The sequence below is a fragment of the Thalassophryne amazonica genome, chromosome 16 (genome assembly GCF_902500255.1).
Source record: "Thalassophryne amazonica chromosome 16, fThaAma1.1, whole genome shotgun sequence".
Taxonomy (NCBI): Eukaryota; Metazoa; Chordata; class Actinopteri; order Batrachoidiformes; family Batrachoididae; genus Thalassophryne; species Thalassophryne amazonica.
The window spans coordinates 71,442,800-71,586,978 of record NC_047118.1 but is presented as its reverse complement, the minus strand read 5'-3'; the positions used below and the strand labels follow the sequence as shown (position 1 = coordinate 71,586,978).

The window sequence follows — 144,179 nt, the reverse complement described above, 5'->3', positions numbered from 1 at the left end:
TGTGCAATAATTATTTAAACAAAATTGGACAGGTACATAAATTTGGGCACCCTTGTCATTTTATTGATTTGAATACATTTAGTACTAATTATTGGAACACAAAATTGGTTTGGTAAGCTCATTAACACTTGACCTCCTTACACAGGTGAATCCAGTCATGAGAAAGGGTATTTAAGGTAGCCATTTGCAAATGTTTCCTCTCTTTGCGTCTCATGGGAGCCTCTAAACACCTCTCAAATGACCTGAAAACAAAGATTGTTCAACATCATGGTTTAGGGGAAGGATGCAAAAAGCTATCTTAGAGACTTCAGCTGTCAGTTTCCATTGTGAGGAACATATTGAGGAAATGGAAGACCGCAGGCACAGTACTAGTTAAGGCCCGAAGTGGCAGGCCAAGAAAAATCTGAAAAGCGAAGGATGGTGAGAACAGTCATAGTCAACTCACAGACCTGCTCCAAAGACCTACAACATGATCTTGCTGCAGATAGTGTGTCTGTGCATCGTTCAACTTTACAGCGCACTTTGCACAAGGAAATGCTGGATGAGAGAGTAATTTAGGGGAAGCCTTTTCTGTGTACACGCCGCAAACAGAGTCACTTGAGGTATGCTAAAGCACATTTGGACAAGCCAGCTTCATTTTGGAATAAGGTGCTGTGGACTGATGAAACTAAAATTGAGTTATTTGGACATAACAGAATAACCAAAAAAGAATGCAGCATTCCAAGAAAAACACTTGCTACCTACAGTAAAATTTGGAGGTGGTTCCATCATGCGGTGGGGCTGTGTGGCCAGTGCAGGTACTGAGAATCTTGTTAAAGTTGAGGGTCACATGGATTCCAGTCAATGTCAGCAGATTATTCAGAACAATGTTCATGAATCAGTGAGAAAGCGGAGCTGGATCTTTAAACAAGACAACAACCCTAAACTCAAAATCTACTAAGGCATTGATGCAGAGGAACAAGTACAACCCCTGGCAAAAATTATGGAATCACCGGCCCTGGAGGATGTTCATTCAGTTGTTTAATTTTGTAGAAAAAAAAGCAGATCACAGACATGACACAAAACTAAAGTCATTTCAAATGGCAACTTTCTGGCTTTAAGAAACACTATAAGAAATCAGGAAAACAAATTGTGGCAGTCAGTAATGGTTACTTTTTTAGACCAAGCAGAGGGGAAAAATATGGAATCACTCAATTCTGAGGAAAAAATTATGGAATCATGAAAAACAAAAGAACGCTCCAACACATCACTAGTATTTTGTTGCACCACCTCTGGCTTTTATAACAGCTTGCAGTCTCTGAGGCATGGACTTAATGAGTGACAAACAGTACTCTTCATCAATCTGGCTCCAACCTTCTCTGATTGCTGTTGCCAGATCAGCTTTGCAGGTTGGAGCCTTGTCATGGACCATTTTCTTCAACTTCCAAAGATTTTCAATTGGATTAAGATCCGGACTATTTGCAGACCATGGCATTGACCCTATGTGTCTTTTTGCAAGGAATGTTTTCACAGTTTTTGCTCTATGGCAAGATGCATTATCATCTTGAAAAATGATTTGTGGGCAGGCTTTGAGTGAGCACTGGTCCACCCCCCTCTGTGGATTTTTATTGTTTCGGAATGGCGGAGCGACTGCCGCTTTGTTCCATGAAAATTCTTTCAGAAACTCTGCCAGACAGCCAGCTGTAAACCATTTGGAAGATTCAGGTGGCTTTCGGTGAATATTGTATCGGTATCACACGGATTAAGGACCATTAAAACTGGATTAAAAACAGGCCACAGCGCCGGAGGGCGCACCGTGCCCCAAGCGGCCATCGACAGGCTGAAACGAGCAGATCACTAATAAATTTAAGGCTCTGTTGATGCAGGACATCGCGTGACTAGCAGAGACGTTTCATAAGAGGTCGGGATCAGCACTTTATCGGCACATTCCACTGTTAAAGGAGATTTTGTAATGAAAGACGTGCGGACGGATTCGCACGTCGGGATGCAGCCGCTCATGGCGCTGGACAAACAACACCTCCGTGTTGGAAGTCTCATAGGACAAGTTGGAACATGCCCAGCTGTTAAACAATTTCTCGGATACTCACTCGACTGAAAAACCATCGAAAGCTGTCTGAATCTTACAAATGGTTTCCAACACGGAGGTGTTGTTTGTCCCTCCGCGCCATGAGCGGCTGCGTCCCGATGCGCAAATCCGTCCGCACGTCTTTCATTACAAAATCTCCTTTAACAGTGGAATGTGCTGATAAAGTGCTGATCCCGACCTCTTATGAAACATCTCTGCTAGTCACACGACGTCCTACATCAACAGAGCCTTAAATTTGTTAGTGATCTGCTCGTTTCAGCCTGTCAATGGCCGCTCGGGGTGCGGTGCGCCCTCCGGCGCTGTGGGCCGTTTTTAATCCAGTTTTAATGGTCCTTAATCTGTGTGATACCGATACAATCTTCACCGAAAGCCACCTGAATCTTCCAAATGGTTTACAGCTGGCTGTCTGGCATAGTTTCTGAAAAAAATTTCATGGAACAAAGTGGCAGTCGCTCAGCTGTTTGCTGAGAATGAAAATCCGCCAAGGGGGCTGGACCACTCCTCCCACAAAGCCTGCCCACAGGAGAATGACGCAACTGACAGGCGTGAAAAAACTCACACATGCGCACGAAGGTTCAAGCTTGTCTGATGCAAGCGCACGCGATTCAAATCCATATAGTTTTTGAAAAAAATGAAAAGGTCGGATAGTTTTCTCACAGACCTCGTACAGCTTCATGATGAATAAAGGTGTGATTCCGTTGTACACAGGTGCGACTTGTGTTTTTTCCACTTTATGCTTCTGTGAGACACCAAAACTGCGGGCACTGCAGTGCATTCTGGGAACCACAGAAGGGCACCAGGGGGATTATGAGAAATGTTAAAGTAGGGAATGCTATAATCTTTGTAAGCTTGCAGTTGTGATAGGAAGATAACTGATTACTTCCACATTGACAACACACTGACTGCATCAACATCATGATTTTTGCATCTCTCTTACAATACATTATGAAATTTCGGTGGAACTCCGGGGTTTGGGTTGGGGAATTGATTTGTGGGCTGTCTGGCTTCCAGTGACGTCCGTCATAAATTTTGATGACTAGATGTTTTATTTGGTGTGTCAATTCCTGATTAATGGCAGCGAAACAAGAAGTGATGATTTAATAAATAGGAAGCACAGGCATAAAGAGGAATGGGAGAGTACACTGAAATTTAATGTGTGCACCCTCAGCATTTAAGTAAAGGTTAAGAATCTGATTCAGATCTGGTTTGGGTGAAGGTTGTTCACTTGGGGCTCTGGCAGGTGTTCAGTATTATACAAATAATAAATGTTTGAGTTCAATGGTACGAATATTTCACAAGGTGAAAGCTGGAACATACCATTCGTTGTTTTATATAACGGCTAAAATAGATCCTTGTCATTTGATATTTTATTAATTTGTGAACAACAGAAAAGGGACTTTAATTTTGGTGTTCCACTGCTGCTAAAGTCACAGTTGTAGTCTGGTGATGCAGTGCACTGGCTTCGGACTTCGATTAAAAAAAAAAAAAGACTTTGTCGTTCCTTAATCCAGCCAAAAATCACGTCAGCTGTCCAGCTTATCACCTGAACAGTTCTTCATGCATCCAGATGGCTTACAGCAGAGTGGATTTTGTGTGTGTGTGTTACACGAATTAGTACCGTCAGTTAGCTCAATCAAATTATTTCGCTTGTGTCCTTGTCCTGCGCATGTGCACGCATTCACACAGTCACGTCAGTGCTTGTGCGCGCGTGTACTACAAAAAAGACTGTACATCCTCTGTGCAGCGAAAAAAATCTCATCAGAAATTAATTCAGCGTTTCATTCTAACTTCCTGCTAACAGCCTCCAGACAGCACAGTGGATTTGTGTTGTGTGTGTGTATTACAAGAATTAGCAGCGTCAGTTAGCTCAATCAAATCGTCTCTGAGTCGTCCCACGTGTGTGTGCACGCTCACACAACCGGGTCAGTGCTTGTGCGCACGTGTACTACAAAAAAAAAAAGACTGTACTTCCTCAGTGCAGCGAAAAAAAAACCCATCAGAAATTAGCTTTTCATTCTACCTTCCTGCTAACAGCCTCCACACAGTGCAGTGGATTTGTTTTGTGCGTGCGTGCAGAGTGCAATGGTGCCACAAACGTATGGGACCAAATTTGCACTCTAAATGGAACCAGATTGCACTCTAAATGCATTGCAACACAAATGGGATGAATAATCCATGTCATGTGAGATACAAAGCACCAATCAAATGATAAGCATTTGAACACCCTGCGATTTTGCAAGTTCTCCCACTTAGAAATCATGGAGGGGTCTGAAATTTTCATCTTAGGTGAATGTCCACTGTGAGAGACATAATCTTAAAAAAAAAAAAAAAAAAAAAAAAATCCAGAAATCACAATATATGATTTTTTTAATAATTTATTTGTATGTTACTGCTGCAAATAAGTATTTGAACATCTGTGAAAATCAATGTTAATATTTGGTACAGTAGCCTTTGCTTGTAATTACAGAGGTCAAATGTTTCCTGTGGCTTCCTGGCTGTGTTTGGGGTCATTGTCATGCTGGAAGACACAGCCATGACCCATCTTCAATACTCTTACTGAGGGAAGGAGGTTGTTTGTCAAAATCTTGCAATACATGACCCCATCCATCCTCCCTTCAATACGCTGCAGTCGTCCTGTCCCCTTTGCAGAAGAGCACCCCCCAGAGTATGGTGTTTCCACCCCTATGCTTCACGTTTGGGATGGATTTCTTGGGGTTGTTCTCATCCTCTAAACATGGTAAGTGGAGTTGATTCCAAAAAGCTCTATTCTGGTCTCATCTGACCACATGACCTTCTCCCATGCCTCCTCTGGATCATCCAGATGGTCACTGGTGAACTTCAAATGGGCCTGGACATATGCTGGCTTGAGCAGGGGGACCTTGCTGCCCTGCAGGATTTTAAACCATGACAGCATCATGTGTTACTAATCTAATCTTTGTGACTGTGGTCTTAGCTCTCTTCAGGTCTTTGACCAGGTCCTCCTGTGTGGTTCTGAGCTTTCTCAGAATAATCCTTACCCCACAAAGTGAGATCTTGCATGGAATCCCAGACCGAGGAAGATTGTTACTTCCATCCTTCCATCCATCCATCCATTTTCTTCCGTTTTATCCGGAGTCGGGCCGCGGCGGCAGCAGCTCAAGCAAAGCCGTCCAGACCTCCCGATCCACACACACCTCCCCCAGCTCCTCCAGGAGAACCCCGAGGCGTTCCCAAGCCAGCCGAGAGATGTAGTCCCTCCAGCATGTCCTGGGTCTTCCCTGGGGCCTCCTCCCAATGGGACGTGCCCGGAACACCTCTCCAGCGAGACGTCCGGGGGCATCCGGAAAAGATGCCCGAGCCACCTCAACTGACTCTTTTCGACGTGGAGGAGCAGCGGCTCGACTCCGAGCTCCTCCCGAGTGACAGAGCTCCTCACCCTATCTCTAAGGGAGCGCCCAGCCACCCTGCGGAGGTAACTCATCTCAGCCGCTTGTACTCGCAATCTCGTTCTTTCGGTCATGAGCCAAATCTCATGACCATAGGTGAGGATCGGAACATAGATCGATCGGTAAATCGAGAGCTTTGCCCCTCTACTCAGCTCTCTCTTCACCACAACAGTCCAATACAGCGACCGCATCACTGCAGATGCTACACCGATCCGTCTGTCGATCTCACGCTCCATCCGTCCCTCACTCATGAACAAGGCCCCGAGATACTTAAACTCCTCCACTTGAGGCAAGGACACTCCACCGACCTGAAGAGGGCGAAGCACCTTTTTCCGGTCGAGGACCATGGCCTCGGATTTGGAGGTGCTGATTTTCATCCCGGACGCTTCACACTTGGCTGCAAACCGCCCCAGTGCACGCTGAAGGTCCTGATTTGACGAAGCCAACAGAACCACATAGTCCGCAAACAGCAGAGACGAGATTCTGTGGTTCCCAAACCAGACCCCCTCTACACCCTGGCTGCGCCTAGAAATTCTGTCCATAAAAATAATCAACAGAACCGGTGACAAAGGGCAGCCCTGGCGGAGGCCAACGTGCACTGGAAACAGGCTTCTTACTACCGGCAATGCGAACCAAGCTCCTGCTGCGGTCGTACAGGGACCGGATAGCCCTTAGCAAAGGACCCCGGACCCCGTACTCCCGGAGCACCCGCCACAGGGTGCCCCGAGGGACACGGTCGAACGCCTTCTCCAGTTGTCAGTTGTTAACAGTTGTCTTCTACCAAGCTGCTTGCCTGTTGTCCTGTAGTCCATCCCAGCCTTGTGCAGGTCTACAGTTTTGTCCCCGCTGTCCTCAGACAGCTCTTTAGTCTTGGCTATGGTGGACAGGTTGGAGTGTGATTGATTGAGTGTGTGAACAGGTGTCTTTTATACAGGTATCAAGTTCAAACAGGTGCAAGTAATACAGGTAAAGAGTGCAGAATAAGAGGGCTTCTTAAAGAAAAATTAACAGGTTTGTGTGAGCCAGAATTCTTGCTGGTTGGTAGGTGTTCAAATACTTATTTGCAGCAGTAACGTACAAATAAATTATTAAAAAATCATACATTGTGATTTCCGGATATTTTTTTTTTTTTTTTTTTTTTTTTTTTTTTTTTTTTTTTTTAAGATTGTCTCTCACAGTGGACATGCACCTAAGATGAAAATTTCAGACCCCTCCATGATTTCTAAGTGGGAGAACTTGCAAAGTTGCAGCGTGTTCAAATACTTATTTTCCTCACTGTATACAAATTACATTTCCGAAAAACAATATTACAACAACAGTGAATAAAATATCACACATACGACAACATTAAATAAAATAGCTAACTTAAACAACAACAATTTCTTACAGACTAATGTTTTATTAAAACTCTAAGTGTTGTGTGTTGGGGGGTTTGGCTGGACATTTTGGTGTTTTCTTTTCTTTGCTCTCCAGGTGGTATGCAAACTGGGTTTTTTCTGTGGAGAAGGTGCTGGCAATAGAGTCCTTCACCCTCATCAGCATTATTGGCTGTTCTTGTGGAGGATGTTCACGTGCAGGCCTAATGACTTGCAGCACCTGTGGATGATGCTCACATGCAAACTTAGACATTCAGCTGAAGCAGATAATGAGATGGCGTTCTGCATTTAAGCCATGAGTGATTCGAGCAGAATTGCCAGGAACTCGACCTTGTGACGTTCATTTGTGAGACGCCGAGGACCGCGCCTGGGTTTGACACATCGTGCCTGTGAAGGAGGACGGGTGAGGGACACATGCTGTCAGCACACATCAGAGGTGATGATTGTCTGAATAAGTGTTAACAGTAATTTGGTATTTTGTTACGCAGTATGTTTGAACATTGATGAGAATTGTGCAGCTCGCTTCTCACTGCCGTGGCGTATGGAATGATGATCCTCCACCTGTTGTGAGAAGCTGCTCATTTACATAAAGCTTAAATTCAGACCTGAATGTGTTGCTGATAGTGTGTGCCTTTGAAGGATATTTGTTGTAGCTGTTGACTTACCTCACCTTTTCCATCCTTCACAGAGTCAGTTTGTCGTATCCACCTGGGGGGTGTTCGGCGGTGAGTCTGGGTCCAGAAGCGTCGGGCTTCGATCCATTTGGGCGCTGGAGAGCGCGCCGTCCTTCACCTCACCAGACAACCGCACATTTATGTTGTACACAAATTATTGCACAGAAGGGAAATAAAGTTGTTTTGTTTTTGGAACCGCTTTCTGGTTATTTAGCGCTGGGTTCAGTCAGACGCTGGTCCGCTCCTCAACCCGCGTCTGCACATAACAGTAGTTCCCGGCCATTCCAAAATGGACCCAGCGGCAGAAGCGGTTCCTTTTGCTGAAAGAGTTCAAGAATACTTGGAGAAGATATGGGAGCAATTACGGCCTCTCGCAAATCAAATTAAACAAACAGATGCTCGCATTACGGAGCTTGCAGCGCAAGCCGTTCTGCTTCTTGCTGCTCCAGCTGCGGCACTATCGATACCGGTGCAGATAACTTCCTCACCCAAGGGGAGGCGGAGTGCGGCGGATTATTCCGTGGATTTCCGAATTTTTTCTGCTCAGTCCGGTTGGAATGCCGCAGCTTTGAGAGGAGTGTTTGTGGATGGTTTGAACGATTCATTAAAAGACAAGCTAGCAGTCCGTGACGAACCAAAAGATTTAGATGAGCTAATATCTTTGGCTATTCGTCTAGATGATCGGATAAAGGAGTGTGGACGCGAGAGGGCGGACATCAGAGCGGGTCTTTTCGTCTCGGGGCTTTCCCCGACACAGATCAGGGCTGCCTCTTCTTCGCCCCACTGAGACTCCTCCGACGGGACCTCTGGCTCCTCTTGCGGATGAGCCCATGCAGCTCGGACGAGCTGAAGCCGCCATATTGCCCCGGTCATATAAGCGTCAAGAAAGATAACAATGACGTATCTCCAGGTGTTCTTAGACAGGCATAATAATGGACACAAAAAAAAAAAAAAAAAAGGGGGCAGATCTTTGGTTGTTTAGTTATTTGGGCTGTTTTTGTTTTCATGTAAGGGGTTATAAATTGTTTGGGGATTTAGAGGCGGTTCTGGTGGAGTGAACGACTGGCAGTTCGGAGCTCGGCTGGACTCAGGTAATCATTATTTGAATTGAGGTAATTTTTGTTTGAGGATTGGCTCGTTTTGTTTTGTTGCTTTTATTTCCGTGTTTCCCTAACCCCAACCTCACATACTCTGACCATTTGTCTTTTGGGTTGTGGGGTGGTGCAGGTTGGTTACGCTGAGCGTTTCTCAGAAAACCTCTGCACCTAGGGGGGGGTTGTCGGGCGTTATTTTGGGTTTGGTTGATGCCCGGTTCCACTCCAGCCCCGGTGGGCCTTTGACCGTTCGTCATTGGTGTTACCGGGGTGTGGTGCAGCGGGAACGTACTTCAGTCGGAGTGGTGGGCCGATCTGTGCCGTTCGCCATTTCGGTAGTTCCACCCCTCCCGATGGGCTGGTGGTATGGTCGGTTTTGGGCACCGGACGTATTTCCGGTTTTCCGCTGCGCTTAGGGGATGGGACTGGGTTAGTTTTTCCTGTTTCCTTCCCCAGCTTGGTAGTTTTGTGCCGTTCGCCAAAATTGAGCTGATGATAAGCTCTGGGAGTGATCTGGGGTCTTTCGGGGTGCTGGGGGGGGGTGTAACAGGGTTTGCCGGTTGTTTTATTTGCCCCCGGGGTGGTTTAATGAAGTCCGCCGGGGGTTGGATTTTTGTGTTTCTTATGTTTCCTTCCAGGTTCCACCTCCAGGGTTGATGGGACGGTCCTCTGGGGGGGGAAGTGGCTTGTGGGGCCGACTAGCCAAGTGTGGCCGGGTCTGGGGTTCCTGGGTTGTGGGGAGGGTGCCTCCTGGGGTTGATGGTACGGTCCTCTGGGGGGCGCTGTTGCTCCATGTGTACCTGGGGACCTCTGTGGGATTCCGGCTTTGGCTGTTTCTCCTGGAACTGGCAGTAAAGGTCTTCTGGGGGGGGTGTTGGGCTCTGCAAGTCATTCTGGGGGGGTTGTTTGTTATTTTTCTTTGTGAATTTATGTTTGTATTGTGTTGTTGGGGCTGTGTTGGGTTGTTGGATTTGGGTGTTTTTCTTCCCGGGGTTGGATGGGTCGGTCCCCTGGGGAGGGTTTGGGTGGGTTTTGTGTTTTTTCTTATGTTGGGTTGTATATAGGACTCTTTGGGGTTTTTTGTCGATGCCAGCCGGCCTTCCAGCCGCGGTGCCCTGTCCTGCTGTCTGCGGTGGACCTTGGGAGCGTTACGCCGTCTGCTTCCTGACGTGGACCCCGGAGGGAGGTGCTGTTCTCGGGCCTGGTGTGTTCGGTCGCCGGGAGGCTTCCCGTTGATGGGGGGGTACTGTTGTGTGTTGGGGGGTTTGGCTGGACATTTTGGTGTTGTTTTCTTTTCTTTGCTGTCCAGGTGGTATGCAAACTGGGTTTTTTCTGTGGAGAAGGTGCTGGCAGAAGAGTCCTTCACCCTCATCAGCATTATTGGCTGCACTTGTGGAGGATGTTCACGTGCAGGCCTAATGACTTGCGTCTGCACATAACACTAAGTTCTCCCAAAGTGACCAGACTGGACAGCTTCAGGTCCTGTTGAAGTGTATTCCAGGTGGAAGGGCCTGAGAAGGAAAAAGCCTTTTTCCCCATCTCTGTGCGCACTGCAGGGACATAAAAAAAAAAAAACAAAGTCCTGGGAACGAAGGCTGCGAAAGTTTGTTCTGCGTACAAAATAACTTGACAAGTACAATGGCACCAAATGGAGTATGGATTTATAAAGGAGTAAATACCAGTGTATAAGCCTGCGCATGTGCAATTTACCACTTTACCAGTGAATACCGAGTGCAGTGGTGAGTAGAGAATTTGCTGTCTGTCATAAATGTGAGAGTTCCATGATACACAGCGTCTAACATGCACAGAGAGCTGTCAGAGGCATTCATGTAGACAATGTTGCCATAGTCCAAAACACTTATAAAGGTATGATGTAGTCATCATCTACATTTGATGATGACTGTTTAATAACTTCTTGTTGTTTGTTTGGGTTTTTTTTTTGGGGGGGGGGGGGGGGGGGGTCATATTGTTCATTTAAATCCTATGTCATCTTTCTATGTCTGTCATCCTTCTTTCTCCAGGAATTCAGGATTTTTGTTCAAGCCACATGTCAGAGGAGCAGATCCCTACCTGAGGCCGGTCTGACGGGTGTCACACTGGATCAAGACTCTGAACTATGTCACATGATCGGGGGGGTAATCGAGAGGCAAACATAGATCAGGACTCATTAAAGTTCAGTCTCTCACTAGTGTTAAAGTCAGTAAAAGAAATCTAAATTCAAATCAACAATGTTTTAGTGGGTTTCTTTCTTTAACAGCCAAATATTTCCACAGGGTTTTTCTTTTCTAAAAAGGTGGTTCATAACTTTTGGAGTAGTTTTAATTACAAATGTACTGCGACCTGTCCAGCATGTAGTCTGCTTCTCATGCAGTGCATGCTGGGATACTTTTCCTGGAATGCTCAACTGCCTTAAATTTAAATTTTGTTTTCACTTGATTATTGGTCTTTACAGAGTTTATCATTTGTAACACTGAATGATTTTGCTTCTGTTCTGAGCATTAAAACATGTAATAAAACACAAATTCCAGCGCTAACAACAGCTGACAACAAAACACCAACGGCACCCAGCGGAGTCCATTCATAATAGTTTTGAGTTTGTAGCGTCAACAGCAGATGCTACTATTATTGTGAACACCCCCTTTTCTACTTTTTTTTTTTACTAATAGCCAATTTCATTGCCTTAAGAGTGTGCATATCATGAATGCTTGGTCTTGTTGGATTTGTGAGAATCTACTGAATCTGCTGGTACCTTGTTTCACATGTAACAATAAGAAATATACTCAAAACCTGGATTAATCTTTTTAGTCACATAGCACTACTATTATTGGGAACACTACTGTATATTTGTAGAGTATATTTGGAAGGGGGATTTAAAGATACTTCAGAATAGTAAATATTACTATTGTGGATAGCTATAGATACATACAGAAAGAATACCAATATCATTCACCATCTATCAAACTGCTTCATCTGGGACCATAAAACATACATTAAATATAGAGTTTAAAGGTTGCTTTATCCTGATTGGGCCTTATCAAGGTTTGGGTTAATCAGTGCTGCCCTGTAGGAATGTTGCCTGTCAGGGGTGAGGGGGATGATATCCTAGGATATCTTTCCCCAATTTTTCGTATATCATTAAGATATTTTTACTGAAGATTCATATCCTGATAGGCAAGAACTGATTCAATTTTCAAGGTCAAAGATCAAAGTCAGGAAAATGAGTCACTCATGTTTGAAAGTGAGGTGCAAAACTGGCACTCACTATCGCCTGACAAACTTTGATCCAGATCTGATCGGGATTGTGAATTTTGTGGACATCGGAATTTAATCTTGAAAAGCCCATTTGGTGTACATTTTGCGTTATATCTCAGTCACTCTCATTTTTCTGTTATGGATTTACCTACACCAAAATTGGATGGAGTTTTCAATTTTATGCCTGTTTCTGTCTTCCAGTTCCCATTCAGAAACCAAGTGCCAAAAAGCAATGACAAATTGTGCATAGCAGAGATAATCAATGTTCTGTGAAAATTATTTGAAAAAAGATTCAGAAACTGAAAAAAGAAAAAAAACAACCCAACAACAACAAAAAACTTCAAGTGCATGAACTAAATACATACTCCTGATCACATCTAATTTAGCTTATGAAAAACCACTTGTAACAGCACTTTGACCGTTTTTTTTTTCCAAGGTGAAATTTTGTGGAATTGGCAACTGTAGTGTTGGCAGAGTTGGTGGTGCTCTAGTACTCTTTCTGTAAACAGGAGGAAAATACACAATGAGGAAAACAGGTTTTTCTGTAAATAACTACATGATTGCCCATGATGTAGGTCATTTCATACTCTGTCTGTCAGAAAGAGTTGGTGTGTTTGAAGTGAATGTTTTCGAAACTCTTGTTGTGGCAGCATGGAGCATGTTGCCTGTTACCGCTGTGCACTTAAACACAGGGAGAGTGGCGCACACTGTTGATGATCTGTGTGAATGAAATAAGTTGTTAATTAGAGCATAAAAATAGGCACCATGGCTCTTTAGTGAAACAGGACCATGGCACTGAATAGTCCACTTGTATTGTGTTTATAAAGCAAATGACTATTTTGCCTTGGGCTTTAATTGAGTCGGTAACCTACGGGGCCCTAGGCACTCGAGTTGTGTGTTTTTTGTTTGTTTTTTTTTTTTTTTTGTTTGTTTGTTTTTGGCTTGTGTGACTTGTCTACTCGTCTTGTTTGAATGGATCTGGATTGGGTGATTGACATGGATGTAGTGGGTACAGGAATATCCCCTTATACAACCCCTGGCAAAAATTATTGAATCACCGGCCTCGGAGGATGTTCATTCAGTTGTTTAATTTAGTAGAAAAAAAGCAGATCACAGACATGACACAAAACTAAAGTCATTTCAAATGGCAACTTTCTGGCTTTAAGAAACACTATAAGAAATCAGGAAAAAAAAAATTGTGGCAGTCAGTAACGGTTACGTTTTTAGACCAAGCAGAGGGAAAAAAATATGGAATCACTCAATTCTAAGGAAGAAATTATGGAATCATGAAAACAAAAGAACGCTCCAACACATCACTAGTATTTTGTTGCACCACCTCTGGCTTTTATAACAGCTTGCAGTCTCTGAGGCATGGACTTAATGAGTGACAAACAGTACTCTTCATCAGTCTGGTTCCAACTTTCTCTGATTGCTGTTGCCAGATCAGCTTTGCAGGTTGGAGCCTTGTCATGGACCATTTTCTTCAACTTCCACCAAAGATTTTCAATTGGATTAAGATCCGGACTATTTGCAGGCCATGACATTGACCCTATGTGTCTTTTTGCAAGGAATGTTTTCACAGTTTTTGCTCTATGGTAAGATGCATTATCATCTTGAAAAATGATTTCATCATCCCCAAACATCCTTTCAATTGTCCAAAATATCAACATAAACTTGTGCATTTATTGATGATGTAATGACAGCCATCTCCCCAGTGCCTTTACCTGACATGCAGCCCCATATTATCAATGACTGTGGAAATTTACATGTTCTCTTCAGGCAGTCATCTTTATAAATCTCATTGGAACGGCACCAAACAAAGGTTCCAGCATCATCATCTTGCCCAATGCAGATTCGAGATTCATCACTGAATATGACTTTCATCCAGTCATCCACAGTCCACGATTGCTTTTCCTTAGCCCATTGTAACCTTGTTTTTTTCTGTTTAGGTGTTAATGATGGCTTTCGTTTAGCTTTTCTGTATGTAAATCCCATTTCCTTTAGGAGGTTTCTTACAGTTTGGTCACAGACGTTGACTCCAGTTTCCTCCCATTCATTCCTCATTTGTTTTCTTGTGCATTTAAGAGTTTGATAATCCTCTCCTTTGTTTCAATTGACATCTCTCATGTTGGAGCCATGAGTCATGTCAGTCCACTTGGTGCAACAGCTCTCCAAGGTGTGATCACTCCTTTTTAGATGCAGACTAACGAGCAGATCTGATTTGATGCAGGTGTTAGTTTTGGGGATGAAAATTTACAGGGTGATTCCATAATTTATTCCTCAGAATTGAGTGAGTCCATATTTTTTTCCCCCTCTGCTTGGTCTAAAAAAGTAACCGTTACTGACTGCCACAATTTTTTTTCTTGACTTCTTATAGTGTTTCTTAAAACCAGAAAGTTGCCATTTGAAATGACTTTAGTTTTGTGTCACGTCTGTGATCTGCTTTTTTTCTACAAAATTAAACAACTGAATGAACATCCTCCGAGGCCGGTGATTCCATAATTATTGCCAGGGGTTGTAGATGTCTTGACCTGTAGATCTCATTTTATTGGAACTAATGGCTTTGCTCATGGAAACCAGCAGAGGTTTTTGATAAGCGTTGTGTTTCATTCATTCTATGCTTGTTTTTCCGGGAGGTGTCACTGCAGGATGTCAGAAAAGAGATCAGGTTCTGTCAGAAGTAGTTTGATTAAAAAGTTGATTGGACAGGGGAAAACTTATACGCAGGTGCAAAAAATTATAGGCTGTTCATCTACAATGATCTCCAATGCTTCAAAATGGACAAAAAAACCAGAGACGCGTGGAATAAAACAGAACGCAACCATCAAAATGGATAGAAGAATAACCAGAATAGCAAAGGCTCACCCATTGATCAGCTCCAGGATGATCAAAGAGTCTGGAGTTACCTGTAAGTGCTGTGACAGTTAGAGGACGCCTGTGTGAAGCTAATTTATTTGCAAGAATCGCCCGCAAAGTCCCTCTGTTAAATAAAAGACGTGCAGAAGAGGTTACAATTTGCCAAAGAACACATCAACTGGCCTAAAGAGAAATGGAGAAATATTTTGTGGACTGATGATTGTAAAATTGTTCTTTTTGGGTCCAAGGGCCGTAGACAGTTTGTGAGACAACCTCCAAACTCTGAATTCAAGCCACAGTTCACAGTGAAGACAGTGAAGCATGGTGGTGCAAGCATCATGATATGGGCATGTTTCTCCTACTATGGTGTTGGGCCTATATATCGCATACCAGGTATCATGGATCAGTTTGGATATGTCAAAATACTTGAAGAGGTCATGTTGCCTTATGCTGAAGAGGACATGTCCTTGAAATGGGTGTTTCAACAAGACAATGACCCCAAGCACACTAGTAAATGAGCAAAATCTTGGTTCCAAACCAACAAAATTAATGTTATATATTTACAAGCCGAAGCAAAAAACAAAAACACCCTAACCCTCATTACCCTTCCTCCTCCCTATACCTAGAAAAAAACATATTTTTGTACCGCTGTTTGAACTGGTTCATGCTTGGACATTGCTTGAGCCCCACTCCCAATCTGTTCCACATCCTCACCCCACAGACAGAAATACAGAAACCTTTTAATGTTGTTCGTGCCCACTGATGCTTTAAATTAAATTTCCCCCTCAGACTGCAATCCCCTGATCTGTTAAAAAAACATATTTTTAATATTTGCTGGAAGTAAATTTATTGCTTTATACACGATTTGTACTGTTTGAAAATGAACCAAGTCTGTGAATTTTAAGAATTTGGATTGTAAAAATAGTGTATTTGTATGATCTCTATAGCCAGTATTATGAATAATTCTTATACCTCTTTTCTGCATTACTGATAGTGATTGTTTTTACCTTTATAAGTATTACCCCATACCTCTGCACAGTACTGTAAATATGGTAAAACCAGTGAGCAGTAAAGAAGGCGGAGTGAGTTGTGGTGCAGAATATGTTTCGCTTTGTTTAGAACTGAAATGCTTCTTGACAGTTTACTTTGTATATGTTTTATATGAGTCTTCCAGTTTATCTTATCATCTATTATCACCCCCAGAAACTTATTTTCATGTACCCTTTCAATATCTACCCCCTCGACTTGTAACTGAACCTGTATGTCTGTATTACAATAGCCAAATAACATGTATTTTGTTTTACTTAAGTTTAATGATAATTTGTTTCTGTCAAACCATATTTTCAATTTTCCCATTTCTATACTGATCCTCCTCAGTAACTCCTGCAAATCCCCCCCTGAACAAAAAATGCTTGTCATCTGCAAATAATACTAATTTTAATATTTTGGAAACATTGACAATATCATTTATATAAATTAGAAAGAGTTTTGGACCCAATACTGACCCCTGTGGGACGCCACAAGCATTGTCCAAGCATGATGATGTATATTCCCCCAACTTCACAAACTGTTTTCTGTTACTTAAGTAGCTTCTCACCCAGTGCAACACCAGCCCCCTAATCCCATACTGTTCAAGTTTATTGATTAATATGTCATGATTGATTGTATCAAAAGCCTTTTTAAGGTCTATAAATATTCCAACTGAATGTAATTTGTGGTCTATGGCGTTTGTAATCTCCTCAACTGATTCTATTAATGCAAGTGATGTTGAACTATGTGCTCTGAATCCATATTGACTATCAGTAAGTAATTTATGTTTATTTATGAATTTGTCTAATCTATTATTGAATAACTTTTCTAATAATTTGGAAAATTGTGGAAGCAAAGAAACAGGTCTATAATTTGTGAAGTGGTGTCTATCCCCAGTCTTATACAGCGGCACAACCTTAGCTATTTTCATTTGATTGGGAAATTTACCGGTTTGAAATGACAAGTTACAGATGTATGTTAATGGTTCTACAATCCATTCAATGACCTGTTTTACCACCACCATATCAATTTCATTTAAATCGGTAGATGTTTTATATTTACAATTATTCACAATGTCTATAATTTCTTTTCCATCCACTGCTGTGAGGAACATTGAACAGGGATTTCTTTCTATGAGATTATTATCCCAATCCTCAGGTTGGGAATCTGGAATTTTTTCTGCCAAGCTTGGTCCAATATTTACAAAAAAATTATTAAAACCGTTGCCTACCTCATCCTTATTTTCCTTCTTGACATTATTATCAATGAAATACTGAGGGTAACTGTTTTTTATTACCATTTTTGATAATGCTATTTAATATATCCCATATTCCTTTAATATTGTTTTTGTTATTATATAATATGTTACTATAATATTCCTTCCTACATACCCGTATAATATTAATCTATTTTTGTATTTCTTATATCTATTTTCTGCCTCTTTAGTCTTTAGTTTTATGAATTCTCTATACAGTGTATTTTTCTTATTACATGCATTTCGTAACCCTTTCGTCATCCATGGTCGAGCTTGGATTTTTTGTTTTCTGTAGTCTTGTTTAATTGGACAATTTTTATCATATAATGATGTAAATATTTGTAAAAAAGTTTCATATGCACTATCAACATCACTTTCACTGTATACCTTTTCCCAGTTTTGCTCCTGTAAATCCTTCTTTAGTGTGTTCATGTTTTCCTCTGTCCGCACTCGCCTGTATTTTATTTTCTCCTCTGGCTGATTCCGCCGATGGTTTCTATTATAAACAATGAAAACTGGTAGATGATCACTAATGTCATTGATTAATAATCCACTCACAGTATTATTCTCAATATCATTGCTGAATATATTATCAATTAAGGTAGCACTATGGGATGTAATTCTGCTTGGCCTGGTGATTTTTGGATATAAACTCATACTGTACATTATATTGATAAATTCATCTGTTATTTTATGCTTATTTGGATTGAGCAGATCAATATTTAAGTCACCACAAATGAACACAGTTTTTTGATTAGTTTTTGAGAACGTTTTTTTCCATACAGTCAGTGAATGTTTCAATACTAGATCCTGGTGCTCTATATATACAGCTGAGTAATACATTTTTGCTTTTTTCTTCACATATTTCAATAGTTATACATTCTAATAAGTTATCGATCACAGTTGTCATATTGTCTACTATTTTATAATCCATGTTCTTATCCACATACACAGCCACTCCTCCGCCACTCTTATTCTTTCTGTTTACACAATTAAATTCATATCCATCCAGTTCAAAATCCATTCCTTTATCTTCATTGATCCATGTTTCTGATAGAGCAATTATGTTAAATATTTTTTTAAATTGACTTAAATATTCTTTAATGTTGTTAAAGTTTGCATACAGACTTCTGCTGTTGAAATGGATTATTGATAATTTGTTATCCGTTTTAATGATCCGATTAAACTGTTCATCTGTATAATAGCAACAACTGTCATTGATATTTGAGAAGAAATTATTGTCCGGGTCTATATCGTGCTCCAAGTCCAGTACATTGTGGTCTGTGTATTTAAATGTTCTCAGTTCTACTTTTCCATGATCAGCAATCCTTTGAGTTATATCCTTCTTGTCTCCAGATGTCGATGATGTAGTAGATGAATAGGTTCCTCTGGTCTGTGTCATGGTGTTGTGATGTGTTTGTGTCCTCATACCTTATTGGTCGTATTTGTCCAGTTCCTCGATGTTCCTGATTACCATAACCTTCACTTGTTCTGCCTCACAGATGTGAAGAAATCATGAAAAACTGTGGTTCTACAACTAAATACTAGTTTAGTGATTCACAGGATTGCTAAAAAAGCAGTTTGAACATAATAGTTTTGAGTTTGTAGCGTTAACAGCAGATGCTACTATTATTGTGAACACCCTCTTTTCTACTTTTTTTTTTACTAATAGCCCAATTTCATAGCCTTAAGAGTGTGCATATCATGAATGTTTGGTCTTGTTGGATTTGTGAGAATCTACTGGTACCTTGTTTCCCATGTAACAATAAGAAATATACTCAAAACCTGGATTAATCTTTTTAGTCACATAGCACTACTATTATTGGGAACACTACTGTAATTTTTCATTTTATGTGTGATTTGTCCCCCTGCCCTTCTGTTTATTTTCTGTTGATAGTCTGTTTGGTTGTACTTCCTTCAGCATAAATTAGAGATGTGAAACTTCTTGTTGTGTGGGCTGCCAGAAGAGGAGGTACTACTGGCCCACCATCAGAGGGCGCCCTGCCTGAAGTGCGGGCTTCAGGCACAAGAGGGCGCTGCCGCCACGGACACAGCCGGGGGTGACAGCTGTCACTCATTATCTCATGACAGCTGTCACCCATTTACGCTTCATCATACTACTCCATAAAACCTGGACGTCATCTCCACCTCATTGCCGAGATATCATCTACCTGTGAAGGTAATTCTCTGCTAAACTGAAAACACTGACTAATAGTCTGAACTTCTTTGCAGCTGTTTTCCTGTAAGTGTTTCCTTATCTGTGGGATTGGCATTTGGTGTGATCAGCGACGGCTTCGCTTCACACTCCAACCAGATAAGTGGTTAACAGGAGCTGCACGAGTGTGTGATTAGAGGTGGAGGTGACTTTCCACCTTCTGACTATTTTTGTTACTGGGTGTGCACACACCCACATCTCACTGTTTGTGCTCCTCACCAGCAGTACCAGATCCGACAGTCGGGGACGGTGATCACCTGGGAATTCGGGACTTGGCAGCTCCAGTATTCACCAGGTTCGGTGGCGGCGGAAATCGTGTGGTTCCGGCTCTTCTCAGGACAGACGTCTTCTATTCTCGAGCCTGCCCACACGTCACCTTTATGTATTGACTGCTATCATATTCTGAGATTGTCTGTATAGTCGTTGTGCACATTCACAACATTAAATTGTTACCTTTTGGCTCGTCTATTGACCGTTCATTTGCGCCCCCTGTTGTGGGTCCGTGTCACTACACTTTCCCCAACAGGATATCTCGGCCATTGTCATGGATCCCGAGGGGCGTCAACCATCTGTTGGACAGCCAATGGAAGAGCAGGGTGCACAGGCGTCGGCTGGAGGCGTGATTGGTGAGTTGCAGCATATCCTCACCGCCTTTACCGCTCGGATGGACCAGATGACCGAGCAAAACGTCATCCTTAATCGCAGGATGGAGGCTCTCACCGCGCAGGTGGAAGCGCGCGCTCAGGGCGCTGCTGCAGCTCCTCCTGCCGATCCGGTGCCGAATACAGACATTCCACTGGTCATTCAACGACCCCCCCCCACCATCCCCTGAAGCATACATAAGCCCCCCAGAGCCGTACGGAGGTTGTGTGGAGACGTGCGCGGACTTTCTTATGCAGTGTTCGCTCGTCTTTGCACAACGTCCCGTGATGTACGCGTCTGACTCCATTACGTGATTAATTTGCTTCGGGGTGAGGCACGCGCTTGGGCTACAGCGCTTTGGAGCAAGGTTCACAGCTCCTTACCACTTATACTGGACCGTTTTTGATCACCCTAACAGAGGCGAAACAGCATCTACCGTGCTGCTGTCAATGAGACAGGGGCGTCGGAGCGCAGCCGAATATGCAGTCGACTTCCGCATCACGGCTGTGAGGTCCAGCTGGAATATGACTGCGCTCCGCGCCGCCTTCATAAACGGACTGTCGTCAGTCCTGAAGGAGCACCTGGTGGCTAAGGAGGAACCGCGGGATTTGGCTGAGCTTATCGATTTGGTTATACGGTTGGACAACCAGTTAGAAGAACGCCGATGGGAGCGAGGCGAAGGGCGTGGTCAGGCACAAGCCGTCCCTCTTCCTCCCGGGTCCGAAAGGGAGCCGTCTTCCCCACGCTCCACAGCCACAGCGCTCCGTGTGGCTACAGCTCCCCCTGCTGATGGTGCAAGGGACACGAGCAGGGCCGCATTCAGACAGAGGAGGCTGGTCCGTGGGGAGTGCTTTGTCTGCGGCTCGAGTGAGCATCAGCAGAGAGACTGCCCCAAACGGTCAAAACACAAACGCCCGCCCTTAGAGACTGGGCTGAGGGGGGGTCAAAACATTCACGTGGGTCATACACATCTGTCTACACGACTCCCAGTTAAGGGAGGGAGGGCAAGGGAGGTAGGGCTCCCTCTGGTGGCGCTTTTTTCGCCAGTGAAGTTGCGAGCACTAGATGGCACTCTTCTCCCTTTTATCACACACAAGACACTACCTGTAACCCTGGTAGTGTCTGGGAATCACCGGGAGGCGATTGAGTTTTTTGTAACTCCTTCTACCTCCCGCGTGATTTTGGGCTTCCCATGGATGATTAAACACAATCCCCGGATTGATTGGCCGTCTGGGGTTGTGACTCAGTGGAGCGAAACCTGCCACCGGAATTGTTTAGGATCCTCGGTTCCTCCCGGTGTAAATGCTAATGATGAGGTTAAAGTCCCTCCCAATCTGACGGCGGTGCCGGTTGAGTACCACGACCTTGCTGACGTCTTCAGCAAGGATCTGGCGCTCACCCTTCCCCCGCACCATCCGTACGATGGAACCATTGATTTGGTCCCGGGTGCTGAGTACCCGTCCAGCAGGCTGTACAACCTCTCACGTCCTGAGCGCGAATCAATGGAGACCTACATCCGGGACTCATTAGCTGCCAGGCTGATCCGGAATTCCACCTCCCCGATGGGTGCAGGTTTCTTTTTTGTGGGCAAGAAAGACGGCGGAGTCCATCCATGCATTGATTACAGGGGGCTGAACGACATAACGGTTCGCAATCGATACCCTTTACCCCTGTTGGATTCAGTGTTCACGCCCCTGCATGGAGCCCAAATTTTCACCAAACTGGACCTTAGGAATGCGTATCACCTGGTTCGGATCCGGAAGGGAGACGAATGGAAGACGGCATTTAACACCCCATTAGGTCATTTTTAGTACCTGGTCATGCTGTTCGGCCTCACCAACGCCCCCGCGACGTTCCAAGCTTTGGTAAATGACGTCTTGCGGGACTTCCTGCACAGATTCGTCTTCGTATATCTGGATGACATACTCATCTTTTCCCCGGATCCTGAGACTCATGTCCAGCATGTACGTCAGGTCCTGCAGCGGTTGTTGGAGAACCGGCTGTTTGTGAAGGGCGAGAAGTGTGAGTTTCACCGCACCTCTTTGTCCTTCCTGGGGTTCATCATCTCCTCCAACTCCGTCGCCCCTGATCCGGCCAAGGTTGCGGCGGTGAGAGATTGGCCCCAACCAACAAGCCGTAGGAAGCTGCAACAGTTCCTCGGCTTTGCAAATTTCTACAGGAGGTTCATTAAGGGTTACAGTCAGGTAGTTAGCCCCCTGACAGCCCTGACCACTCCAAAAGTCCCCTTCACCTGGTCGGATCGGTGCGAAGCCGCGTTCAAGGAGTTGAAACACCGGTTCTCGTCTGCACCAGTTCTGGTGCAGCCCAACCCTAGCCGCCAGTTTGTGGTTGAAGTGGACGCCTCTGACTCAGGGATAGGAGCCGTGCTATCCCAGAGCGGGGAGACTGATAAGGTTCTTCACCCGTGTGCCTACTTTTCTCGCAGGTTGACCCCCGCTGAACAGAACTATGACGTCGGCAATCGAGAACTCCTTGCGGTGAAAGAGGCTCTTGAGGAGTGGAGACACCTGTTGGAGGGAGCGTCTGTGCCGTTCACGGTTTTCACTGACCATCGGAACCTGGAGTATATCAGGACCGCCAAGCGGCTGAACCCCAGGCAAGCCCGCTGGTCACTGTTCTTCGGACGTTTTGACTTCCGGATCACCTATCGCCCCGGGACCAAGAACCAGAGATCGGATGCCTTGTCCCGGGTACACGAAGATGAAGTCAAAACTGTGCTGTCTGATCCACCGGAGCCCATCATTCCGGAGTCCACTATCGTGGCCACCCTCACCTGGGACGTGGAGAAGACCGTCCGGGAGGCCCTGGCACGGAGCCTGGACCCCGGAACTGGTCCGAAGAATCGTATGTACGTCCCACCAGAAGCCAGAGCTGCAGTCTTGGATTTCTGTCACGGTTCCAAGCTCTCCTGTCATCCAGGGGTGCGAAGGACCGTGGCAGTTGTCAGGCAGCGCTTCTGGTGGGCGTCTATGGAGGCCGACGTCCGGGAGTATATCCAGGCCTGCAGCACCTGTGCCAGGGGCAAGGCAAACCACAAAAGGTCCCAAGGACTTCTCCAGCCGCTTCCTGTGCCTCATCGCCCCTGGATCGAGTATGCACATAACAGCCAGGTGTCTTCTGCCACCGGCCTCTCGCCATTTGAGGTGTGTCTGGGGTACCAGCCCCCACTGTTTCCCGTGGTGGAGGGAGAGGTCGGTGTGCCCTCGGTCCAGGCCCACCTGCGGAGGTGCCGTCGGGTGTGGCGCACCGCCTGTTCTGCCTTGTTAAAGGCCCGGACGAGGGCTAAGGCCCATGCAGACCGCCGGCGGTCCCCGGCCCCTGCATACCAGCCCGGGCAGGAGGTGTGGTTATCAACCAAGGACATTCCCCTGCAGGTGGACTCCCCCAAACTGATGGACAGGTTTATTGGACCATTCAAGATCGTCAAAATCCTCAGTCCTGTTGCAGTGAAGCTCCAGCTCCCGGCTTCACTGCGGATCCACCCTGTTTATCATGTCTCCCGGATTAAACCACACCTCACCTCACCCCTCTGTGCTCCCGGTCCGGCGCCGCCTCCTGCCCGGATCATTGACGGGGAGCCGGCATGGACAGTGCGCCGGCTCCTGGACGTCCGTCGAATGGGCCAGGGTTCCAGTATTTGGTGGACTGGGAGGGGTATGGACCCGAAGAACGCTCCTGGGTGAAGAGGAGCTTCATCCTGGACCCGGCCCTCCTGGCCGATTTCTACCGCCAACACCCGGATAAACCTGGTCGGGCGATATCATCTACCTGTGAAGGTAAATTCTCTGCTAAACTGAAAACACTGACTAATAGTCTGAACTTCTTTGCAGCTGTTTTCCTGTAAGCGTTTCCTTATCTGTGGGATTGGCGTTTGGTGTGATCAGCGACGGCTTCGCTTCACACTCCAACCAGATAAGTGGTTAACAGGAGCTGCACGAGTGTGTGATTAGAGGTGGAGGTGACTTTCCACCTTCTGTTTTTGTTACTGGGTGTGCACACCCCCACATCTCACTGTTTGTGCTCCTCACCAGCAGTACCAGATCCGACAGTCGGGGACGGTGATCACCTGGGAATTCGGGACTTGGCGGCTACAGTATTCACCAGGTTCAGTGGCGGCGGAAATCGTGTGGTTCCGGCTCTTCTCAGGACAGACGTCTTCTATCCTCGAGCCTGCCCACACGTCACCTTTGTGTATTGACTGCTGTCATATTCTGAGATTGTCTGTATAGTCGTTGTGCACATTCACAACATTAAATTGTTACCTTTTGGCTCATCTATTGACCGTTCATTTGCGCCCCCTGTTGTGGGTCCGTGTCACTACACTTTCCCCAACACTTCTTCCTGTTTAAAACAAAACATCACTCTGACCAATAACCGTTTATGTGTGTGCTGTGTAAATGTTCACAACAATTTCAAAATGCACAAAAACTTCTATTTTGTTCATTAAAATCCATTTAAATGTTATATACTCTAATTCCTTTAATATTTTTTAATAACTGAATTAATTCAATTAACCTCAAAGGTAAATCAGCTCAACATTTGTACACTTTTAACAGCAATTAAATAAATATTTGTGATCTTCCAGTGATGTTTATCGTAACCTACCATCCCTGGTTCTCAAGATCAGGTACCTAAGTGGCTCTACTCTACTCTTTTCTACTCTCCTATTTTACTCTTCCCTTTTAGATATTTAGATATACCTGGCATAGTTCCACCTTAGAATTGGAATATAATATATACCTTACTGAATTTTCATGCATGATGGAAATTAGGGGTAGGTGCAGGTTCGGTGGATTGGAAATTTTAGAATTGTCCTTAGGTGTGCGTGCGGGTGTCAATGTGTTTGTCAATATGTGGCCCTGCGACAGACTGGCATCCTGTCCAGGGTGTGCCCTGCCTCACACTTTGACTGCTGGGATAGGTTCCAGCCCGTGACACTTAATTGGAGTAAGTGGTTGAAGGTGAGTGAGTGTTGTTTAAGGTACATTAAGCTTGAAGTGAACTTGTTTTTTTGTTTTTTTTTTCCTTGATTTTCAAAGCCGAGCTGTGGTTTCCTTGTTTTGAAAGTTTTAAGCCAAGATGTATGTAAATGCAGCTAAAAATACACCAAAATGAAGTCAGAGGTGACAAATTTGTTAGCAACTATAAAATTCAAAATGTCTGATACTGTGATTAATGTGTTCCAGATCAAAACCCAGAATATTTGTCTGCTCTCAGGAGCCTTATGTTTTATAACTTATAGTAATTTTGTAAATATTATCAGTAAAATACAGAAAATTGCTCTTAATCATCATCATCTTTGTGGAATGCAATGATGATTCAGTGCAGCGAGTGTGCCAAAGCTAATGATGGTTAGGGTGTGGCAGCAAACGATGCATGGCTGGAATAAAAGAAAAAAAAAACATCGGAATCTGGTGGAGCATCATCTGGTGAAACCAGTTTGCCTGTACAGTAAATGACACAGATGACAGGTTTGTGCACCTGTGCTACATTTTCCCAGAAAGCCAACACATACTGTTGCATTTTCGGTTACAAGCCAGTAAATGTGAAGATGTTCTGTGGAAACTGAGGAGTGCTGAGTGTTTGAACAAATTTGTCCATCAGTATGTCGTTTTTACAGAAATCTTAATCAGACAGCAGCTGATTGATCGTGATGTAAAATGTCAAAGGCACTTTGTCGTGCCTGTATGTATGTGTAATTAAGTCCCTTTGGCTGCTCCCTTGTTTTCACTCGGTCGCCACAGTAGATCTGAAGTGGATCTGTGTGTTGAATTGGCAGACGTTTTATAACGACGCAACGCCACATTACATGGAGAAATGTGGCAGGGGTGGGATTTGAACCTGGAACCTAATCTAAGAACGTAAAAAAAGATGTTTAAAGAAAATTTGACTTAATTTTTGTCTGACTTACTCATGAACATTACATAACCTATTCCAAAACACTGCATGTCGCTGCATGTTGATGCATGTCATTGCACGCAGGGCAGCTGAATCTGAAATCAGATTTTGCCGAGATGTTACAGCTGTAATAAACATAACTTTGCAGATACATTATGTAACTCATAAGAAGGAAAGAAAATACAACTGTTTCACTGCAAAAACTGATATCTAAGAAAGTTAAAGATTTGTTTAAAGAAATTTTGACTTCATTTTTGCCTGAATAGAAAAATAACCTTGTCAAGCGTTTTTTTACATCAGAAAAAAAGTCATATTTTGGGAAAATGTATCTCACTTTTTCTTAAGTTTGTCCAGCTAATATGGAGCTGTATTTAACCAATAACAAGGAAAGTCAATGGATTTCAAAACGTACAAGCAAAGGAACAAGATAGTTTTCCTTATTTTAAGACAGAGGTTAATCTTAAAATAAGAATTCTGTCTAGTTTTAATGCACAATTTGATTATTCAGTACCAAGACATTTTTCTAGTTTTGAAAATTCTGACCAAGTAAATTTTTCTTACCCCATTGTCAGATTTTATTTCACTTAATACAAGACAATTTGGCTAGATTTCGGATTATTTAGTTTATTTTGAGTGACTGTTTTTGTAATACACTAGCCACTTGGCCACCACCCCTTTTTTATTTCATATATGTCAGTCCCAAATCAACTTCATAAATGAAAACTGCATGTATCATCTGTAATACACACTTTACCCCAGGAAAACTAGAGTTGTTTTCACTCTTGACCACTGGGATCTTAGATTTGAAATCAAGTAATTAGTATGAGTGCCTACTGCAGAGTTAATGTTCGACACATCAAGATGGCAGAATGTGAATTAGTTACACCACTTATTTTATTTTATTTATTTTTTTTTTTGTGGTAAATGTGTAATAAACATGAACGTGGCATTAAAAGTTTGGCCTGAGGCAAGAAGCTCCTCATTCATTCAATGTTGACACTCAGCAGACAATAGCGTCTCTGTGATGGAAGAAGGGCAATCAGCCTGTTATTGGGATGACTGAGGTCCCCGGTGATCCTCCTGGCTCTTAATCTGCAGCGTTTGATGTCAATGTCCTGTGTAGTGGAGAAGGTGGTCTTGGTGGTTCTCTCGGCTGAGCTGACCACACTCTGAAGAGCCAAGTAGTCGTCCAGCTTGGTGCTGTTCCCAATCCAGGTGGTGAGACTCTCAGAATGCTCGAGAGAGAGCAGTTATAGAAAGTTCTAAGCACCCTGAGTGAGAGTCGAAAGTCTCTCAGTCATATGAGATGATAGAGGCGCTGATGGGCATTCTTCAGCAGGATGTTACTGTAGCAGGACCATATTCAGAAGACAAAACCCAGCAGTCACAGTTCAACAGTTAATGGAAGCACTGCCATTTTGCTGTTGTGCTTTGTACACCATCTGTAAACTTTGCTTAATTTTTTGTAAATGTTCTTTTGGGTGTTCCCATTAGGGATCGCCACAGCAGATCAATCGTTTGTCTCACCCTGTCCTCTGTAACTTCCTCTGTCACACCAACCACCTGCATGTCCTCCCTCAGCACATCCATAAACATCCTCTTTGGCCTCCCTCTTCTCCTCCAGCCTGGTGGCTCCATCCTCAGCATCCTCTGCATTCTCCCTATACAGTGAGGCAAATAAGTATTTGATCTCCTGTCAGTTTTGCAAGTTTCCCCATGTACAAAGTGGAGAGGTCTGTAATTTGTATCGTAGGTACACTTCAACTGTGAATGACAATCTAAAAAAAAAAAATGGCGTTTATTAATTATCACACTCCAATCTATCCACAATGGCCAAGATGAAAGAGCTGTCTAAGGACACCAGTGACAAAACTGTAGACCTGCGCAAGGCTGGGATGGACGACAGGACAACAGGCAACAGCTTAGCGAGAAGACAACAGCTGTTGGCACAATTATTAGAAAATGGAAGAAACACAAGATGACTGTCAATCTTCCTCGGTCTGGGGCACCATGCAAGATTTCACCTCTTGGGGTAAGAATGATTCTGAGAAAGTCCAGAACTACACGGGAGGACCTAGTCAATGACCTGAAGAGAGCTGGGACCATCCTGCATCCTGCGACAATCCTGCAGGGCATGCAAGGTCCCCCAGCACATGTCCAGGCCCATTTGAAGTTCGCCAGTGACCATCTGGATGATCCAGAGGAGGCATGGTAGAAGGTCATGTGGTCAGATGAGACCAAAATAGAGCTTTTTGGTATCAACTCCACTCACCATGTTTGGAGGATTAAAACAACCCCAAGAACACTGTCCCAGCCGTGAATCATGGGAGAGGTAACATAATTTTTGGGGTGCTTTTCTGCAAAGAGGGACAGGACGACTGCACCGTATTGAAGGGAGGATGGATGGGGTCATGTTTCACGAGATTTTGGCTAACCTGCTTCCCTCAGTAAGAACATTGAAGATGGGTCATGGCTGGGTCTTCCAGCATGACAATAACCCAAAACACTCAACCTGGGCAACTAAGGAGAGGCGCCGTAAGAAGCATTTCAAGGTCCTGGAGTGGCCTGGCCAGTCTCCAGACCTGAACTCAATAGAAAATCTTTGGAGGGAGGTGAAACTGAAAACCTGAAAGATCTGGAGAAGATCTGTATGGAGGAGTACTGCAGTGTGTAAACTTGGTCAAGAACGACAGGAAACATCTGACCTCTGTAATTGCAAACAAATGTTTCTGTACCAAGTATTAAGGTCTGTTTTTCTATTGTATCAAATACTTATTTCATGCAATAAAATGCAAATTAATTGTTTAAAAATCATACAATGTGATTTTCTGAATATTTTTTTTTAAGATTCTGTCTCTCACAGTTGAGGTGTACCTATGATAAAAATACAGACCTCTCCATTCTTTGTAGGTGGGAAAACTTGCAAAATAGACAGTGGATCAAATATGTATTTGCCTCAATGTATACCCTGGGTCCCTCCTCTGCACATATCCAAACCATCTCTATCTTGCCTCTCTGACTTTGTCTGCAAACTGTCCCACCTGAGCTGTCCCTGTGATACGTTTATTCCTAATCTTGTCCATCCTCTTCACTCCCAAAGAGAATCGCAACATCATCACAGCTCTGCCTCCTGTCTTTTTGTTAGTGCCACTCTCTCTAAGCTGTACAACATAGCTGGTCTCACTACTGTCTTGTAAACTTCCCATTCACTCTTGCAGACATTATTCTATCACAAATCACTCCTGCCACATTTCTCCACTCACCCCACCCTGCCTGCACTGTCTTCTTCCCCTCTCTACCATACTTTGCATTACTTTGGACAGTTGACCACAAGTAAAACTCAGCTGCTTTCACCATTTCTATTCCTTGTAACTGAACTATTTCACTGGACTCCCTCTCATTCACACACGTCCTCAATCTTGCTCCAACTGACTTTCATTCCCCTTTTCTCCAGAGCTTATCTCCACCTGTCAACCTGTCCATCACCACTGCAAACAAGAAAGGACTCAGAGCTGATCCTTAGTGCAGTCCCACTTCCACCTTGAATGAGTCTGTCATTCCTACTCCACATCTCACTGCTGACACACTATCCTTGTACATGTCCTGCACTACCCTCACATACTTCTCTGCCACTCCAGACTTCCTCATGCAATACCACAACTCTTTTCTTGGTACCGTGTCATGAGCTTTCTCTAAATCCACAAACACGCATTGTAACTCCTTCTGACCTTTTATATACTTCTCCATCAGTATTCTCAGTGCAAACATTGCATCTGTAGTGCTCTTTCTCGGCATGAAATCATATTGCTGCTCACAGTTCTTCACCTATTTTCTAAGCCTAGCTTCTAGTACTTCCCATAACTTCATGCTGTGGCTGATCAACTTCATACCTCTGTAGTTACTACAGCGCTGCACATCACCCTGGTTCTTAAAAATAAGAACCAGCACACTTCGTCTCCACTCCTCAGGCATCCTCTCACTTTCCAAGATTTTATTAAATAATCTGGTTAGAAACTCCACTGCCATCTCTCAAAGACATTTCCATATCTCCACTGGAATGTCATCTGGACCAACTGCCTTTCCACTCATCCCTTTCATAGCTGCCCTCACTATATCCTTACTTATCCCCTGCACTTCCTGAATTACTCTCTCCACATCATCCAGCCTTTTCTGTCTCTCATTTTCTTCATTCATCAGCTCCTCAAAATATTCCCTCCACCTTCTCAACACACTCTCCCCACTTGTTAGCACATTACCATCTGCATATTTTACCACTCTAACCTGCTGCACATCCTTTCCAGCTCTGTCTCTTTATCTGGCCATTTGGTACAAGTCCTTTCCTCCTTCCTAACCATTCAATTTCTTGTACAGCTCGCTAAATGCCTTTTCCTTAGCTTTTGCCACTTCTCTTTTCACCTAACACCACATCTTGTACTCCTGTCTACTTTCTTCATCTCGCCAACTATCCCAGTTCCTTTTTGCCAACCTCTTTCTCCTTACGCATTCCTGGACATCATTGTTCCACCACCAAGTCTCTTTGTCTTCCTTCCAGTGTCCAGATGTTACACCCAGTACCTTCGTAGCTGTCTCCCTCACCACTGGGGCCTCATGTGCAAAGACATGCGTGGGTTTCCTCCTAAAACATGGCATACGGCAAAACCAAGAAACTGGTGTAAGCACAAAATTCAGATGTATCAAAGTGCGCGTACGCATGGATCCAAGCATGTTCCATTTGTACATTCCAGTCAACATGGAATCGAGCGCACATGCATATGTGCCAAGCTCCTCCCTTTCCATGTCCCTATTTAAATATGCAAATTCATGTAAATGGTCCCTGGGAGCTGGGAATCCCCACTCCATCAGATCAGTCAACACGAACACAGGAAAGAATTTATACTGTGTTCTGTGTGAGTTGCAGATGAGTGGACATGATGTGGAGACACGCAGGCATAGTTTATTTGGGAGTCTTTCAAATGGAATAAATATGAAACAGGAAAAATGGTAGTGGGAGCCGTGTGTGCATGCTGCTCTGCGCTCACAGTGGCCTCACATACACGGAAGTTAAAAGAAATTAGGTGCGCCGGCTGACAGTGTGACATTCACAACTTTACACATGGGTTTATTGACAAATACTGAACACGGGGAGACAATTGGGGACCTGATAAGAATATGTTGCATTCCTGTCACCATCAAGGAAAAGAAAACACATTAAGAATAATCACAAAAACAACATATTTGAGTGCACACATGCCCAAATGTGCTGTTTTTCAATTGGAACAATTACACAAATAAGCTATTTACCCATGCAGCCACACAGTGTGCACCGTGCCAGCCTGCCTGTTCCCACCCCAACACAATGCATTAGTGCATCACATATGATTTGAAGATTGATGGAATGAAATTGTTTCCTATTAATAAAAACTAATTCATCATGTGATGGCACCTTTATAGCAATATGGGTGCAGTCAATTGCTCCAATTACATTCGGGAAACTGACTGTCATTGCAAATTGTGCTTTAATGTTGGAATGTGATGTACCTGGATGACATTCAGATGATTGCGTTCCACACAGCTGCCATGGCTCGGCGCAAGGTTGACTGGCACGCTCGTGACCAGTCGGCCAGCTCACACTGGAATGCCCCAGCCAGGAATGCCAGAAAGCCCAACATGGTCAGCACCTGTGTGGGCACAGACAACTCCCTGGCTCCTGTCTGTATTGCCCTCTTGGCCAGCCGCAATTCCATGTACAACTCCAGCAACACTGGCCTTGGTAAGCAAAATTGACTTATGAGTCAATTATCATCATTTGCTAGTAAATCCTTGCGCTCCCCGAATACACGCTGACGTCAGATTGCACCTTTTTCAAGTTCCTTTAATGGAGTCAACACAGCCATTGTTAATTGTGTTAAATGTTCATCAGTGTGTCGCTGATGTGCACATCACTTTGATGACTTCATGTTTTTACAAATTTCCATGGTCATTTCACATTTGATACATCTGAATGTGAGTGTAGAGATGGACATACCTGTCTTTGGCTGCTTCAGAAGTCGAGCACTGGCATTCACTCACCCATCCAGACTGATACTGGTGACCTGGTTCAGGTTCATGAGGCACCCTGTCTTTGTGCGCACACATGCTTTGTACGTGAGGCCCCACATCTACAATACTCTTCCAGTTGTCCAAAATTGCTTCCCCTCCATCTAGTGCCTCTCTCACCTGCTCACTAAATTTCACATAAGTCTTCCTCCTTCAGCTTCCACCATCTGATCCTTTGTTGAGCTCTCACTCTCTTCTTCTTCACCTCAAAACCATTCTACAAACCGCCATCCTATGCTTCTTTTTTCTTTGAACTTGCATTTCTACACAGAATGTAGTCCACCTGTGTGCACCTTCCTCCACTCTTATATGTCACCCTGTGTTCCTCCCTTTTCTTAAACTACGTGTTCACCACAGCCATTACCACCCTTTTTGTAAAATCAACTACCATCTCCCCTTCCAAACGTCTGTCCTTGATACCATAGCTATCCATTACTCCCTCATCACCACTGTTCCCTTTGCCAACATGCCCATTGAAGTCCGCTCCTATCACCACTCTTTCATGATTGGGCACACTCTCCACCACCTCATCTAACTCACTCCAACCTACCTGTGGGGCATATGTACTGATGATATTTGTCATCACCCCTTCAATTTCCAACTTCACACACATTACCCTGTCAGACACTTGCTTAACCTCCAACACACTCTTGACATACTCTTCCTTTAAAATCACCCCAACACCACACCATTACACAACTGGAACCCACCACCTATGCTCCTGGTCTTAATTCCCTTCTACTCTGTCTCTTGCACACACAATATGTCTAATCTTTTTCCTCTCCATCAAATCAGCCAGCTCTCTTCCTTTACCAGTCATACTGCCAACATTCAAAGTCCCATCTCTCACTTCCACCCTTCTAGTCTTCCTCTTCTCCCACTGTCTTGGGATATGTTTTCCTTGTCTTCTTCTTCACCCAGCAGTAGCCCAATTTCCACCGGCACCCTGTTGGATAACAGCACTGATGGTGGTCGTTGTTAACCCGGGCTTCGACTCATCCAGTATGGAAATTCGATTTATCTGCATCTTTAATTTTGCTGCGTTTTACACTGGATGCCTTTCCTGACGCAACCCTCCTCACTTATCCGGGCTTAGGACCAGCACTCAGAATGTACTGGCTGCACACCCCATGTGGCAGAGTTAATTTTTTTCGCAAATCTGTAATGAAAACTCTAGTGCGGTGCTGTATTCATCTGTCCCGTCCCATCTGCTGATGTAAACGAGCACCACAGCACTGTATTGGAATCAACCTGTCTGTCCATCTATCCATGAGTCTTGTAAGTGCAATTTGTAAACAGTCTGTTGGATTTCAGTGACACTTCATAATATTGGTACCCCATGTGGCCATGTGCATGAATTAACACAATTCTTGACATTTTCTTTGCCCTTTGTTACTTTGTTTTTTAATCTTAATTTTTTAACATCGGGGACATAGGGGATTTATTTTTAGGGGAGGTGGTGGTCTAGTGGTTAAGCGTTGGGCTTCAGACCAGAGGATCCTCTGTTCAAACCTCAGCCAGTCTGAAAAATTGCTAAGGGTCCTTGGGAAAGGTCTTTAATCACCAAGTTGCTCCTGGGGTGTAGTGAGTGCCTTGCATGGCAGCACCCTGACACCCTGTGTGACTGTGTTTGTGTGAATGGTGAATGTGAGGTATAATTGTAAAGCGCTTTGAGCTTCTGATGCAGATGGAAAAGCGCTATATAAATGCAGTCCATTTACCATTTAACATATGTGTTAATTGAGCCCCTGCAATAGACTGGCAAGCTGTCCAAGATGAACCCCGCATGTCACCGAATGACCACTGGGATAGTCTTATCTCGGAGGCCTACTGTAGCCCCCATGACCCTTAACTGAAATAACCAGGTTTAAAAAAATGGATGGATGTTTGTTACATGTTAATAATATTTGTTACATGTACATGTTAATGACGTGTACAGAGGTTGACCAATTTGTTAATTAAGATATTTCATCACTCCTTAAAAAAATAAATAAATTTCTTTTGATGCTAAAGTGGCTCTTGTTAGAATGCAGAGTACGTCTGTAAATGTGCAACAGGCCATCGGGTTTTTGTCAATTACTTGCTTCATGAAAAATACAAATATTGATCCGCTCCTGGATGTAAATCAGCAGAAACATCTATTTTTCTTTGGTCTGTGTCCCGTGAAAATGTGTGTACATATTTTGACTAGTACTTCTAACTACACATACAAAGTAGATGTGTAAAAATCTGTTTGGTGGAAGCAAAAATTCATGATGTTAAAAAAAAAAAAAGTTTACAATTTTTTTTATTTGTTTTGTTTTTTTACTTTTTACATTTAATAATCTGTGTGCTTCTTCCCCTGTGTGTTGTTATGCAATGCTGCTGGAATCCCAAGGGATTAATAAAGTTCTGTCTAATCTAATGTGGTTGAAGGGCAGTGTCCACTCGACTGTGTACTACTCTAGTTTGTAGATTTTATATAAAAATAGTGAGTATATTTAATAGTATTTATTTCAAACTGTCAAAATGAGGTGGTTATCAGCTCTTGAATAAAAGCTGGAGTGTTTACTAAAAATTGAAGAACAATCATGTTGTGATATTGTCAGGTGTGCAGACAGTGAAACATTCACACGTAGAAAAAGTGAAACTGCTTCAGACAGAAGCCACACTGACACCTCTTCCTGTTAAGAACTCCTCCTCAGACTATCTCATCTCTTAGAATCAAAACTAAAATCAGTCCGATCCCAGCACCATGTTAAGGATGCACAGGTCATCGCCATGGACCAGTTTGAGGACATTCTGCGCGGCATACGGCTGGTTCTGCTGCTGAGCTCCAAACTCTGCTGCGCACATTAAGTCGGAGGCCTACAGCGGATAATCGAAACAACCTTTCAGAGAGAACTGCACTGGGAACTGAACCAGGTCACCAGTACCAGTCTGGATGGGTGAGTGAACGCCAGTGCTCGACCTCTGAACCAGCCAAGTGGTGCATTGGTGGAAGTGAAGCGGCAGATGAACAGGTGATGATGGCTGGAGAGTTTTGAGTGACTGACAGCAGAGACTGAATGTGAAATTTCCTGGTTCTGTGCTGGAGTGCAAGGTCAAAGGTCAATGCTGATGATGTCGCAGCGACCAGCGATGGACGAACGAGCTCTCCGTGAAAGTATCCCAACATGTGATCAACAGCACAGAGTGACGTCGGAAGAAACGGAGAATGAGGATGAGAGGAAGAGGTGGGTGGAGCAGGTGGAGGAGGCAGAGAGGAGAACAGCAGACCTGCTGTGGCAGCACTGGGACCGAGGACAGACGGTCTTCCAACCCTTGGTGTCGACGGCAAAGACCAGAAAACCCAGTGAGACAAAATGTGTTGTTACTGATGCACGAGCGCCGAGGGCATTAGAGAATAGTGTGAGTTCAGAGGTCACAAATGAAATGTTAACCCTGAATATGGACCCTGATCTTTTGAGCCCATGTGGATCTGGAGACGGGCAGGATGACTTCTGTCATATGGACATAAAGGATGATTGTGGTTTCTGGACAGTGGGTGGACAACACATCGCTGAACTTGGACTCTCCTGTTTAGAATCTCCTTCCACACATCAGTCTTCTGATCGTGTTGCACTGGACGGTTCATCAAAGACAGATAATGAACACTGTACATTAAGAGATGACGTAGAGGGCATGATCGTGACCTCCTGCAGCGCCGACGGTGTGTACGAGTCCTTTGGGACGAATCAGGAGGATGCATCCTGTAGTAAGTTGACAGTAGGGCTGTACAATATGGCCAAATTATCATATCTCAATATTGTCATATCAATATGATAGAAGATATGACTATGATTTCACACAAAGTGCAGAAACAGTGAAAATGAAACATTCTTAAACCAAACAGTAATAATATCACATTCATTTTGCCCTCATCATAAGGTTAGGATACAGTGCCCTCCAAAAGTATTGGAACACTTGGTATTTCACACATATGTTCGATGTCGCTGACATTAATGAACAAAGCTCTTCTCTGTGTATACAGTAGTGTTCAGAATAATAGTAGTGCTATGTGACTAAAAAGATTAATCCAGGTTTTGAGTATATTTCTTATTGTTACATGGGAAACAAGGTACCAGTAGATTCTCACAAATCCAACAAGACCAAGCATTCATGATATGCACACTATTAAGGCTATGAAATTGGGCTATTAGTAAAAAAAAAAAAAAAAAAAAAAAAAGTAGAAAAGGGGGTGTTCACAATAATAGCATCTGCTGTTGACGCTACAAAGTCAAAACTATTGTGTTCAAACTGCTTTTTTAGCAATCCTGTGAATCACTAAACTAGTATTTAGTTGTATAACCACAGTTTTTCAGGATTTCTTCACATCTGTGAGGCATTAATTTTGTTGGTTTGGAACCAAGATTTTGCTTGATTACTAGTGTGCTTGGGGTCATTGTCTTGTTGAAACACCCATTTCAAGGGCATGTCCTCTTCAGCATAAAGCAACATGACCTCTTCAAGTATTTTGACATATCCAAACTGATCCATGATACCTGGTATGCGATATATACATATATAACAACAATTTAAAACTGAATAATTGTTGCAGAACCTACCATTGGTTTGTGGCTTTTTATGACAATGTTGTCCGGTTTGTGGCTTCGTCTACCATCGATTTGTGACTTTTTACGGCTTTTTACAACAGTGTTGTCCGGTTTGAGTGAGCGTCTCACCGTGTCATCACTTTACAGAACAGAGAAAAGAAAAAAGAAAAAAGCAACTTTATTATAGAAAAAAAAACAAAAAACAATCATATTAAATCAAACCTTCACTGTGCCCTGTGATGGAATCACTACAATGACTGGTCCGAGATGGCGGCCACGTTTCTTGCGCATCAGCAACGAATGTGACATCTAGTCTTTATAATGTCTATATTCGTCTGCAATCAGTTTGTGCCTTTTTACGACAGTGTTGTCCAGTTTGTGACCTTTTCTCCACTGGGCAGATTTTTTGTGCCATTTCCGGATTGTTTTGTGCCATTTCCGGTTTGTGCCTTCGTCTACGAGCTTATATTATTTATATAACAACTGGTGGCATTTGAAAGTGCTGCATTCTGGTGATGGCATTTCACAACACTTTATTTACAATTCAGTTGGTCTGGCGGTGATATGTGGTATTGATTTGGTGATGGTCTTTTTAAATTTCATTTTAAGCTCCCAATTTTCTACGGGCACTGCACTAGTAATAATGATAAGAATGTTGATCGGAAAGCAAAATTTCAGCTTTGTTCGGATTTCCTGCAGTTCTACTTTTGTCCAGTCACATTTTGCATGACTTTGTGTAATCAAAACAGTGTACAGCAGTTGTTTCTGCAAGATATGGAGTTGGTGCCAAACATGTTTTTGCATGCCAGCTGGATGGAGGGTAAAAACATGTTTTGGGCTTCAACACAAAACCATACATAGACACAAAATTAGCACCGTTCTCACAGACACAGACCTCACCCTCTGAGAATTATATGGCTTGGTGCAGAAGCTGTGCCAGTTTTTTCTACCTTGGTTTCACTTTCATTTTGACTTTCTGCTGTCCAGATCATAATCACCAGCTGCACAAAAGGTTTATATGGGTGGGCCGCACAGTAAAGTTCTAAATAAAATTACACTACAATTAATAAAAATCACAAATTAAAGAGCTGATTTAAAAAAAAAAATCAAATGGACTCACATTTTTGTTGTAGTATTTCCAGTAGGGTGGGTCAGCAATATTCTCCATCTTTTTTTAGTCCTCATGGCACACACCACAAGCCAAGGGCTTCCTGCAAAACTCCAGTTTGCTTTTCTATCTGTGTCCATCTAACATTTTCTGTTGTTCAGAGTGCATCAGATAGCATCCAGTGCTGTCCATTGAGCATAATATCTATCCACCTTGCATATATATATTTAAATGTCCTTATGATGGGGCAGCACCGTAGCTTAGTGGTTAGCTCTGTTGCATCACAGCAATAAGGTCATGGGATCAATTCCCACCTGTAGCATTTCTGTGGAATTTGCATGTTCTCCCTGTGTTTGCGTGAGTTCTCTCCAGGTTCCTACCACAAACAAAGACATGCAGGTTAGGTAAACTGGAAACTTTCAATTGTCTGTAAGTGTGTGTGTTTGTGTGTGTGTGTGTGCGCGCGCAGGTGTGAATGTGTTTGTCTGTGTGTATGTGGCCCTGTAACAGACTGGCGTCCTGCTCAGGGTGTACCCCGCTTCACGTCCTGTGACTGCTGGGATCGGCTGCAACCCCCCGCCCCCCAACACTCAAATGGCATAAGTGGTTGGAGATGAGTGAGTGAATGTGAGTCCTTATGATGGACATCACAAGCTGAGGGCTTCCTGCAAAAATCCACTGTTTTCCATCTGACATTTTCTGTTGTCTAAACTGCATCAAATAATATCCAAAATATCCATCGCACTTTTATTTTTGTTCATTTTACTTGCTTCTGAAATTCAATTCTTTAAGTAACAACACATGCTGAGGTGTGCACATGTGCTCCATTGAGTCCCTGTCCATTCTTAAATTCACCCCCAGAGAAACACTGTTAAAAAGTGAGCACCATGTACAGAAACAAGGTGTGACAGACTGTACTCCAGCATGTCTTACATGTGCCCCCCCCCCAACTCCTTCAAGAGGCTTTTATTGAGGGGCGGGACTTATACTCCACAATGTATGTTATTCCCATTTTCTCTCTTTGTTGACCTTCTCCCCCTTTCCCATTTCCACCTGCTTTGAATTCCTGGGCAATAGATGGTCCCAAACCCCAAAACAGAAAAATGTGGAGAAATAGAAAATGCATATTAAAACACACACACACACAGAGTCATTTTCAGTCAACATTAAAAGACAGGTGATGGGTTTTATATTTAATTGTGTCACATTAGCATATTCTAAGCTACCTCACTCAGTGGAAAAATAGGAGAGCAGACACCACTGATACAACAAAATAAATCCATAATTTGTGTTTTGCAGTTGTTCTTTCAAAGATCTGCTAGCTGCTTGTGTAGTCGTGACTCCATGATCTCTAAAGCCTCTTTCACACTGGGCCTGCGTAGATTTGCATTGTGCTGCGTATCTAGTACGCAGGAATGGCTGCCCTCCTCTTCTTCTTCTGTGGTTTTGAAGCTTCAATGCTAGCATAGTTCAGCAGAGTCCAGCGGGATGAATAAAATGTAGCAATGCAGGTATGAACTGCTAAAAAAAAAAACCTAAAAGGATTTTTCAGCAGACTGGCGTAAGGCTGCGTACAACTGGGGAGGCTTGGTGTACAGTAGCGCAGTGTTGCGTAGACTTGCATAAAGCACTGGGTCTGGTGCTCTATGCTGAATGTTTGAAAAAAAAAAAAGAAAAAAAAAATTAAACGTTTAATTTTTTTGCATCTATTCCACTGACCCCTTTGTGTCCCTCAGCGGTTTGCCACATAGGGTGTAGTTGGTATGCCACATTATACAACTCTACGTTGGCCCGGTGTGAAAGGGGCTTTAATTAGCTAGCTGTTGATGTTTTGCAACGTTGTCTAGGCTCAACATAACCACGCGTCATGTTGAAGTTGTTTTTGCGAATGTCTGTTCAGGTATCAACATGCTGCAGATTGTCGAGTTAGAAAATAAATTCTACAGTTGTCATTTGGAAGCAGGAGTCCGTCCATTTTCTATACCTGCTATATATCTAATATATAGATATAGATACATGAAATTCAAAAGTTTGAGCCTGTTTTCCAGGCCAAATTTCATCTCTTTATGCCATTTGTAAATTTTAGGATTCCAGCTAATAAAACAGAACTGTTCGGAATGAAAAAATAACTAAATCTGGTCATGTTGTCTATTTTATCACAACCCCCCACCTTCCTTTTAGAAAGTTTTACATTTTGTGATTCTTTGGCTCAGCCATAAGAAAAGAGTGAGTTGCAGCAGGTGAATGTGTTCATCTCACACATTTGAACCACATTTAATAACCAGTCTAGTTTTCATTGATGAGCAGGAAAAGCCGGTACTTTCCACTTGTGTCAAAACTCCCTGTTTCCTCATCCACAACGATTCACTCAGATGAATCTGTGAATGTGTTCATGACATAGTTTGTGAGGACAGCAAGTTTATTTGTTGGGTAATTGGTCCATTTTTATGTTTATATATATATATATATATATATATATATATATATATATATATTAATTTTTAATTTGGGGTATAGATAGGATTAAATTTGGGGGTGAATCTGGGAAAAGTTCTCAGGACTTGTAAATCTGATGTACATAAAAAAAAAAACTTTTTGGACTTTGATAGAAACATGCACACACATAAATAAATAAATAAATATATTGCTGTGCAAATGTTTTAGTCACATTTAATACATCATAAAGGCACTAAAATTATGAAAATCTGATAAATATTCATAAATAATGATGAATTTCAACTTTAATGATAATATAATGATGATATGAATGAATGATATGAAAATTAAGTTATTTTTACGTGTTATTTTTACTGGCCAGTACAGTTACAAAAAAGTTATTATTATTATGTAATAACAAATATAGCTCACAAATTCACTTTTGTTCGAACTGGTTTTGTGTTGACATGGCAATAAAAAGGGGTGGGTGGAGGAGCATGAAACGTTACTTTTAGTATGACTCTGAAATGCCTAAAAATTACTGTCTATATAAGATAAGATAAGACTTTATTGATCTCACAGAGGAGAAAGTCACATGTTGTGTCAGCTCTTAAACTCATTAAACAGCGTGCGCAAGGATAAGCATACTTGTAACAATACCATAAAATAAGAAAATGTGTGTGTGTGTGTGTGTGTGTGTGTGTATATATATATATATATATATATATATATATATATATATATATGTACATAAGTACATATGCATATATAAACATGACTGGGATTGAAAAAAAGATAGGAGCATCCTATTTGCAATATGTGAAGTGGAATTTAGATGTGATAAGGTGACATTAGTCTACAATATATATATAAAATTTCCCCCAGTAATTGTACCTGGAGTGTAACTCATAAGACCTACTCGTGTATGATCACGAAAGACATTGTTAGCCACTGTGGCTAAAACAGACAAATTCTTTAAGCCACATGGCATTTAGCTAAGCTGCAGCGCAAACCCAGCTTTTATTTTGTTCTCGGCACTGATTACAATTTTGCATGAAGATGACCAGATTTTGACAGCTGAGAGCCATTTCAAAGAAAATGCTAACAGCAGGGGCTGACTTTAGCAAATATTGTTACACTACTGGTCTGCATGGTAGCGTAGTGGTTAGCACTGTTGCCTCTCAGCAAGAAGGTTGTGGGATTGCTTCCTGCCATACCTGTGTGAAGGTTGCGTGTTTTCTCAGTGTCTGTTTTGCCTGGGCACTCTGATTCCTCCCGCAATCAAAAAACCATGCTTATTTCGGGGATGCTTGTTTTTCTGCTCCTGACCAAGGTAGTATCTCTACATCTGGAACTGGTCCCCAGGTGCCGGACTTTGGCTGTCCATCGCTCCCAGCAGTGGCCACAGATAACCAAAAAGTTAGCTTTGATGACCATTAATCCGCTAACTGAAAAGTTAACTTTTAGAAAGATGAATCGCTAAAAAATTTAGTGGAAGTTACCGCTAGCTGCTAACTTTTAGTATTTGCCCTATTGATGTTTCAAATCCCGCAAAACTTTGAAGAGGTCGCCGCACTGCGAGATCTCAGTAACACTGAGAACTGCATTGAGATGCTCTGATCACGCTGCACTGTTACCGCTGCACACGGACAACACTATTAACATCGCAACATAAAACTATTTTTATATTGTGCCTAAAACTCTCATGAATATATTCTCTGGGTTTATAGACGTTGTTATTGTGTTTGTTTTATGTAAACATGCGAGAATCACAGTCTGTCTCTCCGTTATTTTCAATGGGAGCTGCTGTGAGCTTTGCTCACTTCCTGATCATGTCGTTCTGGGAGAAAATGAAGTTTGCTCTTTAACGTCTTGATTATTGTCCTTTACAACACTTTTTGTCCTTTTTGTTCCACACTAATATATATAAGACGTCTGAAATTCGGTTTGCGCTCATTAAATTCCACGCAGATTAAACATAGCAGACACGGATTATTTATTATAATTGTTTAGCAAGTTTTCAGGGTATCATGAGTCTCTTATTAACGTGACGAAAACCATAAAAAAATTACATTGTTGTAGTATAATATTCATTTACAATTGTCATCATGTGGATTCTCTATGTTGTTTTGACTGTAGTGACTCTCTGGCGCGCAAGGGATTATGGGATACATCAGTAGGGCGAATTGACTTGGTCACGGCCACATGTTGGCTACTGTTAAGTCAGTTTAGAGTTTAAGCACTCAGTATCACAAACATAAAACAAATGCACGAAAAATAAATAAATAAAAATAAAATCCCAAACACAGTCATCGTCTTTGTAAAAACCAATAATTTGCAATATTAATAGTCACAGTTTATCTCTGTATTATATTTATAAACACAGGAATGGCTCACCTGTGTTGAGTTCAATGTGACTGGTAAAATCTACACCTCTACACCTCATCTGTTACGTTGAGCTTCCCCATCAAAGAAAACCCACGTAATTTTTGTCTTTGCATAAAATACAGCAGTAAGTGTCTTTTCACTTTAAAAACAGTAAAGATTGCTGACTTGAAAAGAGACACACTAACTGTTGATTTACGCTACAGGAGATCATCTTGACAGCCTGATTGTTGCAGATGCACCATAGACAGGAACTAACGTGTATGATTTTAGGGTTTACAAACTTTTTTTTAACATTAAACTTTACTCACTTTACCATCAAAAAATGTTGGTAGACTGAAAGTTAATGGAACTAAATTTAGCAGAAGCTATTTGGTCCTCTGATGCTTTTCAAAGTTAGCTGAAAAGCTAATCCCTAACGGAAAAGTTAGCTTCACTAATTAGCGATTAGTAGATTAGTGGAACTGTGCCCACCACTAACTGCCCCTAGTGGTTGGATTGTGTCTAACTGTAATTACGATGGGTTAAAAGCAGAGAACAAATTTTTTATATGTCTGCGTATGCATGACATATCTCAGCCGAATCTCACAGGGTTTTTTCAGGATACCATCATGAAATGTATTACATTTTCATGACGCAGTTATCCTTTCCTCATTCATTTTAACCCTAAACTTCATCCTAAGACTAACCAGTGTCACATCGAGGTGGGCGATACCGGGAATTTTGGTATTGATCCGATACCAAGTAAATAAGGCCCAGTATCGCCGATATCGATATCAATATCAATACCGATACCAATACTTTTTCATATTTAAGCTTCATAGATGCAAAGGATCCAAAAGACCTAGGATAGAATTTCGCCAAACATTGTATGTGACAACAAAATACTTTATCACAACCAACATTTTTGTTTAAAAAAATATCACTCAACACAACTTAAAACAAAATCTCCTGAGGTAGAGGGCTGACAAACCACAATACAAGGGTGCGCTGCTCCATGTTGTGTGACGTAGCGCTGCTCTTACAGAGAGTAGACTTTGATGAATCTGCATGCGCAGCAGTCAGTGTGTGCGGGAGAGAAAAAAGCTTAAGTATGGATCTTTTTACACGAGGATTGTTCAATATCAATACCAACGTTGGTATTGATATTATCGATATTAGGATCGATCTGCCCACCTCTAGTATCACACATTTCGTGACGGTATCACAAACTGATAGATTAAGACACTTTTCGTGACACCATCACAAACTTGGAGTGTGTTCGGATTGTGTGTCTCTATGGCTTCCAGTGGGATTTGAACACCAGACTCCTCACTCTACTGGATTAGCAGGGAAATTTCCATGAGCCTATTAGGAACATATTTCACTCAGGACTTCACTTTGTTACGTCTTCCTGTTTTTTGACCTTGTTCTGGGGACACAGGTGCATTTAAGCATTTTGAACTTTCACCTGCATTTATTTCATCAACTGCCACACCGTCAACAGTATCTGTTTGTAACTGAATGACATATCTCTGTGGCTCCTGATTCAAACACCAGGGTGGATGTCGCCTTAACCAACCTTTAGCAATATCTTGGATCATCAGGAGTAAAACCCACTATGTTTCAGAAACAGTGTCCGTTTTAAATAAGCATCATGCTCCACCTCTACAAATCCAGTAACTGTCATAACTGTTGAGTTACTCTTGCAGATTTGCTTTCCACATCCTTGCCTTATGACGTCACAAGGATTTGATGGGATCAAAGTCAGAACTGTCCTGTTTGTTGGCGGAGCTGTGGGCTCCTCTGAGTGCACCTGTTAGTTTTAAAAACTCAGTTTATGCAGTTCATGTTCTACCGTTAATGTCAGTTACTTCTGACTCGGCATCTGCAGAACTGTTTTGAGTTGTCACAGGCTTTGATTCGTATCAGCGCGTCTCCTGAGTCATTAAGAAAACCGCCACGAATCAGCCCCAAAGTGAAACGGCGTCTGTTTGCTCCTCAAAGCGGAAACCCCCTAATAATATCACCACTGTATTCCCTCTGTTTGAAGTGAAAGTAAAAGCAAACGCCAGTGCGGCACTGGGTTGAGGCTCTGCGCCCTGCAGGTGCGCTTTTAGGAGAGTCGGCGCACAAGAACAGTGTGAGACGGATTGACGCGCAGCAGCTTAGACGAGAAGACTCGGAGCATCTTCATCCTCAGAACCCCCTCCTCAGGTAAACCACTCTCTGGGGGGTAAACCACTCTCCGGAGTGCGCAAATTAAAAGAGAACATCGCCAATGCCAATGTGGCATCCGAACAAAGGGTTTCCGCAAATGTTGCGCACTGTAATTATGGTGTGTTTGAGAACATTTTAACTGATATTGTTTGACAATGGGAAATTAGACCTCGTTTTTGGGCAATAGCTGAAAAAGTAGTGGATGTGTCGTGAGAAAAAAAAAGTGTAAAACTTTTGTCCAAAAGTATACTTTTGTCCTGATGGAATGGCAGTTTGCGTCAATTGACGGTCGGTTCTTTGCGCAGAAAGTGCGCACTGGTGATTGCAAATACAAGTTTAAATTACGTCATTGAGCAGTGTGACTAAAAAAGTAAAGTGCGCACTTTGGCCAGTGATCAATGAACCGATCAATAAACCATATATATGTTCAGAGGTTTGTCTGAGGTGGGGAATGCGTTATAAACTAGAGAAGAACTCACTGGAATGCACAGTTACCCCCCATGTGCTCAATCAATGACCACGTGTTATTTCATCACTATAGGAAAGTGGCATTTTTCTACATCACTGACAGAATGATGTAATCTGATTACATATACATTATTGTGCAAAACATTTAGGCATCACCTCAGACATCATCTCAGGGGAGGTGATGGTCTAGTGGTCAAGGTGTTGCCCTTGAGACCAGAAAATCCTTGGTTCAAATCCCCGCCTGACTGGAAAATCACTAAGGGCCCTTGGACAAGGTCTTTATTCCCCTATTGCTCCCGGTGTGTAGTGAGCGCCTTGTATGGCAGCACCCTGACATCGGGGTGAATGTGAGGCATAACTGTAAAGCACTTTGAGCGTCTGATGCAGATGGAAAAGCGCTATATAAATGCAGTCTATTTATCACAGGTTTGGATGAGATGTTTTTTCTTCAAGAGTCCAACAAAAGAAAATGACACGTGCAACTGTTCCCTTTTCAGAAAAAATCGAATTAATGTGAGATTATTTTTTAACCCCAGTTTTTCTAAAGAAGCTAATGGACCGCATTCATACAATGCTTCTCCGTCAGACGCTCAATGCCCTTTACCATAATGCCTCACATTCACACTGATGTCAGGGTGTTACCACACAAGGAGCTCACCACACACTGGGAGCACCTAGGGGATTAAGGACCGTGCCCAAGGACCCTCAGTGATGTTCTGGTCTGGCTGGATTTTGAACTGATGATCCTCTGGTCTGAAGCCCAGTGCTTAACCACAAGGCCATCACCTCTCTTAAGATCACAAACTAATGAGCACAAAATAATTTTGTGATACTGTCATGAAATGCGTCACATTTTTGTGACGCGGAAGTTTAATTCACTATTCTTAACCTTATCCCGAACCATAACCCCAACTATAATCCCCACAAATTTTGTGATACCATCACAAAATTATTTTGTGATGCATTCACAAAACGTGGTACATTTTCATGACGGCATCGCAAACTAATAGATTTGACAGCAACCCTTTTTGTGATGCCATCTCGAAGCGGCGTGAGATTGGTTTGGCCATTGGTATAGGCAATATGGTCGCCAGGGCGCTATCTTATAGGGGGGGAGACACAAACTCCCCCAGCCCCAGAATGGACTGGTTTTCTATTTTTCAACTGTACATCATGTTACAGTGCGGGGAGTGGGCGCGCCTTCTGTTTTTTGCTGTTTCTTCTGCTTGTTGCTGACTGAGAAGGTGTCACAGAAAGGCCGATACCCACACGATACCTGGTGCTGGTGCGTTCATTCATTGAGATGTTTCTACAGCTTAATTGGAGTCCACATGGGGTAAATTCAGTTAATTGGACATGATTTGGAAAGATATATACCTGTATGCATATAAGGATCATTCATTCATTTTCTGCTGTTTATCTCTGTATGGTTCATGGTAGCAGTAGACCAAGCAGTTCAGCCAACACTTCCTTGTCCTTGGCCAAATTTTCTAACTCTTCCTGGTGGATCCTGAGGTGTTCCCAAACCAGCTAGGAGATATAATCCCTCCAATATGTCCTGAGTCTTACCCGGGGCCTCCTTTCAGTTGGATGTGCCTGGAAGACCTCCCCTTGGGAAGATTCCCTCAGGGAAATTGAGGTTTCAGCAGCATTGTATAGTGGCACACAGGGTAAGAAGCACACAGATATCCAATGGAGGAATCTCATTTCTGCTTCTTGTATCTGTGACCTTGTTCTTTCGGTCATGAGACAAAATTCATCACCATATTGTTGTCCTCTCATTGTCGTCATTAAAAAATGGTCATTGATGAAGATATTTCGTCACATCTAACAAAATTAATACCACAATACTGTGCATCCGGGAAGTATTCACAGTGCTTCACTTTTTCCACATTTTGTTATGTTACAGCCTTATTCCAAAATGGATGAAATTCATTATTTTCCTCAAAATTTAACACACAATACCCCATAATGACAAAGTGAATTTTTTTTTTGACATTTTGGCAAATTTATTAAAAATAAAAACTAAGAAGGCAACACAGTGGCAGTGGTTAGCACTGTTACCTCACAGCAAGAAGGTCATGGGCTCGATTCTGACCTGTGGTCTTTCTGTGTGGAGTTTGCATGTTCTCTCCATTTTTGCGTGGGTTCTCTCTGGGTGCTCCGGCTTTCTCCCGCATCCAAAGACATGCAGGTTAGGTGGACTGGAAACTTTAAATTGCCGTAGGTGTGCGTGTGAGTGTGAATGTGTTGTCTATACTGTATGTGGCCCTGCGGCAGACTGGCGTCCTGTCTGGGGAGTACCCCACCTCATGCCCTATGACTGCTGGGATAGGCTCCAGCCCCCCGTGACCCTTATTTGGAGTGAACGGTTGAAGGTGAGTGAGTGAGTGAGTGAGTGAGTGAGTGAGTGAGTGAGTGAGTGAGTGAGTGAGTGAGTGAGTGAGTGAGTGAGTGAGTGAGTGAGTGAAAAAACTAAGATATCACATACATAAGTCTTCACAGCCTTTGCCATGATGCTCAAAATTGAACTTAAGTGCCTTCTGTTCCCACTGATCATCCTTGAGATGTTTCTACAGCTTAATTGGAGTCCACCTGAGGTAAATTCAGTTGACTACCTCCGCCAAGGAGGTTATGTTTTCGGTCGTGTCCGTTTGTTTGTTGGTTGGTTGGCTTGTTAGCAGGATTACTCAAAAAATCCTCAACGGATTTTAATGAAATTTTTTACCAGGGGTGTATCTTGGCCTAACTTAGAAGTCATTAAATTTTGGTAATGATCCGGAACACGATCCGGATCCAGTAATTTTTTAAGGATTCTTTATCATTGCAGGAATTTCAACATTTTTGCATCTAACTTCATGAAGACGGGTCACAAAGGCTGAACAAAAATTAAGTTATGACACAACAATAATTTAGCATTTGTTTCTCTTCATTGAATAAACATGTTATTAGAAAATAATAAAAAAAAAACTTGTGCAGTTCAAAAATACATTTGCTGAAGATCTAAGGGTTTAACCCTCTGTGGCCGACGCCGTCATATATGACGGATGAGATCAAGCTTTACTAAATTATAATTAAGTTTTTAATGATATGAGATAGAAACTTACTTTTTTCTGAAAAGTTAACTCTGCGGACTTTCGAGCCACCATCCACCATCTTTGTACTCCTCACAGAAGCTGTGTGATGACGTGAGCAATGTGAGTGTCCAATCAGAATTGGTTCACCGTCACATGATTTTCCAAAATCCAATCGTAGGGCAGATTCACCTCACGTGACACCAAAGATTGTTTTTAGGAGTGATGTGTTACTAGTTGGCCTGTTTGAATAGCCCCCTGTCTGCTCCAATGCACCCTGCGCCATTATGCACAGCGAAAGTGAAAGTGAGCAGATGGAGCAGGCAGAGAGCCTCTCATACAATCTCATGTGCTCAAACAGTGTGTGAGTATCAGGATTGCTCGACTAGTTTTCCTGTGAATGTTACTGGATAAGCCTGTGGCAAGCTCTCTCGCTCTGGCGTCAAGCACTGTTTACCATATCAATGGAGCAAGGGGGAGGAGCCGCTCCTCAAACTGAATGAGCCTCGAAGTGTGAATGTTGCTTTCAGAGCAGGAGAGAACAAACACACAGTCAACTTCATAGTAGAAGTTTGTGATGTGACCTTTGTGTAATAGCAGATAGAAATTGCTTTGAGATGAAGACAAACAAAACACATAGACCATTTTGTTTATATTGTTCAAAATTTGCATTTGTGTTTATTGTTTGAACCTTTTTGTTGTACAGTCTTTCACACAAGACCTCAAATTACCTTTATAAAGTGTCAAAACAGTTGTTTATTATAATTTGCTGTGTGTTTTGAATAAATGTGTGTGGCAAATTATTTTCCGCTTTACTTTTTCCTTTCTTATTTCTGATTGGAAACCTTTATTACACTTCTAAAACACAACTATAGCATATATATTTTGAAAGTATGGGTTGTCCTGAAAAAAGAGACATAAAACTTGATTGTGGGATGCAGGGAGAGCTGTTAACAGCAATAATAAAACATTTATGCCAGGCGAGTGAACTGTCCAAAAAATGCCCTCAGATCCCAGAGGGTTAACCACTGAATCTGAAACATGAAGGTAGATGCGTGAAACGACGTGGAATAAGTCTCTTTGCCAAAGGGTATTCCATGTGATGCCAGTGACCCTATGGCCTTGGCGGAGGTTTGCGCTCTCCGACTGCTTCTAGTTGGACGTGATTTGGAAAGATACATACCTGTATGCATATAAGGTTCCACAGTTGACAGTGTATGTCAGAGCACAAACCAAGCATGAAGTCAAAGGAATTGTCTGTAAGGTAAGATAATACTTTATTGATCTCACAGTGGAGAAATTCACATTACGTCAGTTCTTAATAAACACAAAAGATGAATGCGAGTAGAAGAAGATGTGCATCAAACAGCATGTGCAAAGATAAGCAATAATAATAATACTTGTAACAAAAAAATAAAATAAGAAAATGGGGTAGAAATGATATATATATATATATATATATATATATATATATATATATATATATATATATATATATGAGGTCTGTCAATAAAGTATAGGTCCTTTTTATTTTTTTCAAAAACTATATGGATTTCATTCATATGTTTTTACGTCAGACATGCTTGAACCCTCGTGCGCATGCGTGAGTTTTTCCACACCTGTCGGTGACGTCATTCACCTGTGAGCACTCCTTGTGGGAGGAGTCATCCAGCCCCTCCTCGGAATTCCTTTGTCTGAGAAGTTGCTGAGAGACTAGCGCTTTGTTTGATCAAAATTTTTTCTAAACCTGTGAGACACATCGAAGTGGACACAGTTCGAAAAATTAAGCTGGTTTTCAGTGAAAATTTTAACGGCTGATGAGACATTTTGAGGTGATACTGTCGCTTTAAGGACTTCCCACGGTGCAAGACGTCGCGCAGCGCTCTCAGGCGCCATCGTCAGCCTGTTTCAAGCTGAAAACCTCCACATTTCAGGCTCTATTGATCCAGGACGTCGTGAGAGAACAGAGAAGTTTCAGAAGAAGTCGGTTTCAGCATTTTATCCGGATATTCCACTGTTAAAGGAGATTTTTTTTAATGAAAGACATGTAAACAAGTTGTTACTGCACATGATTTGTGGACATATTATTGCATATGGTTATTTCACAGTGTTATTGTACAGTCTGACAGCAGCAGGGATGAACGACCTACGGTATCGTTCCTTCTTGCACTGAGGGTGCCTCAGTCTGTCACTGAAGGAGCTACTCAGCTCCACTACAGTCCGGTGCAGAGGGTGAGAGGAGTTGTCCATGATGGGTTTGAACTTGGCTAACACCCTCCTCTCAGCCACCTCCTCCAAAGAGTCCAGAGGACAGCCCAGGACAGAGCTGGACTTCCTGACCAGCTTGTTCAGTCTCTTTCTCTCCCGCTCTGTTCTGCCCGGGGCCCAATAAACGACAGCACAGAAGAGAGCTGAGGCTACAACAGAGTCATAAAAGTCTTAAAGTAGACCTGCAATGAAATAAATGCAGTCAGATCTTTGGACCAAAAAATGACTTATATTTACACATAAGATCCTTCTGAATGTAGTAAAGTAAATCTGCAAGCCCAGATCTGTCATTCAATGGAGAAATCTTCATTTAAAAAATGACAAATTTACAGCTAAAATTTGGCCCTCTGCAAAACTGTCATCACATCTGGGACGTTGCCGAGACATAAGCGAATAGACCCTATCCCAGCATGCATTGCGCACGCCAGCTGTAATTTGTGGATTTACGTCAGTTTGCATCTCTTACAAAAACACCTTTTTATTGTCTTATACAGAAGGATCGACTTTTTTAAAACTTCATATTGTCTTGAGGTGCGTTTGTTGAGTATACATTTCTTTTATTTTTGCTTGAAAATCATTTTTGGAGTCTTTTTCATACGCCCATTTAATTGAGTGGTGTCGCATTGAAAATCTACTGTCTTTAGCTTACCGCCGTTTCAAGGTTGTTTACCCCTCGCTCACACTGCCTCCGGTGTTACCGTTGCGGGACCCACAAAGAATCCAAGTCATTAATAAGATACAAACCTCTCTCAGTGGCCACGGAGTTCTGCGGCTGCAGTTACCAAGACTGTGCGGCGCTGCAAATTTTTCCACAAGAAGTCTCCTTGCGGGCTGCCGGAGCACTCCGCATCAAAACAGTGAGCGCAGTCTCTGGACTTGTTGCCAAGTTGGCCGCACCTCCATTCAGTAGACAGGGAGGTGTTGCCGGAGTTGGCCGCAGCTCTGCACAGCAGACACGGGGGCGGTGTGAGTGGCCCGTTGCGGCGTTTACCGAGCCCGCAGACTCTGTAAGTGCATCGGAGGCAGTGAGAGCAAGGCGTAAGGGTCGGGGAAGAGCGTCGCCCTCTGTTGATGTTGCCGCTGATCTCAGCATGCAGAGCTGTATCTCGCATTCATTGCAGCTTACTTTTGGATGTTGAAACCAGGATGTGTATAACAGTATATAACTATAGTGTATAACTAACAGATTAAAATCAGTTTCAACTGAGAAATAGCTTGTATTGCATTCACTCAACACACGGGATCGCACTGAAGGCGCTTGCGCTCTGTCTTCTCCCTCACGTCACGGCAATGTCCCGAATGTAAACAGTTTTCACGGAGGGCCAAATTTTAGCTGCAAATTTGTCATTTTTAAACAAAGATTTCTCCGGTGAATTACAAATTTGGGCTTGCAGATTTACTTTACTGCATTCATAAAGGTCTTATAAATACATATCAGCTATTTCTTTCTGAGATCTGACCACATTTATTTCAGTGCAGGTCCACTTTAAGCAGAGGCCTGCTCACTCCAAAGGATCTCAGTCTCCTCAGGAGGTGGAGGCGACTCTGGCCTTACTTGTACAGGGCGTCAGTGTTGTGAGTTCAGTCCAGTTTGCTGTTGAGGTGAACACCCAGGTATTTGAAACTGTCCACAGTCTCTATGTCCTCCTCCTGGATGTTCACCGGTGGGTGAGGTGGTGATTTCCTCCTGAAGTTGATCACCATCTCCTTCGTCTTACTGGTGTTGAGACACAAGTGGCTGCGCTCACACCAGTCCACAAAGTCTGTGATGACCGACCGGTACTCCAGCTCGTTCCCCTCAGACACATGACCCACAATGGCAGAGTCATCAGAGAACGTCTGGAGATGGCACCTGTCCGTGTTGTAGGTGAATGACTGTTTCATTCACGCACGGAAAAATATAAAGTCTGACCTGTTCATTTCAGTCCAATTCACCATCACAGACGGACATGAATCCACATAAAGCTCCTGATTTTTGAAAATGACCTTGGAAAATCCTTTAATTCGTGGCTGGAAATATAACGTTTTAAAACAAGTCCCTCTGTGCTTTTTCTGCTCCAGGTGCATTTCTCATGCCGGTGCTGTACTCTGTGGTGTGATCATCATATGACAGATCATCTGATGATCACACCACAGCGACGGCTGTGGCAGGCGATCTGGGTGATCACGCCTGATTAATGCACTGTTTAAAGATTTAAAGTGCCGTGCCTGTCGGTGATCACCACGCCGACAGATCACACAGCACGTCATTCAGATCACACTGTGATGTGAATGACCTGTTCAGCAGAGCTGAAAGCAGCCGCTCGGCACCTTCAGCTCTGCTGATCAGGAAGCAGCCGGTGCTTTCAAAGTTTTAAGAGTCACAGCCCTCCATTCATTCACAGCAGTGTTTCCCCACAGCCAGTCTACTCATCAGCATTTTGTACACAATGAAAATAGTTCACCATACGACGGCGTTTTAGGGCCACATTGAATTTTTTTTTTTTTTTTTTAAGACTTCGAGAATAAAGTCGTAATATTACGAGAATAAAGTCGTATTTTTATGAGAGAAAAAAACAAGTTTCCCGGTCGACACACATCAGAACAGCTAACATAGGCTAACACTATCATGTGGAAGCAGCCTTAGGTTTTTTTTTTTTTTGTAGTTTTTGAAAAAGTACTTAACTAAACAGTGCCTCAAACTTGGGTTTCTGAACAAGCAAAACTGTTGTATAGACGTTTGACGTGGATGCGGCACAACAGAGAGGAGTCATGGAGGCTGGTTTGTGTGCTGTCAATGTTTCATTTCCGGAATCAAGCTTTTTTCTCTTTCACAATTACTATTTTTTTCTCGCAAAATTACGACTTTATTCTCGTAATATTACGACTTTATTCTCGAAGTCTAAATAAATAAATGTGGCACTAAAATGCTATCGTACCACCGAGATAAGAAATGAAAATAAAGAAATAAAATAATTTTTTATTACTTTGTTTCTGACATGCGCCACACGGTGCAGTACCGACCAGAACCACTGGGTTGAAACTGGGGTGACGGCAGACGCTGGATAATCGTCAAGGTGTGACAGCTGCATTAATTTATTAGACGTATGACAGCGTGTGCCAGAGTTTTTAAAAACGGCCGGCATACGCAGGCTAAATCGTCAAGGTGTGACAGGGCCTTAACTTTTAGTATTGACTCAGACACTGTCAGCTACTGAGAAGCCAATTTTGAGTTTAAAGTCCCTGTCACATTGACGTATTCGTAGAGCTGCTCATTGCGGCATTGTTTAATTTAGATACGCCCAAAATACGTGCGTACTCAGCCTTCTTCAGTGTTCGTTCATACTTGCAGCTGCGTGTGTTTGTGTTTTAATGTGTGCACAAAGTCGCGTGGACCATGCCGTTATTAAACCAGTTCAGTGCTATTTTCTGCCTCTATGGAAGTGCGCTCTGTTCTCTACTGCAGGTGTGGTGCGGCTCAAAAACATAGTCATTTAACATTATTATTATTATGTTTTTTATTTATTTATTTGTTTATTTATTTATTTATTGTCTTGGTGGATCACTTTCTTTGTGTTCAGTAAACTTCTAAACCTCTGGTTGCTCTGATCTGGTCCGCTGATTTCATCCGATCTGATCGATCAGGTCGTGTGATGATCGCACCGACATGCAGCGAGTGCGCTTTTATTTTAAAGAGTCACAGGTCTTATTAGACACACACACAGAGAGAGAGAGTGTGTGAGGGAGAGAGAGTGTGAGAGAGAGCGCTTTTATTTTGAAGCCACAAGTCTGATGAGAGAGAGAGAGAGAGAGAGAGAGAGATTTTATGAAACAACAGTCAGCTTTGTGACATGGTGAACAGAACTCATATAATGAGTCCAGTATGACAAAGTGAAGCAACGATCTTGCAGTATCTATAGCTCCAGAAGAATAATGGAGCCCAGCGGGAGGTGTGAAGTGGCGTACAGTACAGTGTTGCAGCATGGGCGGGCTCACAGTAGCATGGCGCTGCGTGTACTCGCGTGAAGGCTCCATGCTGTGCTGTACGCCGAAGAAAATGAAACATGTTTAATTTCTTCTGTCCTACACGTGTAGCCCTCAACATACTGCTGCGTATTGAGACAAAACTCGAGGTAAAGTGGGCGGAGAGCTGCTCATTGCAGCGTAGACGATATGCTGCAATGAGCAGCTCTAGGAATACGCCAATGTGAAAGGGGCTTAAGCACCGCAGGGGCTTCTGAGTAAATTCAATGGCAGTCACAAGCCCAGAACAAACAATGAGCCAGAGCTTTTGTCTTTATGCACCCTATCGGCTGCTGCAAAGACGTGTTATTTACTTTTCACACACAACAACACAGACGGTGGCAGAAGAAATCAGACGCACAGCGCTTTTCCCTCATGGTCACAACATAACTCTTCACCAAACTAACTACACTGCTTAAACTATAAAAAAACACAACATATCTATAACACTAACAACACTGCTAAACCAACATGTACTACAATAACAATAATTAAAAAAACAAACAAACCCTGAAGTCCAATAATGCATTGCAGCAGCAATCGACAGCGTCTGCTTTAAAGACAGATCTCCTTTTTACCAGTCGCATTGAACACAACATGGATGAGCCATTCCTGAATTGTTGTGTTGCTCAAAAATATTGTCTAATGAACTATCCAGTGTTATACACAGATCAGCGAGCCGACCCGCCCCCTTCTGCTGGGGCAGGGCTGAGGTCCTCACAGTGGCCTGACTGTTGCAGACACACACCAGACAGAAACTAACATGTATGGTTTTGGGGTTTACAAATGATTTTGACCATTAAGCTTTACGCACTATGCCAGGAAAAAAATGTTAGCGGACTGAAAGTTAGCGGAACTAAATATAGCTAAAGCTAATTGGTCCACTGATGTTTTCAAACTTAGCTGAAAAGCTAATCCTCTCACGAAAGAGTTAGCTTTGCTAATTCGTGGTTAGTGTAACTGTGTCCTCCACTGGTTATTATCTATATTATAATAGCTAAGTGGCCTCTGTGTGCATGTATGCATGCTTGTGTATGGCTTTGGTCATGGAGAAACTGGAGAGAGCTGACATCTGCCGTTTGATATGCACCTGTATTTTGGGTCAAGGATGAACACTGCGAAAACAGAAAGTTGAGAAACAGAAAGTACGAGGTCTATTAGAAAAGAAACCGACCTTTTTATTTTTTTCAAAAACTATATGGATTTGAATCACGTGCGATTACATCAGACAAGCTTGAACCCTCGTGCGCATGCGTGAGTTTTTTCACGCCTGTCGGTTGCGTCATTCACCTGTGGGCAGGCTTTGAGTGAGCACTGGTGCACCCCTCCCGTTGGAATTCCTTTGTCTGAGAACTTCCTGAGAGACTGGTGCTTTGCGTGATCAAAATTTTTTCAGAAACTGTAAGGCACATCCAAGTGGACACCATTCGAAAAATTCAGACGGTTTTCGGTGAAAATTTTAACGGCTGATGAGAGATTAAGGAGTGTTACTATCGCTTTAAGGACAGCCCAAGGTGCCCCAAGCCGCCGTCGTCAGCCTGTTTCGAGCTGAAAACTTCCAAATTTAAGCCTCTGTTGACCCAGGACGTCGTGAGAGAGCAGAGAAGTTTCAGAAGAGGTCGGGATCAGCAGTTTATCCGGACATTCCACTGTTAAAGGAGATTTTGTAATGAAAGACGTGCGGACGGATTTGCGCGTCGGCACGCAGCCGCTCATCGCACGGCGCCACAGAAAAACACCTCTGTGTTGATAACCATTCATAAGATTCAGGCGGTTTTCGATGGCTTTCAGTCGAGTGAGTATGCGAGAAATTGTTTAACAGCTGGGCATGTTCAAACTTGTCCTGTGAGACTTCAAACGGAGGTGTTTTGCTGTGGCACCGTGCGATGAGCGGTTGCATGCCGACATCTTTCATTACAAAATCTCCTTTAACAGTGGAATTTCCGGATAAACTGCTGATCCTGACCTCTTCTGAAACTTCTCTGCTCTCTCATGATGTCCTGGGTCAACAGAGGCTTAAATTTGGAAGTTTTCAGCTCAAAACAGGCTGACGACGGCGGCTCGGAGCGCGGCGTGCCGTCCGGCGCCGTGGGCTGTCCTTAAAGTGATAGTAACACTCCTTAATCTCTCATCAGCCGTTAAATTTTCACCGAAAACCGTCTGAATTTCTCGAATGGTGTCCACTTGGATGTGCCTTACTTTTTCTGAAAAAATTTTGATCAAGCAAAGCGCCAGTCTCTCAGGAAGTTCTCAGACAAAGGAATTCTGACAGGAGGGGTGGACCAGTGCTCACTCAAAGCCTGCCCACAGGCGAATGACGCAACCGACAGGCGTGACAAAACTCACGCATGCGCATGAGAGTTCAAGCTTGTCTTACGCAATCACACGTGATTCAAATCCATATAGTTTTTGAAAAAAATAATACGGTCGGATACTTTTCTAATAGACCTTTGTATTAGCTAACAGGCGTGAACAATGGCTGTTGTTCTGCAATGCACTATGGGAGTTTGGGGTTTTGAGTTCAATTGGTTTAGTCAGTTTAAGTGTCATGTTGCCATTACCATGAGTGAGAAGTCTAGTGCATTTGATGTCTTCTGCCAACCATCTCTGTTTGTGTGTGTGTAAAAATAAAAGCACCTGCTTGGGGCAGAATACAGAAAAGACAAAAAGGAGCTCGGTCACTCGGGCGGAGCTCGGAGTCGAGCCACTGCTCCTCCATGTCAAAAGGAGTCAGTTGAGGTGGCTCGGGCATCTTTTCCGGATGCCCCCTGGACGCCTCGCTGGAGAGGTGTTCCAGGCACGTCCTATTGGGAGGAGGCCCCGGGGAAGACCCAGGACACGCTGGAGGGACTACATCTCTCGGCTGGCTTGGGAATGCCTTGGGGTTCCCCCGGAGGAGCTGGGGGAGGTGTGTGTGGATCGGGAGGTCTGGGCGGCTTTGCTTGAGCTGCTGCCCCCGCGACCCGACTCTGGATAAAGCGGAAGAAAATGGATGGATGGATGGATGGATGCTACCAATATCATTAGCTTTGTTTTTACTTACACACATTTCACTTAAATCATATAACATCACTTTTTGACTACAACAGATTTTCCCTTAACATTAATTGTGTGTTTCTTAACAAACACAACGCTGCCAGACATCTCACTGAAATGTAACCTGTGGACTTCAGCACTACAAAATATTCAACACCAATAACTGAACTGAAACTGTCCATCAATAACTTTGTTTATGTCTGTGAGTACTAAAAGCCTTTTTTGAAAATGTGAGGGACAGATTCTTTTTGATGAAAAGAAGCTTCTCTGTGTGATCAGCTCTTTTTTTTATCTACAATGTGCAACACTGAGCTAAACAGTTTTTCACTCTCAACACTATTTTTTAACTTTTAATTAAATACATACCGGTAACATACACAAATACATACTGTAAATGTTTTTTTTTTTCCCCAAAGGTGGAACAAGTAATATTGATGAGCACAGAGGCAAAACTGAGTAATTTTAACGTGTTTTTTTTTTTTTTTTTGTGGATCATGGAATAGTTTCCTTGCATTCATACAGAGTAACCCATTGCCTGTATTAAATGAGCCGTTAATGAAGAGCAGTGACTCAACGTCTTGCCCAAAATTGCGCTTGTGGAGGTGAGCGGAGGTTCCGAATGCAGCGCCACGGACATTCCGCAAACGGATTACGCCTGTTGCGGACCGAGCCGGTCTCCCATTGGCCTGAACACCAACATCAATGGCTGAAACTCACCAACTTGATGGACAATCTCTGCCGCTGAAACCCTAATCAGAGTTCTGACGGAGGAACTGGCTCAAAGTGCCGAAATCACGGAGGAACTTTTTTTTTCAGCCACATAATGAATTAAAGTATTTTCAGATGTTGTGTTCCAAATTCAGGAGGCTTTATGTGGATTATTCTTCAGGATTGTATGATGATGAATTCCACAAACAGGTAAAACTTTTTATTTACTGTGTGTGTGAATTTACTCCGCATAAGGACCGCAGCTAAAGAGTAAATTGCATGAAAGCCTGTAAAAATCTATAAATTAGCTTCATCATATTTTAAGCACAGTGTTCAAAATGTATGAAAAAGTAGCGGCTTCTAGGCCGGAAATTTCAGAGCATGAGCATGAAAATCCCACATTGAGAGGTTGCCATCATGCTGCTGTAAAGTGGCATCGAATCACTGAGTATCGGAGACGTTTTATGATCGCAAGTATGAATAAATCAATACAGGATTAAGACGATACCGAATACTGGTTTCGGGATTGGTGCATCCTTATCAGGATGTACACAGCATTCAAGAATTAAAATAATAATAATTTAGAAACATTTCAGTTTAATGAGTCCAGAATGTATAACATTTTCACTTTCTGAAATGCCTGACAAAAAATATTGAACTTTTTCACAATATTCTCACCTGTATATTGACGAGTGAAGCTGTAAATTGAAGGTGTGATAATCAATGTCATCAGTGCATATGGCCCACGAGCAGGTTGTGAGATGGTTGAGAAATACAATTTCTTCAGTGACTCAGATGAGTTGGTAGAGTGAATCCACCGATGGATGGACTTCAGTGGGCATACTGATGAAGGAAGCAGTTGATTGGTAGATATGGCATCAAGGAGAGGAATGTGGAAAGGCAGATGATGGTGGATTTTACAAACAGGATGGAAATGGTTGTGGTGAACACTGATTTAAAGGAGTAGGAGCACAAGGTGACATATAGTTTTGGAAGAAGGTGCACTCATGGACTATATCCTATGCAGAAGATGCAGGCCAGGTATAATGTGGGTATCCACATAGCTTTTTCAGCCTCTGTGGTCAACACTGAGGAACCCGTTCTGCTTGATCATGTCCAGAGAAATGCACCACACTGGACAAAATTCTGTGGCTGATGTTTTCTCAAAATTCAAGTAATAATCCTCATCTGAGTCTCCCTAATTAATGGCCCACTCAACGCAATACCATTCCAGCACTACAAAGGATCCTCTACAGACTGAGTACCAATGTTGTCCTAGTACCATTGTCTCATTGGTTGGTGTCCAAATCTCACAGGAACCACCAAAGCCCTTAAAGACTTGGACTTGTGTTTCTTCTGCAAAGATACTGGCATCGCCAAACACTTCTATCGACCGGTTGACTTCATAAGCTCTTCCCTGGTGTCTGTCGATCTCAGACATGAACATCACCACCTCTGTGTGTAGATAACAGTTCTCGCTGTGGTTCACAGGAGTCCCGCAACCTTACATGTGGTTTTGTCATTCTTTCCATACAGATGCCAGTTTCAACAACCAGACTCAATCTGTCCTGGAGAAATTCACACCCTCAGATTTACAACTGTTTATAACAGGTGTAGTACAAGTTCTGATAGTAGGTCGACTACCAAATTAGAACATAAACATTTCGAAATTGTTTCTAGTTTTAAACATTTGTTTTGAAATTGCCATCTTTCCAGAATAAATTATTAAATATATCTCTCTGTATTTTCTTTTGATCATAATGTTCCGTGCTGCTTCTTGAAATCTCTTAAAATTTCAAATTCTTTGGTTTGAATAGCTCCTGAGTCGTTTTTAGATTTAACAGGATGATTCTGGGTGCAAAGAGTTTAATCAAACATATTTAACAGTAAAATTTGACTACTAATTATGCAACTCATAACTTTATAGCTTAAAAAAATGAAAGTATTCAAATTTTCATATAGTTTGCTGATGACATATTCATTTTATACTGAAGTGAGACAATCAAGTTGAAATATGGAGAAGCTAGAGCTCTCAGTTCCTCATAATTGGCACTTTGTCAAACTGGTCATAAGTTAAACAAGAAACAACATGAACAGGAAATGGTATGACAGCAGGAGCCAGAGATAAAGTTTTATGATAGGTTCACACCAATCTCAAATGCAGTTCTTAGTCAAAAGTCCAACTTGGTTGTTACCCAGATGTGCTATGTACACACTAATTTGGAAGGATCTTTGAAATTCTCTTGATCTGGTAATGTGAACATTGACTTTGCTGGTTTCTTCTTGGCAAATGTGGCCATTAGATCAAGACCAGCTCATTTGTTTGCTACCTTAAACTCAGCGTCAACAGACTTTTGAGGTCTGGAATCTTTGTACAGAGATGATCTTGGGTTGGATGGAGGTATGGTGCAAGAACTGAAGGTTCTCATCCAGCAGTTTTATCTGCACCTCTTGGGGGGATGCAGGTCCTCAGTGCTGCTTTGACATGCCACCAGACATATTTTTTTATAGTGGATGTGAGTTGTTGGGGCTTGGCGGGAATCAGTCTTGTTCCTGATGGGTGGTGTCCACCTTTGGGTGGAGTGTGGCTGCTGTGACGCACGAATTCAGTTGCATGGACACATATGGGAATTGTTGGACATTAATTAAGAACTTCTCATTTCATCTGTATGTTTGTGTGTCATCAGGTGCAAAGATGCAGGAAATGGATTTGGATCCATTTCTGTGTCCTGACCTTGGAGATCTATCAGGTAATTATTGCTATTATTCCTTTATGTTGGATGACCAACCAAAAAAATAAGCTGTCCTGACTGGTAGTTTGAGTCTCTCCAATAATTCGTAGAAAATCCTCTAATAATAGTTTAGTTTAAGTTCAGTAACGGCCTGACCTCAGCTGTCACCTCTATCAAAGTCCAAACACAGTTTTGTCTGGTTGCCAGTTGTTGTGCCAAACAAGAAGGGTTGGGTAGATGTAAAATAGATTTTACTGCTCAAGCAGATCAAGACTGTCTGTCTGCCCAGCTGTTCATTCTCAATTCTCAACCATTAATCCATCCATACTGAGATGTCCATCCATCCTTGTTATATAGGCTGGGTCACAGTTAAGGTAACTCAGATATCTTTCTTCACAGTACATCATGGGAGCTTTTCCTGGAGAATCCCAGGGTGTTCCCAGGGTAAACAACATGTATACATGACTTATGATATTATGGGCCTACCCCTTGGCCTCCGCTTAGTTGGGCATGAATTATTGTTTGAGCTACTAGGATTAATAAATGTGACCGTCTTGAATGTTTACTGTCCAAAGTAAAGGCCAAACAGTGTCAGCGTCCACTGGATTCTATGTCATATGACATATGTTACCCTACATGATAACTAAGTACGTCACATGGTGCAAACTATTCCTTTTTAACAGTCTATTAACTCAACCAATAATTTGCATCACTTTTTACCAAAATTGGAGCAGCTTTAACTTTGGCCCCCTGTACAAACTTAAATTGACCTTTGTTGCAGTTTTTGCTGTTTTTACCCCATAATGTCATAATGTCATTCAATCAAAGATAGTCCAAACTCTACCTATTTGGAATCTTGATGATCAAACAAATAATGTGGTATACTTTTCAATATGATTGGAGCATTTGTAAATTTTGACCCCTGTGTAATTCTTCATTGACCCCTACTTGGCTACCTCTTGAAGAAGCAAGTGGATAGTCTGCTTTTTCCAAAGAGTAATGTTTAAGGAATATTTGGTGGGTGTATCACCATTTGAAAGATTGTTTCAGTTATCTGCTGCACTAATATTCCCACCATGTTTGAAGGAAATTCATCCAACTGTTGTTGAGTTATCATGTCTATAGATACGCATACCAGTGAAAATAATACCCTGCTTCACCAGCTTGTAGGGTAATGAATGAATGAATGAATGATGGCTTTCCATTCAGATAAGGTGGCTGCAAAAAATGTTTTATGTTTTCATTTTCATTCTTTGTGATTCTTTGTGTTTATCTTCTTTAGATATAGATGATTACCTGAATGAGGATGTTGATCAGCTCCTGATGAGTATTCTAGGTAAGTTGTAGACCTTTACATGTTGATTCATGTTCATCTGCTGAGTAATTTACACAAGTGTGTGACCACAAAACCTTTGTTTTTTTTTTCTCCCAGAAGGGGGCCTCCTCTTCGAAGAATTAGACAACATCAGTAAGAATCTCCACTTCTTACTATACAGCTATGAAAAAAGAGAAAAGCTATCTGCTAATTAATGCAAACCTGGTGCTAACAGTGCTAACATATAATGAAGTAATGAAATGTCACTCAATGCAAATACTCGATCACCAACTTGTTTGATGGTCTGTTAGAACATTTAACTGCACAGCAAGCTGTAATCTCAGAGCTGTACTAAAATGTCCAGTTAGGACAAACGGTCAGCAGAGAGCAGCCACTGCTAGTGGGGCACATGCCGACATATCGCTGTCAATCATAGCAACCACGCCCCTAATTATTCACACCTTTATGGCTTGGAACAGCTTAAACTGATGAGTTGTAAAATTATTCACCCCTGTACAGTTGCCATGAAGATGGATAGAGAACAAACTGTTTTTGTTCCAGGCTGTAAACATGTTTGTTTGTGCTGGGGAGTTTAACATTGGCTTCTGTGGGAGTCACTTACTTTTGGTTCCAGCCTCCTTATTTTATTTATTTATATATTTATATATTTATTTAATTCTGTGGAAACATTACCTCTGTTGTGTGGGCCGCTGAAGAGGAGGTACTGCTGGCCCACCACCACCAGAGGGCGCCCTGCTTGGAGTGCGGGCTCCAAGCACGAGAGGGCGCCAGACCCAGAGGAAGTGACAGCTGTCACTCATCCTCTGCACCAGCTGTCACTCGTTTATCATCACCACCATAAAAGCCGGACTGCAACTCCACCTCCCCGCCGAGAAATCGACTACCAGTACCAAGGTAATTTCTCTGCTGACTAATACGTTGTCTAACATTGTTCTGTGTGCAGTCGCATTCCTGTGAAGACCCAGAAGAGGGACAAACAGGAGCTGCACGAGTGTGTGTGATTTGGAGGTGGAGGTGCTCCCTCCTAACGGTGTCTGGACTGTAAATTACTGAGTGTGCGGACTCACACTCACACATCATATTTCTGCTTTCTGCCAGCAGTACCAGGGTCGACAGTCGAAGACAGAGGCCACCTGGGGACTCGGGACTTGGCGGCTCCGGTGTTCTTCAGACCGTTGGTGGTGGAAGCCGTGTGGGACACGGCTTCTCTCTCGTCGGGCGTCTTCTATCTTCGAGCCTGCCCACACATCACCTGGTGTTTATTGACTGTGAAAATTACGACACGTTTCGTTGTGTATTATCACAACATTAAATTGTTACCTTTTGGCTTACTCATTGTCCGTTCATTTGCGCCCCCTGTTGTGGGTCCGTGCTACGACACTTTCCCAACAGGATTTCTCGGCCATCGTCATGGACTCCGAGGGGCGTCAACTCAAGCTTGAACGGCCAATGGAAGAGCCAGGAGCGCAGGCGTCAGCGGGAGGCAGGTTGAGTGAGCTGCAGCAGATCTTAACCGCCTTCAAGGCCCGGTTAGAATTAGTGACTGAGCAGAGTGTCCTCCTTAATCGGAGGGTGGGGGCTCTCACCGCCAGGGTGGAAGCGCGCGATCAGGGCGCTGCTGCAGCCACTCCTCTGGCTGGTCCTGGGCCTGTATCAGACGTTCCACTGGTCGTTCAACGAAACCCCCCCACCGTCCCCTGAAGCATACATAAGCCCTCCGGAACCGTACGGGGGCTGTGTCGAGACGTGCGCGGACTTCCTCATGCAGTGTTCGCTCGTCTTTTCACAGCGCCCCGTCATGTACGCATCAGACGCTAGCCGGGTGGCTTATGTTATTAATTTGCTTCGAGGAGAGGCACGCGCATGGGCTACGGTGCTTTGGGAGCAGAATTCACGGCTCCTAACGTCTTATACTGGGTTCGTACGGGAATTCAAACAAGTGTTTGATCATCCCAACAGAGGCGAGACCGCTTCGAACGTGCTGCTGTCGATGAGACAGGGGCGCCGTAGCGCAGCCGAGTATGCAGTCGACTTCCGCATCGCGGCAGCGAGGTCCGGCTGGAATAACGTTGCGCTCCGCGCCGCCTTTGTAAATGGACTGTCCCCGGTCCTTAAGGAGCACCTACTGGCCAAGGAGGAACCGCGGGAATTTGACGGGCTGATCGATTTGGTTATACGCTTAGACAACCGTTTAAATGAGCATCGTCGGGAGCAGGCCGGGGGGCGTGACCGGGCACGAACCGTCCCTCCCCCTTCCGGTTCCGACAAGGTGGCGTCGTCCCCACGCTTCACTGCCAGAGAGCTCCGTGTGGCTACGGCTCCCCCTGCTGAGGAGGCTAGGGACACGAGCAGGGCCAAATTAAAATCAAAAATCAGACAAAGGAGGCTGGCCCGCGGGGAGTGTTTTGTCTGCGGCTCTTGCGAGCACATGCAGAAGGACTGCCCTAAAACGGTCAAACTACAACGCCCGTCCTTAGAAACTGGGCTAAGGGTGGGTCATAACACGCACGCGGGAAAACCCCGCAAATCTGCACGAATCCCAGTAACAATCCTTTGTGGGGATTTAACCCTTCATGCCCCAGCACTGATAGACACGGGGTCTGAAGGGAATCTGCTGGACAGCAGATGGGTAAAGGAAGTAGGGCTCCCTCTGGTGGCTCTGCCGGCACCATTGCAGGTGCGAGCACTAGATGGCACCCTGCTTCCATTAATCACACATCAGACACAACCAGTGACTTTGGTTGTGTCTGGGAATCACAGGGAGGAGATAGTGTTCCATGTAACACCTTCTACCTCCCGAGTGATTTTGGGCTTTCCATGGATGGTGAAGCACAATCCCCGGATTGATTGGCCGTCTGGGGTTGTGACGCAGTGGAGCGAAACCTGCCACCGGGAGTGCTTAGGATCCTCGGTTCCTCCCGGCACTACGGTTAATGAGGAGGTCAAAGTTCCCCCCAATCTATCGGCGGTGCCAAAGAGGTACCACGATCTTGCTGACGTTTTCAGCAAAGATCTGGCACTCACTCTTCCCCCGCACCGACCGTATGATTGTGCCATCGATTTGGTCCCGGGCGCTGAGTACCCGTCCAGTAGGTTGTACAACCTCTCACGTCCGGAACGCGAATCAATGGAGACCTACATCCGAGACTCCTTAGCTGCTGGGCTGATCCGAAACTCCACCTCCCCGATGGGTGCTGGTTTCTTTTTTGTGGGCAAGAAAGACGGCGGACTCCGTCCATGCATTGATTACAGAGGGCTGAACGAGATCACGGTTCGCAACCGATACCCGTTACCTCTGTTGGATTCAGTGTTCACGCCCCTGCATGGAGCCCAAATTTTCACAAAATTGGATCTTAGAAACGCGTACCACCTGGTTCGGATCCGGAAGGGAGACGAATGGAAGACGGCATTCAACACCCCGTTAGGTCATTTTGAGTACCTGGTCATGCCGTTCGGCCTCACTAACGCCCCCACGACGTTCCAAGCTTTGGTAAATGACGTCTTGCGGGACTTCCTGCATCGGTTCGTCTTCGTATATCTGGACGATATACTCATCTTTTCCCCGGACCCTGAGACCCATGTCCAGCATGTACGTCAGGTCCTACAGCGGTTGTTGGAGAACCGGCTGTTTGTGAAGGGCGAGAAGTGCGAGTTCCACCGCACTTCTTTGTCCTTCCTGGGGTTCATCATCTCCTCCAACTCCGTCGCCCCTGATCCGGCTAAGGTTGCGGCGGTGAGAGATTGGCCCCAACCAACAAGCCGCAGGAAACTACAGCAGTTCCTAGGCTTTGCAAATTTCTACAGGAGGTTCATTAAAGGTTACAGTCAGGTAGTTAGCCCCCTGACTGCCCTGACCTCCACCAAGGTCCCCTTCGCCTGGTCGGATCGGTGCGAAGCCGCGTTCCAGGAGTTGAAACGCCGGTTCTCGACTGCACCAGTTCTGGTGCAGCCTGATCCTGATCGCCAGTACATAGTAGAAGTGGACGCCTCTGACTCAGGGATAGGAACCGTGCTGTCCCAGAGCGTGGAGGCTGATAAAGTCCTCCATCCTTGTGTCTTTTATTCCCGCAGGTTGACCCCAGCTGAACGGAACTATGACGTCGGCAATCGGGAACTTCTTGCAGTGAAGGAGGCTCTTGAAGAGTGGAGACACCTGCTGGAGGGGGCATCGTTGCCCTTCACGGTTTTCACAGACCATCGGAACCTGGAGTACATCCGGACCGCCAAGCGGCTGAACCCCAGGCAAGCCCGCTGGTCTCTGTTCTTCGGGCGCTTTGACTTCCAGATCACGTATCGCCCCGGGACCAAGAACCAAAAACCAGATGCATTGTCCCGGGTGCACGAAGAAGAAGCCAAAGCGGGGCTGTCGAACCCCACCGAGACCATCATCCCCGAGTCCACTGTCGTGGCCACCCTCACCTGGGACGTGGAGAAGACCGTCCGGGAGGCCCTGACAAGGAGCCCGGACCCGGGGACTGGCCCCAAGAACAGACTGTACGTCCCACCAGAGGCAAGAGCTGCCGTATTGGACTTCTGTCACGGGTCCAAGCTCTCCTGTCATCCCGGAGTGCATAGGACTGTGGCAGTAGTCCAGCAGCGCTTCTGGTGGGCGTCCCTGGAAACCGACGTCCGGGACTACGTCCAGGCCTGTACCATCTGCGCCAGGGGCAAGGCAGACCATCGGAGGACGACGGGACTCCTCCAGCCCCTGCCAGTGCCTCATCGCCCCTGGTCTCACATCGGCCTGGACTTCATCACGGGCCTCCCGCCGTCCCAGGGCAACACCGTTATTCTCACGATAGTGGACCGGTTCTCCAAGGCGGCCCACTTCGTGGCCCTCCCGAAGCTCCCGACAGCCCAGGAGACGGCAGACCTTCTGGTCCACCACGTCATGCGGCTGCATGGGATACCATCGGACATTGTATCAGATCGTGGTCCCCAGTTCTCTTCGCAGGTGTGGAAGAGTTTCTGTAAGGAGCTGGAGGCCACCGTGAGTCTCTCGTCCGGGTACCACCCCCAGACCAACGGCCAGGCAGAGCGGGCTAACCAGGAGTTGGAACAGGCCCTTCGCTGCGTCACCTCCGCGCACCCTGCGGCCTGGAATCACCATCTGGCCTGGATCGAGTATGCCCATAACAGCCAAGTCTCGTCTGCTACCGGCCTCTCCCCTTTTGAGGCATGTTTTGGGTTCCAGCCCCCATTGTTCCCGCTGGTGGAGGGAGAGGTCGGTGTGCCCTCGGTCCAGGCCCACCTCAGGAGGTGCCGCCGGGTGTGGCGGACCGCCCGCTCTGCCCTGTTAAAGGCCCGGACGAGGGCCAAGACCCATGCGGACCGCCGACGTTCCCCGGCCCCCACATACCAGCCCGGGCAGGAGGTGTGGCTCTCGACCAAGGACATCCCTTTGTGTGTTGACTCCCCAAAGTTGAAAGACAGATTCATTGGACCCTTTAAGATCCTCAAGATCATCAACCCGGCCGCAGTGAAGCTTCAACTCCCGGCTTCACTGCGGATTCACCCTGTCTTTCATGTTTCCCGTCTCAAACCACACCACACCTCGCCCCTCTGTACTCCGGGACCTACGCCGCCTCCTGCCCGGCTCATTGACGGGGAGCCTGCCTGGACAGTCCGCAGGCTCCTGGACGTCCGTCGTAAGGGCCGGGGTTTCCAATATCTGGTGGACTGGGAGGGGTATGGACCTGAAGAACGCTCCTGGGTGAAGAGGAGCTTCATCCTGGACCCGGCCCTCCTGGCCGAGTTCTACGCAAGACATCCGGACAAGCCTGGTCGGACGCCAGGAGGCGCCCGTTGGGGGGGGGGTCCTGTTGTGTGGGCCGCTGAAGAGGAGGTACTGCTGGCCCACCACCACCAGAGGGCGCCCTGCTTGGAGTGCGGGCTCCAAGCACGAGAGGGCGCCAGACCCAGAGGAAGTGACAGCTGTCACTCATCCTCTGCACCAGCTGTCACTCGTTTATCATCACCACCATAAAAGCCGGACTGCAACTCCACCTCCCCGCCGAGAAATCGACTACCAGTACCAAGGTAATTTCTCTGCTGACTAATACGTTGTCTAACATTGTTCTGTGTGCAGTCGCATTCCTGTGAAGACCCAGAAGAGGGACAAACAGGAGCTGCACGAGTGTGTGTGATTTGGAGGTGGAGGTGCTCCCTCCTAACGGTGTCTGGACTGTAAATTACTGAGTGTGCGGACTCACACTCACACATCATATTTCTGCTTTCTGCCAGCAGTACCAGGGTCGACAGTCGAAGACAGAGGCCACCTGGGGACTCAGGACTTGGCGGCTCCGGTGTTCTTCAGACCGTTGGTGGTGGAAGCCGTGTGGGACACGGCTTCTCTCTCGTCGGGCGCCTTCTATCTTCGAGCCTGTCCACACATCACCTGGTGTTTATTGACTGTGAAAATTACGACACGTTTCGTTGTGTATTATCACAACATTAAATTGTTACCTTTTGGCTTACTCATTGTCCGTTCATTTGCGCCCCCTGTTGTGGGTCCGTGCTACGACACTTTCCCAACAACCTCAATGTTATGAAGTTTTCAGTGTTTTTAAAGACACTTTTTGATCTGATTTACATTGCTGAAGATTTTCCTAAATGTGAGCTTTTTAAATGTCAGTGGATTGTTGGTGTTTGGTATAATGAGTGCTGTGCTACAAAAATTTTACAGCAATGCCTATACAGTGAGGAACATAAGTATTTGAACACCCTGTGATTTTGCAAGTTCTCCCACTTAGAAGTCATGGAGGGGTCTGAAATTTTCATCTTCGGTGCATGTCCACTGTGAGAGACATAATCTAAAAAAAAAAAAAAAGTCCGGAAATCACAATGTATGATTTTTTAAATAATTTATTTGTATGTTACTGCTGAACTTTCTGCTCTGCTCTAAATCTACTACTACAAGTAATAATAATAAGTAGAGCGCCGCGTTCATAGACCGCAAACCTCCACCATCACTAGTTTCCAGTTCCACAAATTTTGACCTTGAAAAAAATTTTCAAGGTCCAAGTCCTGTTAGAAGTGGGTTTTTATAAGTTAAAATATAATACAAAATATAGATCAAATGCATTTTCAGTATTAAAATCAGTGACCCTTAATACAGATCAGATGCCAATTAAACTTAGTCTGTTCTTTGTGAGTGCCACAGGGCTGGATCCAGAGTGAAAATCTGACAGATGCATTTTTGCCCAGTGATAAAATAAAAATTGTACGCATCTTGTTATTCAATAATCTTCATTCTTTTATTTGTGTGCAACATACAGTGTCACACTTCTTTTAATATATTTATTATACTTCATGGACCATAGTGAACACTTCTTATTTGTATAAATATGATGTCCTAAAAAAACAACACTATAACAAAAATTGACTGTAAACAGGATCAAATTTATTGCCAAAATCTTTCAATTATACCTGAATTTATATATTTTTTTTCAATTGATAAAATCAATAAAAAGATGACTGCATATATTCTTAATAATAATATTTCCATTGATACCAATCAAAATTAGAAAGTCCAGCAGGTAACAATATTCTTCATGTCCATGACTAAATATACTAAAACAAATATATCACAATTGTGATGTATTTGTTTTAGTATATTTAGATTTTGTTGTGATTTGGCACTTTATAAGCTGATTAAATTGAAATTAAATTGAAATTGAACATTTTATTGAGTCTTAAAGTAAATAAATATGAAATTGGTCACTGGATCCTTAAACTTTGGACATAATAAACTCTACATGGTGGATCCTTGATCTCTGGACATAAATAGAAATAAACAAAATCTGTAGTTTTTGTCAAAAGCATTTCCTTTCAGACATTATTGGCATGAATGTCTTTCCATATATCTGAGCTGAGCTCTTACAGCTGCTGTGCTTCACTTCAGGATGTAATTTGTAAAGAAATACAGCACTTATCATTTTGGGAGGGTAAAAAAAACCATTTTAGTCAATTGTAGTTTCTTGTCTGTATTACGACGTTTGTGAAGTTATTAATTCCGAGCGGACTCTGTCTCAGCAGAGAGCCGTGCAGCGTTTGGAGCTGTGCCAACGGAACGGAGGACGATTCTCGTTTCTTGACTGCAACAAGACAAGAGTCCCAGTTAGTGACTTTAATCCACAGAAAAGTGACTCACAGTATTTTAATGGCTGTGAGAGGGGTTAAGAAGCGGACTTGCCATTTCTGAAGAGCAGCGAATCAAAGAACCAACGAGTTAGTGGATCGAAGCATTGCTTCAATGGTTCACGCTTCAAAGTGGAGTCGCGCTGCAGAAACGGTTGATTACAGACCCGCTGCAGACCAAACCCTGAATATCCGACTTTATTTGTACATCCGTATGACACTGAAACTCGGAAAAATCCGTATAATTTATGGACAATCCATATAGGTTGACATGAAAACCACCGAAAATGTCATTTCAGTCATCATAGAATACCTTTACACACTATTGTCTGAAAACTATTTATAAACCACTCACCATTTCTTGCTGAAATAAGCACCCAATTTTCCTTGCACAACGTTTTTCCTGGATGCCATGATCATCGACTGGACTGGACTGACGCTATGTTTGTTTGATCCTGTTTGAATTTTCCTGTGTACACCTGCATGGTGCATTGTGGGATCAAATCAAAAGCTGTGTTCACCGCGGGGACACGTTCGGCACTATTCGGGATTATTCGAGATTTTTTTTTTTTTTTTAACTGATGACGAACGATGCGTAAAAAAATCTGACCGATGCAACTGCATCGGTCCAAACTGGTCTGGATCCGGGCCTGTGCCATTTTGCACCTCATTGTCAGGAATGAGAGTGATTGAGGCACTATTGATTGATATAATACAAAATGTACACCAAATGGGCTTTTCAATATTAAATTCAAATGTCCACAAAATCCACAACCTGGATCAGATCTGGATCAAATGTTGTCATGTGATAGTGAGTGCCAGTCTGCACCTTATTTTCAAATATAAGAGTGATTGGGGCACATTTGATTAACATACATGTATAATGTAAACTATACATTAAATGGGGTTTTCAATGTTAAATTTAAATGGCCACAAAATCTATAATCTGGATCACATCCCGATCAAACTTTGTCAGTTGATAAGTATCAGGACTCGTGGTGGCTTGGCACAGGAATCATTAGGAGACACATGCAGACTCACAGACATGGTTGGCTTTATCTAGAAACCAGGCATTGGATTCGGTACACAGGTAGTCAGAGGCAGAGGTATCAGACATGGTACAAGCTGGGACATGATCCATAAACCAGGCAGGGTTCACTCACACGGCATTGAGGAATAAAACAGGTAAAACAAAGGCAGAGTCAAAATACAGGCGGAGTTCAGGATTCAGCAAGGTGGAGGTCGGAGCAAACAAGCAAGGACAGGAACTACAAAGCAAACAGGTCGTGAACGAAAGGTGAGAAAGTGAACTAAGTCAACAAGCGGGCAGTGAGCTGTGGAACTGTGAGGGCTTAAATAAGGAGCAGACTAATTAGGGTGTGATGGGGTGCAAAACCAGAGAATACATAACTACTACAGAAGACCATGAATAAATGAATGATTGCAAAACTAAATGATAAGATAAAGAATGAAACCAGTGACTAAATCAAAAACAAAGAAAAGCAATATACAGACTAATGTGATAAAGTATAAACATATGAAAAGTAAAACCGGAAAGAAATTATGCTATAAACTCAGACCAAGATCCCAAGCCGGGGCCGAACCAGACAATAAGGATACCACCCTACATAATACTGTCAAATATGAAAGAAATTTGATCTTTTCTGACCGAGGTCTGAATTTTTGAAAATTTGTTGGGGATTTTTCCAATTTTCCAAGATTTTTCCTGACTTTGCCCTTTGACCTTGAAAATTGAATCAGTTCTTGCCTATCAGGATATGAATCTTCAGTAAAAATCTCATAACGATATATGAAAAATAGTGGGCTCCAGGCTGTTTGCAACCAAACAAACAAGGGCAACAAGATAGCCTCCAACTTCATTGGTGGAGGTAATGAAAACACAAATCATTCAAATGATGAATCATATTGAGCGGAAAAATGTAAAAGAAGTGAGCAAAAAATAAATGAATAAAATTTAAAACAAACCTTCACACATCAAAAACAACTACAGTTTCATTGCATGAAAATAAAAGATGTAACCTATGAACTTTGTAAAAATGTAACTTTATAAACACACTGAGCATGACTCATTGCTGCACTGCAAAGTATGTTTTAATATTTATCACCTTAGTTAACCCTCTGGGGCCAACGCCGTTGTATACAACGGCTAGGACCAAGCTTTACTAAATTATAAATAACTTTTGAATGATATGAGATAGAAACTTACTCTTTTTTGTTTGCTGAAAAAGTTAAGACCGTGGACTTTCGAGCCAGCCATCAGCCATCTTTGTACTCCTCATAGAAGCTGTGTGATGACGTGCGCAATGTGAGTGTCCAATCGGAATTGGTTCACCGTCACATGGTTTTCCAAAATCCAATCGTAGGGCAGGTTTACCTCACATGAAAAGCCAAAGATTGTTTTCAGGAGTGATATGTTACTAGTTGGCCCATTTGAATAGCCACCTGGGTGCTCCAATGAGTACATACTATTAGTACATACTCAGTGTGCCCTGCGCCATTACGCACAGCGATCAGTGAAAGCAGGACGAGAGCCTCTGATGACAGTCTCACATGCTCAAACAAAGATTGTGTAACTATCAGGATTGCTCCACTAGTTTGCATGTGAATGTTACTAGATAACTCTGTTGCTTTCTCTGTGTAAAGCACTGTTTACCATATCAATGGACAACAAACGCATAGACCATTTTGTATATATTGTTCAAAATGTGCATTTGTGTTTATTGTTTGAACCTTTTTGTTGTACAGTCTTTCACACAAGACCTCAAATTACCTTTATAAAGTGTCAAAACAGTTATTTATTATAGTTTGCTGTGTGTTTTGAATAAATGTGTGTGGAAAATTATTTTTCGCTTTATTTTTTCCTTGCCCATTTTTGATTGTAAACCTTTATTACACTTATAAAATACAACAAAAACATATATATTCTGAAAGCACAGGTTGTCCTGAAAAAAGAGACATAAAACTTGATTGTGGGATGCAGGGAGAGCTGTTAACAGCAATAATTAAACATTTATGCCAGGCGAGTGAACTGTCCAAAAAATGCCCTCGGACCCCAGAGCGTTAAGGTGGTGTTATTATGACAGTTATGAAAGCAAGTTACTTCTATAAGTAAAGTAATTAACTGACTTACTAGCAGAGCAACAGGAAAAATCTTTCAGAACAACCTCAGCAGCTGGTCTGAGCTCGGCAGTTTGCTGAAATCACTGTTTTTATGTTTAAAGATAACAGCTGTGGACAGACCAATGACAAAATCAAAGGATTTCAAGAAATGAGGTAATCAAGGTAAAAGTAATCTAAATTCATGTGCTGTTTTGACAGCCATAGCTGTTTTCTGATTGGCTGGTAGGTGGTTATTTATGCTATGCTAGAAAACTCCATTCCGTATACGTCTCATCCATTATTAATTATATAACGGCTGAGTGGATCCTTGTCATTTGATTGGTGCTTTGTATGTCACGTGACACGGACTATTCGTCCCATTTGTGTTGCATTGCAATTAGTGTGTAATTTGGTTGCATTTACCGTGCAGATTTGGTTCCATAGGTTTTGTGCCATTGCATGCTACTCCACTGCCCGCAAGTGGGGGTGGCGTTTAGCTGAACATGTCGGAGTTTTTTTTTTTGCTGACAGAACATGATTTGAAGGAGCGAACTGATGCTGCAAATTCATCTAACAAAAAACAAACAAACAAATTCACTACACCATAAGCCGTCTGGAGACATGAAGAGCTGGATTTTTCGCTGGACTGAAGAAGTACACAAAGTCTTTTTTTTCTTTTGTTTTTTGGAAGTACAAACAGTCAGTGCACGGCATCACGGACTACATCGTCAGGATTATTTTTGAACTATCTAACTGTTTTTCAAAGTTGACTGAGAACAATTTGGGACTCCTATTTAAAGTTCCTCTTGGACTGTTGACATCAAACCACCAGTGACGAACACCAAAATGTAAGTCCCTTTTCTGTTGTTTATAAATTAATAAAATATCAAATGACAAGGATCTATTTTAGTCGTTATATAAAACAAATAGTCAATGTTTTTTTATTCTTTCATATTTAATTTGGTGAAAGATGGAATGTTCTATTCAACTTGGCCTCATTGAAATGGAACATTCCATCTTTCACTTCATGACATATGTGTACCATTGAACTCATAAACCTTCATTATTTGTATATTATATAATGGCTGAGTGGATCCTTGTCATTTGATTGGTGCTTTGTATGCCACATGACGTGGATTATTTGTCCCATTTGTGCTGCATTGCATTTAGAGTGCAGTTTGGTCCCATTTAGAGTGCAAATTTGGTTCCATACGTTTGGTACCATTGCACTCTGCACACGTGCCTACACACATGCATGCACACGCGCCTACATGCACACACACACATGCTCGCACATGCACGTGCGCTCTCCCCCCACCCACCCACCCACCCACACACACACACACACACACACACACACACACACACACACAAAACAAATCCACTGCGCTTTCTGGAGGCTGTTAGCAGGAAGGTAGAATGAAAAGCTAGACTAATTTCTGACATGACTTTTTTTCACTAGACTGAGGATGTACACAGTCATTTTTTTGGTAGTACACGCATGCACAAGTGCCGACCTGGTTGTGTGTGCGCATGCCTGCATGGGACGACTCTACAGAGACGACGATTTGATTGAGCTAACTGACACTGTTAATTCTTGTAACACACACACACACACATACACACACACACAAAATTCACTCCGCTGTAAGCCGTCTGGATGCATGAAGAACTTTTCAGATGAAAAGTTGAAAAGCTGATGTGATTCTTGCCTGGACTGAGGAACTATACAAAGTCTTTTTTTTTGTAAGTAAGTCCCGTTGTTTATAAATTAATAAAATATCAAATGACAAGGATCTATTTTAGCCATTCTATAAAACAAATAATGAATGTTTTGCATTCTTTCAATGGAATGAATATTTAATTCGGTGAAAGCTGGAACATACCATTCAACGAGGTGAGGCTTCGCCTCATTGAATGGTATGTTCCAGCTTTCACCTCATGAAATATTCGTACCATTGAACTCTTAAACATTCATTATTTATATACTGGAACACCTTGGTGGGTTTTACCCCTTTCTTCTCATGATAAATAACAAGGTTTGGCTTGTGTCTATGTGACGTGGTTTGTGTATGTGTCTCACGGTCAGTGCGTGAGGCTTGATGCCCCTGTTCATGGCGGTTGACCACATATCTCTTAATCATTGTGATGTTTGGCTTTGTTTTGCGTCATTGCTGTGGTTTTCACATTTTAGCTGAAGTGTTCCTGCTCCTGCTGGCTGCTTCATTGACTCTTTTCCTTCCTCTTTCATGCCTATTAGATGACGTTTCCATGCCAACACCTCCTTCTAGCCCTGACAGATGCCAACAGACAACAACAGAAACACCAAGACGCACAACACATAACAGGAGAAGACGACCATGTGGTAAATCACCACCTGATAACTGCAGCAGAGTTGACTCAGAGTGACAACCTAGTTTAGTGCTGCAAATACCAATAAATGTATTTATCTATTTCTGTGTATTAGTATTACTCACCCACCACAGCATGTAGGATGGGGATATAATCAAGACTATCCTACACTGGAGCATTTAGGACTACATCTCCAAGACCAAAGGGTCCAGTCTAATCGAACTTGGCACCTGGGTAGACCCAGTGGAAGGAACAATCACAGTAGCAATTCGGTTGCAAAGCCGTGACGTAATGCGTCACGTGATAAATCTCTTTCCGAACCCAAAGAAACAAACTCTATAGCGATGGTTGAGTGGGTCACTTTGTTTACGTTGACAAACTTCTTTTCTTGCGCACCAGAATGGGTTAAAAAGGGTTTGAATTCATTTGATTCTGGTTGGGTGATGTCTGTAAATGTTGCAAATGGTACAATGCAACAATAAGGATGCCGGCTGCCATTAAACGCCACAGAAAAAGAGAGGACGCGTTAGGTTTATGTCACAGAAGCACGTTTTGAGGTCGGAGCGCATTTCTGCCTTCACAAAATGCCTGAAGAAACCACAAAACATGCATAAAAGTACTTACTTTACTCATAATTGTTGTCAGGCTGGCTAAATCGTCAGACTCTGACCCACTGATTAGGCAACTAATCTTGTTTTCCACAGTGGGGCGTGGATGGGTGCGTTTGTTTAATAACACTGGACCACGTGTTTCTGCATTCACAAAATGCCTCAAAAAGTGCATAAAAGTACTTATGTTTGTCATATTTGTTGTCAGTCTGGGTAAATAGTCGGAATAATCTAATTTCCTCAGTGGAGCGTTCGCGAGACAAAAACAAACGTGTTTTCGTCAAGGTAAGTGGTCAGAGCTGTTATCTCCGACCACCAGCTAGCTCCGGCACAATGTGAACTGAATAACGAATAATTTATAGATTCTTAACAATAACCGTCCCACTTGCAGTCGCTGATCTAAATTAAATACTTTTGCGAAGGTGATATTAACATTATCTGTTGGGTCCACTAGGCAGTAACATGTCTAATATAGTCATGTTTATTTACCTTATCAGCTGTAGCCATCTAATTTTTTCTTTGCCATTAGTCGGAAATCTATAGAAAGACAAAGCCGACGAAGTTTCAGGTTGATTGGTGCACATGGGCACACAACGCTGTGGCATTCTCTTACTGTTTACACTGTGCCGCCAGAACCAGCGAGTGCAGAGAAAAACATGTTTTCTTTTCCTCAAATATCACAGACAGATTATTTTTTTTAAATATTTACTCCCCCAAAAATCCCCCTAATGAAAATACTTTTAAAATATAATGGGGATGTGTTGGGACGTCATCGGTTTCCACGCATCAGACTTGCACAGTGGTTAAATAGCGCCGACTTTCTTCGTTTGGGTCTGGAAGGAGATTCATCACGTGACGCGTTATGTCAGACTTTGCAACCAAATAGAGATACGTGTTAATTAGGTCATGGGGTCAGTGAGTGCAAAATCACGATTTGGCTCATAAAGATTATTTTACTTGTACTTGAACTAGGCATAGGCACCTAGGACATCCATTGCAGAATTTTAAGCAGAGGTGGGCCGGGGAGTTGTTAGTTCACAACCGTAACCCAGTAGAGATTCCAGTGGAAGTTTCTCTCAGTAGAATCATAGTTTGTACTAACCCTGAACCTAATCTGCTAGAAACTTCACTTTCTAAGAGTATATATAGTTCCTAATAGTAGAATTATAGAGCCTTTAACCCTGACTCTGTTCCTAACCTGGTAGAGATTCCAGTGGAAGTTTCTATCAGTAGAATCATAGTTTGTACTAACCCTGAACCTAATCTGCTAGAAACGTCACTTTCTAAGAGTATATAGTTCCTAATAGTAGAATTATAGAGCCTTTAACCCTGACTCTGTTCCTAACCCGGTAGAGATTACAGTGGAAGTTTCTCTTAGTAGAATCATAGTTTGTACTAACCCTGAACCTAATCTGCTAGAAACTTCACTTTCTAAGAGTATATAGTTCCTAATAGTAGAATTATAGAGCCTTTAACCCTGACTCTGTTCCTAACCCAGTAGAGATTCCAGTGAAAGTTTCTATCAGTAGAATCATAGTTTCTACTAACCCTGAACCTAATTTGCTTGAAACTTCACTTTCTAAGAGAATAATTATAGTTCCTAATAGTAGAGTTATAGAGCCTTTAATCTTGACTCTGATCCTAACCCGGTAGACATTCCAGTGCAAGATTCTCAGTAGAATCATACTTTGTACTAACCCTGACCCTAACCTGCTAGAGACTTCAGTTTCGAAAAGAATAATTATAGTTTCTAATTGTAGAATTATAGAGCCTTTTAACCTTGACTCTGATCCTAACCCAGTAGAGATTCCAGTGGAAGTTTCTTTCAGTAGAATCATAGTTTGTACTAACCCTGACCCTAACGTGCTAGAAACATCACTTTCTAAGAGAATAATTATAGTTTCTAAAAGTAGAATTATAGAGCATTTAACCCTGACTCTGATCCTAGTAAAGATTCCAGTGGAAGTTTCTCTCAGTAGAATCATAGTTTGTACTAACTCTGAACCTAATCTGCAAGAAACTTCACTTTCTAATGATTACTAAACTATGGGTTTCAACAGTAGAATCGTAGTTTGTATTACATTCCAATGTCTACACTGATATTTGATGTGATATCAAAAAATAGATGACACATTAGCTTGCTAAGTTAGCATAGAAATCCATTGTAATGACTGGGCTAAGATCGCTAGTATTGTTGATGACTTGGTAATAGATTATCATTACTTGAAGGGAATGTATTTGTACCTTCAAAACGTCTAACTATATTTATCTCTAGCTTGTGTTTTTGGCATTCTTACTGCTGAATGGTTAATGTATTACACATGACTTTGTCTTCAATAATGAGCTTCATCTTGATTGGATTGTGAAGCAGTGTTGAATAGTTTATTTTTCCTATGCAGTTCTCCACTCAGAAGAATCTGATGATGAAAACATGCCATTGAAAGAAAAACGGCAAAAGGAATCAGGTGACCTCAAGGTTTTATTTGCTGTTATGTTATTAAATCTTCTGTGGGGTTGCTAGCTCAGGGAGGCCATCCATCCATCCATCCATCCATCCATCCATTTTCTCTACCCACTTACTCCAGTTAAGGGTCATGAGGGGGTTGGACTCCATCTCAACAGTTATAGGGCATGAGGCGGGGTACACCCTGGACAGGATGCCAGTCTGTCACCTCAGTGAGGTCACTTTAAACTAAAAAATTAAGCAATTTTTATTTATTTATTTATTGCACTTGGTCCTTTGTGTTTGTATGGGTTCCATCTGGGTGCTCTGGCTTCCTGTCACATCCAGAGACATGCAGGTTATTTGAACTGGAAACTTTAAATTGACTGTGAATGTGTTTGTCTGGCTATATGCAATAGAGTGATGTCCTGTCCGGGGTGTACTCCATCTCTTTCCCTATAAGTGCTGGAATAGAGCCCCCCATGACCCTTAATTGGAGTATAAGGGTATAGAAAGTGAATGGACACCTAAATATTATAAATAAACCTAAATACTAAATACACCTAAATATTCCTTGTCATTTGACTGGTGGATTGTATGACCAGTGGCATGATTATTTCTAAAATTGTATAAAACATACTTCGTTGTATGATTTGTGTCATTTTTCAAGCAATTTGGTTCCCCTTATCATTAATTCTAGTTTTGCACCATTTAACAACTCCTTTACCTTTTCATTAAAAAGGCATCCATGATATAAGGAACCCGTCTATAGCACATGGACTTTGCCTTGACTATTACTCATTTTGGGGTCATAAAGCAAATAATGAATGTTTTCCTTGTGTAGTGGAAAGAATATCTTCATTTGTTGAAAGATGGAATGTTCCCTTCAATTCATGCAAATATTCTGAAAGATGTTTACAGATGTTGACATTTACTGTGTGGCTGTTTATGAGTTTAATAAGAGATCTTCAACTTTTTTTAGGGTACCAAAATGACAAAGAGGTTGATGAAGTCTTGGCAACAGCAACTTCAGGTAAATTTACTTCCTTGTGTGTTAAGAAGAACAAAAATAAGGTACACAGACAAAATTTTGCTTGCTACGTAAATGGAAAAATCAGGAGAATTTAATCCGCTTCATAATAGCAAAATACGTGATAATAATGATTATTGTCTTTTCTGTAATGTAAAAAGTTGGTGCAAGTTTTAAACATTAAAATAACTTGTGTTCTTATCAATATCAGTTAAATGTTTCCAATAGTTTAAAGTGAAATTCTTCATAATTGGAAATGTTTTTGGTGCCTCAGGTTGTGACAGTGAACAGTATCAGCTTTTTGAGAACAAACAGTTCTTCGCTTTGTTAAATTCGGCTTGTTGCTTTGTTGATCAAGAAAAGGGGAACTTTAAATTTAAACTCATTAGATGAAATGTCACACTAAGCCAAAAGAAGAAATCCTGTTTGAGTTCCTCAGACTGAGTTTGGTGGTTTTTGAGTAAAAGCTCTGTGTGCATTTAAGTGGCAGTTTTACTAAAACACATACAGTTTCATAGATCAGTCAATCAGTGATTCAATCAATCAAGCAATCAATCAATCAATCAATCAATCAGACTTCTATGTTATGTGTTATGTGTGTGGGTGAGTGATTCCAGGACCTGGTGGCCTGAGGGAAGAAGCTCTTCCTCAGCCTCTCTGTCCTGGCTCTGTAGTCACAGAGGCATTTGCCAAAGGACAGCCGCTGAAAAAGACTGTTGATTGGATGGTGAATGTCCTTTATGATTCGTCACCCTCTGGATTTGCACCGCCTGGCATAGATGCCCTGGAGAGTGGGCAGCACTGTTCTACTCATGTGTTCATGGGATCACTCGACGCAGAGCTTTCCTCTCCAGAACAGTGCAGTTGTCATACCAGGCTTTGATGCTTCTCGTGAGCACACACTACATTGTGGATATGTAGAGGGCTTTCTGCAGTGGAGTGGAGATCTTTAATTTCTTTAGTTGTTTGAGGTCATACAAGCACTGCCTTGCCTTCTTCACCAGGGAGGAGATGTGGGAGGTCCATGTCAGTTCCTCAGAGATGTGAACTCTGAGGAACCTATAGCACTGACTCTATAAAGTGGGGATCCATAGATCTTGAGTGACATGGTACAGTTCCTCTGTTTGTCTTTCCTGAAGTCAATCACCATCTCTCTTGTTTTGGAGACATTCAGGTCCAGGTTGTTATTTCAACACCATGACAAAAGTGCCTCTACCTGTTCCAGATAGGCTGCTACCTTGATGTTGGAGATCAGGCCTACCATGACTGTGTCATCTGCAAATTTCACGTTGACATTGGAGGAGTGAGTGGCTTTGCAGCCATCTATAGAGGGTGTAGAGCAGAGGACTCAGGACACATCCTTGGGGCTCTGATGGTGAGGGTGTGGGAGTTGGAGGTACAGTTTCCTATCCTCAGCACCTGTGATCTGTCCATCAGAAAGCTCTGAAACCAGGAGCAGAGTAAGATGTTCAACCTCAGAATCCTGAGCTTGGTAAACAGACTATAGGGGACTATGGTATTGAACACTGAGCTGTAGTCAATAAACAACAACCATACATAGTTCTCCTTCCCACTGTCCAGGTGAGTGACTGTGGAGTGGAGGATGTGGGTGATGGCATCATCAGTACTTGTGTTAGGGTGATAGGTGAACTGAATGGAGTCAAATGAGGAGGTCAATGAAGAGCTGATGAAGTCTCTAATGAGTTTCTCAAAGCATTTCATCACCATAGTGGTGAGAATATTACTGGACAGTAGTTGTTCAGGATGGCAGGGTTGGGCTTCTTGGGGACAGGGATGATGGGTGGTGACATTTTGAGGCACACAGGACAACAGAGTGAGCCAAGGACATGTTGAACATGGACATGGTGGCTAGGGCTGATACCTCACTCCAAGAAGGTCATGGGATCGCTTCCTGCTATGTGGACATGTCACCAGAGATGAGTCCCTTGCTGTAGGCAGTGCTGCGTGTCTTCAAAGCTGGTCGGATACTTATGCCGACCCACGGTTTGTGGTTCGGGAAAATCTTTATAGTCACTATGGGAACAATGTTGTCTATTAGCTTAGCTATGAAGCTAGTCACCACTTAACGTAAAGATGCTGATGTTGTCACCGGAGCTCACCTGAAACATGTCCCTGTCCGTGTCACTCAGCACATCCTGCAGCGTGGCCTCTGATTATGGAGATCAGTGTCAGACCTCCCTTGTTGCCGGGGCTTCCTTCATTAGCCTTTGATTATATTCTGGCATGAGAAAGATGGCGGCATGGTCTACTTTACCAAAAGCTGACAGAGTCGTGGACTTGTAGCAATCCTTAAACATGGTGTAACAGTATAATCTACTATACAACCCTAATTCCAATGAAGTTGGGACGTTGTGTAAAATGTAAATAAAACAGAATACAATGATTTTCAAATCCTCTTCAACCTATATTCAATTGAATACACCATAAAGATAAGATATTTAATGTTCAAACTGATAAACGTTATTGTTTTTGTGCAAATATTTACTCATTTTGAAATGGATGCCTGCAACACATTTCAAAAAAGCTGGGACAGTGGCATGTTTACCACTGTGTTACATCACCTTTCCTTCTAACAACACTCAATAAGCTTTTGGGAACTGAGGACACTAATTGTTGAAGCTTTGTACGTGGAATTCTTTCCCATTCTTGCTTGATGTACAGCTTCAATTGTTCAACAGTCCGGGGTCTCCATTGTCATATTTTGCGCTTCATAATGCGCCACACATTTTCAATGGGCGACAGATCTGGACTGCAGGCAGGCCAGTCTAGTACCCGCAGTCTTTCACTACGAAGCCACGCTGTGGTAACACATGCAGAATGTGGCTTGGCATTGTCTTGCTGAAATAAGCAGGGACGTCCCTGAAAAAGACGCTCTGATGGCAGCATGTGTTGCTCCAAAACCTGGATGTACCTTTCAGCATTGATGGTGTCATCATAGATGTGTAAGTTGCCCATGCTATGGGCACTAACACACCCCCATACCATCACAGATGCTGGCTTTTGAACTTTGGGCTGGTAACAATCTGGCTGGTCTTTTTCCTCTTTTGTCCGGAGGACACAACATCCATGATTTCCAAAAACAATTTGAAACATGGACTCATCAGACCACAGCACACGTTTCCACTTTGCGTCTGTCCATTTCAAATGAGCTTGGGCCCAGAGAAGGCGGTGGCGTTTCTGGATGTTGATGTATGGCTTTCGCTTTGCATGGTAGAGTTTTCACTTGCACTTATAGACGTAGCGACAAACTGTGTTAACTGAAAATGGTTTTCTGAAGTGTTCCTGAGCCCATGCGGTAAGATCCTTTACACAGTGATGTCGTTTTTTAATGCAGTGCCACCTGAGGGATTGAAGGTCACGGGCATTCAGTGTTGGTTTTTGGCCCTGCCGCTTATGTGTAGAAAGTTCTCTAGATTCTCTGAATCTTCTGATTATATTATGGACTGATGGAATCCCTAAATTCCTTTCAATTGAATGTTGAGAAACATTGTTCTTAAACTATTGGACTATTTTTTCATGCAGCTGTTCACAAAGTGATGATCCTTACCCCATCTTTGCTTGTGAACGTCTGAGCCTTTTGGGGATGCTCCTTTTATACCCATTCATGACACTCACCTGTTTCTACTTAGGTGTTCTTTGAGCATTCATCAACTTTCCCAGTCTTTTGTTGCCCCGTCCCAACGTTTTTGAAACGTGGTGCAGGCATCCATTTCAAAATGAGCAAATATTTGTACAAAAACAATAATATCTTGTCTTTGTGGTGGATTCAACTGAATATAGGTTGAAGAGGATTTGTAAATCATTGCATTCTGTTTTTATTTACATTTTACACAATGTCTCAACTTCATTGGAACTGGGGTTGTATTTATGCCTGTGGTGGGACATGTAACATGCTGGAAAAAGTTCAGCATGACTTGTTTGAGATTCGCCTTGTTGATATCTCCGGTCACTACGAGGACAGTATCCGCACTCACAGAAATATTTAACCCTAACTTTAAGATTTGTGTAATTTTATTACATGACAGATTCCCATTTACTTTTTTTTTTAGATAATTTTAATGCAAACCTACCAAATAAACCTTACATGATGCATATTCATTACTGTAATAAATCCTATTTATTAGAAATGTATAATCCTCAGCGTTATGCATTTAGTATAAATAAAATATATAAATCAATAATAATGACAGTATTTATTTAAAATAAATAAAGTATATTGTTTGAATTGCATAATAATTATGTTATCTATACAAGATAAATGGCAAAGGTAACATAATTATTATTGTTCCCTGTAAATTTGAAGACTCCGGCAGTAATAGGACTGATCTTGATCTACAAATATTCCTTGATGTGCACAACATGAACAAATGATGATTTGATTTGAACATGTACAAACTGTACGTAAGACAGTAGGATTTTAATAATGAATTAAACAACTGCAAATTATAAAGAACACAATGCTATTATGGCCGAGGGTGTTTTAGCATTGTGTTATATTTATCATTTTAATCGGATAAATGTTTCCTACCATGAATTTGTCAATGTTTTTTGCTGCATTTGTTTGTAGAATTTTGCAAGGATCAGCCAATCCATGTGGCCAGTATAATCCAAACTTGTGCGGGGTCACTTATGACCCTGGGAAGATCAATGAGATTTTCGACATTATAGCTTCAGATGCTGGGCTCGACAATAGCACTGGTCCGATGGCCCGGTGGCCTTTTTTACATGTTCCGGGCCACCACGGGCCAGTGAAGTTCATATTTCACTGGTCCGTATGGGCCAGTAAGAATTAAAATCGCTTTGGGCAGATTTATTAGTCTAATGCCGCGTTCACATCGGGCGCGATCAGATGCTACAAATTCGCGGGGGTCGCGTGGCAACGGAAGCGCCTCCTTCACCCGGTGTGTCGCTCTGCTTTTGCTGCGAAAATTCGCCCCCGGTGCGTCATCAAATAGGAGGAGCTTCCATTCAGCTCGCCGGCTCCGGTTGTCAGTCAAGTTAACATGACGGACCTTGATCACACGGAGCGAGTTGTTGTGGAAAGCTGACAAACGTCATGAGACGTTCCCAATTCAGGCAGTATCATTATTTGCTGCAGGAGCTGCGTCTGGATGATGGCTGCTTTCAGCGGTCCTTCTGCCTCTGCAGGACCCAACTTGAGGACCAACTGTCCCGTTCATGTGCGCACATGTAAACAATTAAGACATACGTCCTGCTCACAGGCTGCTACCAGAGACAGGACATGTTGCACCACTTCGCAATGTTGGGAACACTGCCGAAGTGCAGACAAACTTCGTCTGCAGGCGCATCTTCTGATGTGGCGCAAATTTCGCTTCAACATCGACGCGTCATTTTCGCTTAAGCAAGATCGAGCGCAATGAATATTATGAATTTCTTGAAACCTCCTGCCCCTGGGCAGAAACCAGGAAAGCAAAGGAAAGAACAGCTATCACCCTCAAAACAAGCACAGAAGAGGAAGGCTGCTGATGCTGAATATGAGAAGAAAAGGGTGAGGAAAACTTGGCAAACTTCCTGGAAGAAAAGACGGCCATAGCTGGAGCGTGATGAGGAGAGTGAGGTTGTCTTCTGTGGAACTTGTAGGGCCATGCCAGAATATGCTAACAAGTATATAAATATACCATGTCCTGGTAGACAATGTGGTATGATTTCATACGCCAGTTTAAAAGTCTAATCAGTATGCCCTTGTGGAAACCCCACGGTGACAACATTAGCAAGGGAACTTGGTTTATGAAATTTAACATATTAATTTTGTAAATGATCAAGAAATAAATTTATTTTTGTATTAATGTCTGAGTGTTGAAAAAATTCCTATCAGTTACCTACCAACATTTTTTTCAAAGTTTACTCACTTTAAGGTTTTTATCATGTAGTATAAGAATTTTGTGTTTGTTTTCAAGTGTTTTTACATTAAGGAAACCCAATTCTAATGTCTGAGTGTTGATTTAAAAAATTCTTATCAGTTACCCCCCCCCCTTCGGCACAGGCGTGAAAGTATGGGCCAGTGATATTTTCATCCGGGCCAGTAACTTTCAGATTAAAATAACTAATAATAACTAATAATAATAATAATAATAAATTGCCTTGTTGTCAAGCCCTGAGATGTTATTGTAATTTGCCAACTCTAATCATTATATTTTACTGTTTTGCAAGGAAGCAACAGACTGATTCTTGATGACAAGAGTGAGGATAAAAAGAATGATGGACAAATATATTAAAGATTGAAATAAATATGAAGAACCCTAAAACAATAATTTCTGTAGAAGTATTCCAATATAAAGTCAATGGGGTCATAAATAAACCCACTTGGTCACATAGTTGCAAAAATAGCTTGATCGCTTGAGGGTTAAACAGGTTATCACGGGCCTTGTTCCCTACTAATGATTTAGCATAAGGGTGTGGCTTATGGTAAACAAGGACTAATGAGATTTTCAGTGCAAAACTCCTTTAGTTTACAGACAAACACACACACTCACAAGAAGTGCAGTTAATGAAGATTACATTTTTTGACATTTTAGGCTCTATAATTAATTAGTCTAAGTTATTATTAGTTATTTTGACAGCCATAGTCATAACCAAATCAATCCATCCTGAATGCAATCTGAGACTAATTTTAATTTGTACAGTGCTGGAATATTTTTTATTTATTTTTAACTTAAAACAAGTTAAAATAATATTTTATGCAAATTTCACTTTGATCTCAGAGAGGAAATCCCAATAAGAATCTGTGTGGATGATATTGGTGGACACGTTGGTTGGTCCAAGACGCAGGGGTTGATGTGTTTAAAATGAGCCAGAATCTCTACCTGAAAAATGATGAAGTCCAGATCTGCATTTCTTGGACAAAGATGTATCTATGAAGACAAATATTTAAATCAGCTGTGGGCTTATCACGGACCAATGAAGAGTGTGACTCAACCACAATGATGCCAGCTTGTGCAAAACTTCCACTTGTGACAAAACATGATCATTTTCACTTGCATCTTAGTTCCTCCTGCTGAGGAGCTGATGTGATTCAGAATGCTGATCGGTGTCCTCTTTTAGACTCTGGTGCAGAAACGGAGCCAAGTCCTGCAGACGTCGGGGACGCGCCCACACCTCCACCCAGAATCGTGCACCTTCATCCCTCCATCCATTTCATTACCGTCCCAGATACTCCGGGATGTCAGGTGGTCCAGACTATGAGGCTCTCGCCTCCTCTCTTCACACTACCAACATCACCAACATACATACTGGGTGAGTTTAAACTTTCCAGTTTAATGGGAACAAGTTCAGACAAACTAATGCAGTTTAGTGCATCAGCCCAGAAAGACCTGTCTCCTCAATTACTACTGTATTTTCTGGAATACACCTGTCCAAAAAAAAAAAAAAAAAAAAAAGCCTTTTGAAGAGGAAAAAACATGTACGAGGTCTGTCAATAAAGTATAGGTCTTTTTATTTTTTTCAAAAACTATATGGATTTCATTCATATGTTTTTACGTCAGACATGCTTGAACCCTCGTGTGCATGCGTGAGTTTTTCCACGCCTGTCGGTGACGTCATTCGCCTGTGAGCACTCCTTGTGGGAGGAGTCGTCCAGCCCCTCGTCGGAATTCCTTTGTCTGAGAAGTTGCTGAGAGACTGGCGCTTTGTTTGATCAAAATTTTTTCTAAACCTGTGAGACACATCGAAGTGGACATGGTTCGAAAAATTAAGCTGGTTTTCGGTGAAAATTTTAACGGCTGATGAGAGATTTTGAGGTGATACTGTTGCTTTAAGGACTTCCCACGGTGCGAGACGTCGTGCAGCGCTCTCAGGCGCCGTCATCAGCCTGTTTCAAGCTGAAAACCTGGACATTTCAGGCTCTATTGATCCAGGACGTCGTGAGAGAACAGAGAAGTTTCAGAAGAAGTCAGTTTCAGCATTTTATCCGGATATTCCACTGTTAAAGGAGATTTTTTTTAATGAAAGACGTGCGGGCGGATTGCAGCGTCGGCTCGCAGCCGCTGCGATGCTCCGCCACAGGAAAAACACCTCTGTTGGAAGCCTTAAGGACAAGTTGGAACATGTCCAGCTGTTAAACAATTTCTCATATACTCACTCCACTGAAAGCCATCAAAAGCCGCCTGGATTTTACAAATGGTTATCAACACGGAGGTGTTTTTCCTGTGCCGCCGGCACCAGCCACCCTCCTGAGGAAGCCCATTTCAGCAGCTTGTACCCAAGATCTAGTTCTTTTGGTCATGACCCAACACTCATGACCATAGGTGAGAGTAGGAATGAAGATTGACCAGTAGATCGAGAGCTTCACCTTTTGGGTCAGCTCCCTTTTCGTCAAAACAGTATGGTAGAGCGAATGCAATACCGTCCCTGCTGCGCCAATTCTCTGGCCAATCTCATGCTCCATTGTCCCCTCACTCATGAACAAGGCCCCGAGTAACTTGAACTCCTTCACTTGGGGCAAGGCCATATTCCCTACCCGGAGTAGGCAATCCATCGGTTTCCTGCTGAGAACCATGGCCTCTGATTTAGAGGTGCTGATCCTCATCCTAGCCGCTTCAAAACTGGGCTGTGAATCGATCCAGTGAGTCTTGGAGGTACCGGCCGATGACGCCAACAGGACCACATCATCTGCAAAAAGCAGTGATGAGATGCTCAGCCCACCAAATCGGAAACTCTCCTCCCCTCCTCCTCTCCATTTATCTTTGTCTTGAATTCCCTTTAACCGATTGCGTCTGTCATTTTACACTGCATTTTTACTGTCATGTCTCATTCCTTATTTTAATATCCCCGTCACACATAGCCAGAATCACGCAGAGTGGCGTCAGAATGACAAATCGGGCACACCCAAAAAGTGTCAGATTTAAGGTCCAAAACGTTCTGACAGCCATCTGCAGAAGTCCACATAGTTGGTCAAAATTGGCCGGCAGCCCCGAGTGTGATGCACATGTTCGAAACCCTCCGGGCGCCATCAAGATGGGACACCTATCCGACGCCGGTCCATGTGTAATCTGAGGACCATCTGACCATAATTTACATAATTCCGATGGTGACAAAACAGGATCCGAAATTATTTGAGTGCATATAAGGGAACCTCAAAATGGATCTGGCATGGCAAATCCAGCCGGTATGACCTGCAGTGCCACATATAATAATGCCGTGACAGCATTAATAAACATGAATCTCACCTCCAACAGTGGTCCAGGAGTGTTTCGCAGCACGGACGTGGATGTGGAGCCAGAACCACAGCCTGTGGTTAAAGTCGTCTCACCCAAAATAAAAAACACATCCGATGTGATAATCCAACCATCGCGGTGTCCAGAGTTGTGTTGTGCTGCTGAAGTGAGCAAAAAGGAAAAAAGAAATTAAAGCTCCCTGGAAAGGTGCTCCCTGTTACGCATGGGACAGCATAGCACACTGCCACACACACACACACACACACACACACACACACACACACACACACACACACACACACACACACACACACACACACACACACACACACGGCTGAGTGATAACTGCAGCCCCACACATGTGCGCTGATCACACGTGTGCCACGCAGACACATGTGCGCGTGAGGAGCACAGCTCTGCCTCCCACTCTGGGCCCTTTCTCATCCAGACATTTGGACATCGGTCAGTCTTGAACGCCTTTTATGGCTGTCTGACAGCAGTCTGTGTCATCTACCTGTTGTCTACATGCGCTTTGGATGCCATCGTGCAGGTGTGGACAAGGTACTCTGGATGTGTCTGACACTGCTGACTACGCCTCTTTTCCTCCCGACTGTGTTTGATTATGGCAGTATTTGCTGTGTTGGGCTGGTTCCTGCACATTCTTGCTTTGTGTGATGGGGGCTTTACTTTCTTAAGCTTTGAGTGAGAACCTTGTAGTTTAGTCAGTGGTTTTATTGTCTTTCCAGGTCCCATCATGTATATAAAGCAGGGAGGACAGCCCGTTAGTGTGGGTGAGTGTGTGTGTGTGTGTGTGTGTGTTTGCTGTATACACACAGTGTGCAAAACACATTTTCTAACCCTTATTTTTGTTGTAGTTCCTGCTCCATTGTCACCCTGCAGTGGTCAAGTTCCACCACTGTCCCCAGGTGAGTGGCGCTCACTAGTCAGGTTTATACCTTCATGAGTATATTTACAGCTCCAAACCATGAGACGAGTCACCTCAAAGTGCTATACACAAGCCAGGTCCATGAGCAAGAACAAATTCCCTCACTGTTTTTTGATTCCAAGAAGAAACCAAAAGCAGACCAGACTCAGTGGAGTAAACATCTATTGTCGTATTTCTCTGGACATGAATCTGTTGGCATTGTATGGATGCCTATATATCAGGGATGGACAAACGAGCACCATGAAAGGCAGAAATGGTGCAGGTTTTCCTTGCAACCGATCACCTCAGTAGGTGGGTTTACTGATGAGCTTCTTCCCTCAACTTAAAGTCCTGGTCACCTCTGGCTGTCTAAAATGAAGTCTACCCAGAAGAGGAAGACGTTGTAGTTCCTTGTAATGGCCACTTGAGGCTGGCTCCAAAAGTGAGCAGATTCTCATAGAAACCCTTGTTATAATGTCCAACTTTAGAGGAGACATAAACATATTTACACAACTGGTACAAGAATACAAAACATTACAAAACAATTTAATCTCTATATAGCTTTAGCTACTTTCCCCCTCCATGACAAATGTCACATTTTGTTTTATAATACAACAGTTTAACATATTTTAAGACAAAAAAAGATGAATAATTAGGGCGTGGTCACTTTAAGTGACAGGTAGCGTGTATTGCTGAGCCGAGTAAGAGATCTGCTACCGAATACCGCTAGCCCATGGCTATTATATGTTGTCTTTTCTGAACATCTTATTAGACCTATCTATAATAACATGGCTTGTTGTGCAGTTGTCATCTAAGAAGTCTGTGCACCAGTATTTCCATCAAGGAAAAGTTTAATCTTATTTAATTTTGTATATTATCAGTATTAGTGCTTTTACCACCTATCAGATGCTTGACGGTGTTAGGTCTAGTTAATAGACAATCACTGAGGAAATAAGTGGGTCGTAATTTTTAATAACCACACACAAGCCATCCGTTATTTAACCAGGTTAGTCCCATTGAGATCAAACCCTCTTTTGCAAGGGAGACCTGGATAATTATAAAGTTTCCAATTCACCTAAACTGCATGTCTTTAAATGTGAGAGGAAACCGGAGCACCCAAAGGAAACCCATGCAAACATGAGGAGAACATGCAAACTTCATACAGAAAGGCCACAGGTGGGAATCAAACCCATGACCTTCTTGCTATGACGCAACAGTGCTAATGTTGTTTATATGCTTTAATATGCAAGAATATGAACCTGCTGGCTTTAGCTTGTTCTGTAACTTTAAGATGGGGGCGTGTTTGGGCTTCAGTTGTCCCACCCAGGTGACGCACAGTCTTACCCACACTCATGCCTCATTTATGCCTTGGCCAGGACATAACCACTGCCAACATATCAACACCTATAGCAGCAGTTTTTATTAGCTTCAAACCTGTTCTTCCTGGTGTCTTCAGAAAATGTATGGGAGCCACCACAAGGGTTTGTACAGTATTTATACAATTGATGGTATTTACTAGTCAATGGTATTCACTAAGTTTTATTTCATATGAAAATGGTGGGTGAAAACAGCACTGGATAATCGTGTGGGTGTTGTTTATGCAGGAAGAAGGTTAAAGTGACTGTGTTGGTGCCCACATTTAAGTCCACAGTCACATGGATCAGCTTGCTGTGGGCCACAAACACAGCAGGGAAACTTGGGTAATCTTCTTCTGGTGTGCGTGTTAAGGCTGTGACCAAACCAGAGGACACCCTCTGGTGAACAGGTGAAGTTACTAAAAAGTTAGACAGGCAGCTTTGGTCAAGTTGGCAAAGGTGGCTGCATGCTCTTGAGGTAGGATGCACTGCCTAGGCAGCTCTAAACGAATGGCCCACAGCATTGTAGGATTATCATTTTTAAACAGGGTGTACAATGTCACTCAAGACTGATGCTGAATTGTGACTGGTGGTATTCACCACCTTAGAATCAGTTATTGCAAGTGAAAATGCAGAGCTGTTTTTCTCATCTATTTGTAGTGGATGGCACTGTAGCACCAGTCCACATGAGTTCATCTCCACCAGGATCTCTGTCAGATACTGCAAGCAAATCCTTGTCCATCCCTGTTGACTCACCGCCGTCTCCCAGTATTGGTAAGTACCACTTTCTGCCTTATTCATTCTTCTCTATTGGTAATAAACTCCTCCTAATCTTATACTCGTATCTCTGACAGTGTTCCTCGGGGTCCTTGACTTTTGAGATCCAGAGACACCAGGGAAGAATTTAAGGAGTTATGAGGTTGCTGAACAGAGGTGTTTGGTGATTCTGCTGATATTTTTGCAGGGAAATAAATGTCCAAGTACTTTAGTTCTTGGTGCTTCCTGTCTTATGCTGTGATTGTGAGACTTCAATGCTAGCCAGTAACCTAAGGCAATGACTGCATCACTTTGGTACTAGTTCTGATGAGAGGATCACTGAGTACCACTGGAATGGCTTTCTGTATGTAGACTCAGATGAGGCATAGTACTTGCACTTTGAGGTAACATTAGTTGACATTTTGGACATTTGGCACACTTATCTGAGCACAATCCAGCATGCAGGTGTGTCACTGGAGACCCCTGGCAACTGGAAAAGGCCAAGGGGAAACCTACTTTTCACCTGACCACGGCAGATAGATGGCTACTTTCAGGAGATTGGGATGACTGGTTGCCACCCAAGGTGTTTTTTAGTGAAGCAGATGCTGAGCTGGTCTGATCTGGCCAAGGTTAATTTTAGGTATCTTCAGAAAAACACCAAAGAATGGAAAAACAGCAAAGCTTGTGTTACACCCATCTAATCAAGCCACCATTTTAATATTGATCATGCTGTACTAAAGGATTATTAACCAACTGTGACGTCTGTACGGGGAAATATCAGACCAACGTGTTGTCAGTATGGACCAAGCGAAGCGAAACACAGAGGTCTGATATCCCCGTACAGACTGAGCAAGTGAGGTTAATAATTTTTTGATTATGTGGCTGTTTTATATATATATATATATATATATGAACACAAAAACGCCCAAATATGAAAAGCTGCTGAAGGCTTGTAGGTCAACTTGTTCGCTTCACCTCCATGAAGAACTTGCTAACAGATGGTTCGGTTGCTAGCTGGTAAAAAGCTTTCAATCTGTGTGTTTTTTGAGATGCTGTTTAGATATTTATGGAGTACCTTCATATCTGACTTGCTTTTTCTAATCACGTTTTTAGCTTCTGGTTTGTAAAGAAAGTACGTGTTTCGGACTGACTGTCATGGGAACCAGTCCGATATGGGAAAATATCCGACTGGTAATCAGCCAATCAGAGCGCGTGTAGCGTCGTAGCCATATAACAAATGATGGTTAAAGTCAATCAGATGACATCACTTTGCTTCAAAGACTTGTCTTGTGTTTCAGAAACGATGACTTGTAAAGAATCACCTCTTCCTCAGTCTCCATCAATCCTTGATTTACCGCGTGAGTGACCACATGTCTCTTGCACAGCACTGGCATTTGGTTTGAACATTTCTGGATGTAGATAAAATTCTTCATGGTGAAACAATTGGTGACTGAGTTGTTGCTTGATGGTTTCAGAGAGTGTGAAGGACTACATTCAAAGCGCCAAAGCTTACACGAGTCAAACCTGCCAGGAAATGGAACCAGGGCTTAGTATGGCTTCTCATTATGTGGATATGCGGGTTGTCCAGAGAGAAAGTCTTCATTCAGGAAGAAACACAAACAAATGCCTTAACAAAGAGCTTGTTGTCATGGGATACACAGAGCGGTTAAACAGCTCTTTGGAGTGTAGTCAGGTAAGACTTTGACTCTTACTGCACACATTAATGTGAGATTAGGAAGTCCATCAGTTTAGACACTAACTGCAAGAACTCATCACTTGATGATGAAGGTTCTCACTTATCTAATAGAATATATCTAGAATTTGATATTTTGTCATGCTTCCAAGTGAACAATATGGTAATGGAATTACAGTGACAAAATCTGGCCATAATTGAGTTTACCATTAAAAATTTGCTTTGATTGTAATGCCATTACCATAGAATTACCCAAGTGGCTTCTTCAGTCGTAGACAGGGGTCACCAATGCTGCTTCTGGAGATCACCTGCTCTAGCCACATTTGATGTTTCCTAGCTATTGATTGGCTAAACACACCTGACTCAATTAATTAGCGGTGAGTGGAGGAATCAAATTGCAAGCTAAATGCAAGTCATTTTGAAATGGATGCCTCCAACATGTTTCAAAAAAGCGGGGACAGTGGTATGTTTACCACTGTGTTAGATCACCTTTCCTTCTAACAACACTCAATAACCGTTTGGGAACTGAGGACACTAATTGTTGAAGCTTTGTAGGTGGAATTCTTTCCCATTCTTGCTTGATGTACGACGTCAGTTGTTCAACAGTCCAGCGTCTCCATCGTCGTATTTTGTGCTTCATAATGCGACGCACATATTCAATGGGTGACAGGTCTGGACTGCAGACAGGCCAGTCTAGTACCCGCACTCTTTTACTATGAAGCCACGCTGTTGTAACACATGCAGAATGTGGCTTGGCATTGTCTTGCTGAAATAAGCAGGGACGTCCCTGAAAAAGACTTTGTTTGGATGGCAGCATGTGTTGCTCCAAAACCTGGATGTATCTTTCAGCATTGATGGTGCAATGGCGAGAAACATTGTTCTTATACTGTTGGACTATTTTTTGACGCAGTTGTTCACAAAGTGGTGATCCTCGCCCCATCTTTGCTTGTGAACGGCTGAGCCTTATGGGGATGCTCCTTTTATACCCAATCATGACACTCAGCTGTTTCAAATTCGGTGTTCTTTGAGCATTCATCAACTTTCCCAGTCTTTTGTTGCCCTGTCCCAACTGTTTTTGAAACATGTTGCAATGAAGACCTTTGTAAGTACTAATACTACTGTTGCTATTATTATTAGCAAAAAACTACCCTACAGGTGTGTGTGTGGAGGGGGATTGTACAACCCCAATTCCAACAGTTTAAGAACAATGTTTCTCAACGTTCAGTTGCAAGGAATTTAGGGGTTCCGTCATCTACAGTTCATATTATAATCAGAAGATTCAGAGATTCTGGAGAACTTTCTACACATAAGCGGCAAGGCTGAAAACCAACATTGAATGCCCGTGAATAAATAGTACATGGCTGAAACCCATTTTAAAGACATTAATGAATAAGACTGTCGATGGGCAGAAAGTTGTTAAATAATAATGTGCTTCTCCACACATGTACATGTTAGTAAAAGGACAATTATAGCAAATTAAGAAATAGACAATAATAAAAGTACAAGCTAAAAGGAAAAAATAAAAACAGATAAAATATATTGCATGACAACTGACCATAACTGATTGAAATTATTTCTTTTATAAAATCTCTCTTTGACATGAAACCATTCAAAGCCTAACTAGTATACCATGTCTCCTTGGAGTATTTAATACAGTCTTGGACAGAACTTCTACTTCTATCAACTTCTACATTTTTGAAAATTACTACAGAAGGTAGACAGGATTTCTCAAGAGCTTGTAACCTACAATTCTAACAAGGCCATTGTCAGAATTGAGCACAATATCTGAAATCTTTCTAAGAGCCTTATGCCAGGAAATACAAATCTCATTATGGTCAATATGACAAATCACTGAGTAATATATTAAATTATTTCCAAAACTGAGCAATTGCCACTCTTGCCATACTTTTGATATCCACAGAGCTGAGTGTATGTCCAAGATGGATGGCCTTATTTGTTTTATAAAAGTTTGAATCATTAACACTCACAAAACTATTGATTCTTGACTACAAAACTAATACAAATCCTATAATTTTGCTTCAAAAGAAAGCTATAAGAATTATTAGTAAGAAACCATATCGTGAGCCAACAAATCCATTGGTTGTCCGGTTGCATATGGGCAATTCCATAGTGTCTGACATATATCCAAGCAACGTCTTTTTCAGGGACGTCCCTGCTTATTTCAGCAAGATAATGCCAAGCCACAGTCTGCACGTGTTACATCAGCGTGTCTTCGTAATAAAAGAGTGCGGTCCTAGACTGGCCTGCCTGCAGTCCAGACCTGAAAATGTGTGGCACATTATGAAGCGCAAAATACAACAAACAGGTGTTCTTTGAGCATTCAGCAACTTTCCAGTCTTTTGTTGCCCCTGTCCCAGCTTTTTTGAAATGTGTTGCAGGCATCAATTTCATAATGAGCAATTATTTGCACAAAAAAAGTTTATCAGTTTGAACATTAAATATCTTGTCTTTGTGGTGTATTCAATTTAATATAGGTTGAAGAGGATTTGCAAATCATTGTAGTCTGTTTTTATTTACATTTTATCTGTGTGTGTGGGGTGGGAGATTGTGTGTAAGGAGGGTTGTGTGGTTGTTGGGGGTCTGGGGTTTGTTTATGTGTGGGTGGGGTTGCCGCATACGCAATACATGCCATATGACATTATAATAAGATTATTATTATTATTATGTAGTTCACTCTTTTTTTCCCTAGATCTTTGAGTCCCTAAATGGAGAAAAGCCCAAAAGATACATATTGTTATTTGGGAACACAGGCATAGGAAAGTCTACACTGATAAAGAAGTTGTGTCTTGATTGGTCAAGAGACTGCATCCCCCAGTTTGACTTCGTCTTTCTATTGGATGGCAAAGAACTCTGTCTAACCAAGCTGACTTTTAGCCTTCAGACCCTCCTGCTCAACTTGTCTTCAATTGCTCCTTCTTGCATGGATCCTGAGTCAGTATACAATCAAGTCCTTGCAAACCCAAAGCGTGTGCTCATCATTTTTGATGGGTTTGAAGACTTACGGGAATATGAACTTCTTCTCCAAATGCCAGAAAAGCATTTGGTGACATCACTACTAAATGACAGTAAGGTGCAGATGTATACTGTAAGACAACTGTACATTGGTATACTTCAGAGAATCCTTCTTCCAGGATGCACTCTTCTACTCTCGACCCGACCAAAAGGTCCTGCCGGTCTGCTACTCCGGCGTGCTGACAGACTCTTAGAAGTATGTGGCTTCACCCATATGGATATAGAGACGTATTTTTCACAGTACTTCACTGATCCTTCCATCAGAAGCTCTGCAATGGACTGTTTAAAAGACTGCAGCTATCTGCATTGCCTGTGCTGGAACCCTGTGTTCTGCCAGATGGTGTGCACAGTTATTGGACAATCTAAGTGCACAGGAGTCCTACCGAAAACTTTAACTGGGTTCTGCCACCAAGTACTTCTTATGAAAATCAAAGCAGAGTGTCAGAGCACAAAAACTGTAGACAAAGACCTGAGCCAAACGCCAATGAGTCAAGAAGAGGAGACGCATCAGAACAAAATGAAAGCTCTGAGGCAGAAAAGGAGAGTGTGGAAAGTGAGAGAGAAGTCAGAGGCTGAAGTTGAAGGCGATGAAGCAGGGGGAATAAAGGAGACACAGCTGCTGTCCAAACTCAGTTCTTTGGCCTGGGCGGGAGTCAAACGTAACACATCCATCCTCCCTGCTGGTTCAGTAGTACCTGACAGAGTTAAAAGATTTGGCCTCAGGACAGGGATCTTCCTCACTCATCGCCTGAGAGCAAGGCAGGAGGGGGTGGGAGTCAAGAGAAAGGACACGGAGGAAATGGTGACAACACATGAAGGAAGCGAAAATAGTCCCAGCAATGACATTTTGTTTTGGGCAAGCCCCTTCTTTCAGAGTTACCTGGCAGGAGTTCATCTATCTCTGTCAAGGTAAGTGTCCGCATTTATCAGAAAACGTCATGTTATGATATTTTCATTAGATTAAGAAACCAGACATGCTAACATCTGACAATGACATTCTGAGGGAATTTCAAGATTCAAGATTCAAACAACTTTATTGATCTCTAAAAGGGTAATTCATATCACAGCCAATTACCTCAGACAAAAAATACAGCAGTTGATCCACAATTATTACTAGTTGAATGTAATAATGGCACACATCAGAATTAAAACAACTGGACATATATATTTGATTGTTTATACACGCTAAACTTTGAAACAGTCCGTCATCCGAATTGAGGTGTTGAGAGTATGGGCTGCAGCAGCTTCCCGCACAGCCAGCCAAGCTTGTGGGGGGGGGTGGGGTGGAATTGGGGTACTTTGCAGCCTCCCGAAGTGGCAGAGCGGAGGCCGATGCAACTGCCCTTGCCGAAGTCCCAGCTCAGACCATTCAAACCATTTTAATGTAAATCACCACAATCCACAGATTTTTTTTTTTTGACACCTACCCAAAGAAATATTTCAACCAAGTTCAACTTCTTTATTGATGTCCAGTCACAAGTCACGAGGCAAAAGAAGTTAGTAACTTGTCAACAAGATAACTCACAAACAGCTGGATGGATTTCCTTCAAACGTGGTGGGAATATTACTTGGACAGATCATACATTTTGGAGTTATTTTGTCAACGGTCAAAGAAAACGTGGTCCAAAATATCTCAACAACCAAAAAGCCTAGATGGATGGTCTAGCGCATATATATATTGATCAGCATAATATTTGATACTGATTTCATTATGAATGACTTCATAATGATGTCACATGATAAATTCATACATAGTCAAAAAACACCAGTACAGTCATATGTATATTTACTTGTACATTTATATTATAGTGGGTGTCAAGTGCATGCATCAGCCTTCTGAGGCCTTTCATATTACTCAGCTGTGTAATAGAATTTTATTAATGCCTGCATTGCCAAAGTATAATAATCCAAAATCATAGCAGGAAAGTGTGAGTCAGTTGTAAGAAAAGACTGAATAGACAGATAGTCACTGTGCTGAAAAAGTTATAATCTTGTCATATGGTTAATGGTCAAACTAGGGAGGTAGCTAGCCTTGTGTAGTGAATATCATTGCAGTGGTGGACCTAGAGGGGACGGTTGAAGGAGTTGCCCTACTACCTTTGTAGTGCCTACAGCACTTCTGACCAATTCACGGCACCTCCGACCCTCACTTGAAGCTAGATCCAACCCTGCATAGCTCACCAATAGCCACATTCAAAGATGCTAGGGGCACTGCGGTAGTTGCATGTGCACACATGCAGCTTTTGCCATACCCAGATGTACAAGTTGAGACGTGCAGTTTTTGACTATCCAGAGCTCAGAAGTCTGGGTCGTAGCTGTGGGACGTTTCTGCTGCAGAAATTACAGATTACGCTTAAATTTGATAAATCTTTTTAAATAATTAGATTGTAGACATGCCTGGGTATAACTGTTGGGCATCTGACTGCAAATCGGACACAAGGAAACAAAAATGATTGACATTAAACAGGACTTCTGAAGCACGGATGGCTTCAAGGCGTTACATTTCACCCATTTCCACACAAAACTCATCAAGCTAAATTAAGAATAGATGAAGATGCGTCATAGGGCCGACAAATAAGCGCCAACTTAGAATTCTAGAGTCTGCTCATTACATTTTACTGGTGGTGTCAGTCCATTGGAACAATGTCCAGTCTACGTTGTTGGTATTCCCATTCATGATCGTCGTCTTCTCTCGTTAGCAGGCCAATCTCGTCTGCTCTCTCTACCAAATCTAACAGCTCCTGCTTTCTGTAACCCGTGGTCAAAGCATTCCTGTCTTTTAAATAATCTCTGATGCTTTTAATTGTCTGTTTCTTGGCCATGGCATCACATTGCCTACCTAAACATGGATTTAATATGGCGTCGTGGTTTGTTGTGCCCATCCAGGCGCATTGCTAGGTTGGTGGTGGATGCACACAAGCAACCTACCACAGTGCCCCTAGCATCTTCAAATGCTGGTATCCACCTAGCCAGGCTAGAACACATGGAACTGGTTTAAAAATGGACTCATAGAGCTCATGGCTTGTGAAAACACGAGTTCATCAAATGCTGTTAGTGATTACGTACAGATACACAGGAATAGTGGTAGTGCTCTTATCTCCCCACAAGAAGGTCCTCCCTTCAGCATCTGTAGTACGTCTGACAGTCAGAAAGATGAATGAAGTGGTAGTTTGGGTGATGCGGTTGATTTAATGAGTATTTAAGTAAATTTACTTTCATTTTTAATGGACCATCTGCTTACTTCTTCCTTTGGCGCTCACTTGCCGTCTCTCTCTTTGCAGAACTATCTCACACCGGAACTTCCTCCAGACGCTTTCTCAGAATTCTGGGCAAAAGGGAAGTCATCGACCTCATCGGAAGGAGCTTGAGCTGACACACCGGTTTGCGGTCGGCCTCCTGTTCCATGACAGAGCAGAGCAGCGGACACTTTATACAGATACATGCATCAGTGATATGGTGGCTGCCAAGCAAGTTTCAGTGATAAAACACCTCCAGGGTCTTTCCCACTGTGACCTCAGTCCTACACAAGTCCTGGAGGCATGCCACTATGTTTATGAGGCAAGCATCATGGACAGTGACAGTGTACAGTTGGTCAATCACTTGGCAGAAAACCTCCCAGAGACCCTGATGTTTCGTGGACTTCCACTCAGTCCCCCAGATGTGCTTGCTGTGCAGAATGTTCTGGAAAGGGGTAATGCTGCAGGCAGAAGGTTCAGTTTGGATCTGGAGGACTCTGGGATACAGATCTCAGGACTCAAAGCTCTTATGGGGCTCGGCAACATCAACACATACAGGTACCACCTACAAACTGTAATGCCGTCAGTGCAACATCACCTATTTAGTTTGGTCATTTTTGGTTTATTGGCATGATTATTCCAAAATTATTTTTCAGAAAATATTTTAAAGTTTAAGCCTGACTTGGTATACAGATGCTAACTTCTCATGTGGATCTGAATAACAGGTCAATTATTCATTTATTTTTTTATCACAATATTTTGGGCCATTTTGCTCTTCTATGTTTTTGCTCTTCATCATGAAAATCATCAGTTTGCAAAAAAATTAATATAATTAATATAAATATTGGAATACAAATCAGAGGCTATGCGCAAAGTGGTATATGATGCAATGCAGTTGTTTCTAGCCCATGGAGTTGTCAGTTTATACCTTGCACCCACATCTTGCTGGTGCACTGACATCACAAAAAACATTTGCACCTTAGAGCAGCAAAATCCAGGTGTAAATGCCAGCAGTGTGGAATCATGAATATAGAGCACAACACTCAGACGTGCCTTACATAAGAGGGTTTATGATGATGATAGATAGATAGATAGATAGATAGATAGATAGATAGATAGATAGATAGATAGATAGATAGATAGATAGATAGATAGATAGATAGATAGATAGATAGATAGATAGATAGATAGATAGATAGATAGATAGATAGATAGATAGATAGATAGATAGATGTGCAATAGCACATATTAAGATCATGAAACTAAACTGAACACAAGAATTAACAAACAAATATAACAGGTCAGGCCTCGTGCAAAACCACCCCAGATCCAGCATGGCATCTAACCATGCATACAACCACTCCATCCCCGCTTCTTGAAAGTGAAATGTGGGCGTGTCCTTGACCTTATCTAGTCTCTGGGGTCCTCAACATTGTGGCACCTGTATTCCAGATCACATCCAGAGACATGCACCACATGGGCAAAATTTGGAGGATTCAGTTTTTGCACTGAATCAGGACTTTAAACATGGTTTGAAATGGAAGAAAAGATGACAGCAAAAATGCAGTTAAAGAGATACCAAACAGTTTTTCCACCTACCTCAGTGGTGTCCAAACTATTCCAGAAAGGGCCGAGAGGTGCAGGTTTTCCTTGCAGCCACTGACTTCAGCAGGTGATTTCACTGATTAACATCCCTTTGAACAGGTGAGATGAGTTCATCAGTGAAATCACCTGCTGGAGTCAGTGGCTGCAAAGAAAACCTGCACCCTCTCGGCCCTTTTGGGAATAGTTTGGACACCACTGACCTACCTTATCAACTGTTTCAGGTGACAGACTGCTGTACATTCAGGAGTTTGTATGTGAGGTCCATCGCGAAAGCTGATCTTCTCAGGGCAATTCTGGAATCCACCTACTTATGTGTGCCAAGTTGAGTCCAAATCAAGTTGACCCAGTGACTGGCCAAAATTTATATTTTAATCCAAGATCAGCTTTCATCCACTTATAAAGTTTGGCAGAAATCTGCTGAAAGAACTGGGAACAGTAAGACAACAAAGAGACAGACATGGTCTTGACCCTAGTGATTGACCTTGACCTTAACCTTTACTTCTCCTGGGCAATTTAAGAACCCGTCTGTGTGCCATGTCTGGTGGAAATTATAGTGGGAAAAAAATTTTAACCTTCACCCCCAATGACTTTAGCAAAAGCAAACCCTTTAAGGGAAGTTCATCCACTTACCCAGTTTGGTGGAAAATAGCTCATTGACAGCGGAGACAATGCAGATGTGTTGTGACACAAACTGGTACTTGAACCCAAGTCTACATATTGGTAGTCTATCTCCTATCCCACTGAGCTACCTGCTGTGCACATAAGATGAGCTGGCCAACAAACAGAATCTCAAATTATAGTTTGATTCCAGTGTCACAAATTCTAAAACTGAATGAATGTGTGTTCCACAGGGCTTGCATTGCTGATGTCATCACTTTGTGGGAGGAACTAGACAAAAATGGTGAACAAGGGCTCCTAGTAGAGGCAGTGTCCAAGTTCAAGATCAACCCTCTGAAAGCCACACGGGTGTGTCACATCGATTACTTGGCAAAGCTGGTGAAGATACACCTGAGCAGGAGACTGTCTGACAGGTAATACAGCACACGGAACTTACAAAAAAAAAAAACCCAAAAAACAAACCCAGACACAAATTCATGTATTACAAAATTCTAGACCTGGATTAAGTGTTAACAACAAACAAAAATTCAAAATGTGATGCTTCCTTCCATCAGTGCTTTAATCTCATCAGCTCAGCTTTTGTAGACTGTATTCACCTTCAGTGAACATTCAGCAGGTTTAGGTCCAACTGCTTCAGACCTGTGGACTAGTTGGAGCAATTTTTATATGACTGAGTAAAGCTGTAATACTTATCTATAAAGCAAGATGTGTCTGTCTGTGTGTGTGTGTGTATGTGGCTTGCATATCTCTCTGACCGTTTGTTAGATCGACCTCAGCTTTCAGATGTGGCTTGCGGCACGATGATGTGCATCCTTTATTATGGGATTAATTATCAAAAACTTTATTTTGAAGTCATCATCATTATTGGCATTATTGGCATTATCATGGCACTTTCCTGTATATTCGTTTTGTGAACTGTTCTGTAATTTATGTCTGTAGCATGGCCCAAGCAGAGGGTCACCCCTTTGAGTCTGGTCTGCTTGAGGTTTCTTCCTCAGAGGGAGTTTTTCCTTACAACTGCTGCTCTGGGGGTTGTAAGGTTAGACCTTACTTGTGTGAAGCACCTTGAGGCAACTCTGTTGTGATTTGGCGCTATATAAATGAAAATAAATTGAAATAAATTAAATCGAAATCATACTCTCACGCACTCCACTTGCTTAGCTTATGGCAACCTAAAAGTGGACGCTCTCGTTTTGGCTGAACAACTATACAGTTTCTGTATATTCTGTGTTAGTACACACCTGCGGTCGATGTGCTTGATGAATTCCTGCAAAAAGTAGTTCCCAGACCTGCAATGCCAGTGCATTTTCATGGGTAACAAAAACATCAGGAGTATATCTGGCACAGGAACTTATGTATCTCATGTGTTTTTATGCCTAAATGATTGTAAGTCAATACTCACACTCATCCAGCAGCGTCTTCTCATGTCGTCAATTCAGCGCCATTTTGCAAAAAACAGGAAACTGGGTCAGGCGAAAGTAGTCCAACGAGCTTGATCTGTGGGCGAGCTATCCCACAATGCCAAAATAGCAGAGATGTCACTCCAACAAGAGTGGCACGCTGAGCAGGATGCATCATTATTGGAACATTCTCACGCGCCAGCTTCGACAATGATCGTCGACAAAGATGAGTCACACTCTTCCTTAAGCAGATGCCCATCTGTAACGCATTCATGGGGGAGAGATGGGGAAATAAATTAAAGAAATGAATAATACACAAACACTCATAGAGATATGCAAGCCACAGACACACAGACGCTTCTTGATTTATTATCACAAGGTGGAATGTTCTGACGCGGCAGCTTCGACAAAGATCGTCAACAAAGGTTGCACTTTTCTATAGGAATACATACTTACGGGCGCTGCACTAGTGTAGAAAACACACAGCACTGATTCAAGCTTGTCTACACCAGACAACTTTGTTTACATCTCATGTAAACTCTTGCAGAATGCCACTTGACTCATGGATGAACAAGTGACGATGTGGATTAATACAAACCCAAATCAGAGAAAGATTGGATGAGAAGATGGGATGGTGTGGAAAATGTAAAAAAAACAAACAAACACAAAAAAAGCACACGTTCTCTTTTGGGGACAGGTCAGGATTGCAGGCAGGTCAATCCAGTACCCGTACCTTCTTCCATAGCCACGCCTTTGTAATGTGTGCAGAATGTGGTTTTGCATTGTCTTGTTGAAAAATGCATGGACATCTCCGGAAAAGATGTCATCTTGCAGACAGCATATGTTGCTCTGAAATCTCAATACAAAATTTTCATTACAAAGTGTAAATTACCTTTACCTCAAGGGCACTGACATAACCCCATAACATGACAGACCCTGACTTTTGGACTTTTGTATTTGGTCAGGAGCAAACGTGTCAGTTTCTTCCAAAACATTTTTGGAATCCTGATTCGTTTGACCACAGTACAGGTTTAATCCAGATGCTTTCAAGCCCAGAGCCTATTTATGGACAAGGTTAACACAATGTTTCTTTTTTGCACAGTAAAGTTTTACGTGGCACTTGTGAACTTAACTCCATATTGTACTGCTTGACAGAAGTTTCCCAAAGTAATCCTTTGCTCATGTGGTTATATCAGCTATTGATGAATGACTGTTCTTCATCCAGGGCCATTGGAGGATGCTCTTACCTTTTGCGCACTGAAATTTCTCCATATTCTGTGAAACATTTAGTGTTTTATACATTGTAGAGGGATAAATACATAAACCCTTGTTGTTCAACATTTCAAAAAATTTGTCACTCATTTGTTGACAAACTGGAGATTTTCTTACCATTGTTTCTCTTCAAAGACACAATGTCTTTCATGGTCACTACATTTGTATATTACATGTGCATTACCTATTTAAAATAACATTTTTTTCTCATTATTAGCCCTAAATTGCCCTGTCCCAATGATTTTTGGAATATTTTGCAATATTAACAAATGAAATGAGGTTTACCACACAAAACATGAAATATCTTGGTCTCATACTGTCTGAAATGAAATAGAAGTCAAAGTAAATGCAAAAATCACTGCGGGTTTATTTTTATGATTGCATTTTCCATATCGTCCATAAACTTATTCTGATTTCGGGTTGCATTAGGTACACAAACACTTGCCAAAATTTACTCCATGAACTCGTGAGCCATAAGGCTTTTGGTCTGTTTTGGAATCACAAGTATAGAAGTAAATCTGTGCCATCAAGAGTTTGAATTTGAATTTTTAAGGTTGAATGTTTTTAGCATCAAAATCGAAGTTTGAAGTTGAATTTGTTTAGCATCAAAATATTCAGCCTCAAAACTTCAAATCCCCTCCCCCCCAAAATCAACCCCAAAAAAATTAAACCTAAAAAAAAAAAATTAAACCTAAAAAAAAAAAAAATTTAACTTCAAAAAAATTCAACCTCAAAAATATCAACCTAAAACAATTCAACCTAAAAAATAATTCAACCTCAAAAAACAGAAAAGCAGGGAGAAGCAATCGATCTCTGTCTCAGTCATCCAGTGTCACAGATTTACTTCCATAAACATTGGATGACTGAGACAGGGATCGATTGCTTCTCCCTGCTTTGCTCGTTTTTAAGGTAGAATTTTTTGAGGTTGAATTTTTTTTTTTTTTTTTTTTTTTTGGTTGAATTTTTTTGGGGGTTGATTTTTTGGTGGTGGTGGTGGTGGTGGGGGGGGGAGGGGCAGTTGAAGTTTTTGAGGCTGAATATTTTGATGCTAAACAAATTCAACTTTAAACTCTGTTGGCACAGATTTACTTCCATACACACGCATCAAACATAAGAGTGTAAGTGTTTCACTTGGATTGCCTGTTCAAGCTGACTTTGTTGTTGTGTTTTATTTTATATAATGTGTATTCTTTGCACATTTAAGTTCCTCTTCTTCCTTGTGTAAAGCTTTTTGTAACTCCACTTTTATTACGTGTGCTATAAATAAAAAGTCCTTCCTTGTTGTGTTTTCTCCTTGTTGCAGCCAATCACATTCTGTCCTGTCAGAGGGATTGCCAGCTGTCACAGAACTTCACAAGCTTGAATTTGAGTGAGTACCATCGGTACCACAAGTTTATTTTAGGCTCAGGTGAAGTCAGTGTGAAAGAAGCTGCAATTCATAACCAGCTTAAGATTTATTTTATCCAAAGTGAACAACAGCATGAAATTTCATCCAGTCACATAAGAAGTGTATTTGTTGTATTTACACACATTTGACCTATGACCTCTGTGTGCTGTCAGGATTGTGCTGCAGATTGTTTCCCACATTACATCAAAATCATTTCTGACGTCCAACCTGACTGTCTGCAACAGCCTCACAAATAGACAAGTCAATGAAAAGAAAAAAAAAAAAAGCCAATCCAGATCCGGATCACCTCCAAAATTCTGTGGAGTCTTCCATGCCCTAATATCTATTTGTGGTGCAGTTTGGTGAGAATCCGTGAAGAAGTTTTGACGTAATCCTTCAAAGCCTATATAAAGTGAAACTTGATCCAGAATCCACATCCGGTGTTGCAGACTGAATAGTCCGCCTCTAAAAATCAGTCCGCCTTTTGCATCTGCACGTGTCAAGATTATGATGGTGTGTTTTGCTGCAGACTTGGTCCAGAAAAAGGTCCTCTGGCTCTTCTGACGCTGTGGGAGCTGCTTCCAGGTCTCCATAATCTACAGCACCTCGAGTCAGTGTGCTCACTACTTTCTCCATGAATCTCTGTGTTTTTGTTTTTTTTTTGGTTTCGCTCTCTTATAGTTGCTCTTTCATTCCCATCTTCAGTCTAGAAAACAATAAGGTTGGAGACAAAGGAGTGGAAGAACTGGCTGAGTCTTTCATGTTGCTGAGATCTCTGGAGATCCTGAAGTGAGTTCTGCACATAACCCTTTATGCTGATGATATCATTGTTTATTGTTTTAATCCCTCATGAATTTGGTACTTCAGTTTCATAGTTGTCAGCAGATGATGCACAATTTGAAACTAATCTTTAAGCCTGAAAGCATGATGTTTGTTACAAATTCAAATAACAGGTTGTTGGAAGTTGACATTGTGGCTATACCTTAATAAAAAATTTTAATAATCAATTAATTGATGAAAGTAATGGAAATAAAGATTATTTGCTCCCTGAGACTCAACCTGATGTGAGTGGTGAGTTGACCAAATTCAAACTAAGCTGTGTGTTCTGTGCAGTTTGTCTCAGAACTGTATTGGAGACAAAGGTGTGAAGACGCTGACGAGTGCACTGACAACTGCATCCAGGCTGCACTGTCTCAGGTACTGAACTCAGACATGCATGTGGAACACCACAGACCCGTGAGACACCAACCACAAACCTAGATGACCTCACCACAGACCCACATGACCTCATCATGGACCCGTGATTCACCAATCACAAACCCACATGACCTCACCACAGACCCACATGACCTCTCCCCAGACCTACATGACCTCACGGTGTTGCATTTTTGTTCTAGTTTGTGCAGTAACGTGATCAGTGATGATGGAGCCTTGAGTTTAGCAGCTGTGCTCCCTTGCATGACATCGCTCACAGACCTGGAGTAAGATTACATCTCTCTCTTTTTCGAACCTCTTTATGAATAGGTTTCTTTGTTTTCAAGTAACAAACTAGAGCAGCACTCCTAAGAGCTCCTACCTCCACCAATCACATCTATAGTCACATCCTATTGGAACATTTTGAAGCTCTTTTAGGGCCCCTTCACACATAGTGCAAATTTGGTGGAACTGCACATGAAGTGCACATGAAGCAGAAATCATATGCAAAACGTGTAAAATCGTAGCTGCCTCAACACCTCGTACACCTGTTGCTACAACTATTTGTGCACACCAGCGGCTGAAAGACAGAGTGTGCCCTGTGAGAACCCATTGAACCCTCTTGCGGCAGGTGTTGGCCAAATTCCAGCTGACACACACGAACATCTAACGCTGCTCGCATGGCACTTAGAAAATGTGTGGCCATTCGCGCTGTTAGGACAACAACAATCAGCAGACGATCACTGTCGAGTTGGATGTGAAATATGTGTAAGTGCCCCCACGACTGTGGAGTTGCACAAAGCCACACATACGTGGCGCATGTGTCTCGCACGTGTGTGCATGTGTCGTGCCCCCCACCCCATACTTGCTTAAAATGCTTAAATGTATGTACAGATCTGATCACATGGGGGCCGGACAGCGAGGTCTGATCACACACAGCACGGGGAGGGGCCTGTCAGCTGATCACAGCACACTGACAGCTGGATGATGGCTCAGTGCACACATTAAAAACACAGAAACCACCACCAGGACAGTTATATAAATAATTATGACAATACCTACATATGCGATTACATAACAAATAATGAAAATGAATGATCACATAATACAGAGTGACACGTTGGTCCGGGTGCTGAACGGATGGCGGGGAGGGGCGTGTCTGCTCACAGCCACGGCTGTAAAGATCTCTGCTCTTGGATGTCCCAGCTGGAGAACACGTTCTGTGTTTGGAACTTACTTTTTTCGCATTGATTACAGGCCAGCAATGGTAGTGGTAAAGTTTCTGTCTGGTAGTCAGAGCTTACGGGTTCGAATCCTGTGAGTGACTTTTTTTTGTTTGTTTATTAACCAAGGTTATTTAACCGTGGGGTTCTGTATTGCGTCCCCTTTTATGTATTATTTATATCAACCCAGTGATATTCACTAATTATACAGCTGTTTTTTATTTTATTGTTCTCCACATCAGCGATGTAATGTGGTGCAGCTGCTCACACTGTGTTCGTGCTCGAAGACACCGTTGCGTGCATGAACCATCGCACCGGGATCGTGCACGTCTGCCTGTCGGCGCGATTTTTCGTGGTTTGCTCATACGAGCTGTTTTGCTGTGAGTCGCTCTGAGTTGTACTTATTCGTACTATGTGTGAAGGGGCCCGAAAGAAAGTTTACAGCTGATCTCATTGAAATTTAGTGTAATGGTCAATGTAAAAAAAATTAATAAAGAGCAAGTACCAGTAAGTAATAGTAAGTGATCTTGATCATCTGCATTCTTTGTTTTTGTTTTTATTTATTAATTTTTAATAAAAAAAAATTTAAATTATTATTATTTTTTTTTTACTTTTACATATTAAGATGAGGGATTAAGTCTCACATAAGCATCTTCTCTTGTTTGCTGTTCTTGCTGTCACTGTGATGACTGATGCTGTCAGCTCTTTAATGTTTATTATTTCTTTTTTGATAGTGTGACATTTAATAGACTAACAGATGTTGGAGCTCAGCATTTGGGAGCCAGTTTGAAAAACTGTCCACAGATGAAAAGTTTGAGGTGAGAAAACACCACTTGTGTGATCATTAATAGATCTCTTTTCTTTTCTAGATGTTTTACAGCTCTGTAAGCTTCATCTCTTCTTCTCTCCTAATTACTGTGCTCTTCTGATTTCATCTGACATCATCGTCCACATCTCTCTTAATCTGTATTCAAATCATTGCAACTTCACTCATCCCAATTTTGTATTTCTGTCCTTAATCTCTGTTATAGGGTTCTGATTTTATCTCACTTCCTAAAAATGTATCTCAGCATAACATTGCATCTCATTTTTCATTTTGCCTCATATTGTTTCATCTAATCTCAGTCTAACTCAGTGACGTGCGGTGAGGTTGATGGCTGGTGAGGCACTGATTTCATCACAATCAGATTTACAAACATATAAACCCCACAGAGTAGCTTATTCACCGTTAGACTGGCAGCAGTTAACGGGTTATGTTTAAAATCTCATATCAGCATTTTTTACACAGACAAACTGTAGCACACAAAAAACACAATTAATTAAAAAAAAACATTATTATGGTCTTACCTTTATTTATAAATGAAGTCCATGTGCCGCTCCTTCTGAACAAAAGCATCGATGACTTGTTTGTAGAAGTCTTCCTTATCTTCCTTCAGTTTTTAAAGTCTCTCTTAGAGGAGATCACTGCCAGGGAAGAAAGTCGTCCTTCATCAGTCCTGTTCCAGCTGTATGTTTGGACCCTGAGTGGTCGACTGCTCATGAAGATACTTCTTTGTAAATTCTTTAGGCCACAATATCCCATCTGAGTCCAGACATTATCACAAATTGAGAAAAGGAGGTAGGAAAAGGCAGTTTCTTACTGGACGTCCACACAGCCAGACTAATGCTGGACAGCAGTAAACCAGAATATAGAACAATGCAGTAGACCAATCTAGAAGAAACAAATGGATGAATCAGGGTCTCTGCATCAGCTATAGACAGGATGGGATGAATCTTTGCTATGTTTCGAAGGTGGAAGAAACCAGTCCTTATAATATCTATGATGACCATGCTGTCAAAGGACAGCATGGGATCAAAAATTACCCCAAGGCATCTCACTTTGTTAGTGTGATGTATGACACACGAGCCTAGGTTAAGTCTTAGCTGGTCAAACTGATGTTGATGTCTCACTAGACCAAGGACTATCATTTTGGTTTTGTCCGAGTTTAAAAGTAAGAAATTGATGGACATCCAGCTTTTTGCTGACACAAGGTAATCCTCTAAGGATATGTGTATGAGATTACCAGCAGTTATCAGCGTGCACAACTGAGTGTCATCATCACAGCAATGAAAAGTAATCCCATAATGCTGCAGTATGTGCCCAAGGCATGCTATATAAAGGGAGAAAAGCAGGGGGTCTAAGACAGACCCCTGTGGAACCCTCTATTTCATGTCAACAAGGTTTGAGTTAACGTTATTGTACAGGAGACAGTGAGAGCGACTGGTCAGGTATGATGTAAACCATGCAAGGACATTCTCAGTAATCCCAAAATTATTCTCTAGCCTATCAAGTGGAATATGATGATCCATGGTATCAAACGGAGCACTAAGATCAAAAAGCAACAGAACCGTCACATAGGGGTGAATGTGAGGCATCATTTGTAAAGCGCTTTGAGCGTCTGATGCAGATGGAAAAGCGCTATATAAATGCAGTCCATTTACCATTTAACCGTAGTGGTCTCCGAATCCATAGCAAGCAGGAGATCATTTAGCACTTTAGTGAGAGCCGTCTCTGTGGAATGATATTTTCTAAAAGCAGACTAAAGTGACTCAATGAGATTATTCTCAGTAAGGTGGTCCACAAGCTGCTGCGGAACCACTTTTTTCAAGGATTGTAGAACAGAATGATAGGTTTGATATCGTCCTATAATTTTTCAGTAGACTAGGTTCAACGTTAGGTTTCTTAAGTAATGGTTTAATCGCTGCAGATTTGAGACATTTAGGAACAGATCTCAAGGTTAGTGACAGATTAATGATTTCCAACACAGTAGGCCTAAGGGTGGGCCACATTTCCTTAAACAGTTTTGTTGGTATCGGATCTAAAAGACAGGTTCTGCTTTTAGCAAAGGTTCATCAGCACACCCAGAGGAATAATATCTAATTCAGTAAATCTAGGTGATATATAAGTGATGGCACCCACATCAATAACACGGTGTATTGGCCGGACTAAGGCATGCTGGGATATATTTACCCTAATGTCATCTATTTTCTTATTTAACTAACCTAAGAAATCTTGGGCTGTAAATGGAGAGCGGCGAGTGGCGTCCTTGAATAAGTGTTGCTGCCGTGCCGAACAGGAACTTTGAATTATGCTTGTTTTTGTTAATCACATCAGAGTAATAGGCCCGTTTTGTATCCAACAATGCATGCTTATAGTCTGAAATAGCATCACGCCACGCGAGGTGGTGGAATACTTCTAGTTTTGAACTACGCCACTTTCAGTCTAGAACTCTAGACTTATGCTTGAGGCCATGTAAGAAATCATTGAGCAAAGGCGAGTGTGTTCTGTGGGGTATGGTTTTAATGTGGGTGGAGCAATCATGTCCAGTGTGGTCATGAGTGCTGAGTTTAAGATGTTCACAAGACTGTCTATTTCTAAATTATTTTTGCATTTATTGTGGTTTCACTTTGTGAACACTTTTGTGGTTTCACTTTTTGAGCATTTCTGTGGTTTCACCTTGTGAGCACTTTTGTGGTTTCACTTTTTGAGCATTTCTGTGATTTCACTTTGTGAGCACTTTTCCGGTTTCACTTTTTGTGCACTTTTCCTCTCACATCACCATGGCTTTCATACATCATATGTCATCTCATGTTACCCACTTTGACATTTTATCTCATTTTAAATTTCTGTCCATCCTACTTAATTTTGTAATGTGCCCCCCCCCCCCCCCCCCCCCCCACACACACACACACTCCCAAGTCTCTGTCTGACATTGTGTCCTCTCATTCTCCTTTACCTTCACACATAATTTCTTTCTTTGTTGCAGTATCTCATTTGTTTTTCCATCTCATCTAATCTCACCTCAGGATGTGGAACCAGTGTATTCCATATGGAGTATATGAGCGGCTTCAACAGCAGGATCATCGAATCCTCTGACACGCTGATCCCTGGAGCGTCACAGCGGGTTGTGCATGTTTACACTACATAGAGCGCTTCGCTAAAATATTCGTAGCTCCTCTGTATTTTTTGAGGGTTGTGAACAAAATGCACCAAACCTCAGCAGAGCATTGCTTTGCTGCTTTACTTTGAAGCAGATTTGAAGTCCAACTATGAAAGAGATAAATCCTCCCCTTACCAAAAAATAGTACTGATAAGTATATAAAAAGTAAACTAGAAGTATACTTGAAACATACTTGCATATACTACTTTTTGGTAAGGGTCAGCATCACGTCCGCAGGTATTTGCACTCAGACTTTTGTTTGCTTTTTTTACTGTACAGGTTGTGATGACGTTTTGTGAAGTTTTTTTGCAGTCTGAACTCATCTGAAACATGTTCTGTAGTTATTTTTTTCTGTTGCTGTAAATAATATTCTGCGGAGCAACCATCTTTTTTTTGTCAGTTTCAAAGAAATCAAAATAGTCTTTTTCAACACTTGTTTTGTCACTAGTTCGTTGAATTCATCAGGTTTTATTCCACCATTAACATCATTTCACTTCCCTCAGGTTTCTGTTCTGCTTTTTGTTGTGAACGTTTGTATTTGTTGACACCTCTGCATAGTTATTACAGCGTACTTCATATTTTAGCACTTTTTCATTTTCATTCACGCAAACAGAGTTTGCATGATTTTGATATATTTGGAAAAGAGGATGTTTCGGTTTGACAGACAACATTCATTACCAAGCTTCATTACCACCACAATAATTTTCATCCAAGTTGCTCATTTATTTGCAGAGGAGGTCAAAGGGCAAACAATTTCTCTGTTACCTCAATTTTTATTTTATCTCATTCCTCATTAGAAGCACTATTTTTCTTATGACATCACAAAGCTGTGATGGGGATCAAAGTTAGTGTGACTGCCCACTGTTGGATGGTGGTAGTCAGTGTTTGGGCATTGTTGCTGTGGTGTAAGTACGTACTTTGCAAGTCAACCTTCTAGTGATGCTGCGGTGTGATGTCAGACTTTATCCACCTGGCCTCCTACACCACAGATATGCAACAGTTGAGTTTTATTTTAAGTTCTCGCAGCTATGTGACCGTTTTTAGAAAAAGAGGATATGAAAATGACACCTACAGAAAAAACTGGTCTTTATGGTAAATCAACTTGAGTCACATTGATGAACCTCAGATTTGTGATCCTATACGTAGTGGAAAGTGAATTTCATTTGGCTTGTGTTTACGTGAAACACGTAAACACAATGCCAAATAAAAGGATCTGATGCTGATGTGTTTCCATAGAAACCATAAGTATAGTTTGAGGAACAAAGTTCAGGAAGAGATTTTTTTTTTTTATGCCTTGTGACTTAGTCACAACCGAAGTCAGTAGTTGATTTTATTTATTGATAATCTGAATGAACTTGAATAATGTAAAATGAATAATGTTTTTTTTCATGAATACTCCACCTGTAAGTCAAGTGTGCTGAGCCAATCAGGAGCCAGGAAACACCAGACATAACGAATCAGCTGTGGTTGCAGCAGGTAGACATGGAAAACACGTATTGGAGCCGCCCAGCAGGAGCGGGGTCTGTGACTCCTGGTGGAGCACTCAGACAGCAGAAATGTATCCCATCCAGGGATACGGATTTTAAGACACGAGTTAGATCATTTTTTGGCCAGCAAAAACAAACAAAAAAACAACAACAAAGAAACTACTTTGCTTTCTATTTTAAAAACAGAACTTAATGAACAATGAAAATAAGGAACATTGCCTGCGGTCTTAAATGGAAAAATAAAATAAAACAAGATGTCCAATTTTTTTACATAACAGTTTGAACTAAAATACTTTGTTGTATTAAATTACAATGTGAAAAGTATCCATGACTCCATGTAAATGGGTAACGCAGGAAGGGCGTCCTGCATGTTGAATGTAGGTCCACTTCAGGTCTGCTGTGACGACCTCAAGTGAAAACAAGGGCTTCCTTACGAAGACTATCCATGAATAAAAAAGTAGCCTTTGTAAAAATCCTGTGGCTTAGGAACGAGTCTGCAAGAGTTAGAGAACTTGGCTGAGGATAGGGAAGTGTGGGTAGACTTTACCTGCATGCCAAACCATTGGGGGGGGGGGGTCTCTCCGTACAGATGAGAGCTTAACTATGATGTGTTATTCATTGAGTGAGTGAGTGACCCTAACCCAGCCAGCTTGTGTAGGTAATAACTCTAAAACAATAAATATCATCATCTTGTAATTTAGCATATCAATCGAACATGAAATAAGGAGAAACCGTGTTACATCTGGTGAGCTCTGATGCACCAGATCCATAAAAAAAAAAAAAAAAACACAACACTGGTTTGACATGTCTGTCATCTGGTGCATGCTTAATACATGCTGGACAGAAAAACAGGAACCAATGCAAATGAGCATATATGTAACTTGTCTGAAAATTGGATGCTACTAACACTGTCCATCTTTGGAACTAGTGATCGATGGCTGATGTTGCTTTTTAAGCGTGGGGTGGCCAATACATATTGCTGCAGCTTATCCCAGCCTATCCCAGCAGTCATAGGGTGTGAGGCGGGGTACACCCTGGACATGATGCCAATCTATCTCAGGGTCAGATTCTGCTGAAATTTGTAATTAAATGAATTACTTCATGTAGAATAATAATGTGTGGGGTGGCACTGTTGCCTCACAGCAAGAAGGTGGTGGGATCGCTTCCCACCTGGTCCTTTCTGTCTGGAGTTTGCATGATCTCCACGTTTGCATGGGTTCCCTCTGAGTGTGTCGGCTTCCTCCCACTACCAAAGACTTGCAGGTTAGCTGGATTTTAAAGTTTAAATTGACTGTAGGTGTCAATGAGTTTGTCCTTTTATACTGTTATGACAAAAAGGTCATTTGACAAATGTCAAAAAATGAAGCACTGTACATTTTCTCTAAATGAAAGTCTAAATTATTTATGTGCCTAGTCTCGTATTTTTTATTTGTGTGTGCATCTACACTTTGACTGCGTTTGCTGACTTTACCGCTTTGTAAATATTTTTCTACTTACTGTGCATGTTTATGTATAATTACTGTAAATATGTTGTGTTTTGATTCTATTCAGGTTTTAAAAATGTGTCCAAATGCTGCTGTCATAATCGGCATAAGAATGCCCTCTGGTGGTCAAAATGTGATATGACCTATAACATATGTTTCTTCTGCTACAAACAGAAAATGTGTCAGAATTGTCATTGTTTATTTCAAAATAAAAGCCGTGGCTTATTACAGTGTGTGCGTTGTGTCTGCACAAAAACATGAAAACCCTCCGACAATAACGTGACGACTCGTCAGCGTGATGAACTGAGAGGCGAGAACCGATCTCGACCAATATGGCGCGAGATCAGATTAATCAAAAACACAATTAGTTCAGCATTTCAACAGCAAATTTTACACCTGACTCAACAAATCACAGCCTCAGCATTTAGTCCATGAGGGGGGGGGGGGGGGGGGGGGGGGGAATCATGGGCAGGTAACGCCCACTCCCACAAATGTGACATTTACAACTGAAAAAGTGATTTATTCAATTATTTGTTTATCATACCGCTATTTATTTTTTTTTCCAATTAATCATTTTAGTCTGTACATCTGCAAAAATTCAAATTGCTCAATTACTCAAAATACTCAGTTACAGAATACAAATTCTATACACTTCAGAAAATTCTGCTTTATAAATAAAATCATTAAAACAATTAGTCAAATTTTGCATTCATAATTCCATAAAATTATTATCTCTATCTTATTTGTACATCCATTTGTTATTGCTGCCAATAATATTTAATGAAATCTAAATAACAAAAACACGCAATAAATTAAAAGTTGGACAAAACCTCAAATTTTATGGAGAAAAAAAAAAAAGCAGCTTTTTGTCTGTCTGACATACCGCAGTATTTTTGTTGCACTGTGCAAAAGTCTTTGGAGATTCTATTTCACTAAACAGACTGAAATTTTAAGTTTTTGGGCGAGGGGGAAAAAAAGGCTAATTTGTTTTGTAAATAACACCCATTTTTCCAACCCCTGCAGTTTCCATCCTGCAGTTCAACCCTGTCAACTGCTCCCAAATAAACACATTTTATTTAAATTATCATGTAACACTGCTTATGAGCAATTGATATGTTGCAGAAATTGTCACATTATTTGTCAAAGACTTGTGCACAGTCCTGTGTACTCAGACTTGTGACCTGCTGATGTAACTCGGCTACGAGTGATCAAATTACAAAAATAAATAAAATTGCTTACAACTCAAGATTATTCAACTGCTATGGGTTAACAAAATGTAAATCAAACAGCTATTCCTTAATACTCTCTGAAAAAATCTTTGGTGATCCTGATTTACAGCCAGATCACATATTTGTCCAGCAGCTAATCGGCACAAGTGGTCAGCAGCAGCTAACGGCTATTTTCCGTAATTATTAATGTGATGGTGATATAAAATGTCAGAAAAAAATGGCCATCATAAAGTTCAGCCAGAGGACTCAGCTTCACATTATTTGACCAAAATCTAAACATGTTCACATTTTTGAAAAATCAATCAAAACCTAAATTTTTTTTGTAAAAATTGTGAAAATCCCATAAGAGGTATTTTCTGTTCAATTAGAGTGATTTAACAAATCCTCACATATGACAAGCTTGGGGGAGTCAAAATCTGGCTTCTGTCATTAATAACAGATTATCAAAACATAATTGCTTCTGTGATTCGGCTCCAGTCGGCGAGATGTGGTGCAAATACAAACAACAAACACATATCATGAGCAAATTTCAAACCTGTGATGCATTCAGGATTCTAAAAAAAAATTTACAGAAAAGTCCTGAAAATAAGTCACTGGATGGTTTTCGTGCCATCGCAGATATCCGAAAGTCTGCAGAAGTTCCACTTCGGTTTCAGGCCATTTCCTTCGTCAGAGGGCAGATCTTGATGAACATCGCCGATTTTCGTCATCACTTAGTGACTGTTGTGTACGAGACCTGAAACAGGTCTCAGATCTGTTTATCTTTTCAAACCATGAGAATGGCTGTCGCTCTCCGCTTGGAGCAAACTGTTCACTTCTCTGATGTCATCGCCCCGCTGCCTGAACACAGCTAAATGCATGGCAGCAGACTGCCCAACAGGGGGAGCTCTTCCCAAGAGAAATCCAAGCCGAACCTCTCCTCAGTCCATCGTCTCCTGAGCAGAGATAACCTATGAAAGCAGAGACAACTCCAGTGTTACTTCATCATAAAAGGGACAGCTCATGTGAACTGACTGGAAGCCTCAATTCCAGTCTAATATTTTTATTAGTTTTTGAATACTGGGGCTTTAAAAACTGGGGTGTGACACTGATTCTAAAATGAGTAGTGCAGAAACTGTAAGCTCAATAAAGCCTTGGACCAAGTGGTCCGGGTCAGCATGGCACGGGTTGGAATGGCTAGGTCTGACTTGGCTTGCCTTTCCACTGCCAACAGTACCCTTTTGTTTGGTAGGTGGAGCATCGTAGACGTTAGACATGCACATCGTCAAGAACGCATGCTCTGTTGCATAGCCTTGCCCCTTCCACACGAAGTCCACACAGTGTAATTTAACATTTTTAGAAACTGTGCTTTATTTATTTATTTTTTCGTTTTGTCTTGTTGGATCATGGGATTTACTTTCATCGTGTGCAGAATGCTGAACAGTCGACTGATGCCTGTGGTAAACGTTGATGTGAATGAATGGCTTTTAAAATAACAAGAAATTAAAGTATTTACAGACATCATTTTCCAAAATGAGGACGCTTTATGTGGATATGTTTTCATCAGGCTGTGACGATGAATCCGACTGAAACGACATCACAGGTAAGCTCAAGACTTGTGTGAAAGGTTTTAATATTTGAAACAGTCTGAACTGTTCGCATGAGGACTGCAGCTTTCACTTTAGCTGGTGAGCCAATTGATGGACAGCAGCGGGTTAGCGCCTCCCTTTTGTTACCATTCCATTCTTTTCAGATCCTAGCCTAAGGGTGCCGAAAAAGCGGTACTGTACGGGTCGGCTATTTTGGTACCCGTTCTTAAATCTGGATGTGGAAATAAATACAAATACCGTGCTGTACTGACCTAGACCACTCGGTAGAAAAGAGACTTAAGTAATTACTTTTGAACTATTCCTGCTAGAATCATGAAATTTTCAAAAGTTTTTGTTTGGTACTTTTAACTATTATACAAATATCTATAGTTGCATATTTGACAGTTTATAGCTTAATAAAAACTAAAAAATGTGTTTGCTGTATATATTAATTTGCTTTTCAACATCAGATCGAGGCTCATATTGCCTACGAGTTGATGTAAGTGGAGCATCAAGATTCTTGAGGATATTATGTCCAAGAGGGATCCAACAGATATCCGCCCTCCTGAGCCAACTGTACAGCTTAGACTCTAAGACTTAGTGGATGCATGAATGTTACTTGTGCATGTTGTTCCTCTTGCAGTGTTGCATGTACATTACAAACATTTAGACATAAGATACAAATACTTGTTCTCTGATATGTACAATTTTCTAATTGTATTTTACGTGCAGTAGCTCTGTAATTTACATTTCTGTTTGTCCTAAAAGATGGCATATTTGATACCTTAATAAATAGAATTTGGTTCAAGACACTAACTCATATTTTATGGACATATTAATCCAGACATGCTCTTTCCGGTGGTATAATTATTTTGATGGTACACACTGTCATACATGAGCAATATGTATTTGAAATATAGGCATGAACTTCTTTTTCATCTTTAATGCCTCATACTTCAGTAAATTTTATTTATTTTAAAAAAATACTTAGTCACAAAATAATGATATAACGAGAAATAAATATAAAAATTTGAAAGATCTGATCTGCTTCAATGTGGTAATACAGAGGGCCAAAAAAGTATTTTTTTCTTATTTACCATTTTCAGCAACCTGTAAACTGAAAAATATGCAAGTGTGGATCTTCTTTGATAGTAAAGACATCTAGTACCCACACCCAACTGAAAATTTCATGCAATGAGCACTAATCGCTTAAAGTAATGACTTATTGTATGTAGCATCTTTTTTGTGTACCACTCGTTTTTATAGTTTTCCCCATTTTTAAAGCCATGATATCTCAAAAACCAATAAAGATATAAGGTTGAGATTTTGTAGGGTGTGTACTGGGGAAAATATTATTTTGTAAAGTATGAAACAAATCAGAGATGGGAAATTTTTCTGAAATCTAGTGATTTGAGGTGGATTTACCCAAAACAAAGTTTCAAATCAGAACAGGGTCCGCCTTCTAAACAACTCAGGACTTATAAACGTAGTACAAGGCCAAATCAATCTAATGGCATTCTACAGGGCTGCACATTAATCACTTGGCCACCACACTGACCTGAGGTGTGGCTACTGTTGCAACAAAGGCCATCATCGGAGGGCATCCAATGAGAAACTGCCATGATTACGGTGAGATACAAAGGAACATCATGTCATCAAAACTGTACAGGAGGGAAATAAAGAATTTCAAGAGGAAAAATTAGGGTTTGGGTTGTGCATGAAGCATGATGGGTAGTTCACATAATAATGGGTGTTGTCCTAATAGCACTTCGCACTTTGCATATAGTACCTTATCAGTACCAATGGACTACAATTTATACTTCAGAATAATTTAGTTGTTTCTTTAAAGTTAAATATTGACCACAGACTACTTTCCACATAATTAGTGTCAACAGCAAAGTAATTGTGCATCGTGATACGCATAGAGTCACGACAGGTGCATCATGATAAGTGTATAGGGCAGCAGCACAGTCTCATTTGAACCCTGCCTGATATCGCAGGACTGGACCACTTATGGGGACAGCTGCTCCTCTTGTGTAATATATACACAGTATAACTTCACACGGGAAAATGGTGTACCGTTTTGTTTTTGGGGGCAATCACCGAAGCAGTTGTGAAAAGTGTTTTTTTTTTTTTTTTAAGTTACCAGTGGAGAAGGGAAGATGAGGCAAATGGGAGACGTTGTGTTGGTAAGTGTTAGCCTACACAGCTAACCATAGCAGCTGCTCCTCTCACCTGCAAAACTGCCTCAACACGTTTGAAATCCGGGTCATAAACAAATTGCAACACATGTCCACTTTCCCACCACACTGTCACTTTTTCTTTGCATTTTCACTTTGCATGTAATTTGCCCAAAAACTCAAAGAAAATGCCATGTTTTTGGAAGTAGATAAATTACATCATATGCGTCATATTTTACCACTTTAGCGCCCGCCCTCAAACGGGACTGTGCTGTACAATTGTGATAAGCACTGAATCATGATACATGTATCAGAAGGGCTGGACTGAAAGCCACAGGAGGTGAAAATATCGGCGGAGTGCGCAGACCTGAAACAAAGCACCAGCAGCGGCCTTGGTGGTTACTACGTCGCTGTATTACGTGGTTATTCCCACCAGGTCCTGCCACCGATCCACATACATTGTGGAACAGAGCAGCAATCCACAATAAGAAGTGGATGACAATTCCAAAATAATTATTTTTCAACCCTGTGTTGTGAGGTACAAGAAATCCAATTATTTCTTAAATAAGCAGAATTTGCAAACATTATGAGTTCTACAGTATTCTTATATAAAATTTATTTTATCCAGTGGATGAAAATTTCAAAAGTAAATTCAACAGTGAAAGACTTAAGTATGAATCGTGGCGTTTTTTGTTTTTTTATACATGTAGTAGCCACCAAGGCGCTTTTTCAGTCCCCCTTAGCACTCCAGCAAAATTTTTGCCCCCTGCGCCTTTCAGTCCATCCGCAATATGTATCGAATTGACAGATGTATCACGATACGCATCAACCTGTGGTATGGTGGATTATGATACACATTCAATTGTGATACGGTGTATCGCAATACATACTGAATTGTGTTAGGTGTCTATACAGTGGTGGGCACAGTTCCGATAATCCGATAACCGATAATTGTTGTAGATAATGTTTTCATTATCGGATTATCTTTTAGATAACTTTAAAAACCATTAACGGACTAATTGATCTTGCGATAAATTTTTTGGCCGATAATTTTTAGACCACTAACGTGGTAAATAAATTCGAACAGCTACAAACATTTAGAAAATTTAAAATCAGTTAAGCACCTATCTGTTAAATGTTTCATAGCTGATGTGTAGTTCTACCCTCTGCAAAAACAGAGAAGAGCTGCTTCAAAAACAAACCACTATATCCTCTGCAGGCAAAGGAGAACTGCTCCCAAAAAACAAAAAACCCCCCACAAAAAACAAAAAAAAAACTCATTTCTTTTAACCCCATACTGATACGATGGCAATATCATCCAAGTCATCCAGATGCATACATTTTTAACTCATGGTTCAACTTTTACCAACTAATTTTGGACAAGTTATTTAAATGAATTTAATGTCTGAAGATACATGTTTTAGTTTTTAAAGTATGCGCTAATTTTTAAGGTTTTAGTGTGGATATAGGCTGTGCCCAGCAGTGCATTATGGGCAGGATAGTGTAATCTCAGTACGTTCACAACATGAGAAATGCATTTGAAACACTCTGATTAGGCTCTACGGACAACAGCATTAAACTCTAGTGCCTAAACTCTCGTGAATATATTTTTCTGGGTTTATAGACATTGTTATTGTGTCTGTGTACCATCATAGTTGGAAAGATATGCACAGTGCAAGCTTTGCATTTTGCATCACTACTCTTAGCTTCTCAGTGGAGTAGAGCAGAGAAAGATTTTCTTTCACCAAAACAGATCAAATCCAGGCTTCCATCTCAGATGTACCTTCTGGCAATTGTAGCTAAACTTTCAGTTCGTCTTTTTAAGAAAATCCTCCTCTATACCACTTCATCATGAAGATGGATAACTGGTGATACAAAATGCAAAGCTTGCACTGTGCATAATTTCTCCCATCACAGCAACGTATGCCCATAACTTCTGGGTTGTCTGGGTGTCTTGGTGGCTTTCCTCACTCTTCTACTTCTTGCACAGCACTCAGTTTTTGAGAACTGTCAACTCCATGCAGATTTACCATAGAGTGCCATATTGTTTGTATTCATTGTAATTGATGTAAATAAAGTCTAAAACATATTCAGTGGCAGCTTCACCATCACAGAGCCTCGTCCAAAACTACCACAAAAGACTCCAAGCTGTCATTGATGTTAAAGGGGGCAATACACAGTATTAAGAACAGGGGTATGTAAACTTTGGATCAGGTTCATTTGGGTAGTTCCCTTGTCATTTTGATTTAAAAAGAGGAAACACAGTTGTTTGACAATAAATGGCTTCACCCAACCACTAACCATGAGTGAAAAAAAAAAGTTTTGTGTTGTCATTCATATTCTCTTAAAAATGGCCAAAAAAGGCAAAAATTCTGCCAGGGTATGTAAACTTTGGAGCACAACTGTAATAAGAAAAGTGAGTATACCCTTATCACTAATAGACCTTGGGTGAGTTTGTCTGCATTAAACCCCTTTGCATTTCTTTGGGTTTGTTTTTCTTTTTTCTCTTTACTGATAAAATTTGATATATGTGATTTTACATCAGTTTATGTTCTATTTTGCGTCAATTGTCTGCATTTATATACCTGTTTGTTGTGTATTGCGAAATGTCAAAGTTTTAGGGGAAAAAAAAAAACTTGATTAAAGGTGAATTAAATGAGAATCCCTAACTGACCGTGGATCAGAGTACGGTTCTTCACTCCAGGTAACCCTCAAAAACGTCCGGCTCAGTGTCGTAGGGACAGAGGCCGGGTCAGACAAGAACCCCGAGGTCCACCAGAGCCTGGTCCATGTCCTCTGGCAGGAACACGATCCCCACGTTCAGGACGATGTACTCCATCAAGAAGGCGTAGTACAGGATCAGGACGTTAACAAAGAACAGGCCCAAATAAAACATATATGGAAGCGCGTCCAAGAGCGGCTGTGTCATAGAACAGAGCCCCAGCACCGGGTTTTTCTAGATCCTCGGAACCAGTTTATCCAAAGCGAAAACCACATCAGAGCTAGCTAGCTGGCTAAAAACAACAGCAGACGACGATAAGTGCAACAAAGCCGATAATTCATGAAAATGACATTAATTTACACCTGTGAATACGTTTAAAAAAACATATCATACGAGCTATATCGTTTTATGATAAATCTCCGATGTTTGCAAAGTACTCAAAACAGTCCCGAAACAAAAACTGCAGCGCCGTGGACACGTTGTTGCCAGGTTTGAGTTTAGAACAAGCAGCTACATCTGCGAACTGACCCAAATCAAATACCCCAAAACTATCAGCCGACAAATTTATTTTCATTCACATCGACAGACATTCCACAAGTTACATATAAAATATAAAATCTGAACTCATAATATTAAAGACGTAATAACAAGCGTGAAATTAAGAAAGGGTGGTAAGGACCTTGTGTGAAGCGTCTTGAGGGCAACTTTGTGTGATTTGGTGTTATACAAATGAAATAATTTAATTAAATTATATAAAAGTGGTGGTGTTGGTCATTTAAATGTAATCAAATAATCAATCACAATATAAAACTGGAAAAAATCACGTTAGTACCTGAACTTTATTGCTGATCACTGATATTCATGTATCATGTTCATCATTTTCATCATTAATTTGATCCTGACCACTGATATTTGATCTAGATTGCTACACTTTGATCCCAAATGCAACTGTCTCTGATTGTGATGATCCTGATTGATCCACTTTTGATTATTAGATCTGATTATGACCTTTGACCCTGAACACTAAAAGGACAGAAGTCAGAATGGAATCATTGGAAAGAAAACAAGTGTGCAACTGTGTGGGGGAGGAGGTTTTACAGAAAAATGTAGAATTTCTGTAGACAGCTTTTGGTGTAAAATTCTTTCAGCTTCCCTCTTTTCACAGCAGATACCATATGATTCTGCATGTTGATTTCGCACAAATTTTACACTGGATGCCCTTCCTGCCACAAATTCACATTAGATGGTGAACTGAGACCCTTCTTCTGAAAGTATATTAACCACTGTCACATGATTATGAATTAGGTCATGCCAATTCAACTCATAACATCTTTAAATATATTTAATTGTTGTTGGTGATGTCCTGTCCATGGTGTACTGCACTTCTCTTACAGTGACCTCTGGGAAAGGCTCCACCTCCTCGTTACCTTTAATTGGAATAAAGAGGTGTAGAAAATCAATGAATGACTGTGTTCTGTTCTAAAAAAAGCTATTTTGATCCCATTCGCTTACTTAACAGCGGTTCTGGCAACACAGTCTTTGCAGTGTCTGGGCTCTTCTTCTTGACATTCTGCACAACGTAATTAATATTACTGCTCTCTACAGGACAAGGAAATTATTTATTTTCCACTAGGGCGATCTGGACAATAACAACAACAAAACGTATGGTTCTTCCCCCATCCCCTGAAACAAGCACAGAGGCAACAGTGGTAAGCGAAAATTCCTTAAGGATTTTTGGATTACAGCAATAAACCTCAAGCAGACCAGACTCAGATGGGTGACCATCTGTTTTGGCAAAATACTAATAAAAAAAAAACGAACTAACTAAAGACGTAACTAACACCCCAGATTCAAATATCCCCCTTGATATGAATGCATCATTTCTCTGCACATGCTGCACGTGGGTGCTACAAACCTGTTTGACTCTCCTTGAAAAGATTTGAACAACTCTACAAACTTTAGTGTTTTCAGACCTGTTTATAGCAAAAACAAATGTGAGTATTCTGTCATTTACTGACTAAACATATACTGAACATTTTGATTGTAAGATATAAATTACACAATTTAATACAAAGTAACTTTCTTCCATGTGCTTTGTTATCCCCATACTCCCCTCTACCAATATTACACCCATGATATTTGACACCACGTGTGAATGAGTAGATATGGCATCCTACTTAAAAATAGTCCTTAAACCTGGTTTAATCATTATGGCAATATGCACCCTCAAACTGAGATTTTTCTGTACCTAATGGCCAATACTGTGTTATGTTTATCAACTTCAAAATAAATACAGGGTAAACTCTTCATAATGCTGTCCCCAGGAACAAGGATTTAAACCTGCAGATAAGGTGCCAGCTCAGAGATGTAGATGGGTTCTCCCCATGCCAGGCATTGGTGGCTGAGAGGGGGTGGGGGTGGCTGGGGGTGGGGTGGGGGTTGGGGGGTCATGTAGAGTGTACATGATGTGTATCACTTGCCTAGCGTTGATCATAATGTATCAGGCAAACGCATGTTTTCTGTATCACAATGGCAATCTGCAGATCATTTGAAAAAGTGATGTAGTTCTAACTGCTGATGGGGCAGCACCCTTTCAATCAGCCAGTAAGCGGGCATAGAGCCTGTGTTCTCCAATGGCGCGTTGAAAATCAATAAAGTTGTCTGAAGTGAAAAAAAAAAAAAAAACAGACTTGTGAATTCCTCAAAACTATATTGGATTCTGGATCTATTGGACTACTATTGGATTAACCATGGAATTGATCAGCTGGTCTCTGAACGCTATTGACACAATTTTTTCTACAAGAAGGTCAGGACCGGGGGATCCTGCCTGCCCAGATGGAACGTATCCTGCGGGCTATGTCCTTGACTCCTGGAGTGAGTTCCTGGCGTGTGGCATGCTTGGTGCCTTTCTGTGTGGAGGACGTCGAGGACCTATTCATTTTTGGTCTTATGGTAGCAGGGCTGGTACTTTTTGGCTTATGTGCTGCCCTGATCTACCGGAAAATTGGCAAGACGGCGGCATCAAGAACCACGGGCCCTCGCTTGTCCGTCATGATTAACGAGGTTGGCAAGGCAGTGCATTCTCAGACTGCAATTGGATGACACCTGGAGCTGATGCGTGCCTTGCAGTTGAAGCTGAAGGTTTCGGAGGCCAGTGAATATTCTTAATTCAAAGTTAGGAATATTCTTAATTTATAATTGGGATTTGGCTGAGTGTGGGGAACTATAAAAAGTGTTTTTCACTGCTCGGCTAGCATCAAGGTCAATTGCCCACTGTTTTTCCTCCAGTGGAATTTATCCAGGCTCTGGTGAGATTATTTGGCTCCATTCTTATCTCAACCCACAAGGACAATAAACTGACAGACTTACACATGGACCAAAGCATGCTCCAGCTCCTCTTATCACTCTCTCTCCCCTCCCTCCCTGCGGCAGGCCTCGTCCTCTCAAGCTCGCCTGGCGGCGCGACTTATAGTTGCAGCGGCCTTCACCCACTTTGCCTCTATTCGGATGACGGACTGCTTCAAGTTTAGTGCACATAAACAATGTCAAATGTATATGTGTTGTCTTTAATTTTGATGTGTGCCATTATTACGGTAAACAACTATAATTGTGGATTAATTGCTGTATTTGTCTGAGGTAATTGGAGTGTAAACATAATTGCCCTTTTTTGGGATCAATAAAGTTGTCTGAAGTGAAGTATATAGGCTGCTCATTATGATGTAAATATCATAAATTAAATTTTGTTATTTATCAACTCTTCACAACCTGCTCTCCTATTATAATAGTGCACTAGCTTTGGGGTTGATCTAATAGTTTTGGTATATTGATGTTTCATGGCTCAAACTGTTTTTGTGGTCAAACCTCTTTTTTTTACAATTGAAAAGATTGTTCTCTAAATACCAATGAATGCATAACTTTAAGAAATATGCAAGGCAACATTTACACCATTTAAAGACGGAATGCCTCAAAGTGTGCAAAAAGAAACCACTACTTTTGCTGATAATGTGGTTGGCCTGAATATGGCAGAACCTGCGATCTTCCAGTTAGTCAGATGCTCCAGAGTTGGTAACCCCAATCAGCTGTATATCCACTTTCCTGACAGGACAAGGAACATTGTCTACCAAGAGGCTCTTCAGAACTATTGGTCAGTAAAAGCTACATTTAAATATATATTCAACATCTCAAATCCAAAATTAACGTTTGCTTAAAAGCCATTTTATTTCTGTAACATTCTTATAGATTTGCAATGTATCAACAATTATAAAGGTCATAACATCAATTCTGATTAATGATTATGAGCATACTTGATCTGCAATATAAAGTCTGAAGAACTTCATTGTTTCTTGCATGCAGCAAAATTCAATTTTCTCTCTTGGTTTGGGGATTCCACCTATTTTGGGTTTTTAGTTCAAACCTTTGCCTATTCGGACTACATATATACTTATATCTACAATTATGACAAAATATAAACTTTGGAATATTTTGTAGATTATATCTTAAACAGGTTAACCTGGGCAACGCCGGGTACCCCAGCTAGTGTATATATATATATATATATATATATATATATATATATATGACCGGGGCATGTGACCTGCACCCCAACCCAGACTACAGACACATGAAACTTTTGTATAGTTTGTGTTGCTTTTTTTATGTGTGTGTATTTGCTCTTTTTTGTTGCAGTAAATAATTTGACTCATGTGACTGTATCATAATTTGTCATTTCATTCTGAGTCAACAGTAAAAAACATTTTGGTTCATTTCTAAGAGTTTTTAATTTGGGTTCTGCTGCTCCAGAAGACACTGCACACTACACCTGGCTGAATCTTTACACAGATGCTGGAATAATCATGTCTAAACTGAGATTTTACCAAATGGTATTTAACATAAACAAAAAGGTTTAGTTACTTCAGTGAAGGCACCATTACATCAAGCAATTTTGAACAACCAGTTTTACTGTCTGTTACATTTACATTTATGACCCCATTAAATGTAAAGCTTATTTTACTACTGGATTATGCTTAGACAGCTTTTCAAACTGTTAGCCTTTAAATCAGTAAACCTTGGTAACTTTTACAAATCAAAATGTTTCACAAAAGTGGAGACATTTTAGCAAAAAGTACAAAAATGTATTAAAAATTCACAGTAAAACATAACTGGTGTATAACATGATGATGACAAAGGTGTCCCATTCGTGGCATGAACCTCCGCAGCGGTGACTCTGAGAAAACCATCTGAAACACAGACATACAGCATACATATTTTAATTAGTGCTGTCAGGTTATTAAAAAATAATGTAAGTGATTACAGGGTTTGCGATTAGTTAATCTAAATGAATCATTCAATTGCAGGTATATTAAAAAAAAACTCAGATCTGTGTGTGTTTGGGGCACTTAATAATCAGGTAAAAAGGATCAGGGTTATTTTTGTTACATCAAGGAGATATTAAGCTGTAAACTGGTCTTAATTGGGAGAACTGTCTAAGTGTAATTTGGATGGGTTAAATGCAGACAAATTTCATTGTATTTATGTGTACAATGACAATAAAAGGATATAAAGAATGTCTATAAAAACAGAATTGTGGGAGTTTGGAGGCTGATTCTTTCTGCACAATATGACTACTTAATAATTATCTTATTAGATTCCATATTTTAAATTTGTCCATTGAACATTAAAATCTGGATGAAAAACAAACGTTTTTAATGTGTTTTAAGCCTGTTCGAGTTCAGTGATGACGTTAATTAACGGTCATTAAAACCGAATCAACATTTTGTGCGTGAACGTCAGTAAACGCACAAACTCCCACATTTGAGATTTAACAATAAGTTATCAAAGCAAGTTACTTTGGTAAAAAAAAAAAGTATTGACATTAACACGTGTATTGCTCAGAAGCACGTCTTTATTTACAGACGAAGTCACTGACATCAAAACAAAATGGAGAAAAGTGTGACTGAAGGCGTGATAGGTGCTGTAATTAATCTAAATTAACGCTTTATTTTGACAGCCACAATTTTAATACTTAATAGCGAGAGCCTGCAGTTATTATTTACGAGCTACTTAGGAACTAACGATTAGCTTAACGTCATGCTTTGCCTCTTCATCTCTAGCAGCTTGTATCTTCTCGTCTTCATCTTCGTATGAATTCCCAAAGTCTTCTGTACGTCTCAAGCGTGTTTTTCTCGCCGCCAGCAACTTTCTTTTAAAAACTCACACAGCAGTAAACACCCGAGTTCGCCATTGTTTATGTTTGTGTCGCGTATAAAACGACGTCACTGCAGTTTGCTCTGCTGACCCCCCCACGTTGAAGAGGTACTATTTGCAGTAGAAAAGCTCGCGCTTGGAACCAAACCGAGTAGAGGCCGAGTAGTGCTGGAGCTTTGTAGTGGAAAAGTGGCTTAAATGTGTGTGTGTGTGTGTGTGTGCGCGCAACTGCTTTGTTTCTGAGTGAAAGTAGGTTAAATTCACTTGAAAGTTTTTCACCAATAGAGGGAGACATTGCCTCAGTAGTGCCTTCTGCCCTCTCGAGGTTATTTTTCTGTATTTACACTCATTTTTTTCTTTGTTAGCACTTAATAATCATAGTCGGATATGGACATGCTGAAGCTGATTATTTTATTTGTTAGTCAAGTTTGTAATTTATTAACATTTATTTAAAGGCTAATGCATGATTTATATATTTTAAGACATGGCGAAGATGACTTGCTGATGTCCAAACCAAGGAACAAAATGGGCAAGAAAGGGAAGTGACTTTGAACGTGAACATGGATGTTGGTGCCTGTCGGAAGTCTTTCAGGAAACTGCTGATCTACTGGGATTTTCAGGCACAACCATCTCTCTGGTTTACAGAGAATGGTCTGAAAAAGAAAAGCTATCCAGTGAGCGACAGTTGTGTGGACAGAAATGCCTTGTTGATGTCAGAGGTCAGCAGAGAATGAGCAGACTAGTTGAATGGGTGACTGTGTGATGCAGTTATGTCAGTATGGACCAACATCCCTGAGGAATGTTTCCATCACTTTGTTGAATCTATACTACGAAGAATTAAGGCAGTTCTGAAGGCAAACAAGAGTCCAACCCACGTACTAGCAAGGTGTACCTAATAAAGTGGCTGGCAAGTGTGTATAAACACACACAATTTTGTTGCCTGACATTTGTTATCCTGCAGATGGTGGTAATGTGTTATTGACAGTTTTATGAGCAAGCATGGACCTCAGGGACTTCTTTGTATCTTAAAACCAAACAACCCTAAGTTCTTTTCACCTTTCATTTCAGTTTTTATCAGTGAAGCACAAAATCACAGTGTCTTTGTGGACATAGCTTTTCCCCTGTTGCTGAGGTTCTCAGATGGACAATGAGTCACAAAGTGATGATCTTGTTTTGTGTCACGGTCATTTTGATCTACAGTTTAACTCAAAGTCCCAGTTCAAGATAATACTGTTAGTCCATTGGCCAAGCAGACTCCTGTCCAGGAACCATCACCTTATTGTAGTGGAGCATTTGTGTGCCACTATGACCTGAAAGCTGTGTTGTCTGGAGACTTCATGCTCCTGGGTAGCATCTCCCATAGGCAATTAGTTCTCAGGTGAGAGGCCAGACTAAGAATGGTTCACAATGACCACATGAATAATGAGGAAGAGAAAACGTGACCCTGCCTGGAGAAAACCCAAAGCCCCTGTCTGGAGGGCCAATCAGTGAGTGGCTGGTGGCCGGGCGTGCCACAGAGCCCGGTCGGGTACAGCCTGAAAAGGCAAGGTGGACTTTCCATCTCCAACCTGTGGGCTCACCACCCGCAGGGGGATCTGCTGGGATTGGTTGTGCTGTCCCATGGGTGGCAGTGAAAGTTGAGGGTCTCGACGGACGAAACCCGAGCAGCAGAGTCTAGCTCTGGGTGTGTGGAACATCACATCAGTGTGGTGGAAGGAGCCGTAGCTTGTGCGTGAGGTGGAGCGCTACCAGTTAGAGCTGGTGTGCCTCTCCTTCACGCACAACGACAGCTCTGGAGCCACTCTCCTTGATAGTGGTTGGACCTTATTATTTTCTGGAGTTGTACAGGGTGCGAGGCACCAGGTGGGTGTGGGGATACCCATGAGGTGAAACTGAAGGAAAGGAAAACTCTGACTGTTGTTTGTGCATATGCACCAAACAGCAGTTTGGAGTATTCGGCCTTCTTGAAGTCCCTGAATGGAGTCTTGTATGGGGCTCCAGTAGGGGACTCCATTGTTCTGCTGGAGTACTACAACACACACATGGGCAATGACACCTGAAGAGGCATGACTTGGAGGAAAGCCCTCCCTGATCTAAATGAGAAAGGCCATTTGTTGGTGGACTTCTGTGCTAATCATGGACTGTCCATAGCGGACACCATGTTCGAACATAAGGATGCTCATAAGTGCACATTAGGGTTATGACAAATCTCAAATTTATTAGCCTGGGGTTATAAATGATGAACTTTTACCTAAAACTCACAAAAATGACTTTGGTTTTGGCCAGACCTTGAAAAAACCTCCCGCACCTAAGACAGTTTCATATTTCACATTAAAACCACCTCGCGGTCTAAGGCAGTCTAAGGCACACCTGTGCACTAATCATGGTGTCTAATCAGCATCTTGATAATGGCACACCTGTGAGGTGGGATGGATTATCTCAGCAAAGGAGAAGTGCTCACTATCACAGATTTAGACCTGGTTTGTGAACAATATTTGAGGGAAATGGTGATATTGTGTATGTGAAAAGTTTTAAATCTTTGAGTTCATCTCATACAAAATGGGAGCAAAACAAAAGGGTTGCGTTTATATTTTTTGTTGAGTGTAAATGTTCACCCTTGTGTCATCTTTCACTGACCCCTACTTGGCTACAGATACCACCTTGGATGGCTACCAAACATTTTTGTGTTGTCCATGGTATTCTGAAGCTGTAAGTGTTGTTTAGGCCCCTTAGGTGGTACCACTTAGGTCAGAAGTAGCTTCAGGCTCATGGACTATTTTTTTTGAGATGATAAGTTGCCTTTGTCACCAACAAATATTTAGTACATTTTTTTGTACTCCTAATTTAATGTTCATGCCTTTGAGTGTAAGAACATGACTGTTTGTGACCGAAACTCCACCTTGAAAGGTGTTGTGATGTTTTCCCTTCGAAGTGTCACTACAGATGCATCCTTGAAGCATCAGTCACATCTTTTTATTGTTGGTCACACCCAACCAACAAGTCTTCTCCTGTCGTTCCTTACAGAAAAAGAATACGTTGTTCACTGTGGAACCCAGTGCTCCCAAATGCAGTCAAACATCTGTAAGGTCTGATACATAAGGAATCCACTAATGTGTGTGTGTGTGTGTGTATTTAAATGTTAAATGTATATCCCCAAAACACATGGGCCTGGTCTACATTACATTTGGAGTGGGCAAATGGACAACAAAGAAACCTGTGATTTTTGGTTTTGATTAAATAATTTTCTTTCACTTTCAATAAGCCCCAGCTTTATGATGTCATAAAGGAAAACATAACATTCTTTATGCATGGGACCATGAATGAAACCTTTGCCTTATGAGAAAAGCAAAACTAGGCTTCCTGCTTTTTGATGTAAAGAATCAGAATTCTATTGATTGGCAGATGAGGTCTTCATATATGACACTTGCCATAGAGAAATCAGGTGAAGCAACAGTTCTGTTTTCTGGCAGCAGCCAGTGAACATCTTGAGTTTTAGAGATCCATTTATCTCCATCAAACACAAGAGGATGGTTGAGCTTGTGTGATGGTTTAGCATATTTGTTCGTCTGTCTGTTTGCAATCGTCTTAAGGTATTTTAAAAATAAATACAATAAACAAGAGCAAACTGAGATTTCTGATGTCCACCAATCCGGATCTGAATCACCTCCAAAATTCAGTGGAGTCTTCCATGCCCTAATATCTGTCTCTGGTGCAAATTTGGTGAGAATCTGCGAAGTAGTTTTGACGTAATCCTTCAAACCCTATATAAAGTGAGGGAAATCTTGAGCCAGAATCCAGATCCAAATCTGGATCACCTCCAGAATTTGATGGAGTCTTCCATGGCCTAATATCTACCTGTGCAGAAAATTTAATCAAAATCCGAGCAGTAGTTTTGACGTAATCCTGCCAACAGACAGACAAATAAATAAATAAATGCTGATGATTTCATTATGTACTTGGTGGACATAATATGTTTTTTTTAAATGCCTGCCCTTTTTTGTTTCATTGTTTGGACCGTGGGTCTAGAGATGATTCAGATGTATCTCCACATTATTTTTTCTCTTTCTTTCAACTTTAAGATTCTTTGTTTTCCTTTGAGTTCTTTAACACTACTCCCTTGTGATGTCACAAAGTTTTCATTGATTTTCATTGCCTCGGTGGGTTTTTGAGAAAACATTTTACCTTGCATGCCTATGTGTGTTCCTCTAGTCTCAAAATACATTTACATGCCAAATATGGGTTGGAAGCATTTATTATTATAGTTCTTCTCCAGAATATGGAGGAATACCTGATTGTGCACAGTGTGATATTTCAAATGCTTTTGCCAATTAATTGTTGCTCAGTTGGAAAATGAAGCACTTTGCAAAGTCTGTCCTGCTGGGTTTTGAATTTGTTTCTTAACCTTTTCCTGACATGATTAATGAAATGCCACTCCAGCATTCAGCTGCATGCCAGAGCAGGGAGTGAAATCTCTTTTCCAGGACCCTCCCTGCGGCTCTGCCTCAACACATCCACATCGCGTTTCTCTGTCTGTCCGTCTGATCCCGGGCTGTGATGTAAACTAACTCATCCAAACTCTGTAACTGTAATTGCGCTAAAATAACAATCAGGATGACTTCAGGTGCCTTTCAAACAAAGCCAGTTTGCTCTGGGCTACTTTCCAGCTGTCAGAGTGTGTTCCAGTAAAGCTGTCTATCATGCTGTACTGTTAGGCAAGCAGCAAAAAAAAAAAAAATCTCACTTACAATAATGTAAAAATAAATTAAATAAAAATAAATAAATAAAACCAGTTGAAAAATTCTAATGCAAAACCCTCCATTTATTATTAATTGAGAACATGCAGTTGAAAATGGAATGGAAAAGTACAGATTTTCATAAATAAAATGGAAAATGGTATGTTCAAATTCTTGAATATTTTGCACACTGAAGCAGCCAATCGCATGTTGGCCACAGCTAAAAACTGGTGGTTTTGGACTTTGTGGGTTTTGCATCTGAACCATATTCAAGTGTAGATTAGTTTGTGGTTTTTAACTTTAATTTGTTAAAGACTCATTTTTTTTCATTCCACTCCGAAACCTCAAACTCCAGTTCAAAGTTTGATCGGGGGCGAGTTTCAACAGATATCAAAATGTCCTCCTTATTGTTGTCTTTGTTGTTCCTTTATATCAATATTGTTCCTTCAGGTCCTTATTCTGGATGGCATTACCCTGACCTCTAGTAATACTGTGAGAAATCTTGGAGTCATTTTTGATCAGGATATGTCCTTCAATGCGCATATTAAGCAAATATGTAGGACTGCTTTTTTGCATTTGCACAATATCTCTAAAATCAGAAAGGTCTTGTGTCAGAGTGATGCTGAAAAACTATTTCATGCATTTATTTCCTCTAGGCTGGACTATTGTAATTCATTATTATCAGGTTGTCCTAAAAGTTCCCTGAAAAGCCTTCAGTTAATTCAAAATGCTGCAGCTAGAGTACTGACGGGGACTAGAAGGAGAGAGCATATCTCACCCATATTGGCCTCTCTTCACTGGCTTCCTGTTAATTCTAGAATAGAATTTAAAATTCTTCTTCTTACTTATAAGGTTTTGAATAATCAGGTCCCATCTTATCTTAGGGACCTCATAGTACCATATCACCCCAATAGAGTGCTTCGCTCTCAGACTGCAGGCTTACTTGTAGTTCCTAGGGTTTTTAAGAGTAGAATGGGAGGCAGAGCCTTCAGCTTTCAGGCTCCTCTCCTGTGGAACCAGCTCCCAATTCGGATCAGGGAGACAGACACCCTCATTACTTTTAAGATTAGGCTTAAAACTTTCCTTTTTGCTAAAGCTTATAGTTAGGGCTGGATCAGGTGACCCTGAACCATCCCTTAGTTATGCTGCTATAGACTTAGACTGCTGGGGGGTTCCCATGATGCACTGAGTGTTTCTTTCTCTTTTGCTCTGTATGCACACTCTGCATTTAATCATTAGTGATTGATCTCTGCTCCCCTCCACAGCATGTCTTTTTCCTGATTCTCTCCCTCAGCCCCAACCAGTCCCAGCAGAAGACTGCCCCTCCCTGAGCCTGGTTCTGCTGGAGGTTTCTTCCTGTTAAAAGGGAGTTTTTCCTTCCCACTGTCGCCAAGTGCTTGCTCATAGGGGTCGTTTTGACCGTTGGGGTTTTTCTGTAATTATTGTATGGCTTTTGCCTTACAATATAAAGCGCCTTGGGGCAACTGTTTGTTGTGATTTGGCGCTATACAGTATAAATAAAATTGATTTGATTTTGATTTGTTAAAGGCAAAGCAGCAGAATTAAAGGAGCACTCGCTGATCCCTTATCTCTCCCGACCTTTATGATGTCAACAGAGATCTGAGCTATCAGTCTGAACTGCCTATACCCCTGTCACACATTGTCGGAATCACGCAGAATGGCCTCACAATGACGTCAGAATGACGAATTGGCGCACATCCGAAAAGTGTCGGATTTCTGATGTTCTGACAGCCATGTGCGGAAGTCCACACGGTTGGTCAAAATCGGCCAGCGGCCCCAAGTGTGATGCACATGTTCAAAATTCTTTTATTTTATTAACTGTTGTTGAGCAGGGGTGGTGGCCAAGAGGTTAAGTGCACTTGGTTTAGAACCCACCCCTGCCTATTCTGCATGTAATATGGAATTGCATCCGGCGTAAAGCTTGTGCCAAATCAATATGCAGATCTACCCCTGATTTGCTGTGGCGACCTGGAGTGAAAACACAGGAGCAGCCGAAGGAAATTACTTACTACTTTAGGAATTATTGTTGTGGTTTTTATTAATTAATTGATTTTAATTAATTTAATTTTTAATTTGTTTTTAATTTAATTAAAATAATTAATTAAAGTAATGTTGTGTAGCACTTGGGGTTTTTATTATTATTATTATTATTATTATTATTATTATTATTATTATTATTATTATTATTATGTCCACTAAGGACGTAATAAAATCATCTGCCTTTATTTATTTGTCTGTCTGTTAGCAGGATTACGTCAAAACTACTGCATGGATTTTGAGAAAATTTGCACCACAGTTAGATATTAGTCCATGGAAGACTCCTTTAAATTTTGGAAGTGATCTAGATCTGGATCCTGGATCAAGATTTCTCTTTATATAGGCTTTGAAGGATTACATCAAAACTACGTCCAGGATTCTAACCAAATTTGCACCACAGATAGATATTAGGGCATGGAAGACGCCACTGAATTTTGGAGGTGATCCAGATTCAGATCCTGATTCTGGATCAAGTTTTCACTTCATATAGGTTTTGAAATATTACGTTAAAACTACTTAACAGATTCTCACCAAATTTGCACCACATATAAATATTAAGGGATGGAAGACGCCACTGAATTTTGGAGGTGATCCAGATTCTGGTTCAGGATTTGTTAGGAGTGCTTGTTTCTGCTGCAGGTTCTACAGCAGAAAGATACATCACAATGTAAAACCAAGATCAGGAAGACACTATTTTGTTTCAGCTTGTAAATTAAATATCAGATTACAACATCTTGATCAGTCTGATCATTCTGGATCAGTATGAAATTATTGCTCTGTGTTGTGGAATCTGGATCCAGATGAAGTCTGGGTCACAATGCACAATGTGAATCACATATCTTTTATTTTGAGTCCTCGTCAACCCTTGGCGGATGTCAGAAATTTCCAATTGCTCTTCTTCTTCTTCTTCTTATTTACTGGCTCTGCTAATGCATCACCAGTAAAGCTCAGTTTGCGACCGTATAACCAGCACAAACATCCGCAAATCATCAGACACAAGGGGGTTATTCCTATTTTAATGCAATTCGATTGTTTGCACGGTTTATTTTTCTGTAGGTAATTCGGTCGGCAAGGCTTACGTTGACTGGACTTGGAGGATACTGTGTCCATTTCCTGTTCCGGAGCACAGCGGTGTTCTGCTGTATCTGTTAGCTGTTTGAACTGAGCTGTTTGAGTTCTTTGAATTAACAGTCTTTTTCAAGACTTTTTTACTTTTTTTTTTTTTTTTTTTTTTACTTTTTCACCGTGCTCCAACGCCTAAAGAAGACCTCTAACAGTCGAAGCATCGCGACGGAGCACTTTTATCAGCTAACCTTCATCAGCGTTGGCAAGCTAACTAGCTTGCTAACGCTTTCGTTTTTATTTTTATTTTATTTTTTAGCACTGTTGTCGTGCTGCTCCACAGCCTGCCTAGTGGATTTTTATTTTATTTTAGCGCTGTTGTCGTGCGTTACCTGTGCTGCTCCACAGCCTGTCCAGTGGATTTTTATTTTATTTTTTAGCGCTGTTGTCGTGCGTTACCTGTGCTGCTCCACAGCCTGTCTAGTGGATTTTTATTTTATTTTTTAGCGCTGTTGTCGTGCGTTACCTGTGCTGCTCCACAGCCTGTCCAGTGGATTTTTATTTTATTTTTTAGCGCTGTTGTCGTGCGTTACCTGTGCTGCTCCACAGCCTGTCCAGTGGATTTTTATTTTATTTTAGCACTGTTGTCGTGTGTTACCTGTGCTGCTCCACAGCCTGTCCAGTGGATTTTTATTTTATTTTAGCACTGTTGTCGTGCGTTACCTGTGCTGCTCCACAGCCTGTCCAGTGGATTTTTATTTTATTTTAGCACTGTTGTCGTGCGTTACCTGTGCTGCTCCACAGCCTGTCCAGTGGATTTTTATTTTATTTTAGCACTGTTGTCGTGTGTTACCTGTGCTGCTCCACAGCCTGTCCAGTGGATTTTTATTTTATTTTTTAGCACTGTTGTCGTGCGTTACCTGTGCTGCTCCACAGCCTGTCCAGTGGATTTTTATTTTATTTTAGCACTGTTGTCGTGCGTTACCTGTGCTGCTCCACAGCCTGTTCAGTGGATTTTTATTTTATTTTTTAGCACTGTTGTCGTGCGTTACCTGTGCTGCTCCACAGCCTGTTCAGTGGATTTTTATTTTATTTTTTAGCGCTGTTGTCGTGCGTTACCTGTGCTGCTCCACAGCCTGTCCAGTGGATTTTTATTTTATTTTAGCACTGTTGTCGTGCGTTACCTGTGCTGCTCCACAGCCTGTTCAGTGGATTTTTATTTTATTTTTTAGCACTGTTGTCGTGTGTTACCTGTGCTGCTCCACAGCCTGTTCAGTGGATTTTTATTTTATTTTTTAGCACTGTTGTCGTGTGTTACCTGTGCTGCTCCACAGCCTGCCCAGTGGATTTTTATTTTATTTTTTAGCACTGTTGTCGTGCGTTACCTGTGCTGCTCCACAGCCTGTCCAGTGGATTTTTATTTTATTTTTTAGCACTGTTGTCGTGCGTTACCTGTGCTGCTCCACAGCCTGTTCAGTGGATTTTTATTTTATTTTTTAGCACTGTTGTCGTGTGTTACCTGTGCTGCTCCACAGCCTGTTCAGTGGATTTTTATTTTATTTTAGCACTGTTGTCGTGCGTTACCTGTGCTGCTCCACAGCCTGTTCAGTGGATTTTTATTTTATTTTTTAGCACTGTTGTCGTGCGTTACCTGTGCTGCTCCACAGCCTGTCCAGTGGATTTTTATTTATTTTTTAGCACTGTTGTCGTGCGTTACCTGTGCTGCTCCACAGCCTGTTCAGTGGATTTTTATTTTATTTTTTAGCACTGTTGTCGTGCGTTACCTGTGCTGCTCCACAGCCTGTTCAGTGGATTTTTATTTTATTTTTAGCACTGTTGTCGTGCGTTACCTGTGCTGCTCCACAGCCTGTCCAGTGGATTTTTATTTTATTTTTTAGCACTGTTGTCGTGCGTTACCTGTGCTGCTCCACAGCCTGTCCAGTGGATTTTTATTTATTTTTTAGCACTGTTGTCGTGTGTTACCTGTGCTGCTCCACAGCCTGTCTAGTGGATTTTTATTTTATTTTTTACCACTGTTGTCGTGTGTTACCTGTGCTGCTCCACAGCCTGTCTAGTGGATTTTTATTTTATTTTTTAGCACTGTTGTCGTGTGTTAACTGTGCTGCTCCACAGCCTGTCCAGTGGATTTTTATTTTATTTTTTTAGCACTGTTGTCGTGTGTTATCTGTGCTGCTCCACAGCCTGTCCAGTGGATTTCTATTTTATTTTTTACCACTGTTGTCGTCTGTTACCTGTGCTGCTCCACAGCCTGTCCAGTGGATTTTTATTTTATTTTTTTTAGCGCTGTTGTCGTGCGTTACCTGTGCTGCTCCACAGCCTGTCCAGTGGATTTTTATTTTATTTTTTAGCACTGTTGTCGTGCGTTACCTGTGCTGCTCCACAGCCTGTCCAGTGGATTTTTATTTTATTTTTACCACTGTTGTCGTGCGTTACCTGTGCTGCTCCACAGCCTGTCCAGTGGATTTTGATTTGATTTTTTTTTTTTTTAGCACTGTTGTCGTGCGTTACCTGTGCTGCTCCACAGCCTGTCCAGTGGATTTTTATTTAGCACTGTTGTCGTGCGTTACCTGTGCTGCTCCACAGCCTGTCTAGTGGATTTTTATTTTGTTTTAGCACTGTTGTCGTGCGTTGCCTGTGCTGCTCCACAGCCTGTCCAGTGGATTTTATTTTTATTTTATTTTATTTTTTAGCACTGTTGTTGTGCGTTACCTGTGCTGCTCCACAGCCTGTCTAGTGGATTTTATTTTATTTTTTAGCACTGTTGCCGTGCGTTACCTGTGCTGCTCCACAGCCTGTCCAGTGGATTTTTATTTTATTTTTTAGCACTGTTGTCGTGCGTTACCTGTGCTGCTCCACAGCCTGTTCAGTGGATTTTTATTTTATTTTTTAGCACTGTTGTCGTGTGTTACCTGTGCTGCTCCACAGCCTGTTCAGTGGATTTTTATTTTATTTTAGCACTGTTGTCGTGCGTTACCTGTGCTGCTCCACAGCCTGTTCAGTGGATTTTTATTTTATTTTTTAGCACTGTTGTCGTGCGTTACCTGTGCTGCTCCACAGCCTGTCCAGTGGATTTTTATTTATTTTTTAGCACTGTTGTCGTGCGTTACCTGTGCTGCTCCACAGCCTGTCCAGTGGATTTTTATTTTATTTTTTAGCACTGTTGTCGTGCGTTACCTGTGCTGCTCCACAGCCTGTTCAGTGGATTTTTATTTTATTTTTTAGCACTGTTGTCGTGCGTTACCTGTGCTGCTCCACAGCCTGTTCAGTGGATTTTTATTTTATTTTTTAGCACTGTTGTCGTGCGTTACCTGTGCTGCTCCACAGCCTGTCCAGTGGATTTTTATTTTATTTTTTAGCACTGTTGTCGTGTGTTACCTGTGCTGCTCCACAGCCTGTCCAGTGGATTTTTATTTTATTTTTTAGCACTGTTGTCGTGTGTTACCTGTGCTGCTCCACAGCCTGTCTAGTGGATTTTTATTTTATTTTTTACCACTGTTGTCGTGTGTTACCTGTGCTGCTCCACAGCCTGTCTAGTGGATTTTTATTTTATTTTTTTAGCACTGTTGTCGTGTGTTAACTGTGCTGCTCCACAGCCTGTCCAGTGGATTTTTATTTTATTTTTTTAGCACTGTTGTCGTGTGTTATCTGTGCTGCTCCACAGCCTGTCCAGTGGATTTCTATTTTATTTTTTACCACTGTTGTCGTCTGTTACCTGTGCTGCTCCACAGCCTGTCCAGTGGATTTTTATTTTATTTTTTTTTAGCGCTGTTGTCGTGCGTTACCTGTGCTGCTCCACAGCCTGTCCAGTGGATTTTTATTTTATTTTTTAGCACTGTTGTCGTGCGTTACCTGTGCTGCTCCACAGCCTGTCCAGTGGATTTTTATTTTATTTTTTACCACTGTTGTCGTGCGTTACCTGTGCTGCTCCACAGCCTGTCTAGTGGTTTTTTGTTTTGTTTTGGCACCGTTGTCGTGCGTTACCTGTGCTGCTCCACAGCCTGTCCAGTGGATTTTGATTTTGATTTTATTTTTTTTAGCACTGTTGTCGTGCGTTACCTGTGCTGCTCCACAGCCTGTCCAGTGGATTTTTATTTAGCACTGTTGTCGTGCGTTACCTGTGCTGCTCCACAGCCTGTCTAGTGGATTTTTATTTTGTTTTAGCACTGTTGTCGTGCGTTGCCTGTGCTGCTCCACAGCCTGTCCAGTGGATTTTTATTTTTATTTTATTTTATTTTTTAGCACTGTTGTTGTGCGTTACCTGTGCTGCTCCACAGCCTGTCTAGTGGATTTTTATTTTATTTTAGCACTGTTGTTGTGCGTTACCTGTGCTGCTCCACAGCCTGTCTAGTGTCGGATTCCCTGTTTGGGAATCCGCTAGCTTAGCGTAGCTACTAGCTCTTAGCCGTTTTAGCATGGCGGCTTCTCCTGTCTCTCCCGTACTTTTCTGCTCTGGGTGTGAAATGTTTAGTTATTCCTCGGCCTCTTTTAGCAGTAACGGTACTTGTAATAAGTGCAGCTTATTCGTAGCTTTGGAGGCCAGGCTGGGCGAATTGGAGGCTCGGCTCCGCACCGTGGAAAATTCTACAGCTAGCCAGGCCCCTGTAGTCGGTGCGGACCAAGGTAGCTTAGCCGCCGTTAGTTCCCCCCTGGCAGACCCCGTGCAGTCGGGAAGGCAGGCTGACTGGGTGACTGTGAGGAGGAAGCGTAGCCCTAAACAGAAGCCCCGTGTACACCGTCAACCCGTTCACATCTCTAACCGTTTTTCCCCACTCGACGATACACTCGCCGAGGATCAAACTCTGGTTATTGGCGACTCTGTTTTGAGAAATGTGAAGTTAGCGACACCAGCAACCATTGTCAATTGTCTTCCGGGGGCCAGAGCAGGCGACATCGAAGGACATTTGAAATTGCTGGCTAAGGCTAAGCGTAAATTTGGTAAGATTGTAATTCACGTCAGCAGTAATGACACTCGGTTACGCCAATCGGAGGTCACTAAAATTAACATTGAATCGGTGTGTAACTTTGCAAAAACAATGTCGGACTCTGTTGTTTTCTCTGGGCCCCTTCCCAATCAGACCGGGAGTGACATGTTTAGCCGCATGTTCTCCTTGAATTGCTGGCTGTCTGAGTGGTGTCCAAAAAATGAGGTGGGCTTCATTGATAATTGGCAAAGCTTCTGGGGAAAACCTGGTCTTGTTAGGAGAGACGGCATCCATCCCACTTAGAGGGAGCAGCTCTCATTTCTAGAAATCTGGCCAATTTTTTGGGATCCTCCAAACTGTGACTGTCTAGCGTTGGGACCAGGAGGCAGAGCTGTGGTCTTATACACCTCTCTGCAGCTTCTCTCCCCCTGCCATCCCCTTATTACCCCATCCCCGTAGAGACGGTGCCTGCTCCCAGACCACCAATAACTAGCAAAATCTATTTAAGCATAAAAATTCAAAAAGAAAAAATAATATAGCACCTTCAATTGCACCACAGACTAAAACAGTTAAATGTGGTCTATTAAACATTAGGTCTCTTTCTTCTAAGTCCCTGTTGGTAAATGATATAATAATTGATCAACGTATTGATTTATTCTGCCTAACAGAAACTTGGTTACAGCAGGATGAATATGTTAGTTTAAATGAGTCAACACCCCCGAGTCACACTAACTGTCAGAATGCTCGTAGCATGGGCCGGGGCGGAGGATTAGCAGCAATCTTCCATTCCAGCTTATTAATTAATCAAAAACCTAGACAGAGCTTTAATTCATTTGAAAGCTTGTCTCTTAGTCTTGTCCATCCAAATTGGAAGTCCCAAAAACCAGTTTTATTTGTTATTATCTATCGTCCACCTGGTCGTTACTGTGAGTTTCTCTGTGAATTTTCAGACCTTTTGTCTGACTTAGTGCTTAGCTCAGATAAGATAATTATAGTGGGCGATTTTAACATCCACACAGATGCTGAGAATGACAGCCTCAACACTGCATTTAATCTATTATTAGACTCTATCGGCTTTGCTCAAAAGTAAATGAGTCCACCCACCACTTTAATCATATTTTAGATCTTGTTCTGACTTATGGTATGGAAATAGAAGACTTAACAGTATTCCCTGAAAACTCCCTTTTGTCTGATCATTTTTTAATAACATTTACATTTACCCTGATGGACTACCCTGCAGTGGGGAATAAGTTTCATTACACTAGAAGTCTTTCAGAAAGCGCTGTAACTAGGTTTAAGGATATGATTCCTTCTTTACGTTCTCTAATGTCATATACCAACACAGAGCAGAGTAGCTACCTAAACTCTGTAAGTGAGTTAGAGTATCTTGTCAATAGTTTTACATCCTCATTGAAGACAACTTTGGATGCTGTAGCTCCTCTAAAAAAGAGAGCTTTAAATCAGAAGTGCCTGACTCCGTGGTATAACTCACAAACTCGTAGCTTAAAGCAGATAACCCGTAAGTTGGAGAGGAAATGGCATCTCACTAATTTAGAAGATCTTCACTTAGCCTGGAAAAAGAGTCTGTTGCTCTATAAAAAAGCCCTTTGTAAAGCTAGGACATCTTTCTACTCATCACTATTTGAAGAAAATAAGAACAACCCCAGGTTTCTTTTCAGCACTGTAGCCAGGCTGACAAAG

The 144,179-nt window shown here is 41.9% G+C and overlaps 3 protein-coding genes across 5 annotated transcripts in view; 2 read left to right on the top strand and 1 right to left on the bottom strand.

The window, feature by feature from the left end:
* Positions 1-10,937, top strand: part of nubp1 (nucleotide binding protein 1 (MinD homolog, E. coli)) — a 54,736-nt gene extending 43,799 nt beyond the window's left edge. Inside the window, exon 10 of the mRNA XM_034190646.1 lies at positions 10,677-10,937. Within this exon, the coding sequence (XP_034046537.1) occupies positions 10,677-10,729 (53 nt within the window). The 3' untranslated portion in view covers positions 10,730-10,937. The remainder of the gene's footprint in view (positions 1-10,676) is intronic.
* Positions 10,938-34,876: 23,939 nt separating this feature from the next.
* ciita (class II, major histocompatibility complex, transactivator) lies at positions 34,877-116,580 on the top strand. Of its 3 annotated transcripts, none has more exons than XM_034189954.1 (23): positions 34,877-35,655; positions 60,865-60,927; positions 62,192-62,245; positions 62,342-62,377; positions 75,765-75,869; positions 78,864-78,929; positions 79,890-79,940; positions 87,021-87,212; positions 89,878-89,922; positions 90,007-90,057; positions 92,072-92,185; positions 93,466-93,525; positions 93,643-93,860; positions 96,571-97,802; positions 100,175-100,687; positions 102,586-102,765; positions 106,328-106,393; positions 106,941-107,021; positions 107,117-107,200; positions 107,525-107,608; positions 107,809-107,892; positions 109,563-109,646; positions 112,675-116,580. In XM_034189954.1, the coding sequence occupies exons 1-23, from the start codon at positions 35,013-35,015 to the stop codon at positions 112,742-112,744; spliced, it is 4,176 nt and encodes a 1,391-aa protein (XP_034045845.1). In that variant the 5' UTR covers positions 34,877-35,012; the 3' UTR covers positions 112,745-116,580. The 3 variants fall into 3 exon arrangements, with proteins under 3 accessions (XP_034045845.1, XP_034045846.1, XP_034045847.1); XM_034189956.1 differs by lacking the exon at positions 34,877-35,655 and adding an exon at positions 44,483-44,618; XM_034189955.1 differs by lacking the exon at positions 89,878-89,922.
* Positions 116,581-116,831: 251 nt separating this feature from the next.
* dexi (Dexi homolog (mouse)) lies at positions 116,832-124,113 on the bottom strand. Its single transcript, XM_034189958.1, is given in 3 exon segments — positions 116,832-117,958; positions 120,135-120,237; positions 123,431-124,113. A coding segment is annotated over 1 exon segment (234 nt). The 5' UTR covers positions 123,686-124,113; the 3' UTR covers positions 116,832-117,958; positions 120,135-120,237; positions 123,431-123,451.
* Positions 124,114-144,179: the final 20,066 nt, after the last annotated feature.

What these genes read in the sequence shown, in the direction of transcription:
- ciita (XM_034189954.1), top strand. Translation starts at nt 35,013, where the DNA reads ATGCTGATGATGTCGCAGCGACCAGCGATGGACGAACGAGCTCTCCGT. An exon ending in ATCACCAACATACATACTGG is followed by an intron (nt 87,213 to 89,877) that starts GTGAGTTTAAAC and finishes TTGTCTTTCCAG; the next exon opens with GTCCCATCATGTATATAAAG. An exon ending in AGGACAGCCCGTTAGTGTGG is followed by an intron (nt 89,923 to 90,006) that starts GTGAGTGTGTGT and finishes TTTTTGTTGTAG; the next exon opens with TTCCTGCTCCATTGTCACCC.